General features: G+C 39.4%; 1 protein-coding gene and 1 long non-coding RNA gene across 2 annotated transcripts; both read right to left on the bottom strand.

Annotated features, from left to right (window-relative positions):
* Positions 1 to 41,607: 41,607 nt before the first annotated feature.
* RAB38 (RAB38, member RAS oncogene family) lies at positions 41,608 to 99,302 on the bottom strand. Its single transcript, XM_001489498.6, has 3 exons — positions 98,597 to 99,302; positions 77,085 to 77,365; positions 41,608 to 42,479 (listed from the first exon to the last, which is right to left on the bottom strand). The coding sequence occupies exons 1-3, from the start codon at positions 99,060 to 99,062 to the stop codon at positions 42,327 to 42,329; spliced, it is 900 nt and encodes a 299-aa protein (XP_001489548.2). The 5' UTR covers positions 99,063 to 99,302; the 3' UTR covers positions 41,608 to 42,326.
* A 15,092-nt stretch (positions 99,303 to 114,394) lies between these two features.
* On the bottom strand, positions 114,395 to 143,757 carry LOC138925023 (uncharacterized). Its single transcript, XR_011440654.1, has 4 exons — positions 143,618 to 143,757; positions 142,094 to 142,169; positions 125,197 to 125,264; positions 114,395 to 115,763 (listed from the first exon to the last, which is right to left on the bottom strand). It is a non-coding gene; the product is annotated as an uncharacterized lncRNA (long non-coding RNA).
* Between the last annotated feature and the right edge of the window lie 422 nt (positions 143,758 to 144,179).

Here is a 144,179-nt window from a genome sequence, read left to right as displayed (position 1 = left end):
AGATATGAAGGGCAAGTTTTGTGTTTCTCTCTCAGGTCCATGCATGATGCACAAGTGTAGACTTCCTTTACAAATATTAACCCTCCTCTAATCAATGCCCACACTGATGGGTTCTATAATTTCAATAGAAACGAAGATTTGATTTACAATTCTTTAATCACTCTAGCACGAGATAGACCACGTGTTCTGGCACAAAATATTGCTAATATTCTTCCTGCCTTAGACTCGGACTTTAATGAACTTTCCTCAGTCTGCAATGCCCTGAGATTCTGAACTTTGAAGAGATATTTAGGGACGACAAAGTACAGAAAGGGGTGGGGAAAACGACTAGCTCTAATTCCATAACTAGTTGACCCAGATGAATGCATCCCCAGAAACATGCAAAGATGGTAGAATAAATGAACATGCTTTTCTAATTTGGAGGTAGAGAGGATAAAATAACTGGTAGAGGAGGATAGAGTGTAGCTAAAGAGGCCTGAACCTGACTCTCCCACTCAAAATTGTGTGATGTGTGTCCCTGGGCAAGTCAGTTACCCCAGCCAACACATTTTGTAATTCTATGAATGGGCATATTAATAGTGAAGTCCTCAGAAGGTTGCGGTGAGGATTAAATGAGTATATAAAGTGCTGTGTTTAATATTGGGTTTCAGAGGGTGAACCAGATAGGTTATAGCACAATAAGGCATTTCTCAGTTTGTGTTCATCATGACACAAAAGGAAAATGTCCCTTTGATTTGATCAATTGTCCTTTTTTAAAATTTACATTTCAGATTCAGTTTTCTGTATCTTTATGGACACTTGGTGGGAAGTTGGGAGGAGAAATACCAGGCAAGGTTCTAATAAATTTAGAAGCTGCTGTCTCATTTGAGCTAAAAATAACCCTGATGTGACCCAAGGCCTGCAAGTCACTGCGGACGGCTTTGTTTTGTAATCACCAAAGTAGCAAGGGACCTTTGCTGCCATTTTTGATTTGGAAGTTTAAACATATGCTTTGCAACAGAGGGTGAGATAACAGGTTTCCTTGTTTGCTAAAACCCTGTCTTAGAGATGCTCCTGACTCCTCGCTGCTTCACTGCACAGCAGACATTGACAGCATTTTTTCCACCAGTGGACTTACTGAGCTACCATTTGAATATGCTGCCCGACGTTACTGCAGCCGAAGTAGTGCTCTCAACAGCTTTCACGTTCTTGGAAATGCATGCTGACAAGGGAGAGACATTGATTCCACTGCATGTATCCTGGGTCTCATCATCCTAGCTAAACATTTTGCAATAGATATGTTTTCTTTCCAGAGTTTTGTCCAAAATATACAAGTCATATCTCCAATATGAAGCCGGCGTATTTTAAAATGTGCTGCTCTGCCTCAATCTTTGTGATACAGCTACTAAGGATAAAATAACACGGTTTGAATTGCAAAACATGTCAGGATGCACCAGTCTCGCTAGAGGCCATGAAGCCTGATGATCACGTGTATGGGTTGTGCACTTAAACATATCTGGATTTGACTTTGATGTGGCTACCAGTAAATAAGAACTTGAGTCAATTACCTGAACATTGAGGCCCTTGGTTTTCTCATCTGAAAAGTGGATATAAAAATTCTATTCCATAGGGTGTTTTTAGGAAGATTAATATTTCATCTCAATTTTTTATTAAAGTATAATTTGCCTTCTATGAAATACTCAGTTTTTATGTGTACAGTTGATGAGTTTTTCAAATGCTTATAAACTTCTATCAGATATTGCACATTTTCATTACCTCAGAAAGCTCCTTTGGGTCCTTTCTCAGTTAATCCCTGCCTGCCCCGCTCCAGAAGCAACCACGGTTCTGCTTTCTTTTATTATGAGTTAATTTTCCCTTTAAAGAAAACTAAATTTGAAATGAAATAATGTATTTAAAGCTCTTAAAATATTTCTTGGTACCTAGTAACTATTAAATAAATTTTACCAATTATTATTATTAATATTTCCAGACAGAGTTACAGTTGGGATGACTGATACACAGCTGACATTAGAGAGGAAAAGTTCAAATTAGCAGAGGATGAATAGTAACTTAAAAATGAAAAAAAGGGAAAGAGAAAGATTAGAAGAAATGTGTAAAAGCAGGATATTCTTCAACATTCATTGAATAGGTTTCTAGATGCCAGCACTATACAAAGAATTTATGTCATTTAATCTTCACAATACTCTGAATAGATATTACTCTCTCCTCCATTAACAAATGGGAAAATAGAGGCTCAGGGAAGTTAAGTAGCTTCCTAATATTCCCAAGCACTACTGGGGTCGGCCCAGTGGCGAAGCGGTTAAGTGCACATGCTCTGATGTGGTGGCCTGGGATTGGCCTATTCAGATCTCGGGTGTGGACATGGCACCGCTTGGCAAGCCATGCTGTGGCAGGCATCCCACATATAAAGTAGAGGAAGATGGGCATGGATGTTAGCTCAGGGCTGGTCTTCCTCAAACATACAAACAAACAAACAAATAAAAAGCAGTACTAAGTAATAGGGCTGGGATTCAAGCCTCTGTCCAACTCTAGAGCTACACTCATTTTAACACACCACCATGATCCCTATAATAAAAGACACAGAAAAGGACAGAAAAATAACATTAATTGAATATTAAAATAGCAGTGTACCAAGCTTAGTGCTTTCCACACATTATCTCATTAAATCCTCAGAGAGGTTATTTTGCTTTCCCCCTGCTTTACTTTTGAGGAATCAGAGTTAAAATTTTAGTCTAACTCCATATGACAGTATTTCCCAATGTCTATCAAAAGAAAGAATACTTGGGTGAAATCAGGTCCCCAAAACTCAAATCTCCCCAAATACTCCACACAAGGGCTGACTGAAATCTCAATATTTAGATTTAAGGTTAAAGAATGTGATCAAAGACTGAAGTTGAAAACTATAGTATGATGTCAGCCCTAGGGAGATAGCCCCTTACTCACTGCATACACATCAGAAATCATGAGTGGGTTTGCATAAAACATCTGGGTGTTTCTCATTGAGTCGTATTTACTTTGGAGGATACATCATCTGTACTCTGAACTTTTGGAGCTATTTCAAAAATTCTGCTGTTTCTTTTATATGTGGAGATGTTGTCCGACCTTGGGATCTAGAAATAAAGCAATCAATAACTCAACAACTTATATAACCTTAAAGAACCTCATTTCAAAACAGTACATTTCAAAGCTAGGGTGCAAGCTGGGGATTGAAACAGAGTATTTGGGATTTCTAGACCCTATGAGAGGCAATTTTAGTTAAGCCAAAAATTTCTTCCTTTTTATTCAACTAATATTTGATCAAAACCAAATACAGTGACACTTTTCATATTAAAAGTCAATATTGTTTGTAAAGCTATTATGGAAATACATTGACCCAGATCAGCATTTTATATTATTACAAGCTTATACTTCCCCTAAAATGGCAAGTCAATCTCTTCTTTTTTTCCAGTTTTATTGAGAATAATTAGATGTACATCACTGTATAAGTTTAAGATGTATAGCGCGATGGTTTGATTTGCATATATTGTGAAATGATTATAGCAATAGGTTCAGCTAGCATCCATCATTTCAGATAGATACAATAGAAAGAAAAAAAAGAAGAAAAAGAAAAAAATTTTTCTCTTTGTGATGAGAACTCTTAGAATTTACTCTTAACTTTTCTATATATCATAAGGCAGTGTTAACCATAGTCATCATATTGTATATTACATCACTAGTACTTTTTCATCCTTTTTTTTGTACATGGCAAATGGTTATTTTTTATTGAAGTATAATTGACAGACAATATTTTACTGGTTTCAAGTGTTCAGCACAGTGATTCAATAGTCTTATACATTACGAAAAGATCACCAGAATAAGTCTTATTACCATGTGTCGCCATACAAAGTAATTACAATATCATTAACTGTATTCTCTGTGCTGTACGTTACATCCTTGTGACATTTATTTTATAGCTGGAAGTTTGTACCTCTTAATCCCCTTCACCTATTTCACCCATCCTCCTACCCCCCACCTCTCGTAACTACCAGTTTGTTTTTTGTATCTATAAGTCTGTTTCTCTTATGTTTGTTTACTTGTTGTTTTTTTTTTTTAAAGATTTTTTTATTTTTTCCTTTTTCTCCCCAAAGTCCCCTGGTACATAGTTGTATATTCTTCGTTGTGGGTCCTTCTAGTTGTGGCATGTGAGACGCTGCCTCAGCGTGGTCTGATGAGCAGTGCCATGTCCGCGCCCAGGATTCGAACCAACGAAACACTGGGCCGCCTGCAGCGGAGTGCGTGAACTTAACCACTCGGCCACGGGGCCAGCCCCTTGTTTACTTGTTTTTAAGATTCCGCATATAAGTGAAATCATATGGTATTTGTCTCTGACATTTCACATAGCATAATACACACTAGGTCTATTTGTGTTGTCTCAAATGGCAAGATTTCATTCTTTTTTATCACTGAATAATATTTCATTACATATATGTTCTGCAATGAACATAGGGGTGCATATATCTTTTCAAATTTAGTGTTTAATTGAAGTACGTATTTATCTTATAATTGGAAATTTGTACTTTTTGATCACTTTCCTCCAATTCCCCCACCACTTGTCTCTGGTAACCACAAATCTGAGATCCTTTTTTCTATAAGGGTTTTTTTAGATTCCACATATGAGATCATTCAGTATTTGTCTTTCTCTATTTGACTGACTTCTTTTAGTATAACTCCTTCAAGGTACATCCATCTTGCCACAAATGGTAGGATTTCCTCATTTTTTTAATAGCTGAGTAATATTCCATTGTACGTGCATATATGTATATATATATATGTATGTATATATGTGTGTATATATGTGTATATATGTAGATGTATACATATATGTAGATATATACATACATATATATACATATTTATACATATATATACACCATAACTTCTTTATCCATCAGTGGACACTTAGTTTTTTGCCATGTCTTGGCTATGGTAAACAATGAATGTGGGGGTTCAGATATCTTTTCAAGTTAGTGTTTTTGTTTCCTTTGGTCCCAGAAATGGAATTGCTGGATCATATGGTAGTTCTATTTTTACTTTTTTGTGGATTCTCCATACTGTTTTCCATAGAACCTGTACCAATTTACTTTCCCAGCAAGATTACACAAGGATTCTCTTTTCTCCACATCTACACCAGCATTTTTTACCGCTTCTCTTTTTTGATGATGGCTGTTCTAACAGGTGTGAGGTGATATCTCATTGCGGTTTTAATTTGCTTTTCCCTAATGACTAGTGATGTTGAGCATCTTTTCATGTATCTGTTGGCCCTTCACATATCTTCTTTGGAAAAATATCTATTGAGGTCTTTTGCCCATTTGTATGAGTTCTTCATATATTTTGGATATTAACCCTTTATCAGACTTATGGTTTTCAAATATTTTTTCCCATTCCATAGGTTGCCTTTTCACTTTGTTGATAGCTTCTTTTGCTATACAGAAACTTTTTAGTTTGATGTAGTCTCACCTGCTTATTTTTTATTTTGTTGCTTATGCTTGAGATGTCATATCCAAAAAATCACTGGCCGTGTCAAGGAGCTTTATTTTTACATTTTCTTCTAGGATTTCCATGATTTCATGTCTTACATTTGAGTCTTTAATCCATTTCAAGTTAATTTTTGTGAGTGGTATAAGATAGGGGTCCTGTTTCATTCTTTTACATGTCAATTTTCAATTATCCCAATACCATTTATTTAAGAGACTGTCTTTTCTGCATTGAGTATTCTTGGCTCTCTTGTCAAATATTAGTTGACCATACATGCTTGGGTTTATTTCTGGGCTCTTAATTCTGTTCCATTGGTCCATTCATCTGTTTTTATGCCAGTGCCATACTGTTTTGATGACTATAGCTTTATAGTACAGCTTGAAATAAGGGAGTGTGGTGCCTCCTGCTTTGTTCTTCTTTCTCAAGATTTCTTGGGCTATTGGGGTCTTTCATGGTTTTATATAAATTTTAAGAGTGTTTTTTTCTACTTTTAAAAAAAATGCCATTGGGATCTTGATAGGGATTGCATTGAATCTATTGGTGGCTTTTGGTAGTATTGACATTTAAACAATATTAATTCTTCCAAACCTTCAACACAGGATATGTTTCCACTTATTTGTGCCTTCTTCAACTTCTTTCATCAGTGTGTTGTAGTTTTCAGAGTACAGATCTTTCACCTTCTTGGTTACACTTGTTTCTAAGCATTTTATTCTTTTTTCATGCTATTGTAAATGAAATTGATTTATTTCTTTTTCAAAAAATTAATTGTTAGTGTATAGAAATGCAACTGATTTTTATACATTAATTTTGTATCCTGAAACTTTATTGAATTCTTGATTAGATCCAACAGTTTTTTTGGTTGAGTCTTTAGGATTTTTCTGTATAAAAAATCATGTTATCTACAAATAGACAATTTCACTTCTTTTTTTCCATTTCTGATACCTTTTATTTATTTTTCTTGCCTTATTTCTCAGACTAGGACTTCCAGCACTGTGTTGAATAGGGGTGGTGAGAGTGGGCACCCTTGTCTTGCTCCTGGTCTTAAAAGAAGTCAATCCTTTCAATCAGTCTGTGCTAAGTAAAGTATTGCTGTATATATCAAGGAACTATAAAACCAATAAATTTGGAGGACCAATTGAAGTCAAGGATCTTCAACCCTGGCACCAATCCACTCTAATTTGATGAAAATAAATGTATTGATGCAGTTTTCTCTGTTCAAATAGGGCTATCTTGAGTAGGGCATTAGAAAGAAACATAAGCCTAAACTATTGTAAGAATTTCCCCAGAAATTAAAAATATGAGTGTCCTCTGTATGACAGGAAATGTTTTCCTAAGTTTTAATATATCACCTGAGAGAGAGAAAGGTGAGAGAGAGAAAACCCTGAAGATTGAGGTCAAGAATGATATACTAGTTATCTCTGGTTACCAGACATCAGAATATCAAGATGAGCACAATGAACAAAAATTCCACTTTCACTCTAGATGGAGAAAGCTGAAAGAGAATGTTGCTCCCACCCAAACAACAAGAAAAAAACAAGCAAGCTACAAAATTATAACTTCTCTTGAGCCCATCAGATAGCAGCGGCTGCAAGACAGTAAGATCTGGACTAAATTTCAAAGAGTGATAAACTCCTTCAAGGAGAGGCAGGACACATGAACTATGTCACAGTTTATAGAACATGGGAGAGAAAGGCAGTTGCCATAAAGTGGCTAAGAAAACATCAGCTAAAATTTTAACAGATTTTTAAAGGCCAAATGTGGGCTAACATGAAAGTTTAAAATAACAGGAACCCAAAAGACTCAGGAAGAGTTCACAAGTACACACTCAAAAGCTCTTTTTCCTAGGTCTTGACTAGATGCTCAAAAGAAAGATTAGAGGTAGGGCAGCAAAGTGGAGACAGCCCTGCCAGGTGGTGCAAGCACGCAGGTCATGATTGCTGCACTGGAAGATAAGCACAAAACCTTCCCTGCCTTCCAGGATACATTTCTCATAAAAGACAAAAGTTTTAACCCGTTAGGAGAGAGGCAGGAAAACTTTTCACACATACACAAAAACCCACTTGGGCTCAGGAAGAGATGCACTACGTCTGGAGGAAGAATAGGAAGAAAATCTATCTGCCTATAGTGGAGGGATTGAAAACTCTCACATGCACAAAGGTTAGCAAGATCTCCTATTTCTGGGAGAGTGGCAGAAGCAAAGGCCATATAACCTTGGGAAAGGAGCAGGGAATTTTCCAGGGCTTAGCATCCTGCACCAATACAAAGCAGAGATCTGCTACCACTGCAGAAACAGCAGGAAACACTCTGCCACCTAAGACACACTACAAATGAAAGACAGTGTTTGCCATATTGAAAGAGTAGGAATATTGAGAAAGACCCCAAATCCCACCCCAAGGTTCACAAAGATTACCTAAACCTGAGGCAGGCAAAGAAGATTTGAGAATCTCCCCTCAATCCTGCCACAAGTAACGAGCAGTAGCAGGTTACTGCTGAGAGGGACCAGAGCATGGATAAATAACCCCTCTGTGATGTGCAAATGCAGGGACTGCTGAAAGCTGAGGACAGATCAGGAACATTAGGGGAAAGCCCTCTGATACTCCAGGCCTCACACTAAACACACCACTGGATGGATCCGAAGGCTTTGGTGCACTGAGACGAATGGTAGCAGAAACAAAACCCAAACCAGCTCAATTCCTGATTAGAATTACTCATCCTCGGACATTACAGCCAGAGGAAAGAGACATGTCCATTGCAGGTATAAATATAATTTACCTATAACTCTACATTTTGTATACACACAATGTCCAAAATTCAATAAAAAATTACAGAACACACACAAACACAAGGGGGAAAAATCGCATTGTCTAAGAGATAAACAATCTATATTACCAGAATCAGAGATGATTCATACATTGGAACTACCAGACAGAAACTTTAAGATAATATCATTAATGTTAAAGGAGTTATGGAGGAATTTTAGAAGAAAGATGAAACTTATAAGAAACAGTCAAATGAAATTGCTGGAAACATTAAACACAATATCTGAGGCGAATAATTCCTCACTGTGTTTTTCAGCAGGCTAGATACAGCTGAGGAAAAAATCAATATATTTGAAGTCAGGTCAACAGTTATGGTGTGAAATAAACAAACAAAACCAACCAAACAAAAACAAAGTATCACAAGAGCTGTGAGACAATATCAATGGTCCTACATACATGTAATTGAAGTGTCAGAAAGTGAAGAGAGACAAATTGAGTCTAAAAAAATAAAGATTTAATGACTAAGAATTTCCAAAATCAATTACAAAAGCCAAAGTTCTGAGAACCCTAAGCATATTGAATAAATTCTACATAATAGTAATCCATGAAATAACACACCTAGATTCATCATATTCAAACTTATGACAAAAAAAGATAGAAAATCTTGAAGATAGCCACAGGAATAAAGAAACATTACATAAAATTAAACAGATCTCTTATTGAGCATTGTTACCACAATTAAATTGAATTAAAAAGATAAGGATTAGAGTCAACTTCAGAAGTTATTCAAGCAAGAAGACACTGGAGAAACATCTTCAGAGTATTGAAAGAAAAGAAAAGAACAGTCATCTCAGAATTCTATACCAAGAGAAAATATTATTTAAAGATAAAAGCAAAATAAAAATGTTTTTAGACAAACAAAAGCAGAGTGTATTCATTGCTAGAAGACCAGCCCTAAAAAAGATGTTAAAAATAAGTCCTTCAGGAAGAAGGGACATAATACAAGGTGGATTTTTAGATTTATACAAAGAAATTAAAGGTGTCATATATGGGAAAAACAAGGATAAATATGAAAGATATTCTTATTTTCAATTGTCATAAAAGAAATGGACTGCCTGATAGGGCAGCAATGTATGGTGGAAGGCACAACATCTGTAGAAGTAGAATGTAGCCCAGGATGGCAAAAAGGATGAGGGTAATGATAGTGGAGCATTCTGATGTCAGCTTCTGAAACTATGGAGGAAGTGGTAAAATATAATTTGAAAGTAACTGTTCAGTTAAAGATGTATATTGTAAATGCTAGAGTAAGTGTTAAAAAGTTTATAGTAAAGAAATATAACTACTAAGCTAATATTAGAGACAAAATGAAATCATAAAAACATTCCATTACTCAAGACAAAAGAAGCAAAGAGTAAGAAAAGCTAGGGGCTGGCCCCGTGGCTGAGTGGTTAAGTTCACACACTCCGCTGCAGGCGGCCCAGCGTTTTGTTGGTTCAAATCCTGGGCACGGACATGGCACTGCTCATCAAACCAGGCTAAGGCAGTGTCCCACATGCCACAACTAAAAGGACCCATAATGAAGAATATAAAACTATGTACCAGGGGAGCTTTGGGGAGAAAAAGGAAAAAAATAAAATCTTTAAAAAAAAAAAAGAAAAGCTAATAGTTTGGATAAATAGAAAAAATAGCAAGATGATATACTTAGATGCAATTATATCAATAACTTTATTATATTATACATAAATGTTCTAAATGCCCAAATTAAAAGGCAGATATTTTCAGATATAATAAAAAGACAGACTCAACTATATATGCTAGTGTCTAGGAGTATAAAGAATAAAATGAAATCAAAGATTTCTGGCTAGTAAAATGAAATATTAGGAACAGTATTAAAATTTAGGTTCTACCCCAGTGATGTTTACATGTAGCCTGGTACAGTACCTATTATTAACAGGAAACACAATTTAAGGAAGTACTACATCAAATTTTCAGCCAAAGACGTTCAGTGTCTTAATAAATTTAAGAAAATTGATAACATATGAAGCATCTTTTATGACCACAGTAGTATAAAACTAAAAATCGATTGCAAGAATAAAACTGGGAAATTCGCAAATATGGGGAGAGTAAACAACATACTTCTGAACAACCAAGAGGTCAAAGAAGAAATCAAAAGAGAAATAAAAAAATGTCTTCAGACAAATTAAAATGGAGACACAACATACCGAAATTTATGGAATGCAGCAAAAGAGGTTCTAAGAGGGAAGTTTATAGTTATAAACACCTACATTAAGAAAAAAGAAAGATCCCAAAATAAACAAACTAACTTTACACCACAAGGAACCAGGAAAAGAACAAACTAAGAGCAAAGTTAGAAGAAGGAAGGAAATAACAAAGATCAGACAGAAATAAATGAAATAGAGACTAAAACGACAATAGAAAATATCAATAAAATTAAGGGCTGGTTCTTTTGTAAAGGTAAACAGAATACACAAACCTTTAGCTAGATTTATCAAGGAAAAAAGGGGGTTTCTCAAATAAATTAAATTATAAATAAAAGAGGAGGCATTACAATTGATTACAATTGATACCACACAAATACTATGAACAATTAGGTGCCAACAAATTGGAAAACCTAGAAGAAATAGACAAATTCTTAGTAACATACTACCTACAAAGACTGAATCAGGAAGACTTAGAAAATCTAAACAGAGCAATTACCAGTAAGGAGATTGACTCAGTAATCAAAACCCTGCCAACAAAGAAAATTCCAGTACTGGATGCCTTCACTGCTGAATTCTACCAAATATTTAAAGAAGAAATAATAACAATCTTTCTTAAACCCTTCCCAAAAATAAAAGAGGAGGAAACACTTCCAAACTCATTTTACAAGGCCAGCATTACCCTGATCCAAAGCCAAACAAAACACTACAACAGTCCAGTGTATCCTTGATGACCATAGATACAAAAATCCTCAACAAAATAATAGTAAAGAGAATTCAGGAGTAGGTTAAAAGGATCATCCACCATGATCAAGTTGGATTTATTCCAGGAATGCAAGAATGAGTCAACATTGATAAATCAATACATGCAATACACCATATGAACAAAATGAAGAATAAAAATCATATGTTCATCTCAATAGATGCAGCAAAAGCATTTGACAAAACTCAACATCTTTTCATAATAAAAACTCTCAAGAAACTGCATATAGAGAGAACATACCTCAACATAATAAGGCCATGTATGACAAGCCTACAACTAACATAACATAGCATAATGGTGAAAAGCTGAAAGCCGTCCTCCAAGATCAGGAAGAAGGCAAGAATGTCCATTCTTACTCTTCTATTCAACATGGTACTAGAAGTCCTAGTCAGAGAGATTAGGCAAGAAAATGAAATAAATTCATCCAAATCAGAAAAGAAGAAGGAAAATTGTCTCTATTTTCAGATGACATGACATTGTATATAGGAAACCCTAAAGATTCCACCAAAAAAATGTTAGAACTAATAAGCAAATTCAGTAAAGTTGCAGGACAGAGAATTAATGTATAAAAATCAGCTGCATTTCTACACATTAACAATGAAATATCAGAAAGAGAAATTAAGAAAACAATCCCATTTACAATTGCATAAAAATGAATAAAATACTTAGGAAGAAATTTAACCAAGGAGGTGAAAGATGTGTAGACTGAAAACTATGATACACTGATAAGCAAACTGAAGAAGATACAAATGAAAACACATTCCATGTTTATGGATTGGAAGAATTAATATTGTTAAAGTGTCCATACTACCCAAAGATTAAATGCAATCCTTATCAAAATTCCAACGCCATTTTTCACAGAAATAGAAAACACAACCCTAAAATTTGTATGCAACAAAAAAAGACTCTGAACAGCCAAAGCAAGCTTAAAAAACAAGACCAACAATGAAGACATCACACTTCCTAATTTCAAAGTATACTACAAAGCTATAGTAATCAAAGCAGTATGTTATTGGCATTAAAACAGGCACATAGATCAATGCAACTGAATAGAGAGCCCAGAAATAAATCTATGCACATACGGTCAATTAATTTTCAACAAAACAGCCAAGATTATACAATGGGGAAAAGACAATCTCTTCAAAAAATGGTGTTTGGAAAACTGGATGCCAAATGCAAAAGAATGAAACTGGATCCCCATCTTACATATGTACAAAAATCAACTCAAAATGGATGAAAAATTTAATGTAAGACCTCAAACTGTAAAACTTCTAGAAGAAAACATAGCAAGTAAGTTCCTTGACATTGATCTTTGCAATGATTTTTTTTTGGATTTGACACCAAGAGCAAAGAAAACAAAAGCAAATTAAGCAAATGAGATTACATAAATCTAAAAGGCTTCTGCACAGCAGAGGAAACCATCAACAAAATGAAATAGTAACCTACCGAATGAGAGAAAATATTTGCAACTCATATATTTGATAAGGGGTTAATATCAAAAAGATATTAAGAACTTGTACAACTCAATAGAAAAATAAATAAATAAATAAATAAATAATCTGATTAAAAAATGGGCAGAAGATCTGAATAAACAATTTCCCAAAGAAGACATACAGATGGCCAATGAGTACATGAAAAGGTGCTCAACATCACTAATCATCAGGTAACATAAATCAAGACCACAAGGAGATATCACCTCAAACCTGTTAGGATGGCTATTATCAAATAGATGAGATAACAAATGCTGATGAGGATGTGGAGAAGGAAACTCTTGTACACTGTTGGCAGAAATGTAAATTGGTACAGTCACTATGGAAAATAGTATAGAAGTTCCTCAAGAAATTAAAAATAGATCTACCACATGACCCAGTAATCCCACTTCTGAGCACATTTCCAAAGAAAATGTAACATTATCTCAAAGAGATTTCTTTACTCCCATGTTCACTGTAGCATCATTCACGATAGCCAAGATATGGAAACAATCTCAGTGTCCATTGTCAGATGAATGGATAATGAAGATGTGGTATATATACAATGGAATATTCTGTCATATTTGTGGATGCCAGAAGGTCAATATCAAGGTGTTAACAGAGTTGGTTCTTACTCAAGGCTCTGAAGAGGTATCCATTCCATCCCTCTCTCTTAGCTTCTGGTGGCTGTTAGCCAATCTTTGGTATTCCTTGACTTGTAGACACATCACTCTAATCTCTGCATCCATCTTTACATGGCCTCCTCCCTTCTGTGTCTCTATGTATCTTCTCCTTTTCCATCTCCTGTAAGGACATTCATAACTGGATTTAGGGCCCACCCTAATCCAGGATGGTCTTATTTCAATGTCTTTACCTTAATTACATCTGCAAAGACCCTTATTCCAAATGAGGTTACACTGAAAGGTTCTAGGTGGACATGTCTTTTGGAAGGCAAAATCTGGGAAATCCCAAATATCCTTCAACTGATGCATGGGTAAACAAGTTGTGGAATACCTCTACTACTCAGAAACAAGATGGAGTAAACTACTAAAACATGTAACAAAATGGATGGATCTCAAAGGCCTCATACTAAGTGATAAACTCCAGATACAAAAACCTACATATTCTAATTTTAATTATATGACATCCTGGAAAAAGCTAAAATTTAGAGGCAAAAGCAGATCAGTAATTGCCAGGTGTTGGGGATGGAAGATGGGGATTGGCTACAAGAGAGAACTTTGGGGGATGGTGATCAACATTTTAGTTGCTGTGGTGATTATATGCCTGTATGCGTTTGCCAGCACTCACGGTTGTTTAGGTCCATCAATGGTCAGGCAGAGTCAATTAAGTTAAATAAGCAGTGAGGAGACACTGAAGGTTTTTGAGTAAAGATGTTAATAGCCTTATTATTAAAAAGAAAAAAATAATTGGTAGGATAATTCAGGACACGCAAAGCCTAGAGGTAAGGAGACCAATTTTAGAACCTGGACAGGAGAAACGTCACCCTGGTGGGAGAGGTAGTGGAGAGCAAACAGTGTCAAGAGATATAATCACTTGGATATCTAAAAGGAATCTCAAATCTATGATAGCCAATCTAAACTCTTAATCGTCCCCATCAAATGTACTTCTCTCACAGTCTACTTTATCTCAAGAAATAGCAACATCACTTTTTCAGTTGCTCTGATCAAAAACATAGAAGTCATCACTGACTCTTTAATCTTAATCCCATGTCTCATTTATCAACAAATCCTATAAACTCCATCTTTAATGTTTATTCAGAGTCTCTCATTTCTTAATCATTTCAGTGAAGGCATCCAGGTCCAAGCCACCAGCATCACTGTGCTAATTTTTCCTGGCTCCTAGGCTCATCCTCTCCAGTTTTTCCTCCATTCAGCAGCCACAGTCATCCTTTTAAAAGATAAATCAGGCTAAATTCCCCACAAGAAACCTCCAATGGTTTCACGTCTCACTAATAAAAATGAAAGCCCTCAATAGCCTAAAGGATCCTACATAATTTGGCCTTCTACTCCTCCTGACCTTGTCTTCTACTACTCTTCTAGTTTAATCCCCTCCAGCCATACTGGTCACTTTATTGTACCTAGAGCATGAATAGACGTACTCCTGCCTCAGGGCTTTTATATTTACCATTCTCTGTGTTGATCTGCTCTCTCCCTAGAGATCTGCAAGTTTGGCTCCCTCTGAAATATCTCTGCAGTGAGACTTTTCTGAGCACTCTATTTAAAATTACACCGTTCATCCTCAGCTCCCCTTATCCCTTTTCTCCACTTAATTTTTCTCCTTAGCACCTCTTTTTATCAGAAATATTACCTGTATTATACATTATTGAATTTCATTGATTATGAGATGCGAAAATTTGCATTTTTAGCACATTTTAACATCTCTGAAGTCAAAATGCCTCACAATTGATAGCGTCTTATTTTAATTGGTGGCATTTTTTTGTGGTGATACATAAATTACTGGTGTATTTGAAAACCACTGGCCTCTTAGATTCAATTAAATATGGAAAAATGTTTATTATCTATTTATTCTCACCAGAGTATAAATTCTAAGGGTGGTATTTTTGTCTCTCTTCTTTAGTAGTTTATCCCCAGCTCCTAGAATTGTCTGGATAATAGTAAGTGTTCAATAAATACTTATCCAATGAATATTGACTAAGAATATTAAATGAATGAATATACAATTATTGCAGAGGAAGATACAGAGGAAGCATCAGGCAACAAATTAGACATGGAAAGTAATGGTATGTGTGGCAAAAAGCTTAATGTAAGTCCTGGAGGCCAGATACCGAATATATACTCAATCAGTTACCACTAATAGAGAAGTTGGGAAGAGAAGCTTCTCTATGGTTGAAGGGAAGAAAATATAAGAAATTTTGTGTGTTATGTTGCATTGGGAATCTGGGGCTAGAGTTTATACAAAAAGTAAAACATAAAGGATTTATACTATCTGCCCAGAAAGGAGGTGAAATGTAGAAGTTAATGGAGGCTCCAAGAGGTCTACAGCAAAAAGAGAAAAAGAGGACAAACTCATACTGAAGAGTCACTGTTATGAGCAAAAAGGAAAATGACCTGGTGAAGGATTCAGAGATTGATCAGGAAGGAAGGAGTAGAACAAAGTGAGACAAGATTACTTGGTCAGTCAGGTCATAATTTCTCTGAAAGGTTCTTGTATCACTAAATCTGTTTTGACTGAGTGTCTATTTTACACTTCAAGCCCGGGTTTAATAATTATGTCCTCTTTGGATCCTTCTCTGAGCCCTTCCACTCCCCTCTCACATAACATTTCTCTCTTCCACCATGTTGCTGTGTTCATTCTTTGATAGCATCATTATCATACTGTATAAGAATCTGTCATTTTGTGCTGTTTCTTTCCAGCTCTTTGGGAATTCCTTGAGGATGGGACCACATCTTGGCCATCTTGGTAGCCCTAGTGCCTAGTCCAGTGCCTGGGACATAATAGCTCTGAATGAGTGTTTGCTGAATAAACGACCTTGTAGACAGATTGCATATTTTGATCCCATTTTACAGAGGAAGAATTAAGGTGTAAAGAAATGTGTCATTGTGGGCCTGATAAGAAATAGAAGACATACTCAAAATGGGTAATTTGATGAGAGTTTAGTAACAGGACTAGTTAAAAAGAATGGACAGGTGTAGGGAATCACTAGGGATAAAGGTACATATAGGGCATGAAGATTACTAGAACCTGGAGAAAGAGACTCTTAAGAGGACTGCCTGTATAGGAGCAGTGACCTTCTGGACCTTCTGCGAGAGAATTAGCCCACCCTTGATGACCCCCCAAGGAGAGAACCCACCCCATTCATCTCTCTTACTTTTATCTCATGTTGATTCTCCTCATTGGTCAAATCCAACTGAAAGCCAGAAGGCACAGAAGCTTGTGAATGTAGTTCACAGAGGTAAGCCTCCCAGGCATGGAGCAGGGTAAAGAGAGGAGGGCATATTTGAAGAAGCAAAGGGAAAATACCACAAGGAGTGAAGTGCCTTTCAAAGTTACATAGTTCATAAGTGACAAAACTAGTACTCAAATTCAGGTATTCTTGCTCCAAACCTAATTGTATTTCCATTAAAATATGTCACTACCTGGTGCCAAAAAGTATACAGAGGCCAAACATTACAATAAAGACTGGGAAAACTTCATTAATTATAAGTTATGTCCTTGAAGAAAATAGTTACAGCAATCCAGATGGTTCTAAGAAATAAGTGGTGACTACTTGTTCTAAAAGAGAAGAAGAGCGATGGCTGGGCAATGATCATTGGAAGATTTTTTTATACCAGGAGTCAGCAAACTACAGCCCACAATCCAAATTCACCTGTCCCTTGTTCTTGCAAATAAAGTTTTATTGGAACACAGACATACCTATTTGCTTATGTATTATCTACGTCTGCTTTTGCACTACAACTGCAGAGTTGAGAAACCATAAAGCATGCAAAGCCTAAAGTATCTTCTATCTGACTTTTTACGGATAAGGTTTGCTGACCCCTGATTTATAGATGGAGAAGAGCTGAGGCTGAGAAAGGTAGATTCAGAGGTAAAATCCAGAGGAGAGGAAGGCAGGTTAGTGTAGCATTATGACCGCCAGAGTCTACTGACTGGTTCGAATTTTAGCTCACAGCCTACTTACTGTATGATCTTGAGTAAGTTACTTAATCTCTCTAAGCTTCCATTTCTTCATCTGGAAAATGTGGATTAACACTAAGACTTACTTTATAAGGTTATTGTGAGGATTAAATGACATAATATGTGCAATTCCAGAAGTCTTAAATCATGACTCTTTTGCCTTAGGAGTGAGGAAATAGAATAGTTAGGAATCATGAAGTATTATAGATATTGTTTTAAGAAAGGAAGTTTTAATTTCTCACATAAAATTGCAAAAACATACTACATTTCAATGTTATTTTAATTTGTTACACCAAGGATTAGCAGCTTAATTAATAAGAAATAAATCCCACTTTACTATGGCAATCTTATGGGTGAGTTAATCAAAGAGAAATAAACAACTTATATGACAGCCTAGAAGGTGAGAAAGAAGCAAAAATACTATTGCAGATAAGGCTTGTCAGGGACTTGGGCTGTACTGTGTATAGTCTCCTTGTTGAGATTTACTTCCTTACCCATCTCCTCATCTTTTCCCAAAGAAACCCAGCGGTTGCTATCTCGTTGGTCCAGGAAGAGTCACTAACACTGCATCATTCATCACAAGTCAAACTCTCAGTGAGGAAGTAAAATAATTATGGTTCAAGGCAGATATATGAAAATGCACATTGATGATGTCACTTTCTCCTTTGTCCATTCACAAAGCAAATAGTAGTCTGCCTTAAGAGCTTAGGTGTTAAGGTTTAAAGTATCAAGACTCCCTAATCCTGTTCTGAGTGTCTTGGGGAGAATTGGCATTTGCTGGTCCAATTATTGGGCCTTGGGCCTCTCCAAGAGCTGGGTATTAAGACTAGGACATAAGCCTACGTAAGATTCCAGTTCACAGAGATTTTGGAGCAATCAATCAAATGACCAATCCTTTGACTGAGCTTCCTTAAGACGCTAGTAAATAGTACAGGAATTCGGTGTCAAGTAGATGGCAAGCAGAAAAATATAGACAAATGTTGAGATAGGTAAATATAGGATTTCTTTCGGCTTTTCCACTGTCCTCTCTAGGAGTACCTCTAGTTTTAAGTCTCGTGCCCTCTGAAATAGGGAGCAGGCACTTTCTTATTTTTACACAACTCAGAGTTTTCTGGAACAGATGTAAAGTGCTTATCACAGTTTCGGGTCCTAGAACATACTAAGCATTCAATACGTGATATCTATTATTTTTACAGAAAAACTGAAAACATTGAAAAGTGGGCTAGATAATCCTATGAGAACAATGGGAGAGAGGGAGAGATGTCCCATAAGGAGAAGTCTCATAATACAACTAAGAATTAGGGGGTGAAAGGCATGGAGAGGAGAGAGAAAGGACATTTGTCAATTCTGTCTTGCTTCTGACAGGCTTTATATGCCTTGTTGAGCAGAACACATCTGGAATCAAATCTTAATTCTCATGCCTCTTTTCTGAGGTCATCTGCCCAAGTGGTGAACTCTGGATGAAGATCTCAGGTGCCACCCAGGCCCAGAGCAAGAGCTTCTCAGGGAAGAGACCAGGCTTTGCCATTTATCACATTGTTTCACTTGTTTCAACTACTTTATCATAGAGAGTATGTTATATATATGGATGCTAATTAATCCTAATCTTCACCCTAGGCATGATAAATTAATACAAGAACTATCCTAGCCAGGAAGACACACTTCATGGTGACTGGTTAACATCTGAAAGACTCTATTCAGAAGTATATACTTCGGAGGAAGTATACAAATGAATAAAGTTTGACAAAAGATGTCTAAAGTCATGGAAGTTCATTTTAAAGATACATAAGAGCCCACAAAAGAAGAGAGGACTTTCATACAGCCAGCGCCCATGAAGACTGGAAGAATTCTAGACCTAGAAGATCATAGAAGATACAGAGCTCGTGTTGATCTGTACTCTAGGGCTTCGTTGTCACATGATTGACCACACAGTTTTGCTTCCTTAGTTCCCACCACCACCAATTAACCAACCTTCTCCCTATATTTCTCAAATTTAGACTTCTTCAGAGAAAATGACTGGTTTATTGAGACAGCATGCATTTTGGTGGGTCCCCACGTGTCCCTATGGCCAGAGTTTTCTCACGATGCCACCTCATAGACTTTTGGCCAGCCTAACCTGACTGACAGCCTTTGGGAGAGATGCTCACCTCTGATCCAATCTGCAATAACCAGAGGAGTGAATTGTGAATGTCAGTTCCATCTATCGCTAAAAAACTGCTTTGTACTGCAGGCTCCGGGCATTGCAGGTACTCAATGCTCAGGCTTCTCTCCATTACACACTACATTTTTCTTAAAGTGTGAAATAATCATATGGACTCAACTTCCCTGGCATGTCTAGCAATACCCATCTTCCCATCTTCCCCTATGTTTTGTCTTTGATTCTCCCACTGTGGACCAATTGAACAAAGATTAGTTCGAAAATGTAGATTTGATGTTTAAATCCAGGGTATACTAGTGTTCAGGTTTAAGGACCACAGCTATTTCTTTCTGTTCTGGTAATATGCCATCCCCATTTAGGTAGTTTATGCTCATCCTCGTTTCACTCACTCCCACTCATTTCATCGTCTTCTCTCTGTATACTGCGCCTGATAACTTGATCCTAATTGTTACCAATGCCTTTCCTTTGGTATTCATCTTGACTTCATTATTTCTGACTTTGGTCTTCAGTCCATGCCGTATGCTTAGAGGGAAGAGGTATACTGTCCCCAAGACTCATTTCTCTTTTGACTCAATATATCTGGAGAAATAACCAATAATAGAAAAAAATCATGTTATTAGTAGGATATAATAGAATAGAAATCCATTTTGGATTTGGAAGGATTTTAAGGAACATAGACTTTGCGTAAGGATAATTTTCTCAAAAATTGTTCTTGGGCCGGCCCCATGGCCAAGTGGTTAGGGTCGTGTGCTCCGCTTCGGCAGCCCAGGGTTCACCGGTTCAGATCCTGGGCTTGGACCTAGCACGGCTCATCAAGCCACACTGAGACAGCGTCCCACATAGAGGAACTAGAAGAACTGGGATATACAGGTATGCACTTGGGGGTTTTTGGGAGAAAAAAAAAAAAAAGACGAAGATTGGCAACAGATGCTAGCTCAGGGCCAATCTTCAAAAGAAAAATAAATGCTTTAAAAAAATTGCTGTTATTTTTCAAAGGCACTCCAAATAATTTATTCTCATTTCCTATAGAAAAATACTTCACAAGTGATTCCATTTGGAGCATTTCAGTGAACATGGAATAGACATCCCACATGTTCTACATCCACCATCAAAATGAGCCTTAACTAAGTATGTGGATTTCACAAGGGGACGAGACTAAATCATTTTCAATGGTAGAGCTGATTTCTAGAGAAAATAAATTGATCTTGGTGACAGCAGCACTAATGAAATATGTTGTTCAAGGAGATCATGGGGCTGGTACAATTAACAGATTGGATTTTCTCAAGGGTTGGTTTGTGGGAAAGAATCAGCTATATTATGCTGATTAATAGAGATCTTGTGTTAAAACTTAAGAGAGGCCATCTGTCGGGCCAGTAATCAGGACAGTGCTCAGATGTCAGGGGAGGAGAGGACGCGGATATCAACAAGCAGTGCTCTCAGACCTGGACGTAGTTATGTATTCATTGGAGAGATTTTCATGGGTACAGTTTGGAAAGGGAGCGTCGCCTACAAAAGCTTTATACACAAGGAATATCTAACAACAATCTTATAAAATAAGACTTATTTAGTATCTTCTTTTCCATAACTGAAGCTCAGTGAGATTTACTGACTGGCTTTCACGGCTAGAGAAGAAGCAGGGAGTAGTAAAAAGGCAAAATCTTTCCATGTACGTATACCCAGAATTGATTGTTGGTTCGAACACTCACTAGCTCTGAAACCTTGGGCAAACTGCTTAATTTATTTGACACTCCAGTAATGGAGCTATACTTATTTCATAGATTTTATAGGACTAAATGCCTGTGTCTTTCTCTGGAATGTCTCTTCTTACTCAGGGGATTAACTCCTCTCTTTTCTAACCTTGCTTAAGCTGCCCATCAGAGAAGCCTTTCTTAGACCCTAAGAATACCCTATGCTTGAGTCTATCTCACCTAGTAGTCTAGCAGTATAATTTTCACAGCATACAAATTCAAAAGTAACTTTCATTTTTCTATATTGAACATACTTTCTTCAGCAAATTCCTACTCCATCTGCTGATAGAATCCTAATCTCTCAGTCATTCAGTCTTTTCAGTAAAATCAGCATGTGTCACCCACCTTCCCCTTGGAGTTTATCTAATGCCACCATAGTGCACATGTGTGTTTTTGGGCTGTGTGTGTATATAGGGGCAGAGGGTTGTCTAGGACCCTGGCATAGGCATCTATCCATGAGGTAATCCAAAATCTGTCTTTATTCCCATTCTGATGGTGAGTCTGAGCACAACACACCACTCTTGGCCACAGTAATAAAACATTTGGCCCCTCTCGGTTCTGAGAGACTGTCTACGGCCCCTCTGCCTGGACTTTTTCATACCTGTTTCTGCTCTACTGCTCCCACACCACAAGGGGTTCAGGGAAACCAGAGAATTCACACATAGTATTTTGTTATGGGAACTCAGGACCCTGTGAACTAGGACCATCCATCAGGCAATCAATGTGCAGAGTCCTTCTTCCTGGAACTGCCTATCTTTAATGAATGGATTCCAGGAAAATGTGATCAACGACTCTTCATTAGAGGCCTGCGTGTTGAATTTCTTAATGGAGTTTCTAGTTAATTTTGCAAATAAATGCAAAGGCCCTGAGGACTATCATTTCTGGAAGAACCCTTTCCCTTTCTTCTGAATCAAGAGTTGATTTTATATTACAACATCTGAATGAGTCCTAGGAAGTTGGCTCTGTCATTTGGAGAGTAATTGGGAATCACACAACAGGCAGTTCCCTGTGAAAGTGGTTTGCACATGGAGGAGTTCAGTCTAGCTGCTGAGAGAAAATTCTGTCTCAAGTCTCTGCTTTCTTTCTCACTAGCTGTGTGACCTCCCTGTGTCTCAACAACCTCATTTGTAAAATGGGAATCATTGGCCTACATCTTGGTATTGATGAGAGGATTAAAAGAGATTATGCATATAAAGTTCTTGGAACACTGCCTAGTGTATAATAAATGTATACGCAAGAGAGTTGAAAACATATGTCCACAAAAAAAAACTTGTACATGAGTGCTAAGTGAGAGATGCCAGTCACAAAAGACCACATACTGAATAATTCGATTTATATAAAAAGTCCAGAGTAGGCAAATTCATGGAGATAGAAAGTAGGTTAGTGATTGCCGGGGGGGGGGGGGGGGGGGCGGCAATTGGGAGTGACTGCCAATGGTTACGGGGTTTCTTGCAGGGGTAATGACAATGTTCTTAAACTGATTGTAGTCGCCATTAGATAACTTTGAGAATACACTGAAACATTTAATTATACACTTTTTAGAAAAATATACTGCAACTTTATACTTTCATGGCCATTCCTCGTATTGATTGAGGCCTTTAACCAATTTTTACTTGGATTACTACAATAGCATCTTATTGTAATAGGATGCTTGTTGTTCCATCTTTCGTACTACATCCATCTTTCATAGTACAATCCATCTTTCATACTACATCCAGAAGAAGCTTTCTAAAATCCAGACCGGATGTTCACTCCACTTGCTAAAATAAATAGTGACTCAAACTTCTTAGAATACAAGACTTTCTTAGCATGGTTCCAACCCATGTTTCTGTCCCAGCTGGAGAGCTTGTATACTCCTTACACAGGAAGCACCGTGCCACATCTGCCAACTAACTCTCCCCTCCCCTTTCACTTCATTTTCATGCCACGCTGTCCTACCCTCTTTATCCTGAAAGATATACTGATCCTTCAAAGGGCTCCTTGCTACCTTATCTGAGATGGTTTCTCCAACTCCCTAACACAGTCAGCCACCCCTATATTATTGCTTCCATGGCTAGTGGATCACATAGCACATGGTTCTAACGATCTGTTTGCTGTCTCTCCCACTAGCCAGATGCCCTGGGGTAGCAGTGTTGTTATTTATACATGTTGACCTCTCTACTCCCTGACACAGTGGAGGACTCAATAAAGACTGAGTGAGTGAATGAATAAATGAAGCCAGGTTTAGTACTTTGTCCAATATATCACCATTCTCCTTCATTCCTGGATAGAGACAAAACTTCCAGAAGTACTCTCCTCTTTATTTAAAGATTTTGTTATATGGCTCACCACCCAATTCCACCTGTATTATAGTCTTTTTCAACATGTACATTGATAAATTTCTGATATCATGGACCTCATCTTCTTTAATGGCCTTGTTCCTCCACCTACCTCAGCCACTCACTTCTGAAGTTTTCCCTAGCCCTGCCATTACCAATAATGAGTCTCACTTTCCATAAACAATCCTTCTACCCATCTGTACCTACAATAGATTGATCTTACCACCTTCTTACTATCCTTAAATTCATCCTGGCTTCACTTTCCCCCTTAATCACTTAAATGCCATTGTCAATTACTACATTAACTCTCTACATGGACTCTCATGTCCATTGCCCCTCTTTCTCTCTAATGTCCTTTCTTATCCAATCGCCAACTCAGGTTGAATCTAAATCTTTTCCTGCTTGAACCAGAAACTGCATAGCAGAATGTGACTGGGGCAAAAAAGCACAACCATACTTACTGATATCATTTTAAGTTCACAATTCAAGTGAGTTTTTTGTGCTGCGGGCAATTATATATTTCTTTAGTCAATTCATCTTATTTCTTTCTTAGAAGATTATTTCACACCTTTCCCTTATCCTCAAAGCTTCATCCACTACCACCCTGATTCAAGCCAGCATCATCACTCCCTCGGATTATCACACTTAACTCCTATCGGGTGTCTCTTCTTCTACCTCTGGCCCCTGTAAACTCTTCTCCATACAGCACCCAGAGGGGCTTCCTTAAAATGTCAATTAGATTATGCCACTCTTCTTTTTAATACCCTCTAATTGTTCCCTGTTTTGTTCCAATTAAAAGTCAAGGTAAAGAGTACTACATCATCTTCTCCCGTCTCCATTCCTTTCTTACCCCATTCACTACTACTCTCCCTTGCTCAGTGTCTTCAATTCACATTGGCCTCTGTGAGGTTCCTTGCACACTCCACTATGTTCCCAACTCAGAGACTTTGCATTTCCTATTCTTTCAGTCTGGCATTTTCTTCTCTCAAACGTCTTCATGGCTTAGTTTCTCATTTTTTTCAGATCTCTGCTTAATTGTTGCCCCACCATAGAAGACATCTTTGACAAATATATATAAACAGTACCCCAAAAAACATACTCTCTCCCTCTTATGTGTCTTTATTTTTCTCCGTGAAACTCAATAACACCTAACATATCACATCTTTGTGTATTGCTCACTGTAGACAGTTAGAATGCAACCTCCAGGAGAGCAGGGATTTGCTGTACTCACTACCTTATCCACAGCAACTCAACAATGCTGACAACTTGTTGAATAAATAAACTGCATCTGAAGAAAGGATTCTATTACGACAGAAATTATGATGTAAAGGAAGGAGCAGTTTTAAAAATTGTGATTTTAGAAAAAGATTCTGTGCATAGAAAGGATTTTCCTGTTATTTGGAGTAATAGTGAATATATAATTTGAGATCATATTTTTTAAATTTTTAAAAAGAAAAGAAAAAAATGTATACATAGGAAATAGTCTAGAAATATATATACCAAAATGTCAACGGAGTGTATCATTCATTAGTGTGATTATGGTGAGGGTGTTTTTGGGGAGAAGGATCTATTCTTTTTGTCTATCTGTTATTTTTAAAATAAAGAACAGAATTTGTACCTGTGAAAATTTTTAAACAGAAAAAAAATTCTTAAGTAGAGAATAAGATACAAGAAAGAAAAAGCGATCTGGATCCCCATATTTTAAAAATTTTCAACATCAAATACTGGACTGTCTAAATTAAAATAGACATGGTTGCACATCTAAAGAAGACTTTCCTTTCTAGTCCCATTCCCCATGGCTTTCCAGGCTATCCCTCCATACCCCCAGAAGTGCCTGTCGCTCTATAGAGAACGGAGTATTTCAGGTCCAATCCTAGATACACAGCTTGGGCAAACTCAATCAGACAACCGGCATGCATTTAGCACCTACCTGATTGTGAGCTAAGTGCAGAAGACACACAGCCCTCCATCTGTGCTACAAAGAGCTGATAACCATGGGGAAGAAAATGCTGAGTCAGCATTTGGAAAGCAAAACAATCTTTGATTGTGAATAATATATGTGCCTAGTCCTGCAGGAATACAGAGAAAAGAGTAGCCAAGAATAAAGAGTGGAACCCTCTCTAGGGCACAGCCAGGATGCCTCAAGACTGCTTTGATCCCCTCACAGTACTGTGTGCCATGTGGTGGCGTCAGCTTTGTGACTCACGGAGATGTGATGGGGATGTGATGAACATACCCGGATCAAAGCCATTAGCTGCTGCAAAAAGGATGTGAGTTGCTTCATCTTTTAATTCTTTCTGTTGACTCTACATTTTCATATCCAACCGGGACCACCTCCAAATTTAAAGAAACTCCTACACAAGTAGAAGTCCTGGAAAAGTAGAAAAGGACAGGATGGGGCTTCTGAAGGAGGAGGAGAAGTTCTGATTGTGTTTCTGAATAACTGAAGTCTTAAGTACATTTAAACCTCAGAGCTTCAATTTTCTTACCCATTAAATAAGTAGCTGTCATATGATCCAGCAATTCCACTTTCTGAATATATCGAAAGGAAGTGAAAGCACTAACTTGAAAAGATATCTACACCCCCATGTTCATAGTAGCATTATATAATAGCCAAGACATGGAAACAATCTAAATGTCCGTAATGGACAAATGGGTAAAGAAGTTGTGGTATATATATATATACACAACAGAATATAATTCAGCCATTAAAAAACAAGGAAATCCTATTATTTGCAACAACAAGTGTGCACATTGAAGGCGTTATGCTAAGTGAAATAAGTCAGACAGGTAAAGACAAATACTGTATGATTTCACTTTTATGTGGAATCTAAACAAACAAAGAAAACAGCAAACCCATAGGAAAAGAGATTAGATTTGTGGTTACCAAAGGGAGGGCAGGGGATTGGGGGAAGATGGTCAAAAAGTACAAACTTCCACTTATAAGATAAATAAATGCTAGTGATGTAACATACAACATGGCTATCGTCAACACTACTGTATCATATATAGGAAAGATGTTAGGAGAATACATCCTCAGAATTCTCATCACAAAGAGAAATTATTTTTTTCTTTTCTTTTTATTATATCTATATGAGATGATGGATGTTAACTAAACCTATCGTGGTAATCATTTCACAATATATGTAAATCAAACCATTTTGATTTACACCTTAAACTTATACAGTGATGTATGTCAATCATTTCTCAATAAAACTGGGGAAAAAAAGCAAAAATATTTTTAATATTTTAGAGTCTATTAAGCCTTCTAAATGATAATACTTAGGACTGTTAATTTTAAGTTGTCGAGATTTAGATATTTGGGATATATTGGGACATTTGGGATACTGTTATTCTGAAATTTGGCTAGGCACTTTTGGAATTTGCCCCAGAGCCCCTTCTAAGCCAGTACAGACCAGCTATGTTAGAGATACAGCTAAAAATATAGATATTATATATAATATATATATTACTGTATAATATATGTGTGTGCATGTTAGTTATATATATATATAATACATTATATATACAGTCTTATTTGACGGTGCCTGCCTGGCTTCTTGTTAGTAATTTGACACACAGCAAACAGGACAAGAGCACAATTAAAGATATTTCAACACTAGAGAGCAGGATGGAATAGAAAACCTGTCATGAAGGAGATAGTTCAGTGTACCAGAAAGACCCTATGCCAAGGGTCAGAAGTGGATTTGAACCCATCTGTAGTTTGTGTGATGTTGTGCAAGTTGCTTAACCTCTCTAAGACTTTGTTTCCTTATTTGTCAAAAGCAAACTTGAGTCTACATTTCAAGTTTGCTATGTTAGTTGAATAAATTAATGCAAGTAGAATGCCCAGTACCCAATAAACTCTTGGTGGCAAGAGACATTATTAGTGGAATAGGGGATATGTAGCTGTTAGCTATTGTTCTATATCTTAGCTAGTTGCATGAACTTAGAAAAGTTGCATGTCTTACAAAAGCACCTCTGGGACTAAATAAGAGAATCAAACCGAAGACCAGGGCTGTAGATGTACTTAACATTTGACCTTAGTTTATTGTTCTTATTGGAATTCTGACTTATCAGTTAATGGCTAAGGGCATCCTATATATTGTACTTACTCCTGGCATCTCTATCACATTCCTAGAGAAGAGAACAGAACCCTACATTGATTAAAAATACCCCACCTTCATTTTGTTTCTTCTTATCAAAGATGATACTAAAACTTTTTTTTGTAAGAAAACAAATTCTCTTTATACAAGCTAATTCTATCCTAAATTTAAAAAAATTTTTAATTGAGCATAGAGTGGACCAATGGAAATGAAACTACTTCCCTATGTGTATGTTTCGTTTCAAATAAAGCTCTTTAATAATTTCTATTGGTTTTAATAATTATTAAAAAACCAAATAGAATTTTCGCTGATCTAAAAAAAAAACAAACACAATCTCAATAGAATAGGAAATTTGTCTATGCAATTTTCTCATATGCAGACTAATTGTGTATAATGTATAGGAAAATGCAATAAAATGATGAGAAATAAACTCTGAGATTAAAATTAAGCCTAGTTTGTTATTAAATATTCAGTGATTTTGAGGTTGTAGAGCTCAAGAAAGTCCCCTTTCTTGTCATATTATTTTCTTGCTTAATTTTCACAGAATTCATTATCTCCTCTTGAGTCTCTCAAGTTTTCTTTGTATGACATTCTAAAAATCAAAAGGAAGGAGGGAGAAAGAGATCTTCAAATGGACACAAGTGGAAATTCTGTTTAAGTCACGGTAACATTCCGTTGCCATCAGTTAGAATCTGCTAAGGAGAGTAAACTAATCCAAAGTGTAAGCATAGCTGAATTAAAACATAATACAGGGATGTGTGTGTGCACAGACACACACACATACATACACACATGCACCTCTCACAAACAAAGCTCCCATTCAAAGTTGCATAATGAATGAGAACACATGTTAAGACACACCAGATGGTCCTCTTCCAACACTTGTGGTGCTTGACATTCTCTGAGGACAAGAGTTTTGGATCCAAACTCTCTAAATCTAAATATATGGTTGCTACAGAATAAATCCTTGACATGTAGGGTCCACATACGACTTTTGCCTTGTGATAATTTGAAGTTTAATTCATATCAGAATAATCATATTTAACATTTCATTGGTTCAAGATTTAGAGATTCTTATAAATGCTTCAAATAGATTATTCATTTAATCCATCCAGCAAGTTCATGGTTGGGAATTTCCTTCTGACAGTTTTATCAGAAAGTGTCTAATCATGGGCAACTTCTGGTGGCTTTCCTTAACAATAAATAAAACACACACAAAAGTACAAACTAAAAAGTAAAAAAAACTCACCTCAGCTTCTAATCCAAATACCCAAGAAGGAAGATAGTATAGTACTGACAGATCTCATAAACTCTGATTCAAGATGAGCCAAGGTAAATTGGAGAGCATTTATGGAATGCTCCTTCCATGTAAGCCTAGCATTCTTCTAATGGAACAAAAGAAATGAAATGGGGTGGTGAAATGGTGTATAACCTGAAAACAACAAGGAAATAGTATAAGAAAGTACTTTAAAATGATATATTGAAATTATAATCCATAATCCAATAATCCATGATTATTTCATATTTTACATTCCACCAAACCAATATATCAAAGAACTTGGTTCCTTTTACAAGTAAAATAGAAGACTGAACAGTTGTGAGGGGAAAAATGTCATGTTTATATTTATTCTGTTATTACAATTCCGGTTTATACAAAGTTAGGTGTAAACAACGTCAATAGTATTTGGGGAAGTACATTTTATTGCCATGGATTTAAAACAAATTAAGATAATTCTATTAGTAGTTCAAATTGTAATAACACTTTTGGTAGAATAGATGTACTAAAACACCATAAAACACAAAGACTTGACATTAATTTTAGGAATATTATGGGCGAGTAGGTTTTGCAAAAGCCTGCAGATTTCATCTTTCAAATAGACAAATTAGTTCTCAGGAAACCCTGTTTTTTCTTAGATTTCTTTTTTATTTACTGCCATAGCACTTCTCCCCAACAATTCAAGAGCAAAGTGATCTTTCTTCAGTGTATTGCAGAAGGGAAGGAGAGAAGAGACTCAAATCTGAATTCAATCTGATCTCCAATTGAAAGCGACATTGCTGTGATCTGACCTCATGTTTTCGGTGCCTGCAAAGCTTTCTCTTCTCCTCATATATTTACCACCACCACCCCCAACCTCTGCAACACACACGTTGGAAGACCTTCTGCAGGGGATCTGCAATGTTTATGAGTATATGCAGGAGAAATGGTCATTAATTGTGCTTTTTGCACATTTTCAAACATCACTAAAGGGAGTCAAGCTTTCTGAAAGTAATTTTCAGATTGCTTTAAAATTTTACATAACCTTTGATTCAGCAATTTCATTGCCAGGAATTTATTCTAAGGAATTAATCATGGATGTGCATAAAAATTTATCTCTGCAGCATTATTTAAAGGTAAATTATCAACAAGAACTTAAATGTCCAGCATTAGTGGTTTGGTTAAAAAAACACATTACATAGCAATACAATAGAATTTCTATTCACCCTGAAATTTGTGCTATATAAAAATATTTAATGAGTTAGAAAGGTGTTCATTATAAATTGTTAGGAGAAAAAGATTAGGTCCCAAAACAGCATGTTGAAAACAATTTCTTTTAAGCAAAGAAAAAGGTTGATTACTTTGGATAATGGAATCATGCATGACCTTTATATTAGTTTTATTTATTTTCTGTAATATACATGTTTGATGTTTATTATAAGAGGAAATATATTATAAAGACATTGTTGCTCTTTCATACTACAACAAATATTTTGATTCCCATAGACACAGGATTGCTAATAACATTTTCAACAGCTGGATATCATGTGACCAACAGAGAAATTTAATAATGTACATAATTATATTTATTCAAATTATGATGTATAGTCATATTTATAATTATATTATTTATGTATTTATATTGCTGCTTATGTAGAGATAATTGGGCCCTCTGAATATTAATTATAATTCCCATGAGATTCAGAGAAGATAGAATGAAATATGAATTGGAATGCTGATCTTGGGGATCATGAAGACAGTAGGAAAATAATAATAGCAAACATCTGTGCTTACTATGTGCCGACATGTTTTTCTACCAATAGAGTACTCAGAACCGTGCTCGGCAGCACAGAGTTAATGCTATAGAAACATCCTATATTCCTACTATTGCTCTTGTTGTTGAATCTTTACAAGGAAGAACAGTGAAGTTTGGTACGTAATCATCACTGCAGTTTTACAGATTAAAAAAACAGGATTAGAATGTTTAACCAAGGATACATGTTAGCCTATGTCAGACACCTCAGATACCTTAGCTCAACAGGATAGATTTCTTTTCCTCTATCATAAAAATATTCAGCTTGTCCAAAATTGGGAGGGCAACTCAACATTATCTGGGATCCAGAATACTTCTACCTTTTTACCCTTTCATTCTCAATATGAGGCTTCCAGTTTGTAGTTCAAGATGACTGCTTCTGCTCGCCACTTCGTGTCAACATTCCAGGGGGGGAGGGAGAATACATTTTTTTCTTCCAAGAACAAAACTCAGAAGTTACATACAAAATTTCTGTTGATTTCATATTGGCCACATTTTTATCAAATGGCCATACCCACCTGCAAAGGAGGCTGGGAAATGTAGTATTTATCTGAGTGTCCAAATGCCCAGCTAAAAGTTATATTCTCATGTAAGAAGGAGAGAAAGTTATTAGGTGGTGTCTTAGTCCATTTGGGCTGCTATAACAAAAATGTTATAGACTAGTGGCTTATAAACAACAAACATTTATTTCTGACAGTTCTGGAGGTTGGGAAGCCCAAGATCTTGGTGCTGTCAGATTTGACGTCTGGTGAGAGCCTGTTTCTTCATTGATGGCCATCTTCTCACTGTAACCTCACATTGTAGAAGGGGCAAAGGAGCTCTCTCTGGCCTCTAACATAAGGACATTTATCCCATTCAGAGACCTAATCACCTCCCAAAGTCCCCAACTCCTAATACCATTACCCTGAGGCTTAGGATTTTAACATAGGAACTTTGGAGGGACACAAACATTCAGACCACAGCAGGCGGCAACCAGCAGTCGCTGCTCCACAGAAGTTAAGTAGATTGCTCAATGGCACATGAGTATTAAGGATTAAGCTGGAATTTGAATGTAGGGAGTGTCATTTCAGAACCTAAGCTCCATGCTCTCAAACTTCCTCTCAAGGGTGTCAGTTCAGTCAAATTGGCATGGTGACACAGGCCAGTGCACACCTCTGGTAGATACCCAACAAGCATTTACAGCAACGTTTCTCAACCTTCCTTAACCCACGTCCCATTTAGTAAATATTAAATTATCACTCTCCTTCCTTTCCTTACCTCTTTTACTTCCACAAACACACAGAAGATTCTGATATGTAATTCTATCTGGTACCCTTTTTACTTTCTATGTCTGGCTCTCAACCGCCATGCCCTTCCCATTGCAAATTCATCCTGTGAATCTAACTTCTAATATCCCATCCATGGAAGAGTTTTACATCTTCTGAGATTCCTATTGCAAAAATATTAAATATTTTAGTTTTCCAAATTTAAAACTATAAGATTGAATATTTTCCCTAGTGTCACCCCCTCCTTGATACATGAATACACATCCCATTCCCTCTTCTATCTTTAATAATTACTGATTCAGGGAATCTAATATTTACCGAATGTCGAAGTATGTATTGGTCTTGTTGTTTAGTGCTTTATGTTCTCTTGCTCCCATTCGCACATCCAGAAACAAAGGACTCCAAAGTGGTGGAGCCACACAAGGGAAGAAGTTGAAATGGTTGAATCTCTGCTTGCAGAAGAGTAGCACCTGACTAGCACCAGCTCATGGTTTAAATGAGAAGTGAACCTTTATTATGTTTTATTAACATTTTGTAGTTCTTTGTTTCACAGTTATCATGACTTATCCTAATGAATACGTTGTGCCAGTTATCAATTTATTGCCTCTGTGCTCCAAATCCACCTTCTTTTCCTTGCTTTTTGATTCTTGAGCTGGATCCTGTAAACATTTCTCCTTTGCCAGCAGGCACAATGTAAGGCTTTCAGTGAAGGGTGCTAGAGAAATACTGTAGGAGGAAGGGGATTCTCTCCCTGGAACCAGTGCTGCCAAAGGTCACCTTCCTCGCCAGCAGACAGGTTTCTTGCCAGAGGCCTGGGCAGCGATGGAGACGTAGTGGTGCACCTCTGCCTGTGAGTTTCAGTAGCACTCCAGCAAGCAACTTTCCAGCGAGTGGTTTCCTGTTCATCAGCGGACGCCTGAGGCACCTAGGTGAACTTCTCCAGCATCCAATGGGCCTCAGCAGTACCTTCTCCAATGAGGTCTGAATTTCAGCCTCAGGCGAGAGTTGGGAAGTTGAGAGGCTCTGCCATATGTTTCCCTTCTTTGGATGTTCTCCCTCAGCCACAGAAGTGGTGGCTTTTCCCTACACCTGCTATTCCTATACCCTTTTAACTCTGTAATTAATCTCCTTTTACTAGTTAATACTTCCTCCTATTAAGTGCTCACTGTTCAACTTACTGTATAATCTCTGTCTCTTTACTCAAACTTAACTGAGACATGTACAAAGTAAACATATCATCTTAAAAATTGGTGCCATCTAAACTTACAGTCATATGAAAATAGGGTCACATGGATGTGTATTGAAAACAAGGTCTTCTAAATCAGTCAGTCTTGAGTTGAGTACTGGCTCTGTCACTTGCCAGGTATGTGACCTCCGAAAGTCTCTAAATATCTCTGATCTCTAAAATTGGGTTAATTCCTCATCTCTAAAGTTGGGATAACAATGATCATCTTGGGTGTTTCTATGAAGAATAGGAGCATATGTATGTAGTTGGTGCAAAATAGATACCAAATAAATTGTATGTTAAATAATAGTTCACTATGATCATTTTTCAGGAGCTATGATTGAGTACTATTCCATTTACTTGTCATATTCAAATGACTGTACCCCGCCATGTACTCACTGTAGTTCTTCATGGACTTACATCTAAACAAAGCATTTCTGAACGTAGCTTAACCTTCACTCTCTCAGTTTGTTTCCTTTGCCAACAAGAATAGTTGAATATGACTTTTTCCTAAAATTAACCAGTATTTAAGGCATTTATCAGATTCCTTCTTGTGCTTCTTTTGGGAGACTCTGTGACCCCACATTATTTGGCATTTTCACAAAATTTTTATTTTCCATTCTTCTCTGATCCTTCTCAATATCCTTATCTCTCTCTAAAGTAGAGATTCCCAGATTTCACTTTATGGACTTTTAAGAATAACTATCTCCTATTCTTGTATGCAAACAACATCTGGTTAAAGCATTTCTTATATTAATTTTTAAATACTGATTTAAATACAACATATGGTATGATATGTTTATTAGAATTTCCTTAACAGTAATTTCACACCATCATCTACTCCACAAAAGCATTTGTGCACTTTGTTTTTATTCTATAAGCCACTTTTCACTGTTTACCTTTTGGGATACTGACTGCTTAGTTACAATTTTGCATAAAGCACCTGTTCTTCCATCATTCACGTCTTTACATATTTCCCTGATAGAAGAATACTTGAAGTAAAGCCTCCAATGTCTATAAACATCTTCCATTTAAGTGGGAGCTGTTATTGTAAGTATATATTATGGTTGGGAGCATGGACCTTGAGGACCATGTACACAGACACACTGCATCCAAGTTTAACTCCACTTTTAATGGTTGTGCGGTCAGATTCACCAGGAGCGTTTGAGTTATAAATACCAGAAAATCAACTCAATCTGCCCCGAACAGATGAACAAAGAAACCACAGAGGAATTTACTTCCTCGTGTAACTGGGAAGTTAAAGGTTAGATCAGAATTCATACACTGCTGGACCAAGGGACCCAGCTGGCGTTTTCCTTTCTCCCTGCCCTTCTTCGCTCACTGCTTGACTCTTCATCTCTCTACGTATTGGGACATGCTCACCTAACTGTCACATGTCAAGAGAGAAAATGATGGCCATTTCCCACGGTCCTTTCTGAAAACTTTGGGGAGGGGAAGGCACAGGAGAGGACTCTGAATGGTTCAGTTGGATCACAAGCAGACCCCTAGATCTGTCACTTCAGCCGGCAAGAACGAGATACTCTGGTTAGCCGACTGTGGCCAAAAGGGCAGATACACTGACTAGAAATCCTGCCAGAATCACATGATCCTGTGGACATTGTTTTCTATTACCTTGTTTTCTTATCCATAAAATGTGAAGTCATCCCTCCAATAGGATGGTAGCGATAATGAAATGGCATTATGCTTGGAAAAGATATGACGTAGGACCTGAGCAATAAATGATAGCTATTAAAATTTATCATCGTAGTAAAATAAAAATGGAGAATGTTATGTGGTAGAAACAGAAGCAACCTTCTTTTCTGGATCCATAACTGTATCTTTTGCCTGTCTTGTTAACACACACCCCTCTCCCCAAGGAAATAACAAACTTCAAGAGCAAAGACCCATGACTTTTATTCCTCATGTTTCCATGACAACAACTATCCCAGAGAAAGGAAAGAAACTAGCATATATTAAGTAGTATGCATGTTAGTAGAGACCTTGACATGTGATCTACTTAAAAGCACCAAACACAGCGACTTGCTCAGAGCAGCCACTTGATAGCTGTTTGGTAAAGGAGTTCAGTGAACACAAATTGATTGATACTACACATCTGGCATAAGGTAACTTCTTAAAAGTTCAGTTCAAGGCAAAACATAAAACATTGTATTGTATTACAAGTAATAGCAACTCTGATATTTCACATTTGGAAAAAAACACTTTCATAAGTTTTCTTTAAGCTCTTTTGCAAGAGAATTTTGTTCTAATGAAAGCATAATCTGAGCCAGCTGGAATTTTGAATTCCAGAGACTTATGTTTCCCATTACAGTCTCAGTGAGTACACCGTGCTTAGGATGTACTAAGGCCTGTGCCTGGAGATTAATATTCTGAAAATCAATCAAATTGAACAAAATAAGTTGGTGTGTGGAAATGGAAAATTTCAGACTCAACAATGCAATGAATTAGCGTGCACACACTCCCCAGAGGCATTTTGCCCTCATCTTTGAGAATTCCTTTGGCTTAGTCCATCAGCACTTCTGACCTTTTTACTGGGATTTTTCACTCTTTTCCAATATTGGGGAGTTTTCTGGTACTTGGGGAGCCCAGAAAGCCAAGGATGTTTTCAAACAGAAACAGCTCAGACACAGCTGAATTTAAACCTATGTATGATGCTAGTTCCAACATCTGAGGCAAGTCATGAATTTAGAAGTGATGATGAACTAAGCAGATGACAGTAGTGGTACAAAGGCACCTCCTAAGATTCCTTCCTGTGGAATGACACCTGACTGTATTCCACGGTGGGGCTAAATAAGGCATTGAGGGAACCAATAACCTCATACTGCTTTCTCCTGTGGCCTCAGTTTTTTCTTGTCACAGCTTTATTATTATTTATTTGCATACCATATATTTCACCCATTTCAAGTATACCACTCAATGGATTTTCATACATTCACAGTGTTGTGCAAGCATCAGCACAATCAATTTTAGAATATTTCCATCATCCCCAAAAGAAAACCCATACCCTTTAGCAGTCGCCCCCACTACCTCAAGCCTTGCCCACCACTAACCTATTTTCTGTCTCTATAGATTTGCTGCAGTCACATTTTTGACACCTGCAAAAATATCTGCCATTTGTATCTGGTAGCTTTGTGTGCACTACCGTAATTTAGTAAATAACTAAGCCGACTGAATAGTATCAAAATAACTACATTTATCAATTACTTGCTATGTTTTAGGCACTATGCTAAGTGTTTTACATGTATTGTCTTGTGACAATATCACCTCTTATAGTAGTTAAGAGAAGTGCTTAGCTGTGAACGGTATATGGTAAACTCGATTATCACTTCCTGGGCTGAGTACTGTCCTCTGCATTCAGAATATTGCCCCCTCCAGAAATCTAAGAAGAGACAGTTTAGCATAACGGTTAAAAACATGGGCTTTAGAATTAGGCTGCCTGGGTTGGAATCCTTGCTTTGCCAGTTGGTAGCTGTGTGACCTTTGACAAGTTGCTCAATATCTCTGTATCTCAACTTCTTTGTATATAAATTGAGGAGAAGAGTAGTTTCATGCAGGGTTCTTGTGGGGATTAAATGACATAATAAAGGTAAAGTTACATATCAGTGACTGTCCCATAGTATGTGTTCTATAAAACACAGTTGAAAGATCACTATGGTGCAGCCCGTGAGTGTTTGATGATGGAGTCAATCAAGAGCTCTGTAAGTGTGAAAAGAGATTTGAATTACCTATTCAGATCGACAAGACTACCTGGCTGTGCCATTGTACTGATCTTTGAAGAATAAGTAGGATTTCCAGATCAAAAAGGGAAAAGAATATTGCAAACAGCAGGAAGAGCTAGCAGAACAAAATAGTCTAGTGTGGCTAGATCCCAGTGTTCTAGGAAGAGAATGGTAGGAAGTTATATTCTGTTTCCTTAAATACAATTGGAGCTGCAGTCCCTGCATTTAGAAACAAATGATGTTTTCAGAAGAGCTATCTTGGTTTGGATGTTTGACTTCTCTCTTGATATGTGAATTGTTTATGACTGAGTCTCCCATCTGACCATAACAACTTAAGATCTGAGACGATGACGTAGTTATTTGTGGCTCACAACAGTGCTTAGCCAAGTGCTAGGAATATAGTAATTGTTCAATAGGCATTTGTTGAGGTAGTGAAGGGATCAATGAATCAATGAATATTCAAGACTGTATAAATAATAATTTTCTGTGGTCAACAAGGGTTAGAAGACACTTACTTATGATCTTACCATGCATATCCTAGATGTCACATTTCAGTGGATATTTAGAAAGAAAAACAGTGGATTCGAGATTCCATGGTAATGAAAGCTATTGCCTGGATGCTCTGATGTTTTAAGAGCTACTAGCCCATTGAAGCTCAATCAAAAATGAAGATCACTTGCTTGCGAGGTGATCAGTGCTCAGAAGCACTGGTGGAGGAGCAGAGAAGTGAGAAAGGGAAGGAAAACAAAAAGATTGTGATAATGAGCAGGTTACCGCTGTGTGAAACTTTGCCTCAGTCTCACTGGGGACCTCGGAGAGAGTGCACAGGGGAAGCCTCAGACCTGATGATGTGAGCTCGGTGAGTGGAGAGTCAAAAGAAACAGTTCTTGGACTCTCAAGGTCTGGCAGTAGTGCTCTTTTATTCAGAGAATAGCATGGAGTAGCATGGGGACAGGACCCATGGGCAGTAAGAGCTGCCAACATGGGTTGAGGGTAGGGCCAAATTTAAGGCATAGGTATGTGAGTTATCTCCTTACAAGACAAAGGAAAGATTACTTAAAAAAAAGTTGTTAAAATGGTATCAGTGCAGGTGGGGTCTGGTTATTGGGTGGTCCTATAACTTTAGATAAGAATCAGATCGGATTAAGTCAGGATGTCCTTGCCTTCCCCATTAAGAGTTTCTAGAGATAAAGTCATCCCCCGCGCTCTTCCTGTTGCAGAGAGGGAGACACCCCCACAGATGGAGACCTCCCTTACAAATGTAAATGTCTCTTAACAAAGGGCAAGTAAATTCCACTTTTCAGAGCCTCTTTCCTGTCTGCAGTTTTCAAAAGTAACCAGTCCAAAATAATCCTCATCACCGAGGGGTAAGAAAGCTGGAGTATTTATCTACCAATTTATGTCAGTCTCAGATGAGGCTGCTCCTGGAGGTGTTAACTCTGCAGCACTCTGGCCTGTTGAGCATAAAGGACAAAAACACTCCACACATCCAGAGAATGCTTTCAGGCAGAGTTGCAGGGGATTGCAACAGGAGGCCATATACTGACAGGACATGGGCATTTCCTCTGCTGTTGTCTACCATACTCTACACCTTGCACGACTCAGATTCACTCACTCTACATCTTAAGTTCATTCTGTCTCTTCACTGATTTTTTTAAGGAAGTCACTGGTCGTAATTCCAAAAGAGAGTGAGAAAAAAAGAGAGAACTTACAGCAGGAGAGTTGGTCGGACAAGCTACAGTCTCCACTGTTGTAGTTACTCTTGAGACCATAATTGATAGTCATCATTTTCCTCCTTTACCACTTCCATTCCCTTGACCAACGTGCTTCAGTCTGGGTTCATTGTGCGGTGCAATAACTCAGACTTTCATCCCTGAGAGTATGAGTCCCTGGTTACCTGTTCTCATCAAGATGTTGTTGCTACAATTGCCTGTTCAGCTCTCACCAAGCATGGAAGCATCAATAAGCACCCTAGTGAGTCCCATGATTTCCAGACATTCTCCTCCCTGCTCCATTATTTAGCAGCAACCCTGTGTCCTCTTGATAATCAGGATGAATTACTCCTGCCTGTACAGTAACTACCTTCTCTAACTGCTGGCCTGTGGGCATTGGGAACCACAATAATCAGGCAGCGACTGAAGCTGTGTTTAACGCAACCCTTACTGTGTCCCCTGGTAGAAGTATCAAGACTTTTAACTCTGCAGAACTTGAAGTTGTAAAAAGGGGAAGCTCCCCTTCTTAAGTGGATTACTTAAAGCGATAGTGGGAGGATTCACTCCCACTTCCACCTTTTGATGCTAGCTATTCAGGTCAGAGCTCTAAGCATAGGACCATCATTTATTAGTAGTACTGCATCTTAAACTGTAAGCATGGAGGGTGTCATTCCCAGCGAAACACAACAACATGTTTATAATCTCAAACCTGGTTTCAGAGAACAGCCACTACTGAGCTTCTCATTGATGTTGGTATCCCTCTTTTTGGCACATTCCTTATTGCTTTAGTGAAGGGAGTGTCTTCTGGACTCTCTTGGGGAACATAATTAGCTGGTAGCTTCTCTGACATTACAAGATAAATACATTATAACATGCCCGCCTCCCTGAGACCTTGGAGCTCTCTTCCAATACTTTGCCAAGGTAGTTCTGGCATCTTCACATCATTTATTTTAAGCCAACATTGTTTCCAAGACTCAAAGAGCTATTCCAGCAGCAAATTGGGATCAGCTCCAGGTGAACTTGCCAGAATGTTAAAAAATTAACTCATAAAAGAGCCGTCTCATAGGAATAGATTATCTATTATCTGGTCTTACATGCTGTCCTCCCTAATGCAGCATCTCAAGACCAATTCCTCACAATGTTCTCCAGATGCCTACTGACACTTACTGGCTCAGTTCTGTAGTTCATTTGATTAATAATCCATTTCATCCTGCAACATAGATCATATTTTTCCACTCAGGCTATACTGAGACTTGATCCGAGTTATTTGTCCAGAAGCAATGAGGGGAGATGGGAGCAGAACTTGAGAACAAAAAGTATCACCTTATAAAACACCCTACTGAAGTGGAGTTTTTATTTGGCAGTTAACTATTCTCCCACTGGAAAGGGTAAAGGCCTCTTTTCCTGGGCCAGAGTTTCAGAAGTATCTCTGGGTTCAGGACTCTTAAGAGCATCTACCAAATATCTCCCCTATATTTCAGAGTCTGACTCCTTCCCTATAAGGATCCTATTGGTGAATACTTGCTAGCTTTATGAATTCAGCCTCCTTTAAAACTCTCCTTCTCCTAAAGTCAAATCTTAGCCTGATTTTCAGCATAGGCTATCCTGTAGCTGAAGGAAATGAGGCTCATTTTGATTGTTGCTTGGAGGTCTTTAAGCTTTAACACCAGATCCTGAGTTGGGTGTTGGCTGACCCAAGTCTGTAATTTTCTTCCTACAGAGTTTCTGTGGAAGTTAACTAACTCCATAATCGCATGTCTTTTAAACACAAGATCAATAGAATTTCCTTCCATCTAGAGCCCATCCCAATCCACCTGATGAGAGTTTTAGTAATTAGAGTGCTACAGCTTGCAGGGATTAACTCTACCACATTACCCACCAGCAAGGGCGTCCTCACTGGGTGGTGATTGACTCAACTCAAGAAGCTGGTGTTGAAGATCTGCTTCCTAGGCCACCTCCATCCCAACTAACTTAGGCTGGATTTGAGCCCTCCCATAAAACCCCAAAGCAACGATTTGACTGACAGTAGTTTATCTGGGAGGTGAGCCCAGGAAGCAGCAGTAGAGCACTGGGAAGTGAGGAAAGAGGGAAGGAAGCCAATAAAGGATGAGTCAGATGGGAAGGTTTTCCTTCTGGGAACCAGGGGCTTAATCCCACTGGGGACGTCTGAGAGTCTGCATAGAGCATGCCTCAGAATCATGTTTCCTGAGGGACAAAGAACCAAGGGAATTATTCCCTAGTTCCTGCTACCATTGGTTGAGGGCTGCTCCTGGAGACATTAACTCCCTGGCACTTGTGGCCTGCCTGCCTCCTGGGTCAAGTGCTCCAGAGGTCAGGGAATGCTCTCAAAGAAAGGATTGCAAACACTTACAATAGGAAGCTGTGTGACTGGTGCTTATGGAAACAGTGAATGGCAAGATAACATGGGTAGGACACCCAATAACATAATCTGTTATAAAAAATAAAGCTCTTGTGAGTGTATTATGAATATCAATGGAAAACAATGCCATTAAAAAGTAGTAGCTACTCGCAGCATTTCAGCACCACAGCCATTGTGTAAAGCAAGTTACCACGATGCATATTTTAGTTGTTTCTTTGTATGTTGATTGCTCTGGTACATTTCTTGATCAGAATATATGAGGATATATTCCTCTGCTTACCCAAAAAAATGTATATATACTGCTTACTTTCTTGGCCTAAATGCCGATATGAATTGTAGACACAGATGGAGTAGATTTATCTCAGTTTTAATAGTGTCCAGCAGTTTCTTTACATGCACATTTCCCATCTCCTTTTGGAAACCAAATTTTAGAAATGAGTCTTGAGAACCATGGATACACCATCAAGAAAAGAATTCACAATACTAAGAAACTTAAAGCACATTCAGAAATAGGGAAAAGCATCTTTTAATGTTTTATTTTTCACTTGTGAAAGTATATATACTATATGTTACATGTACGGAAGAGTCCCACAGCTTGAGTCAGAGAAAGCAAAGAGGGGGCACATCCAGGCGGCAGGTCTTTTCATATAGTTTTCAGGTAAACCAACAGTCGGGGCATGGCAAGTGACAATAAAAGCGACAAAAGCACAGGAAGCCTGTGTTCCTGACTGAAGAGCTAAATCAGAGACGACACTTAGGTCTGTGGAGAATGGAGGTCATCTCTGGAGACAGCACCGTTTCTACTTCATAGGTCTGTCAGACCAGCTGAGAATGTCCTGAAATCTGGACAAAGACCCCAGGGGCAGAGTGAAAGCCAATGCTTAACTTGACAGCTACTCTGCTCTGTCCCCTTGTCTTTAAGACCCAAGGCCTTGGCTGATTCCGAGAAGTAAATAACAGGGCAGACTCTGGTGCTGCAGACTTGTGGTCAGCTACAGAATTTTGTAACAGATTAAATATTTAAAAAACTTGTAAACACTGTGCTGATGTTGGGGAAAACATAAAAAGAACATTTGCTATTTCTCTTTCTTATGGAAAAGATACAGACATATATCTTTGGCTTGCCACATGTGTATCCCTATCCTGACATTTACCCAAAATGGTAGGAATTGAGACACAATTCATGAGATGATGGGATTATTTCCATCATATGCCAGCAAAGGAGCCTACTAGGATTTGGCACAGCTAGAGCAGCTGACAACCTTGGACGACGTGAGGCGGGGCTTCACAATGTCCGGTTCAATTGACTCCATTAGGTCGCACTCATTTGCAAGTATATGTTTCACCAGGCATCTGGAGGCTTCATCGATGTTTATATTTTCCTAGGGGGAAAAGAAAAAAACAAAACAGCTTTTCTTATTCAATATTCTAAAATAATGCTGGAGCAGAGACCTATATGTGACGAAAGGGCAGTATTTGTGGCCATGCATTTAAATAGCTCTTCCTATGCCTTATCCATGCATCCTCTTTCTATTCCCCTCACTCTCATTTATTCCTTCAAAGAAGTTTACTTTTTAGTTATTCACAAAAGTGAAAATATTTATTTGTTTTATCAATTAGGAGAAATAGTGTTTGGTGGGCCCACTTAGCATGTTGAATTTAAGTTAGAGGGCACATTTCTTATTTTTACATACTCTTATAGCATAATATTGCAGAAAACATATGAGTCTTCAATCTAACTTAGGTTCATAATTGGCTTCCGCCACATACTATTTGTGTGACCTTGATATTAAATAGGAATAATGACACCTCTTAGAGCAGTCGTTAGCGGTTTCACAACTGCTTCTGGCTCTCTGCCTTCTGGCCAGATGGTAGAAGAGCACTGCTCTGCCCTCTTTGAAATTAGGCATGGGCATGGGACTTTCATTGGACAACAAAACGCGAGGAGAAATGACGTGTCTCACTCTCTCATATAGAAGCAATAAGAGCCAATGCTCAGTTCACCATGTTCTTTTCTCCCTGTTTCTGCAATCATGGAAGCACAGAGACAGAGAATTCTCCTGGCCTAGGTCTATGAATGAGGATGGGGAAGAGCCAAGTATCCCATGATAATGCATGCAGCATGAGTGAGAATTATGACCTTGTTGTTTTAAGCCACTGAGATTGGAGTTTATTACTGTGACATTACCTAGACAATCCAGATGGATATAACTCTTCAAAGGAAAATATGAAATCAGAAATATGAATCTAGTTTCAAGAAGGAAATAAGCTTCAATTTGGGAAAATGTAGAGCAAACATCCGAATCTAAAATATATTGTTTATTCAGTTACTATAGATTAAATTGTCTTCTCTCTACTAGTCATAAAACTGAGAAATACAGCACATTTACTATCAATGTACCACACAAAAAACCTTGATCTTCAGGAAAGTCAAGTTGACTGTTTTTATCACAATTTGTAGAATTCTCTGACGTGTTTCCTCACATTCAATGTAAAGAGATAAAGACTTTCTTGTCAAATTGTTTTACTCCAAAACCTCGTTGTTCAACCTGAAGTGTAACTAGTTATTCCTAATTTTTGTATGTATGTCAAAGTTATTGATATATTTTTGATATATTGATACATATCAATGGATATATTGATATATTTTTGAGATCATTGCATGAAGTTATATTACATGGCAAGTGTAAGAGGTAGTGATGGTTTCCAAATGGTCTCTATAGCTAATAACATTAGATGTAAATATTCATTAGCATGCTCCCCATTCTTCAAGTCCAGCCCTGGGTCACCTACGACAAAAGCTTAAGGTAACTTTCTGAGTTCCAGACAACAACCTGATTATATTCTCCTATTTATGGAGTCAATAGAAATGCTTCTGAGGATTTCTAAATCTAAAACAAAGTGAAGATCTGGTTGCTTTTGTATTGTTTGTGATGTTGTTGTTGCTACTGGTTTTCAACCCAGACCAGAATCACGTCTCTGAGCCTCCCTTTCCTCATGCATACAAAGGTCTTGATGGTAATACTTATCTAATAAAAAATTGCTTCTCAGGGCTAGCCTGGTGGCGTAGTGATTGAATTTGCACACTCTGCTTCAGTGGCCAAGGGTTTGTGAGTTCAGATCCCGGGCACGGACCTACACCCAGCTCATCAAGCCAAGTCGTGGCAGTGTCCCATATACAAAATAGAGGAAGACTGGCACAGATATTAGCTCAGCGACAATCTTCCTCATGCAAAAAGAGGGAGATTGGCCACAGATGTTAGCTCAGGGCCAATCTTTCTCACAAAAACACACACAAAATTCCTTCTCTTTATGGGTATAGAGGTCATTGGTGCTTTCATCAATGTGTACGTGCTGGGTACTTTATATACATAATCTTATTTATTCTATTTAAAGCCCTATAAGGTAAGGATTCATTTTTGTTCTTACTGATTTTCTTGTTATTGTTGGAGTGGGGGTGAGTGGCCTTTCCACCTTCAGCTCAGAGACTTGCCTCACTCCGTGGAAGCCAGTCCATAGAGAATACTTTACTTCTGCCCTCTTCCCAATTGGGCCAGCCACTGTGCCCTCAAGTCACTGCCCATGCTTGGCATCCTTCTGCCACTCTTCCTCTTCCTAGTGTCATGCCCAGGGGTCACATTTGAACCACCTGCTCCCAGGCAGTAATCTGACCTAGGCAGGGCTTAGTTCTTTGGGACAGACCCAGCTTCATGTTCTGATCTTGAATCTAGCTGCTTGTTTATGTGACTGATTAGCAGGCTGGTTCAGGTCCTATACTGCCTCCAATTCAAGGAAAGTTCACTTAGTCTTCCAGGCTTTGGCCCCACAGGCCAGCACATCTCACTAAACAAGTTCAAATGTGGGTGATTTCAAGGTGCTTGCCCAGCCATTAATAAACCAATACTTGTTCCCATTTGGCTATTGCTTGTGTGTTGGGGAAGGAGGCAACAAAATCCCACCCCAAATACCAAACACAGGATATCATCAGACCTGTCTACAGGTAAGAAAACCTAAGTTTAGAGAGATTAAGAGACTTCCCCAAGATCACACAGTAGATCGGTTGGAGGGCCAGAACTCACAGCGAGGTCTTTCTGACATCAAAGCCTGGCTCTTACCAAGCCATATTCCTTTTCAAGACGGTTTGAAGGTCAAGCGCAAAAACAAAAAAAGTTCTTATTATAGTGTTAGGCCCAATAGATGCAAAATAAATCTCAGTTCTTTTCTCTTTCATACGTTAGAAGAGAAACATATTTATATGACAGGAAGAACAAGTTTTAAGCATTAAAAAGGGCCCTTTTTACATACAATGTAAGTTAAATTTGCCAGCAGTATTTTTCAAACCTCTACTCATATACTAACAAGCCAGTTAAACAGGGTTTTCTTCCATTAATGTGCAAATTGGCAAAATCTACTAATGAGGAGAGGGAAATGCTAGTATAGACAAATCAATGGAAATCCATCATCACTGTGAGAAAAACAACTAAAACCTAAGCCCAATTAGTGGCAGCCTTGCAGAATCTTTTTTTTTGAGGAAGGTTAGCCCTGAGCTAACATCCATGCCCATCTTCCTCTGTTTTATATGTGGAATGCCTGCCACAGCATGGCTTGATAAGCGGTGCATAGGTCTGTGCCAGGGATCTGGATCTGCGAACCCCAGGCCCCCGAAGCAGAGAGCATGAACTTAACTGCTATGCTACCACATGGACCCCTGGGATCATTTTAATAAAAGATGAGATGATGCTGGTGAAATTGTTCGTGAAGTTTAACACACTGAGTAAAGACTAGTTGGTGTCAGGACTAGGACATGAGACCATGGAGAAAGGGGCTCTAGACAAAGGCGACCGTCAGATCCAGAGTGGCAGTGACTACTTTTTGATTGCACAGAGGAACAAAGTAGCAGTTCATGGTGACTGAGCTACATTCATTCATTCAATTAATATTATTTAGATTCCCACTAAGTACTAGGCATACAAAGACGATAAATTAAGCCCTGTCCTTGACTGAGCCTACATACTAGCAAGGTAAACAGCAAAGGCATAATAAGGTTGGAAAAGGTATCTGAGGCCAGATCACTGTAGAGCCTTGAATGTTAAGTTGGCCAGGGAGGTAACTGAGATCTTTTGCAGGTGAAGTGTCAATAAATACAATACAATGCGAATCCATTATGAGGCACACCATTCAGACTCTTGGCACTCTGTTATCAATTAATCAATCAGTAGGTATTTAGCAAATAGCTATCATGTGTACCACGGTGCTGATTGCCATGGCATATCCATTTCAAATGAGAAATTTCAAGAGGAACCCAGAAAGAAGAGCAAATTCTTATTTACCACTATGTTTACCACAAGTACACTACAAAAAGGGGAAGTGTCTAGTAGTATTTGGAGCACAGGCCTGAAGCCAAACTCTTCTCTCAGTTCCCCCACTTTCTGGTTGTGCGACCTTGGAAAAATTACTTTAACCACTACATGCTTCAGTTTCTTCATCTGTAAAAAGGGAATTAAGAGGCCTACTTTATGGGCAATTGTTAATACATTAGTACTTAGAACATGTGAAATACTTCAAACAGGGAAGGGCATAGAGCACACATTCAATAAATGTTATCTACACCTTCTCCTCACTGAATCATCAGGAGAACATGATAATATGTGTGTTCTATTCCTTCGTTTGCAGCTGAGGAAACTGAGATTGAGAAGGATTAAGTGGCTGGCCCCAAGACACACACTAGTAAGTGGTAGGGCTGGGTGTGAGCCCAGGGAGAGGAGTAAACACGAATATTTGCCACGATATTTACCATATGCTTGCTACAAAGGCTGGGTGTACAGTGTTTAGAGCACAGGCCTGGAGCCAGACACTTAGCTCCCCCCAAAGAATTCCCCAAATAGAGAAAGATTTCCCGAAATAGATGAAGGAACAGCATGGGCAGAGCATGTGTTTCAGCATGAAAAGGGTAGGAGCATGCAGTCAGGGCCTCAGGCAGGGCCGATTTGTATCGTTGGTCCTTCTGTCTTTCTACACAACATTGAAGTCACAGCTAAGGGCCTGGACCAGGAGAGGGAATAGCAAGACAGAGCATACTTCCTTATCCCCTTCTGTCCTGTCCCGGGCCAGCATGTTTAATCAAACCTTGCCTGACAGAACGAGAGGTTCAGACCCTTTGAGCAATTATATCGCAATATAATTAATTGAGCTATTTGGCATCCAAGTAGACATAACCAAGCCCACATTTTCTAGGCTGGCTTGAGTGCAAAACAGTACCTGGGAATTTTTATTTGTATTCATTCTAGAGAGTAGTAACAACATCTCCAGGAGCACCTTCTGCTATAAAGGAAATTTATATATTCTCTGACTTCCAAGACATGTACACTTAGACCAAATCTGACTGTGATTAATTTACACATTTGCAATATGACAAGATGGTCTATTGTGCTGAATGCTTTAGGCTGATGTGCGCTCATCTTTGTGCCTCTGGTCAGAATCTTTTCATTTATATCAAGAAGCATGCCTGAGAAACAGGCTTCAAATTCCTAACAAAGCATTTTAGTAAAACAAATGGTAGTAACTCCGACTTCTTACTGAGTGTTTACTCCGTGCTGGCCACAGAGCAGGTGCTTTACTTAGGAAATAATGTTCACATCCAATCCTCACAAAAATCTATTAAAGGGTTAGTAGCCATACTTTGAAGGGAAGGAAGCTGAGAGACAATAAGGTTAGGTAACTTACCCAGAGCAGAATGGAATCTTGGTCAATCTCTCATTCCAACCAAGACTGCCTTAACTCCGGTTCCTATCCTGCTCCCATACATTACATTACAGCATCCCCCAGAGTTAAAATGGATATTAAAATAGTTCTATTTCTAAAATAGCAATTTTCAATTCCAGCTGCATATTCAAGTCTCTTAGAGAATTTTTTTTAAAAAATCTGTTACCAGGGCCCTCCTCCCAGACATTGATACACTTGGTCTGGGATGGATATCATCCAAAATACCAGCAAGGGATTTTTTTTAAAAGATTCTCCACTTTTTAAAAAGGTGTATCCAGGTGTGAGACACACTTGTATAAGTAAGAATGTTTTAAAGGCTCTCCTTTTTACTTCAATAGTGAACTTTCTGGAAATATCATTTAATATAGTGATTTTAAGTTGTGGTGATTCTGATCTTCCCGTAGAGGAAGGCATAGAAATCTAAGTATCCGAGATCTTGGGTGCTTGTCAATTTTTTAATTAGCTCTTCAGAACATCTGTCTGGTGGCAAATTATTTAATTTCTGATCTCCAGTGCCAAAGAGCAAAAATATTCTAGCAGAAAACTTTCACATCTGCCCAGTTAGATGCTGGCAAAGAATGCATCCTCCCTTAATCTTTCTAAATACATCAACCTCAAACAAAACACCAGGTGTGCCAGAGGCTCCGAGGTTAGGGCACTAAATTCCTCAGCCCTGTGAAATTTTAATTAGAGCAGATGGCCCGCCGGATAATAACACCACTGTAAGAAGTCTTACACAGAACAGGGGCTTTAAAATCCTTTCTCCAAGTTCAGCACTTGTTTATTGAACACATTAGTGCCAAACGTGTCACTAGCTTTCGCTTACTGGAGTTCATATCTAACACGAGGCGAGCATGGTGGACACTTGTATTTTTGCCTGCTCACCACTTCTTTCCTCCTACATCCCTAATAACACTTCCCCTGTCCTTTGGGTAACTGCTGCCTCCCACTGCAATCATGAGCTTCTACTGGGCCTCCTCCAAACTCACCCCCATAGCTCAGACATTGTTCTCAGAAGTTGGCATTTCATTTAATCTTCACAACAAAGCTGAGCTGGGAGGTATTGTCCTTATCTTACGGATGAGGAGAGTGAGGTTCAGAGAAGTTAAATGACATACGCAAGGTCTCAGGGACAGCAACGGGCAGAATCGGGTTTCCGATGCCAATCCTCTAAACTTCTATATTTTCTCTTTTTCTTCTCCTTGCTGACTTCTTAGAGTCTATGCTAACAGTTTGTTAGTGCCCAAGCAAAGGTCTGCCTGAGCCCAAAGCCCATGGTTTTCCACTTTGCCACACTTTCTCCACGAAAGGTGTAAATGGAGAGTGTGATTCAGACAAACCAGGTCCTAAGCATGCCGTATTGTCTGAAAGTTACCAGACTTTATCTAATGAGGACTGGGAAGGAAAGATGGAGCCGTGTTGTCACTGATTTCAACACAGGACAGAGTCACATTGTCAGCATGGAAATACAGGATAGAGGGAAGAAGAGGAAATAAAATCAGCTTCAAAGATGGAGTCCCTCTAACAACACCTCTCCCACCCCACCATAGCTCCAGCTCAGCCCCTGTCCTGGGTGCACTAGATGTCAAAGCCCATTTCAAACCCTCTTTCTCCCCTCTTATCTATAGCCACAGGGCCTCATACCCTACAGCGCTCTTCCCTTTTCTCCCTCCAATCACTCTAGCAGCCTCTGGAACCCCACTTCAGCGTGAAACTTCCCCAAGCTTATGGAGAACCACCCAATATTAAAGAGGGAGGGACATTAGATGCCACTAATTCAATGCTCCCTTTGACACATCAGGAAATTAAGACAAAGAGAAGGAAGGTGACTTGCCTGGCATCACACAGGCTACCTCTTAGCTCTTGCTGCTTGCGCACCTCTTTGCTTCTGGAAGTATTCTCTTTTCTGAGTAGGCTTTTCTCAGCACTGCAAAATGTACCCTCAGTGCCCCCTGGCACTTTCTACCCACCTGGCATTTATCACTGACTCATAACTGTCTGTTGTCTGTGTCCTTAAAGACAGGGATTCTATTTCATTACATTGTGTTCCTGGCTCCCAGCACAGTGCCTAGTGCCTGAGAAATCTCTAACCAATATTACCCAAATTAGCCGATACCTGCTGATAACTTATTATAAGCCAGGTACCGTGTAAGTACTTTACCTATGTTAACTAAGTTAATCCTCTCGAAAACTCATGTGAGGCAATAGAGGTATAGACAGGTTAAAAAATTTTCCCAGGGTCACACAGCCAACAAGTCAACTTTCTGGCACCTGGTTCTGCAGCCCATGCTCAGCCACCATCCCTGGGACCCCTGAAGGTTCCAGCATTGTTAAACAGCAAAGCCAGACTCAAGCCCAGAGTTTCTGCTCTTCACCTACCATGTCATACTCCTCTCTGCAAATGTTCGCTGAAGGAACAAAGAGTCAAGTCTCTCAACTTGATGGCCAGTGCTTTCTAAATCTCAAAAATTATGAACGAGCAGTCTACAACATGTCATGTTTGACCCACAGTTATTTATTTATTTTAATGTTAAATGTCTTTAAATGATACACATGCACTCTGTATCTGCCACCCATCTTACTCATTTCTGTCAAATTCCAGGCTCGTGGAGGAATCTGACTTCACCATCCTTACCTCCTCTCCTCCACCAGGCCTGAGTGCACTAGCACCAGGCTGTCGCAGTTCCCAAGGTCTTGTCCAGAGTTTACCATTCCCGCCATACATTTGTCAAATCCAATATGCACTGTATGACTTACCACAAATGACTATCATGAATAGAACCTTCACAGATTTTGCCTCTGTTAACATGTGGCTTTCAAGGTATTGTCTTTTAATTTCCATCACTGTGAGTCTTATACTGAAACAGTGCTGGAGCACCCAAAAATCAGTCTCGAAAAGAGAAGAAAGAATAAACATAAGCATAAAAACTATCATTTAGTCAGACTTCACAAACCCCGTTAATGAAGACGCAGCAGCCTGCAGTTAAAATACTTTCTCGTTCATTGTCCTGAGAAGACAAATGACCCACCAGATGCAAAATATTAATAATAACAATTGCTAACGTCTGTTGAATACTTAGATACTATGCCATGTACTCTTCCTATATCATCTCATTTAACCCTTGGGACACCCTGGGAGGTGGATATACTATTAACCTATTTTATAGATTAGGAGACTGAGACATATATATGGTAAGAGACGTAACCATAGTATTTGCTGAACTTATTCAATTAAACTTAAAGTCATATTTATTGAGTACTAACTATGAGCAGAAATTATGTGTTTTACAATTCATTTCGATTGTGATTAAATGCTTTCATTCTGACACCTCTACGTGCCAAGTCTGAGAACCAAGACTGGAACACTGTTGTCCCAGGAAGCAGCAGGGTGTAATGGAAAAACAATGAGCTTTGGAGCAAGCGTTAAAACTTGGTTTTGCCACTTACTGTGGGACCAAGGGCAGGTCCCAAGCCTGAGCCTCCTCTGCTTTACCTGTAACATGAGGCCAATGACATCTACATTGCATAGGCTTCTGGGTGGAATTAAATGATACACACAGATGAGCAACTAGACATGACATGTAGGTGCTCAGATAAATACTAGCTCCCTTCCAGTGTCTCCTCTTCACCTTCTCCTTCAAGTCATTCTTCAGGAATCATCTCTCAGAAGAAGTCACCTCTGACTCCCCCAGGCTGGGGCAAGCATGCCTCTCTTTTGGCACCTATCACTGGTCCATATGTGATGGCTTGTTTGCCCTACTGGATTGGGGGCTCCTGGGGGTTCCATTGCTATATCCTAGTGTTGAGCACAGTGCCTGCACACAGTAGGCACTCGGGAGATATTGAGTAAATGAATGAAGAAATGAATGAAAGAACAAATGAATGAATGAACGAACAAATGAATGAATGAGTGAACACAGTCCTCAGAAGAGTAACAAGTTCAGGCAACTTGAAAATAATTTTAGACGTGGGTGATTTCTTCAGGGAGAGAAAAGGAAAACATACTCACCACAGAATTTGCTTCACGAGTCAAACTGCCTGCTCTTATCTGGTCCTCCAGTTATGACTTGACACCATTCTTTTTAGGTGAAATGGAAGGAAGACTGACTGAACCAGTTGATAAAAACTGAGCTGAGCTACTAAAGGCTTCACAGTCAGACAGACCTATGTTAAAGTATTGATTTTTCTCTCTTAAAAATAATTCTTTATACCCTGTTGTCCCAAAAGCTGTTTCAGACGACTTCTGCTATTTAATAAGTAGACAAACCTAAGTAAAATGTTTAATTTTCCTGGGTCTCACCTATCCTTTAGAGACAATAGCATCCACCTGGCAGAACTATCATATTTGGGGTAAAAGTACAGGTTGGGTAACATTATATATTTTTTATGACTCTATATTATACTTTTATTATTTTAATGTCATCTTCTCTTAAAAACTTTTATGAAACTAAATGAATGGTCAATTCTAGCTTAATAATTTCTTTTCAGGCCTCTAGTTTATCTTTTCTTTATAGAAAACACTTTAATTCTTTAGTAGAGAGTTTGTCCAGCCCTCAACTAATTATTTTATTTATTTACTTATTTATTTTGAGGAAGATTAGCCCTGAACTAACATCTGCCGCCAATCCTCCTCTTTTTGCTGAGGCAGCCTGGCCCTGAGCTAATATCCGTGCCCATCTTCCTCCACTTTATATGTGGGACGCCTACCACAGCATGGCTTGCCGAGCGGTGCCCTGTCCGCACCCTGGATCTGAACTGGCGAACCCTGGGCCACCAAAGCAGAACGTGCAAACTTAACCGCTGAGCCACTGGGCCGGCCCCTAGCCCTCAACTATTTCTTTAGTAGAGAGTTTAGTAGAGAGTTTGAACCTCTTTCTGCCACCATTGTTAGAATAACGTTATAACGCTTGGGTGAAAACATATAGGAACAAGAACTATGTGTAAAAGTGGATAAGTTGATAAAACTAGGCAAATCCATCTTTTAATCACCTTTTTGTGTTTGGAATGTCATGCTACTAGCTCACTACCAGAAATTTGGCCTCAAGCCTAGAACGAAGTCTGCTCCTCCCTAACAAATCCCCGATGTGTGACTCCTGAATTCCACAGTCAGACAGCCAGTCATTCCTAGCCTGGGCAACCTCCCTGAGGCAGCACTGAGCACAAGCTGTCTAATTTTCATCCTCTGATGTGGAATAACACTATCCTTTTCTTTATTCTACAAACTTGTAATAGCAAAGAAAGAGGAAAGACATCAATTTGAAGTGCCTATCAAGTAATAGTGAAATATCATGTAACTAAATGAAATAATTTATTACTCAGTAAATAATCATCGGGCAGTTTCCATGGACCAGGCGCTATCCATCAAAGTCTTTACACTCTGTGTAATACGCTATGGAGCAATTATCTGTTAGCCCAGGACTCTTCTACCTCTGCTTCAAGATCATGATGGTGGCATGTTCCTTTCACACAATCACTGTGATATTACACCCTAGGTCAGGCCCTGGGCAGTCTTTTCTCTGGTCACCTGCCTCCATTTTCTTCTCATGACTATCATCCTCCATATTCCTGCCAGACTGTCTCCTGACTACCCTAGTCAAAGTGTAGAGACAGTCATACCTCACCCCCAATTCCAAGCTCAAAAAAACTTTGTTAGTTCACATTGCCTGCTCAGAATCAGTCCAGACCACTAAACTGAGGGCCAACCAATATGGCCACCACTTGCCTCTCTTGTCTCACCACCAATGGATCTCCTTACTTAGCTAGGTTCCAAGTGAACTAAGCCACAGGCCATTCCCTCCACGTGCTTTTCTTGGGTGATTCTTACTCCATCTCTATCTGTAGATCCTCTGCCCAGCCCATCTCATTCGGAAGTATTTAGCTGCTGACATCTAACTGATTCACAAGGATTTCACTTTATTCTGCTTTGAACTTTTGAAGGAAATTTAGGTACGTTCCCCAGTTTCAGAACTTCTGGCCATTTGGAATTTTTATTATTTGTGTTTGTTTATTTAAGAGAAAGGTGCAGTAGAACCATCCTCCCTCTGCCAGTGCTGGCTGTGTAACCTCAGGGAAGGCGCCATAACATCTCTCCGAGCCTCGGTTTCTTTACCTCTAATCTGTGATAAAAATAATGCCAACTTCCCAAGGTTGTTGAGGATGTGTATAACGGAGTTGAGATATGTGAAAGAATTCAGCAATAGCGCTGGCATACAATAGGCTCTGGAAAGAAAATAAAACACTTGGGAAACAATATAACATTGCATAAATATTATTATTATTATTAAGTTGGACATGAGACTGTTTGGAGGGACAAACATCCTTCTTATTTAGAGTAAGGTATCTCAAAGGAGATTCTGAAGTTTTATAAGATGGTATGGGAAAAAAGGCATCGTATGTTTAAATAATTTTAGGAAACTTTAAGTTAAAAGTAATTCAAAAATGTTTCTTTCTCACAGGATTCCTCAGAGTCCTAGAAGCTCACAGAATGTGGCATTTGATTGAACTTCTTGCATTAAATGGAAGAGATTTAGCATCCTGGGTGAGGGGAAGCAAAGCAACATGGCAGAACTGGGAGAAGAGGGTAGAGAGTCGCAACAGTAGTGTAAACAAAGAAAAGGCAGATTCAGGTGAGGCCGGGAGAGCCAGAGAGAAACAGGCACTTCCCCTTTCCCCCTCCCATCTCCAAGCAGAGAATGAGCATGCAGTGCTTCATAAACTTGTCTGATCACAGAACTCTTATCTCCTGCTCCGTCTCACAGGGCTAGTGCTCCTCTTTGCACAATTTGGCATCTACTGATCAGGAGTAGTGGGGGTATATATGGGAGTGGTTGTGGATAGCATGGGTTGGGGTTGATAGAGACATTTATTACAGATTTTGTATTATACTTATGGTTTTTTACCTTTATCTAAGTAGTGTTACCCCCATCTTTGCCCTTCTCCATTTTCCTGAGCCTAGCCCCAAATGAAGTACTTGTCTTTTAATATGACTTTAACAGAGCAGAGTGAGATAATGCTAATAACAAAGTTGGGAACAATGAGCCTGATTGTTTAGGAAAAGGTCCTGACGTTACCCACTCTGGTGAGCCTTCTCTGACCAATGCTGCACTCCCTAACCTGAGCTAGGTTGGGTTGGATAGCTCTCATAGGTGCTTCCACAGCAGCCCCCTATAGTAGCCTCAATCACTCATGATTGCAATGGCATTTAGAAATTTACCTTCTCACTACATAGCAAACTTCCTGAGAGCAGAAGTGCCACTTTTATGCACTTGGAGTGTTACCAGCAGCTTACACAGGGCCTATTGGCATGTATATGCTCAACGAGTAACTTATGAATGAACTGGCCTGTGAAATGGAAAGAAAAATGGACTAATACCAAGTAAAAATCGCAAAAAAAAAAAAATATTGCAAGCTGCTCTATGTTGAAATCTATTTTGCTGAATTTTCTTTCAACTCAGGACAGCTTTAGACAATTAGGAGACCTGGGTCCTAGCTGTAATGTTGCTACAAGTGAGCTTAGTCACTAGAAACAGATCAAGTCTTCTCTCTGGCATCAGTTTCATCAACTGTGAAAGAAGAGAATTTTTACTGTGCTTTTTTCCAAACAGGATCAAAGGTGACTCTTGAGACCTTCTCCAGTCCTTGACTAATGTAGTTAAACTTGTGGAAGTCCTAAGCATAATGTTCCCTTAATAGGAGAGATTTCTCAAATTGAGAATTTAAGAACAACATGTTTATTTAAGCAATCATTTACTAGAGCAAGCGCACTCTATCAACCTATTAGCCGTAAGTTTTTGGTTGCAAAAATCAGAAACCCATTGAATTGTCTAGGTCATCTGGAGCAGAGCTCCCAGGAGTGATGGAGAGACTCAGGCCACTCCAAGAACCTTAGGAAATAAAACTAGGCTCTCAAACACACTTCATTTTCTCTCTGCCCAGCAGCTTTTTGCATATGAAGAGAGAGGTAGCTGCCAGTAGCCTCTGGGCTTACATTCTCATAGCTTTGCCATCAAAAGCTTCTAACCCAACACTCAGTTGGAGAAATCCTGGGGAAGGACTCTGAAAGTTTGGCTTCAATCACATCTTCACACTTGGAATTAAAGCAACTCTGAGTCCAGGAGAGAATGTACCAGGAGGGACCCCACTTAGCTCATGTGGCACTACTGGCCAATACTAGGACTTGAGAGACAGAGTATGTAGGAAATGGTAACGTCTATTTGGACAACCTATGAGGAGAGCTAAATGGGAATGGTTGGGAGTAGAAGCATAAAACTGGAGATGGAGAAATCACTGCAAAATCAGGAAACCCTCAGTTGTGTTTACTATATCGCTCCATGGACGTTTACAATCATCTACACCAACGTAGATGGTATGTATTTACATTTTAGACATACATAACAATGCGTGATTTTAAAAAGAAACAGAAAAGTATTTTTCCATAAAGTTGAGCACTATCAAACATATACATATCTAGTGGCATCTGATAAAACTTTAACATACGCAGAATAAAGTGGACAGTTTAGGCTCTTATGTTGGACACGCAAAAAGAGGAAAATAGAGTTGAAACATAAGTGAACTGAAACGAAGTACCTCTTCAGAAAGGCATAAAGAAGTTGCTTCACAAATTTTTCTGTGGAAAAGAAAAAGGAATAAAAGAGGCTTCTTGGAACTTAAGACTTAACCTCAGTTCTGATTTTTCTGGTTGTTTTCACAGAATTCTACTGAATTAAATAGATTCAAAAGGACAAAAATTTCACCAGATAAAGGATATTTATGCTTCAAATGTAAACTTTAAAAATGTTAACTTTGTTCCTGAGGACCACTTAAGAATGCAGTACATGCCTTCTTGCACTGTAAAATATTATTCAGAGACAATTTAGCTTTTCTTGCTGACCCTGGGTTCCTTTCACTTCTCTCTTCCTCCTTCCGCTGATATTGTGTATGCAGCTATATGTCTATAGCTAATAAGCCAACTGTTTGAATTGACACCCAAGGATAAATATGACTTAAAACGGGTAGGATGAAGTTCTTTGTAATAAACACATATTCCTGATTAGAAGGAAACAGACTAAAATGTTAACAGTGAAATCAACTGGTAGTTTGATTACAGATAGTTTTAATCTTTTATTTTATAATTCTGGTTATTTTCTAAGTTATTCATAAGGCATATATACTGTTAATATTCACATTCAAATATGTAGAACAAAGAAAACAAGAATGATTAATTTTGAACCATGAATAGTCTAGGTCCTAATATGTTAATTTTACCCCAAAGCCCAGACAACAAGAAGGAAACAGCACGTCTATAAATATTTCATGAACTGGAAAATATAGCTATACAAGAATGAATGGAAACTTATGTAGGTTTTTCCTACAGATGGAAAACAATCCATAAGATTGAGTTTGGAGAAAAATAAGGACAAGAAATTCAGAAACAGAAATTCTAATTATAAAACCATGAGTAACCCAATGAAGATGAAAGAGGAAAGAGATCTAAAAGAAACAAGTTTAACTACAGGAATATCTCAGGTAAGGTCAGGTTTAAAAATAATGTACAAAAGATAGAAGGAGAAGGGAAGTGAACTCAGAACAGATTCAAGGGTGGTCTGAACTCATCCAAATAGGGTGAGGAAGCTCAAACCAAGTCGGAGGACATGCCTGGAGAAAATGCTACAGGCGGAAGAAGACAGTATTGGGGTTTATTCAGAGCAAAAGTATTACCAGAAAAGGACAGACTAATGCTTGAAGAATATGGTGAGATGTCAACAGATGACACAGAGAAGGCACACCTAACACAACAAACTAACTTCATTTTCTTCTGTAATAAAGAGTCAGATTGAGCCATCAGGAGATGCTTTGCGCATCTTATCTTTAATATAATGCCCTTCATAACGTTCTGTGGACAAGGTGGCTATGGGTTGGCTCCAAAATAAAATGGGTAAACTTAATTGGCTCAAACAGCGCCTGAGGACTACTAACTAATTATTTAATTACATTAAACAAGAAGCATAGTTTCTAAGGCAGTGGCACAGAGCTCAAATCTCTGTCGGGAACTAACCTCATTTTAACCAGAAGTTTGGATCAAGTCATAAAAGGCATAATTAGCAAATTTTTGTTAGATACAAAGATAAGAAGTAGAACTGACATGATGAAATTTGGAGTTTAGGGTTTTCTCATAGAAATATGAACACTTTTGTTCATTGTTGGCAAGTATAAATTAGTTCATCATTTTTGAAAATTTACATGAAAATGTGTAACAAGAAACATAAAAATGTCTATTCCCTTTGATCCAGTAATTTTACTAAGAATAAAGCCTGATAAAATAATCTTAAATATATAAAATAATTTATGTTTAAAGGTACTTATGATGACATTATTTATAATAATGAAAACTGAAAACCACCGAAATGTACAATAAGAAAAGAAACTTAATTATAAGGGGTATTACGGTGCATCCTTATGATAGCATATTATCCAGTTACTAAAAATTATATTTATAAAGAGCTCTCCATGGAAAATGCTCACAATAAGCTTAAAAGTTGCACATAATATGATGTAATTACAAAATACAATAGTGTTAACAGTGACTAATCCTGGGTGGGAGCTTAGGTATGATTTTTTTTTCACTATGAAGTTCCATTTTTCCTAAACTAGATAAGATTTATTTTCTCTACTTTGGCATTTCCATTCACATCTTAGCTGTCTACACAATATGCAGTATCTCTTCTTCCTTTCTAATAGAATCCTCCTTACATGTGGGTAGCAAAAACTCAAAGTCCCTGGCTTCCCTGTGCTAAGCATAGTTATGACTAATGAAATATAAGCAGAATTTGGGTGGGGCTTCTAGTGAAACCATTGTTTCCTGAACTTTAGAAGGGGGAGCCAGGCTCAGCTGTGACATGACTTTTACCCCTAACCTTTCTAGAATACTTGCTCCTGTCTAGAAACCAGTAATAGGCAGAAGTCTATGCTGTCCCCAAGATTCCCACCTCCTGGAATATGTGACCCACTGAATGTAGATGGGACCTGTGAATGCGATAGGATAGTCACCCCCTTGATTAAATTACCTCATGTAAGACTCATTCTGACCTTGAAGAGGTAATCTGCGACCTTGTGATAAGGTCACATGGCGAAAGGTGGCTAGGAGCTGAGATCAGCCTCTAGGACCAGAAAGCAAGCCCCAGCCAACAGCCAGCTGTCACTGTTTTCAGGGTCTCTTTCAAATGTATATGAGCATAACCCTAACCGAAATTGACATTGTACTTTTATAAGCAAAAATAATAGATTTAAAATGAAACTACAATCATAGGTTGAAGCATCAGAATAAAATTTAATAGACATTAATATAAATCCTACACGGGTTCAAATTATCAATAGCTTAAATGCATAACACCTTATTGGACAGTATATCTGCAAAAATAAAGAGGCTTTTAGATGGCCATGAGTGCAGCATGTGTCAACAAGTTGATCCAGCTGTTAAAAAGAAGTTAATACAGTATAGAACTATATAAAACAGAAATGCAACCTAGGCAAGTAATTTAAAGCCTCATTATACCATGCTCTGTTCAGTCTATGTCTGGTATATTGTCAACAGATCTGATCAGCACACTAAAAAAACGGCATAGGGACAGATCACAGAGTTTCCAGGTAGGGGAACCGGATGGTAAGGGTTCTTAAAACCAGTTCACAAGAACAACAGGCAGGAGTTCTTAACAAAGTCTGACAAAAGACTGAAAAATCATTCTGTGCTAGCGATTTGTGATAGCCAAATAAGAAAGTAGATCATAGAAACTTTCTGAGTTTGAAAGTACTACAGAAAAGTTAAATATTATCATTTTGAACATTCTTGGCAAATAACCAAAGCTGACTTTCAATCTACAAGATGAATTTAATTTACAAAGTTTCTAAATATTTTGGCCCTTTCATAGACCTGAAACTTAGGTTTGCACAATTGCTCTTAGAGTTAGATTTAAATATCTCCAACCACTCTAAAACCTAGTGAGAGCCATGCTCCAACCATATCCTAAACACCTCTGACCTACGTTAGAACTCCCAGTGACTTGAAAGCAAGTGCACTGTTGACAGCATAGACAGAGACGATCATTTCATCACCCGACTTTCTTACTATGATTTTTAGACCCACCAACCAGCAGAAACGTAGTGAATAAATTGAAGTTTTGATGACCTAGAGAGACAGAGAGAGAGAGAGCGAGCCAAGGCTATGTAATCTGGCTTTTTTCTCATTCAACATCTTCCCACTTTACTACTGAGAAGAATAGCACAGGAAAAGAAGATGAAAACTCAGGCTAATTAAATGTAATCTTATTAGAGTAGTACACTGAGAAGAGTCCACTAAGTTCCAGTTTTAGCCATTTTGCAAAATACCTATGCCCTCTACTACTTCCCCTGTGTGTAGCCTCATTTTCTCATCTAAATATGGGAAAGCCCAGAGATTGCTCCTTGGTCCTCTTACCTGGAGCCTGGACTTTTCTTCTGAACTCCAGAACCACACACACCTCAACTACCTACTTGACATCTGCTCTTAGCTGTCTTCTACATTTTAACATGTACAAAACTGAGCCTTGACATGTCTCCCCACTGACACCTCCACATCTCAGGACTCCCATCTCAGAAAATGGCAACTCTATTTTCCCACCTGCTCAGGCCAAAAACTGTGGAGCCATCCTCAAATCTTCTCTTTTTCTCATTATCTTTATGCAAATTGTCAGGATATCTTATCTGCTGTATGTTTAAAAATACATTAGAGTTTGACTATTTCCCACAATTTCTATTTCTTAGATACTGCACAAGAGTCCTAGCTGATCTTCTGCTTCCAACCTTTTGCACTACAATCCAGGCTCAACATAACCACGAGAATGAATGATTGTTTATGTCAAATCATATCACATCTCTGATCAAACGCAATGTCTTCCCCTCTCACTCAGAGCAAAAGTCAAAGTTGTTGCAATGCAACACGACTTCATCACCTCTCTTACCTCATCTCTATCATTCTGTTAAAGCACAGCTGTCAGTTCCTGCCACAGTCTGTACATGCTATACCCTCTTCTTGGACCATTCCTCTTCCAGGAATTTATTATGGCTCAATATTATCCCTCTTTCAAATCGTTAATTTAAAAAATGTCTTCTCAGTGAAACCTTTTCTGGTCACCTGTCTAAAATTGCTCTCCTCCCTGTATCTCCTGCATAAATGCCACACAAGATCTAGATTCCTTCCCTGCTTTAATTTTCTCCTTAGCACTTAGTTCCACTGACAAACTATATACTGCACTTATTTATCTTTTTATTACCTATCTCCACTTCTACAATGCAAGACCCACGAAGGCAGGGTTTTTTCTGTTATCTGTTTATAGTTGTCCACTGATCTAGCCCTGGCACCTAAAACAGTGCTTGTCACATGGAGGAGAGGTGCTCAACGAGTATTTGAAGATTGAATGAATGAAACCATAAAATAAGTAGGTAGATCACAAGATGCTTTTGAAGTATTCTCTAGATCTAATTTTCCCGGGCCTCCATGCAATGGTAGAAGAAGACACAATAACATGATAATCTGGGGGTTAAGTATGGGTTTCTATTACTATGGTAACACTAGATCTCTTTAGACTTTGATAATTTGACTTTTCGGCTCATTTTTGTCCTTCTTCACAAAAATCTGAAACACAAAGACTAAACTTATAACCAGATGAACCAGAAGGGTGGTAATTATCTTTCCAAAAGAATTCTTCCTTTACAAAGGGGCTCACCAAGAGAGAGCTGCCATAATGAGCCCCTTGAGGTAGCGTTAAAAATGGGATTTACACACAACGTTTCAGAAACATTGTATGGGTAATGCCAGGCACCCCATTGCTGACAGCCTTTCTTTCATTTTGTGAACCCTGGGGAACATCAAAGTAAATGACTTGCCTTATGGTTCACAAAGATTGTGCCTATACTAGAAAATTCCAAGTGAATAGAATTATAAAAGTTCTCAACTGCTAACTTCCCTGCCCTGGAGCAATCTTTGACAGGCAAAATTATTCTCAGAAGATGACTCCACTTCATTTAGTTCAAGGAAATGAATTTGCAACTCTTGATTTTTCTGTCATTGGCTTTTCTACATTATTCCTAGGACAATCTAATCACTTGAGAATATCCCTGGCCACGTCAGGCTTGCCTGGTCTTTGAACAGTGCCCCAGCATGTTAGGTCAGTGAACAGGCTGCTGAGGAGCTGCTGCTGCTGCTTCTCACTTACGTCTAATGGGATATTGATTTTTCCCCCAATAGCAGCAGGCTCTCCCAAGAAATCAATACCTCACTAGTCAGTGAAGCAGAGAGAGATGAAATAGAAACCTTGGGAAAGCAGGGCTGTCACCCACAAATCTAAGGGTGCTTCAAAGCTGGCAAACAAGACACATCAAAGAAGGTAAAGAACCACAAAACAGGGGACAAACAAAATCAATACTGAAAAAAATGAAGTAACATGGGGAGGGAGAAGGCAAATATGTCTTAGAAACAAAACCCCTCCTGAAACAAGGAAGCAACCCTTTCCAGAAGGTTCTGACAATGGTTCCAACAGAGGAGATAGAGCCTTTACCTATTGCTTTTCTTTTCACAGGAGAAAGCAGAGATAGCAAGCACCAGATAGAACCAGAAGCAATCAGACCTGAGTTCCAATCATAGCTCTGATACTCACTAGTTGTGTGACTTTGGGTAAGTTACTTAAATCCTGCTATACTTTAGTTTCCACATTATAAAATGAGGATAAAATCACCCTAATTTTAAAAGAAACCATAATGAGTTAAATTATATAATGACTAAGACTGAGCCAGAAATAAAGTAGACAGTCAACAAAAGGTCAAAGAGAATGGGTTCATTCCAGTTAAACATGGCAGACTGAGGGAATATGTTTATTTCCCTTCCTTACCAAAACTCTGAAAAAATGATTTCAAAGAAAGAAAATATTTTAATAGAATCTCAAGAGTTAAAAGAATGAGAAAATGTGCATCAGCATTCAAGAGATTTCAACACATTTTTAGAAATTTGAAAGTAGTGGAGAGTAGTAGTGGATTTACTAGGGTCTGAACAGCATGATCCAAAGGGTGTGTAAAGGGAGATATGGATAATAGAGAGCTCAGTAATTCCCAGAGAATCCAAAAGAGTCTCAAGACTCATATATTGAGAGTGGCTGAAATCAGGGGGACTGGTTGAAGGTCAGTATAGGGCATGTCAATTGAACCCCTTCCTCATTCCTCCACATAGAATACCACCAGCTAGGCATCTACACCCGAAGTCAAATACTGCTTTATCCTTTGAATAAACCAAAGAAAAAACACTTAAGAATCAACAGACACCAAATAATTTTCCTATGCAGGTGATATGGGACTGAAAAAAGAGTCAACTAAAAGTCTGCCAATATGGCACTGGATTACTTCTTCCCCCATCACAGAACTCTGACATCCAACCACTAGCAGGAGAGAAGAGTTCTGTAGAGAAAAGACCTCCACCAGCTCACATTTGGGAGTCCCCAGTGACTGCCAACCTAAAATGAAACCCACTCATCAACAATCAACACAGCCACTAAACACTAAGCCTACTAATACACACAGCGCTTAGTATCTGCTTTTGATGGTCTTGTTCCTAAGAAAGAATGTCCTGTCAAGGATCATCAGTTGTTTAAGGGGAACAATCAACATATAACAGAACAAAATGGACTGAAAAAAGAACTCTAATGAAAGAGAGAATGTAGGAAATAGAAAAAAAACTTCAAAAAACTAATTAGCATCTTCACAAATACAAGAAGCTGTTACATTCTTAACTAAGAACAGGATGCTACAAAAAGGAACAATCAGAGAATAGGAAAGCTCTTCAAAATTAAAACCATGATGGCTCAAATTAAAAACTATAATCAAAGAGTGGAAAATTAAGTCAAAGAAATATGGAGAATAAAATAAAAATTACAAAGTGCTGAAAATATGAGGGGAAAAAAAAGCATAATAGGTTTACAGACTTACTTCAGGAGGTTACACCAAACCAAGAGTTCCATAAAGAAAAAACAAAGAAAATGAAGAGGAGAAAACCAGCAAAAGAAATTATATTTCTCAGAACATAAGTTTCTAAGTTGAAAGAGCTCACAGAGGGCCCAGCATAATAAATGAACAGAGGTTCACATGGAGCATAAGATTGTGGAGTTTCAGATTACCAGGGGTAAAGAAAGAAATGATTCCAATAACTGCCAGAAAAAAGAAAACAGCTTACATACAAAACTTTAAGAACCGGAGTATTACGAGATTTCGAAAGAACCACACCAATGGCTGCACTACAATGGAGCAATGTGTTCAAGTTACAAGGGGAGATCATTATCAACCTAGAATTCTATACCCGTGTAGACAATTAAAATTGTGTGATGGTTAAAAACACGTATATGAAGATATCAAGGACTCTGAAACGCCCACGCAGCTTTTCCTAAGCAGTTGCAGGAGGCAACGTTCCAACAAAACGAGGACATAAAACTGGGATCCAGGCAGCAAGCAATCCCATCCAGGAAAATGACAAAGAAAAGTCCCAGGATTACAGCTGTGGGTTGGGTCTATAGGGCAGTCACATTGGATGAAGAAATTAGGGCCTTCAGGATGGAGGCCATCAGGAAAAAGAAGTATCAAAAGAATAAATAATACTGTGGAGATTTTTCAAAACATTAAGGAATAAAGATGGCAAATTATGTGAGAAAATACTGGTTTCATATCTAATGATATATAGTAGGATTTTTGTTATGATGCAACTAAAAGCAATGATAGAAATCTACCGGTAGGATAGGGGGTGGTGGTAGGAAGGCCAGAAAGTTAAATTCTCATCTAGTATAGCAGGTTGTCAATGGGTATGTCTAAATGTAGGAAATCAAGAAGAGCAATACAAGTATTATTTAGACATGGAGGTAAAAAATAAATAAAGAACAAGGGCTTTGAATAGAGGCATATGGGTTCTAATTCCGACTCTGCCACTTCCTAAGTAAATCATTTAACTTTCTAAGCCTCACTCAGTCCCTTACTATGTAACCTAATAATAGTATCGAGTTCACAAGGACATAACAATAGCACCTAGTTCATAAGAGTTTGTGAAAAGTAATGAAATAACTAAATCAATGACTTAGGACAAGGCCGGTAGAGAGTAAGAACGCATTTCATAAATATAAGTTTTTCCTATTATTCCTAATATTAGGATTCTTTGTGGTCTTGTATTAACAATTTTCTGATGACTAATAAAGCTAGGTAACACTTCAAGAGTGACATGTTGCTACTTAGATGTCTTAGAATAAAGATGCAAAGCTTGTCTTTACTTTTTAAAACACTCAAGGATTCCTAAAGGGCTTCCTAATGCCCCTCTGCACAGCATCCCTTAAAAAGGAGTCCCTCTCAGAGGGCCCCTTGATGACGCAGATCAAGGAGGCTGCCTCACTCTCAGATAGAGGTAACAGCTTGTCCTTCACGTACTCTCACAACTGTTGGGGAAGCTACCAGTTTTTATGGAACTTCATACTGCATGATAATTATTTGTTTACATGGGTTTTCTTCCAGGAGACTGGAAACTTCTTAATGGGAAGAAACTGTGCCCTTTAGCATCAGTGCCCCAGTGCTTAGCAAAGTGCCTACCTGAATACATGGTAGCTATTCAAGGAATACTTCAGAAATGAATGAATGCATGACTGAAGGAGTGAGTGAATACACGAACAAAGTCTAACACAATGTATCTTAACCAGAGTGCATATCAAAATCACCAAGGGCTAGTTATCCAAAAAACACACATTGGATTCCCCTCTAGACATCTCTGAGAGCAGGGCCGAGGCATCTAAAATTTTAACATGCTCCTTAGGTGTTCCTGATGTACAGGTCTATTCAAGAATCAGTGTCACTGGATAGAGTTCTGAACTCAATCTGAAGTCTGATGAAAATTACTGAAAAACCTCTCTGGAACTCCATTTCTTTATTAGTAAAAAAAATCCAAGTATGATAGTCATCGTGTGTGGCTCAAATGACAGCATCCGAAACAAATGGGAGATACATGTAAAACAAGATTATGAGAATTGCAATGAGAAGAAACTTGCTAAATTCTCGTCCCTGGGTGTGAAGGAGAAATAAGCTGGATAATAAGATCCAGGTTCTTGCAGGATGCTATGTGGCATCACCAGGAAAGAATTCTGCAGTTCTCAGTCTAGGGCCCAAGGCATTAAGGGGGGCTGTTTCCTTCATCTTCATTTTTCTTCTCTACTTTCCCCTCCACTCTGCAGGGTACTATAATCTCCCTGCTGTGCAAAGTGTCCAGAGAGTTTTCTGGATGAAAGGAGTTACATAATGTTGACTCTTTCTGGGAAATACAGCAGTAAATTAATTTTTCTACTTCTGCACAGTTCTCTAAAGACAGAAATACCCCACAAAGGGCAGGAAAAAGAATAATACAGTAAAAGAATTTTCTGAAAGAGTTCTTGAAAAGCACTGCAGCAAACAATTCTGTTCCATCCGATAGACAATGACCAAGTACTCAACCTCTGTGTACGAGCCTCTGAGCCGGTAGATGACCAGGAGGATGTCACAGTGCAGTGCAGGAGCCAGATCCATAAAGAGAGAATTTTAACATAATGTAGTAAGAAGGAGGAGAGACCATGTGAGAGTCAGTAATAGATGGTGCTTGAGCCAAGTCCGGAAGGAAGAGTGAGAGACAGGTGGCTAACTGTAGGAAGCATGTTCCAGACAGGGGGACTACAAGATGTGAATAGGGGGCTTGATGCAGTTTAGTATCACAAGGGGATAAATGGAGGAAAGAAGTAGGAGATAGACCTTGAGAGGCAGAGAAAAGCCCCCTCATGGGGTTTTGTATGCTCAGGAGCTAAGGGTTTCTGAAGATGAGTAATCTGGTTCCATGAGTGTATAGCTTGGATGTCTGGGTGGATGTGAGGTCTCCAAATCAGATGACATGATTTTCAGAAAAGCTGATGAATTCAGTGTCAGACATGATGGGTTTGAAGAGGTGTCTGGGTGATATCGAAGTAGAGATCCAGAGGGATATGGAAGCCTGAAGTTTGGGAAAGAAGTCACGGCTGGAGCTAGAGATCCAGGAGGACAGCTGACTCCAGAAACAGAGTTTGGTCGTATTCACTCATTCCCTGGATCTTGGAACAGAGCCACGTCTACTAGTGAAGACCAGACACCATATTCAGTCAAGGTCTATACCCAGCTGCACCCAGGCAATGGTTTCACTTCCAAAGGCACCAGGACGCTACCTGCTTATTCCATCTTCCATCATCTACACTTTTCCACACGGCTCATCGGTGCTGTGGATTAAGCTCAAGACAGGATAGAGCCTCAGAAGCACCCTCACTCCTTGAAATTCTCAAAGACAGGCACATAGGTCTTTTTCCTTAAAATAATTTTACCAAAATAATTATGACGGGGAGCTAGGACAGAATTTTTTTAAAGTGCAAACATGGGAAATTTTACACAGACCTCAGACTCTTCCTGCCTATAATTTCTGGCTCCTTTTCTGAGATAGCACCAGGAAGCTCATTATGTTCTTCCCTCCTTTAGGGTGGGGCTTATACCTCCCTCCCTTCAGTCTCCAGTCTTCCTTTAACTAAACTCATCATTTTCCAACTTTGGGTTCCTGTTTTGGCACCATGCAGAGGTTGCAACACACTCCCATGGGCACCACTCTCAATACACAAAGTGATTCTCAAAGGGGAAGGGTGGAGAGCAAAGCGTTCTCAGCCAGGTCATTTTGCAAAATCTGAGAGAGTTTTGTTTTCAAAATCTCCTCCCTCCCTCTTCCCTGATTTTGATCCCCTACCCCAACATAGAACTCCTGCTCTAGCTAACTAGAACTTTTTCTTCAGGAATCTCGTAACTCCAACACATTTTTTTCTAAAGATACCTTTGGAGAGGAATTAAGCAGTTGAAGGCACCATGGGCTGGCTATAGAACAGGGTCCATGCTTCAGTGGGCAGGATGGCCTAGGAGGCCTCTGAAATCGTGTACAGTTTTTGCATGCATGCGTATTTTTTTAGAAAGATCAATCATTTACTGCATATTAACAATCTTCCAGGAATTTCACACTTATTAACACTGATTCTTACAACAGATCAATAAAGTACCATCCCCATTTTTCATATGAGAAATGGAGGCTCAGCATGATTAAGGGATTTGCCCAAAGCCACACAGCATTGTGTTGGAGGCAAGATTCCAACCCATATCTGCTTGGCGTCAAAGCCCATGCTTGCCATACTCTGCCAAAGTGCCCCTCTGTGCTCCTCAGTGCCCTTTTTCAGATTCAGAAATCTATGGTGATCCTAGAGCCTGAGTCCAGGAAAAGGCTGTTTTGCTGGGGTCATAAAGACACAGTCACTCAGAGAGGCACTCACACTCAGCCTCATCGCTCTAGGCAAGGACCATCCATCAGAAGAGAGGGCTGAGTCGTGCCAAACAAGTTGGCCTGAACCCAAAGACTCAACAGTTTCTCAGTAATCACATAAAAATCAAAAGACACTCATACTTTATTATTATTAAAAGAAAAATGCCAACTAAGTAACAGGCACTTTTATTCAATTAGTGCCTTTTCCTTGGAGAATTCAGAAAACTCTAATATAAAGCATGACATTTGGGGTTTCTCAACCTCTGTACTATTGACCTTTGGGGCCAAATAATTTGTTGGGAGAGGGAAGGCGGGAGGGGGAGAGGGGGGGTGGCGGGCATGTGCCGTGCACTGTAGGATGTTTAGCAGCATCCCTGGCCTCTACCCACTGATGACTTCATGTCAGTAGTACCCCCTCCAATCAGTTAGGACAACCAAACATGTCTCCAGACTTTGCCAAGTGTCCCCTGGTGGGAAGGGCAAAATCATCCCCCATGAAGAACCACAATTAAATAATAATGAAACAATCATTACAAAAGTATGCCTTGTGCCTTGTTGAGCCTGGTCATTTCTGGTGGAGGGGCAAGGTCTGTCTGGATCCTCTCTAAGAACAAAGAATCCTTGTAGGCCTGTTCTCATGAGTCTGTGGGAGGTGGGAGATACCTGGAAAGCAAGGTGGCTCATCTTTGAGCCCACTGACATCTGACTACTGAAGACTCCCTACTACTAAACCCATGAGTTTTTCTCCCTTTCCTCTCTCACACCTTGGACTTCTTTGGGCAAAATGGAATATAGACAAAGAATGTCAACTGCCTCATACACTCCATACAAAGGGAATATCCTGGACAATAGCACAGAGATGAGGAAAAGGCAGGTGGCTGGCAACGGCTTGGGGAAAAGTAGATATGATAAAGGGCCCCTCCTTGTTCAGTCCCCTCAACAATTCCAGGTTGTACCTATTGACACGTCCGTGTATCTCTCATTAGACTGAACTTCTAGAGACAGGACCACATTTTATTTATCTATCCATCTGTCCTAGCCCCTGGTCTTCCATGTATCAGTTGCTCAGCAAATAATTATTATAGAATAAGGCTAAAGTGGAAAAGGCTGTAAGTGAGTGCAGTGTGGTGGTTGGGTGTACCATTAGCACACTTAGCTTGCAATCCCAAATCTACTACATACCAACTATGAGATCTTTAGCTAGTCATTTATGCTCCTCAATTTAAATTTTAACCCCCTCATCTGTAAAACAAGAATAATAGCAGTACCCACAGTATATTGTTTGAAGGGTAAGCTAATGCATGTAAAACCACTAGCACAGGGGCTGGCCCCGTGGCCGAGTGGTTAAGTTCGCGCACTCCACTGCAGGCGACCCAGTGTTTCGTTGGTTCGAATCCTGGGCGCGGACATGGCACTGCTCATCAAACCACGCTGAGGCAGCGTCCCACATGCCACAACTAGAAGGACTCACAACGAAGAATATACAACTATGTACCGGGGGTCTTTGGGGAGAAAAAAGAAAAAAATAAAATCTTTAAAAAAAAAAAAAAAAAAAAGAAAAAAAAAAAAAAAACCACTAGCACAGCCTGGCTAAAGAGAAGCTATTGTTATTCTAAGACACAGGTGGCAAACTTTAAGGGGTAAAGGATAAGATGTAAATAGTTCAGGCTTTGCAAGCCATGAGGCCTCTGCTGCAACTACTCAACTCGACATTGTAGTGGAAGAGCAGACACTGATAATATGTAAATCATGTTGGCTGTGTCCCAGTAAAACTCTATTTACAAAATAGGAGGCAGGCCATATTTGGTCCACAGGCCTTAGTTTGCTGACCCCTGTTCTAAGGTGTCTAGATTTGAATCAAGAAGTAGAACCTACAGAAAATTCCTGAAGTAGGCAATGACAAAATCAAAGTGATCCCTTGGCTTGGCTGAGTTTTTAGCACCATGTAGCACAGACTATTATGAGCAAAGTCTGGAAACAGACCATTACAGCTGTCCAAGCCTGAGACAGGAAGAACCTGAGCTCTAAGTAATGAAAATGTGAACCACGTGGGAGGGAATGACATATGCAACCCCATGCCTCCTGTACCCCAAGCCATGGCTATACCATCTGAGGGTCCATTTCTATTTTCCTACAATGTCTTAGTCATAGTTGGATTTCAGATTATCTAGTTAATAATAAGTATAGACCTAGAAAACCTCTGGAGAACTAATTAGCTGAAACTAAAAATTAAAATGTTATTCTTAATTTATACTGATTCATAAGTAGATGAGTCGCTTGAGTTTGAGGCTCCTGCACTTAAGCTACTCTCAACTTCAAGAAACAATTCCATTTTTCATGTAGAGCATTAAGAACCTGGAAGAAGCGATGATTCAGACAGTTGCACTACAGACTAGTGGTCGTTATATGAAATGATCATGACTATTAAATGTTGCCATCATTTCCTTTAAATGATGTTTCTAACTTTGCTCTGATTTTAGATTTTCAGATTGGCCCTTCCTTTTATTATCCTAATGAGATCAACTAAAAATACAAGGTTAAATGTGCTGCAGCTAATTAGGTCAGCGGAGGCACATCCCGCAACCCCTTCTAAATTCTTTGGATATGGGTGCCTAAAACCTGGAATATTCCTAACCTAGGGAATTCTCACATTTTAAGAAGCGCAGGCACCAATAGCGTGCTCAGAAAGGGCTTAACACCATCGTTCACGGCACAGACCTGGAGAGTCATTCGATACAAATTGTGTTGAATCAGTGAATGCACCAGAGACTGTCAAGAATTTTTTCATGGTTTGACATTTGAAAAATGGGAATAATCAGAGATGGCTTACTACGCAATTTAAAAATAAAAGGATTTAAAAAAAAATGATGTTCTATGCTCAATCCACTAAAAAACGAATTAGAATAACTATCTCCCCAAACTCAAGTGCAATTATCTATACATTTCCAGTTTGTATAAATGCATTATGTTTCTAAGTGCATATTTTCTGGAAGTCTATAAAAAGAAATGATGTGTGATACTACTCTTTAAGCAGCTTCCAGGAAACTAGCCACTTTCTAAGTGCTGCATAATTCAGCTTGCGGAGCAATTAAAACATAATAATAATAAAAAGAGCTCACTAATTCAATGAAACACAGAAAACTTTCTCTCTACACCGGAATTGTAGGCCAGCATTTCCCCAACACATTCCACTCTTTCGTTAAGTGTTCTCTGTGGCCAAAAATATTTAGGAAGTGCTTCATGGTGTAGTCCCCTTTTAGAGGAGACAGTAAAAATGTCATTATTTGTATAACATGCCATCACTTTAGAAATCCATGCTGACTAGAGGGCATATCTTGATTTTGAAATGTTAACGTAAGAAGGAACAACAAATGCATGTTAGAATCAAAAAAATAAGATAATAACTAGATAGCTTTAGAGAAGCCACCTAAGTCTCAACTTTTTTCTTTAAAACGGTAATAATAATAATGCTGACTCTCTAGGATCACACTAAGGATTGAATGAGTTCATATACATAAAAATCTTCCTACAAAGCTAAGAGAGAGCATGTAGCAAGAAATGTAGCTATTGTTATTACTGGAGATTCAGAATGCACAGCAGAATGTCCAAGTCCTGAGAAGTCCCGCAGCCAGGGAAGCAGTGGTTCCAGTTGCTTTTCTCAAATGTATTTGACTGCGTATATTAATCCAGGTTCTCAGCTGCAAGATACAGAAGCTGATACTGGTTAAAGATGAAATCATTTATTCAAGGGATGTTGGGTAGCTTGACCAATTATTCAGTAGTCTAGAGAAACAGGCTTGAGCCTCAGCTTCTAGAAACTCAAATCCCACATAAAAGAAGCCTGATGAGGACACTGCAGTCAGCCACCCCTGAGCATTAAGTCCTGTAATCTATAAGCTCCGAGGAATTCAAATTGAATGCAACTGTCCCTGGGGCCAGCAGGGACTCTGTTTCTGTATCAAGAACAAGACCTTGCAAACCTTGCTGTCTCCCAAGGATAAAAGCTTGTTCTGCTACCACCCTCCCCAGAAAAACTGGATTCTGCATTGCACCTTCTTCCTAGAATTCTTGCTTCTGAGTCAATATGATTGGTGGAATCTAGGTCATGTGCCTGTGCTATACTTGCAAAGAAAGCAAAAGAAGAAAGCTGTATGGGTTCTTCCTGGGGAGGTGAGCCTTCCATGGCTAGAAGTTCCCCAAAGATAGCAAATGGGTTTAACAGTTGCTGGAAAGCCAAAACACATGAAAGATGTTACACTACACTGCGAAACAGCTACTCCTCCTCCTAGAAAACGAATCACTTCTTCGAGAGAACACTATCAGCAGGACCCGTATCAACATTTTTCTCTTTAGCTTCAGGGAAGAGACTAAAATTGAGTAGAGTATAATGTACGGAAGCTTCTTCCCAGGGTACCCATTGATCTTAGAACATTCTGAGAGAGAGGGTGGGCCTAAAAAGTCACTATAAATAGGATAGAAACAGTCAAGGAAATCTGCCAGGAGTAGGACATGAGGTGGAGGGAGCAGGAGCAAGGGGCACTGGAGTTCTTTCTGGGACTTTCGTTCCTGTCACCACCACCATTGGACAGATATTCCTCGTTCCATTTTTTCCCATCTACATGGGCGTTTTCCTGGTGTCCTGTTTCTGAACACAGCCACACATGAACCATTGCATTACAAGAGCAGGATGGAGCAGCTTGGAAAGTGCTGAGATACAGAAACAGACCCTCCCACCAAGTGCAGGTGCTGTGGGCATCAGAGCCAGGTACAGATGGTGAAACCCAGACCAGCGGATGGTCTGTGAGAATAGATAATAAGGATGGTGTGGGGGAGGGGGTGTGTGTGTGAGTGTGTGATCAGACATAACAGATCTGGAGACCTCACATACGTTATGTCACTTGTTGCTCACAACAAACCCAGACGTTGGGTGGATGTGGTCAGAGAGTGAATCCAAAAGGAGCAACTGGTGGAGATTCAGGTAATGGGCACCAAGAATGCACCCGGTAAGAGGGTCAGCAGGAACAGGGCCCTGTCAGCCACTAAGCTGGGCTCAGAAGACAGGATTCCCAACTTTTGGGATGCACTAACAAGGACGGGCCAGGGCCCTCATTTCAAAGACACAAGTCTACCAAAGCATATTAGAAAGACTGGATTTGGGTACAAGAACACGTGAAATAGCCATTACTGGAGCTAAGGTATGATGTGGACAGTGAGATGTATTAGAGCTCCTGATCAAAAGGGTGACCACGTAAATTTAAATTACAAACCAGGAGTGGGGGTGTTATGAATAATTATGCTAGAACAGTAGGCATAAATCAGGAATGTCCCCGGAACTGGGCCATGTGATCACCCCAATTATACATTACCTGGCCCTGGTGAATCCACAGGTAGAATTCAAGTAAACATGGTGAGAAAGGGAAAGAATGCAGAGGTTGAAAACCAAAGAAAACTTGACCTAAGAGAGACTGTTTTTCTTTTCTTTCCTTTGGTTTTAATATTTGAAGAGATGATGTGAAAAATCAGAGATACCTGTATACACTTTGTTTTTATATTTTGTCTCTTTAGTCACTGCCAGAGGCTACCATGATTGTGCCAGCAACAGCACAAGGCATGAAAACTCTCACAGCAAGTTACTCTGGAAGACTGAAGAACCAGAGGGTAAATTTCCCTCAGCATCAGGGTCAGCAGCAAGATGGAGTCTGGTCTCCATGACAAACTCCTCTATCATCCTGCTAGTTTCCACTTCAGAGACGGCCAAGCTGATGGTAACACCCTCAGAATTTCTGCAGGATGTGGCCATGAGGACAAAGACAGAGGTCATGGCCTTTGGCTCGTTAGAAGTTTCCAGATGTAAAAAAAGGAAATCAGATGTTTATCAGGAGACCACTGATGACGCCACTCAAGAGGACTCTAACTATAAGTAGATTCACTCCCTAAGAGAAACATCTCTATGGGAATGTTCCATGATCCCACATGTAATCAAAGAACGAATCAGTAGCTGTCTCCGAGTTGTGTGCCATCTTAGCTTCAGGCAGACGGTTTGATGTGGGCCTCGGTTTTGCTGTAAGCTTATCCTCAGAAAGTAAGCAGAGCTTTATCAGAGATCTTTAGAAAAGACTTTTTGAGCAGTTTGACACTCTGGCTTGTCAATGCTGCAGTATTGTCCCTGAGCTTCTAGGTGTTCGCTCTGAAAACTAAGCTGGCACCGGGAAGCCATTTTCATTATTAAGACATTCAAAAGGGCCATTTCAACAGCAGTATGTTTGGAGGGAAGAGAGACATTCAATGGAGGTTCTGCCTTTTAGAATGAGGCCTTGTACCCTCTTGGTTATATTAGCAGTTCAGTGCCCTTTAGCTTGTGTAATTCCCTTCCCTCTCTCTCTGTACAAAGCTTCTCTTCAAAGTTTACACTTGCAGGGATTTAGAGGATTAGAAATCCAGTATCTGAGTCTGGTGGGTCAGCCAGGCCTTAAGTTAATGAATGTCATGCCCTTAAGCAGAGTGTGACACTGCAATGGTTGAGCTAGGAATGGCAGAGTGAGATGAAAGAAAATGTCCAGAAGGTTCTTTGTCCCACAATCAATTTCAACCCTCCCCACAGACTCATAGCCCTCTTCCTTTCTTTCTCTTTTTCTTCCTGCTAGTACTTTTTCACCATTCAACACCCTATAGATTTTACTTATGTTTTGTTGTTATTATTATCCGTGAGGTCAGGATTCTATCTGTTTTGTAAATGTCTGTATTTCCAGTGCCTGGTACATAACATTTCTTGAATGAATGAATGAATAAATGATGGAAGACTCCTCCCTATATAGATAGGAGTCATTCAATCTAGTTTGTTCTTCAGACGCAAAGTAGTAATTGAGAAAAGTTTTCCAAAACCCTACTCTTTTACTCCTGTGCCTGGAAGCTTCTGGGCTAGAGAGTGACTCTTTTGAAAGAAAGGAATTTGAAGGAATATGCAAGAGTTGTGGAGGGAAATTGAGTGTGGGGCTAAGGAATAGAAGAATACATGAATTCACTCACATTTTGAAATTTTTTAAAAAGCCAGACTAACATCAAAGAATCAGACTACAAAACACGTAGAATTTCTTAAATCTCTGTAATTTAATCATGCCTGTGAGCTTTGCTCTACCTGTCTCTCTTTACAACAATAAATTCTTCAAACAAACAAACCAAAAAGGTTCCATGACAGCTAGGAAGTAGAAAATGATAGATACCGTGCCCTGAAGCAAATGAAGAATCCTAAGAAACAGGTGAAACAAAGGATTTTAAAAAGAAAGAAGAAAAGCATTCTAGTACACTGGGGCCCCAAGAAGGAAGACAAGGTACTGAGAAGTAGCAACTTCTAAACATAAAGCCAACTATGAGACAGTATGAAGAGAAGGTTGGTGTTGAGACTCTCCATGAAACGGCTAAAATAACGGAACATCACAACTATGACAGAAAAAGTGACAACACCACCCTCTTTTCCCTCTCCATCCTCTCCCAGTCCAAGCAGTTACTTAATCCTGCTGGTGCTCACACTTTAGTGATATTCTCAAATCAATTTTCCTTTCCAACCTCTAAAGCCCTTACCTTAGCTCCAGGCCTTGTCATTTTCCTATAGGAATGAGATAACTACCACGCCACTCTGTCTTCAGGTTTACCTGCCTCCAGTCTATCTTTCCCTAGTCCCCAGGGCAAATCTGACCCTTCTACTTTCCAATGCAAAACTGGTCAGAGGCTCCTCCCAGCCTATTTAAATGATGTCCATTCAAATTATATTTTCAAGCCATTCTCTAATGATGTGTGCAAATGTTCACAATAAGGCCTAAGTGCGAATTCTGCACGTACAGAGACAATGCCTATCTTATTCACAGCTGAATCTCAACTAGCACAGTGCCTGTGCTCCACAAATATTTAATATGTGTGTCCGACAAGTAAATAAAATGAAAAAATCATGATATAAAACTATATAGAATTCAATACTAATAATGTAAAAATATATATGCACACAGAAAATAGAAAGATACAGCAAAACATTTATTTTTATTTATGCTGTTCTCTTAATTTTCAAAACTTACTATGAAATTTTTTTTTTCTTTCTGACACTTAGATACCAAAATATAAACAAAAACAAAGGGAGTAGAGCAAAAACTGTGCACCTGACAAAGATAGCAGTGTGAAGCATAATGAGAAGTATAAGATCTTCATCATGCCACATCAGATTCTTTATCTTCCAGCCCTGACTCTGCCCCCACATCCTGCTAACTCCTCTGCCACCCAGGAGAGTGAGCTACACTATATTCTTCACATTCACACTTGCCACCTACTCTCTCACCCCACTATTGCCGTATTCCCAATGTGCTAGTTCTGTGTTCTTGCCATCTTTTCATTTCTAGGGAAAAGCACAATTCCTGATACACAGAAGAACATATTAAATGTTGATGGAATAAATTAATTAATACATGAATAACGCACTGAATGTTAGGCCCATTTCTTTCATTTATTCTAAAATCATACTTACCTAATAGGGTTGTTGCAAGGACTAAATGAGAAAATGTAGTAAAACACACCTGACACATAATAAGCACTCAATAAATGAACATAGTTATTAACTTTTATCAACATCACTATGCGCAAGTTGCTTTGCTCCCTTAGCCACAATCATCTTAAACTGTGGATAATAATTCCTGCCCTGCTCACTCATCCCCTTGAGATGAGAAAGAGCTTAAAACAGTTTGGGGACTATAAGTCAATAGACAAACATATTATTATGATGATCATCATGATTATAGGCCATTTTCTTTGTGAACCTTGCCTGCAATAGGTTTATCCTTTAAGGTCACATTACCTTTGCTGATGTTTCAAACCATCCTACGAAACCATGCTCCTTGCAGAACTGGTCCATCTTGAGGCCATTGTTCATGAGCACATCCTTCCCCTGGTCACATTTGTTGGCCAACAAAACCACTGAAACTGGCTTGCCATTAGGGAGACTTAACTTTGAGTCCAAATCATTTTTCCACTTTGTCACTGCTTCAAATGTAGCTGGCCTGGTGACATCGAAGACAATAAATGCACCCATAGCTTCTCGGTAATAGACCCTTGTCATGTTTCCAAATCTTTCTTGACCTATCACCAAAAAGAAATAGAAATCAAAAACTTATTACAATTAAACTGAATCATCTATTGGAAGCTCATGAGGCCTCCAGGACAAGCAGATCACTCAGTAAAGTGCTTCATTGCTTACCTTTAAAGAATGAGCTAAATACACAATCGTGCAGCTTCGGTCTTAATCTTTGAGTCCAAAGGAGATTCATTCATTTAACAGGAATTTATTGAAACTTCTGTGTACCATGTAATGTTCTAGAACTATGTTAATACAGTATCCCACTAGCTGCATATGGCTACTTAAGTTTAAATTAATTAAAACTAAATAAAATTTAAAATTCAGTTCCTCTGTCACACCAGCTAGCTACATTTCAAGTGTTCAATAAACACATGTAGCTAGTGGCTACAGTATGAGACAACCCTAATATGGAATATTTTCATTATCAAAGAATGTTCTATTAGACAACACTGTTCCGAATACTTGAGATACAATGATTAAAACACGAAAATTCCTCCCATTTTGGAGCTTACATTTTAGTGAGATGATAGATTATAAAGATAAAGATAATAATTAAATTATGTAGTATGCTAAAAAGGCATCCATAGTTGACTCCAATTAAGGGTAACAGAATTAGCTAACATTTACTGTATGGTTACTAACCATCAGAAATGCAAATCACATAAGTGATCATGAAAGAACAAGTACCATCCTCATTTTAAAGTGAGACAACTGAGGCTTAGAAAGGCTAAGTAACTTGTTCAAATTATACAGACAGTAAGCTTGGAAAGTTGGAATTCAAATCTGAGCTTTTTGAATCCAGAGCCCATAGTCATTTACCAACACTGAATACTCTCAACTACTAAACCACAGTCTTGTGCTCTCTCTCCTCCAGGTTTATGTACCAGGAGTGTCCACTCGACTAAGAGATAACAGATATTTATGTGTCGATGCCAGCCTCTGGGCTACATGCTAGGAATACAACAGTAAACTAGATGGCCTCTATCCTTAAATAGTCTACAATCTTTTGGATGAGGAAAGTCCTCTGATAAAGAAGTCAATTAATCAATCAGTCAACAAAAGGATTGGTCTTATTTAGACTGGTCAGCTAAAATAAGTTTTGCTCTGATTCTTAATTTTCTAAGTGAATATTGGCAAGAGTCTTAAACACTCTAAGTTCAGCCTTTCTCATCTGCAAAATGGCAATAATAATATGTACCACACAGGGTTGTCATGTGGATGGAATGAATTCACATATGTAAAGCAGCCAGCACAATACCTCAGAACTAGTTGATACTTGAGTTTTCCCTCCCTCTTTCCAGCATGTTAAAAATTATGAAAGACAATAATAGGTAGTGAAATCAAAGTTCCAGACCAGAGTTTATGACCAAAAATTACAGGTATTTCAGCTGATTAACAAAAATGAACAAAATCCTATTGGTTGTAATTGTCCGCTAGTAGTTGCTAAAGACAGTAGCCTCTGAAGACTGGGCTTATATTTTCTGAACCAAAAACTCCAGAAGTGTGTTCCCAGACAAAGGCTTTTTATTCTGACTTGAGAATTTATTTATGTTCATAGTCTTCTTAAGTTATACAGATTAAAACAAAGTGAAGTGTGTATTTAATAAGGCAACTTATCTTGAAAAGAATAAAATGCTGAAACTGGCGTGTATCTAAAGATATATAGGTCAGCATAACCCTAAGAACACTTTACACTTAACTTTGGTCTCAAGGTTTTGTGATGGTGAGCTTTCATTTAAGTTACCAAACTCTTTTGCAGGTTGTTATGTTCACATTGGTATTAGCATTGCGGATTGTAAGAGGAAATGATCCATAAGCACTTGGTGGAAACGGATGAAGATCAAGGGTTCCCGTCCTGTGTGTGAGCCTGTGTGCTCAAACACGTATCACCGGAAAGAGCATTTTGTGAGGGTCAGCACATGATGATCCTAAACCATCTGTTACATGGGTTATACCGTAGAGGCATTTTTCTTTAAACTTCCCACAGTCATCCAGTCAATAAAAGAACTGGGATCTAATACTCTGCATATGACACACAACCCACAGATAAACTTTCACTTCTCCCAAATGAATTTTAAATATTTCCTTTTTTTTTCAGTTCTTGATACAAACAGTGACCTCCCTTGAGGCTCAGGGTGTCCATGACATTTCAAGAGGATAGGGAAAAAAGCCCTCTGTGATCATTCAGGACTCTGAAGGCCCCCAGGCTTTGTAAGGATGTCTTATGATGGCTTTCAGGGAACTAATCAGATGAAGGGCAAAGTCATGAGTTATTCAATAATCTGCTTGTCCAGAAGTTTTCATAGTAGAGTAAGGCAGCCCTCAAGAAGAAAGATTTTACATTTCAAATACATGGCAAGGGGTCATTTTTAAGACTGTGTAGAAAAGCAATATATAGCCTTAACACCTTCTTGGGAATTTAAAAAGGAAAATATGTGTGTGTTTGAGTTTGTGAGGGTATCTCTGTGAGATCAGAAACAAGGAGAAAAAAGTGTGTTTCTAGAAAGAAAAGACCTTTGTATATTGAGGTCACTGGGCCAGCAGACTTGGAAAGTTTGTATTTTTGGCGTTCCAGCAAGAGGTCACATTCAGATCAAGGCATTTCTAGCACTCACATTTTATCCTTTCTTTGTCAGCTGACAGTCCTCTCCGCTGGTTCTTATTAAAAGAATGAGAACCATGTGATTTTAGTGAGTGCCTACATGTGGGCAAAGCAGGGACCTGATGAATTTCTCATAGGCAATTTACTTTAAAAAAAATAAAAGACCATAGTTCAAAAATCACCCTCGAGGTTAGATTGCTCTTTCAACACACATTTATTGAATAGCTAATATGATCCAGGCTCTGTGCTTTATGCTGTAAATACATAGTTTTTTGCCCTTGAGGAACTTCTAAACTAAGAAGTGTCATAATGGATGCATGACTGAAAATGATCCAAATCACCATGTAGGTCCCTGCTTCTTTTATTCTCAAAACACGCTCCATAACCCTGTAGACGTGGCTCATGCTTCAGCTACCAGCATAGAGGGGTGTTAAACGATAAAGCAATCAACTGAATCACAAAAGTTAATACAATGGCTGCAGGAAAAATCTGGATGACCTCACTGAAGAAGGCATTAAATTGAAGGGTCAGAAGACATTGGTTTTAATTATAATCACTGGTTACCAGTGCAGCCTTAGACAAACGTATTTCTCTCTCTGAGATTCAGTTTTCTTATCTGTAAAATGAAGTCGTTCTGACTGATCTCTAAGACCTCTTCCTGCTTTCATGCCTTCTCACTCTATGATATTACCATTAAATCAACACTCGGCCCTCTGTCCCAACTGCCTGAAATGGTCCATTGAGTGGCACAGACTTAGCTAAAAATATACACAAGCATCACAGCCATAATGTGAATTTAATGATATTTTCACTTGGTAATTAGTACTATATAAATGCTCCCAGTGGGCATAACCAAACAATGAATCTTGTAGACAGGCACAAAAACAAGAGGAAGCATGTAGGGTTTTCTATTAACCAACTAGCTCTGTGACCTCAGAGAGCCTTACCATTCTAAGCTTCAGTTTCCTCATTGGTAAAATAAAGAAACTGGATCGCATACCCTGAACTAAATACATTATTGCCTCTGGCAACCCCCTCTAATCAACCTACCCGATATGCAGGCATCTAGTTCTCCACCTCCTACTCTTGCATTCCCCTCTCTGGTTTACAGCATTACCATCAACACTGCCACCCAGAGGGGTACCTTCAAGTCGTCTTCCAACTCCTTCCTCACTCATATATCCAAAGGGTCTCCAACATCCTACCAACACTTGTATTTCAGAAGTGGCTCTTGACTCTGTTCCCTCCCCTCCATCAGCACTGCCACTGCTCCAGTTCAGGCCCTCATTGCTCCTCACCTGGACTACTGACATTTCCCTAACAGGGGCTCTCAGCATCTCAGTTCTCATCACTCCCACTCTGCCTTAAAATAATATAAATATAAACACAGGTCTTAGACAGTTGTCCTTCTGGCAGCATAAGAAATCACTTGATGGTTATATATCCGAAGGAAATCAAATCACTACTATGAAGAGCTATCTGTACACCTATGTTCACTAGAGCATTATTCATAATAGCCAAGACAAGGAATCAAACTAAGTCTCCATCAATGAATGAATGGGTAAAGAAAATGTGGTGTATATATATATATATATACACACACAATGAATATTATTCAGCCATAAAAAAAGAAGTAAATTCTGCCTTTTGTGACAACATGGGCAAATGCTATGAGAGCATAATGTTAAGTGAACTAAGTCAGACAGAAAGAAAAATACTGCATGACTTCACTTATATGTGGCATCTAAAAAAAGCCGAACTCACAGAAACAGAGAGAAGGATGGTGGTTGCCAGGAGCTGGGAATGAGGAAAATAGGGAGATGTTGGTCAAAGGGTACAAACTTCCAGTTAAAAGATGAATAAGTCCTGGGGACCTAATGTACAGCACAGGGACTATAGTTAACACAACTCTATTATATACTGGAAAGTTGCTAAGAGAGTAGATCTTAAGTGTTCTCACCACACATAAAAAAAAGGGTAATTGAGTGTGGTCGTGGAGGTGTTAACTCTATTGCAGTGATCATTTCACAATATATAAGTATATCAAACCATCATGTTCTACATCTTAAATTTACACAAAGCTATACATCAGTTATATCTCAATAAAGCTGGGGGAAAAAAAGAAGCATTTATAGAATACCCATTCCTGGGCCACATTTCTCAGAGATTCTTGCTGAATTGGTTTTGTGTGGGACCCAGGAATCTGTTTTATAAGCATTCCCTAGGTGAATTCTTAAAACTCTATTTCTCTCAGAATTCACTTTCAAAATGTAAATATTACCCTTATGCTCTGCTGTGCTAGCCCTTTAATGACACTTAGATGCATAAAAATCAGACACCTTTATTAACGCTACACATGAGGAGTCCTTGGCTCCAACCACTTTTCCAAATTCTTCTATCACTTCCTTCAAAGTGCTCCACGGCCCAGTCACCCGGGACTACTTGTTTTTCCGAAAACACACCCTGCATTACTCCCTGGATATTCTTGCCTTTTTACATTTCTTTTACATCCCAAAGCCTGAATGCTCTCCCCATCTCTCTACCCACTCTGTTCCATGAAATCCTAAGTATCCTATAATTGTGCCCTGCAATGTCATTACATTTGTGCAACCTTCCTTGTCCTGCCAGTTGGAACCGATGACTCCCTTTTTCACGACCCCACAGCATATTCTCTTTCCGACACCATTCACGTTTATCATGCTTTATGTTCATGCTTCAGTCCCCACCGCGGCATTGTAAAAACCAGGAGAGCAAGTTGGTCATGTTTTCATGTGTAAATCCAAGGCCTACTTCTCCACTTTGGGGGTCCAGTAAGAGTGCAAGATGCTGTGGTAGAAATAAGCTGATATTAAGGTTCTTTCTTCCTCTAGAATACAACATCGTCAGTATTCATGAATCAGTGCTGCATGCTAATGCACTTACTCTATATTCTACTCTCATTTCCAGTAAATAATCAATAGATGTTCATTGACGGAGAAAATTAACATTATTCTAACAGGGTTATATGCATACTGTTGCATAAGTTTCAGACTGGAATGTTATGTTTTCGAAATCATTCTCATCTTCTTAAGAAATAATCCCTTGGACTCAATTCACTGTATGCCAAATAACATACATTTTTGGAGTCTTGTAACAATCAGTAGAGCTAAAATTACCACCAAGGTATGCTCTTTATTTCTGGGGAGTAATAGTATGAAAAGCCAGAAGATAAAATCAAAAGTATATACGGACCTTGCACAAGAATCTAGAAAAAAAAAAACCATCCAATTACTGTGATGGTCAAATGGACACTGAACTTATAATGGCTTAAGCTAGTTTCAAAGGCTCAGGGAAACCCATAGACTAGGATTAGAGTCCAGCAAGATTTTCTCCAATTTTTAAGAGCCCATCTGACCCTCTGGCAATGGTTCTAAAACTCTTTCATCTTCTCTCTTCCCTGCGTTGCCCCACCAAACCAGTGACAGAAACGTGTCAATTAATCACCCTTTGTCCAAGATATCAAGGTCTATATCCTGAAGTCAACTTTGTGTAATTTTTCCTACAAAATTACAAGTTTCCCCTTGCATGAACCAAGCTTCTGCAGGCACCAAGACAAGCACTGCCCTCTGTATCCAGTGAATGTTCAAGAAGCTCTCCTTGCTCAGTGAAGGAATAACCCCTAATTCTTTACCCCCACTCAGTGGATACTTGAGGCTATCCTCTGTCATGTCTCTTGCATTCATCACTTTCTTTCTACTCCCACTGAAGTCAATCTAGTTAGGATTGTCTCATCTTGTCTCAACTCATTTATTCATTTAGTAAAAAATGTTGGATACCTATTATTTTCCAAGCACTGTTCTGGCAACTAGAAGAAAAAAATTAAAAATCCTTGTCTTCATGAATCTTACATTCTAGTGGAAAGAGATAAAAGTTGGTAAGATCCACATAATACTACACTAGCTGGTGAAGAGCTAGGGGGAAAAATAAAGCGGGAAAGGAGAAAAAGGTATGTGGGGGTGAGGCAAAGTTAAGTAGGATGGACAGTGAAGGGCCGCAGAGAAGGTATCACTTGAGCAAAGACCAAAAAGAGGTAAAAGAGCAAGCCAAACGGATATTTAGAAGAGAGTTTTTGACAGAAGGAACAGCAAGTACAAAGATTCCGAGACACAAATGTATCTGGCAAGTGTTTAGAGAACGGCAAGGAGACTGTGTTGGCTAGAGAGGACCACACAAAGGGAAGAGTAGTAGGCCCAGATTGTAGACAGTTTCAGGCCATTATATGGATGCTGCCTTTCATTCTGGATGAGAGAGGAAAGCACTGAAGGATTGTGGGCAGATGAGAAACATGAACTGACAGGAGTAAATGGATAACTATGGCTGCTGCATTGAGGAATGACCTACAGGCATCAAGGCTGGAAGTAGGGAGACAATAATCGAGGCAAGAGGTAATGATTTGGACCAAAGTGGTAGGGGGAAGATGGTAAAGTTTGGTTGTTTTCTGGATATATTTGCAGACAGAGATGACAGACGAGATGTAGAGTATGAGATGATTCAAGCATGACTCCTGAACTTCTAGCTTAAAAAATTGAAGGTATGGAGTTGCCATTAGCGGAGATGGAGAAGACTTTTGAAGGTGCAGGTTTTGCGGAAGCAGATTGGGATTCTGATGTGTTAAGTTTGCCATGTCTGTTAGGCAGTTATGTTGAAGAGGCAGTTGTGTATATGAGGCTGAATTTCCAGGGAGCGGTCAGGACTCAAGATTTAACTTATAATTTAATTTCTGTACACCTCTACCAGATTCACCTCCTCCAAAAGCTCTGTGTTGACCCTATTATTTCCCTAATTAAACACTTTGAAGGATCTGCTACTTTCTACAGCAGGTGCCAAAAAAAGGGAGGTTGGGTGGCTGACATGTTATATGACCCTCACAAAATTTAAAGCTATTTGAACTATTTCCAAACAGTTATAAATTAGAAGATCTCTAATAAGACAGATATCAGAATGTCTTGAAAACCCAGAACATTGAGAAATATAGGTTCTACATCACATTAATAATGTTTAGGAATTAGTTCACTTGAGCTGACCAGTATCAAAGACCCAATTTTGGAGAAAAAAAATTTGCTGATATGCTATTCATTTCACATTGTTATATACCCCAAAAACACTACCTTAAATTTAAATTTGTGTATCAGTATCAATTTTGTAAAACAACTCTAACAAAATATTTATAGTTCAATGAAATTTATATGATTTTACTTTAAATGGAATTGTTATTGATCCATTTTTCTTGTTGTAATTCTCTGATAAATGGTTACCTAGGATCCCATGTTTGTTTCTTTGTTACATCCATCTAGCTGTGTGTGGAACTTTGTGGAAAAACAAAATGAGAGCCAAGATTATGGGGAGCTTTGTTCCCATTCCCAAGGGAAACAGGGAGCAGCCGCTTGGGTAGTCCAGAATTAGGAACAGATTTTTTCAGAAAGGCCCTTGAAAGATGAACCAGTGTTTGCCAGGTAGAGAAAAGAATTCATTTATTTTACCCTCTGGGCCCCTATGGACTTTTCAAGGTTGCACACCTTGATCTACAAGTTAAAGGCTAGTCCTCAGACTGAGATCAAGGTCCTGCCCAAAACTATGCCTTGCTTGGCTCTAAGTTCTGCTTCTTGCTTCATTCACACTCACTCCATGGCACTCCCACTCCCGCTGGAAGGTACCCTTTCCCTTATTCTCCACCCAACTAAATCCTGCCTATTCTTCAAGGCTGTACCAAACCCTACCTTCTTGGAGCTTTCTCTGATTACTTGGCTGCATACCCAACTCTCTCCTCCTCTTTGTCACACAGCTCTGACTGTTTCACTTTCTCGCCCATTTAATCAGGCTCTGCCTTGTACTGCTTTTTATGTGCTGCAAACGTCTGTAGTCTATGTCCCCAATTACACCATAGACTCCTTGAGCCCACTGTTGAATTATTCAATTATTACCCCTTTATGTCTCCACTTTATGTCTCAGAGGCTCTTAGTCTATGCTCACAATGGACTTGCAAAATAGAATGGAACTGGTATTACAAATACTCTTTACATAATGAAATAAAAATTAATATTGATTTCTTATATGTGAGAGGGAACACCAGCAGAGAGAGGAGTGGAGTGAATAAAGCAAGATCTTGGATCCAACTCATTTACTTTCTATGCCTATTAAACTCCTGCTCATTCTTAAGATCCACCCAGGAAAAAAATCTGTGTACAATTCAGAACCACCGAAGCTCTTTCTGCAATTTCTTTAGTTCCCCTATAAATGATGGTTCTCATTTCATCTTACTACTGGTTGTCATCTCTTATAGGCACATCTTACCTCTGTTCGAAGAGGGCAAACCTAGATGCAGTGCATGGAATTAAGCTAAAGTGTACAAGAGGATAAGATGACATAAAAAGTGACAATTGGTTTCTTAGGTGTCCATAAACCATAGCATTATAGAAAGGAAGGGTGGATAGATTATAGTGATCTATTTTTTAATTAAATTCAAAAATATTCTCATTAAGTTCTGAGTATATATTTAAATTTAAGGCTGTGTGTGTGTGAAAATGAGTATCCCAGGAAACTTTGTCAGAATTTATTTTGGCTAGGGTCCAATACTACTCAGTTTAAATGAAGTAACTCACTTGGATAGAAACACGATCATATAGTAATGCAATGTCCAATATTGGATGGAGAGCGGGAATGAAAGCAAGTCACAGAAAAGAGGTTGGCGTGAATCAAGATAGAAGGATCAACATCTCATGTTTTTAATTAAACTAACTACAACCTAAACAAAAACCTAACAAACAATCTAAAAATACCTCCCCTGAGTTGTAAGCTCAAATGCATTCAATAAAAAGCTTTTTGTTTTTTTTTAAAGATTGGCACCTAGGCTAACAACTGTTGCCAATCTTCCTTTTTTTTTTTTTTTAAGGATTGGCATCTGGGCTAACAACTGTTGCCAATCTTTTTTTTTTTTTTTGCTGCTTTATTTCCCAAACCCCCCGAGTACATAGTTGTATATCTTAGTTGCAGGTCGTTCTAGTTGTGGGATGTGGGACGCTGCCTCAACGTGGCCTGACGAGCTGTGCCATGTCCATGCCCAGGATCCGAACCCTGGGCCGCAGGCAGCGGAGCACGCGAACTTAACCACTCGGCTACGGAGCCGGCCCCAAAAGCTTTTTGAACTACTTAGCATTCGAGATATCACCTCCAAGCAACTTTTATAGATACTTTCATAAATAACTCACAAGAGACCCTAGATTGTAAAGGTTTCACTATTAAAGAATTTCCAGATTATTCTAGAGCTAAAATTCCCAGAATGGGTGCCAAGGTGCTCTAGGGTCCTTCAGTGAATTCACAGGAGTGCAACAGGATATTTCAAATTTTTAAGGCAAACACAGTGGTACTCACCATCAGTCAGACACCTCAGGAAGTACTAGCGTGAGGTAGTTTCCAATTTTAACATCAGATTGTGCTACATTCCTTTTGATGGAATCATATCTTTTTGAAACTGGGGTTTTCGTGGTTTTTATGAGAGAAAGCGAGAGTCATGTGAAAATCAATGTGAACCAGGAAATGAGGGTTGTGGTGTCCACTGTGACTCAAAGTTTTGAGATGTTGTCCCATGGCCCAAAGGCACACATATGCCAACAGTAAATAACTGTAGTTATTAACAATGAAATAAAATTTTTTTTTAATTTGTGTTCCATTTTTTTCAAATGTCTGTTAAGTTGTTAGGACACAATACTTACTAAATTCTTTGGTGCTAACTACTTAATAAACAGAACTTTTAGGTATTTCTATTGGCCCAGAGGCACCATGAAAAAATTACCCTGACACTTAAGGGCGCTGTGAACGGAGGAAGTTTGAGAACTTCTGCTGTAGCTTCTAGAGTCTAGCCTAGAGTCCAGTGTTCTTTAAATGTAAAACACACACACTCCTCTACCCTATAGGACCTAATTTGTTCCAACACCATCAAGCATCATAGCTATTCTTATCTTTAATCCTCAAGCTTGAGACTTGTGTCCCTCAGTCACTGTGGTTTTCCTGCCTGAAAGTAGTATATTCAGATGGCTGTTACTAAGCCAAACCAACCACATGGTCCCAGCATTGATGTGTGCAAAGAATTCAGCTCATTCAATTCTCAGCTCTGTCCAAAAGCGTAAAGGTTGAAGAGTAATCAATTATTCCTTTAAAATAAATACTGTGTATCCTCTAAATACAACTTAAACAATCTATGACATGATAACCACTGCATTCTTGTATCACATATTAGGCAATGGTAGAACACAGTGTTTAGAAAATGGTATTTGTAACTAGACAAATCTCAGTTCACATCCCAGGACCATCCGTTACTATTTGTGTGACTTTTGAAAACTGTATGTGTTTTTTCCCTTGTTTATCTGTTGTCTAGCCTGTCAGAACATAATTCTCTCATCTCTATGATGAGGTTGGTAACAGCACCAAGCAGATAAGCTCATTGTAAGCAATAAATGAAATGATATATAAAAAAGCATAGCACCATGCCTGCTATAAGTGGTATATGGGTATGAGTATATAAGTGGTGGCTATTAATAACACATTATATTGCAGGAGAGAACAGTCCTCCCAACAGTAATTTAAATCAACTTACTTTAAACCTCACCCTATAAATTAGATGGAAATTTGTTTGAACCCCTCACCCTATAGACATTTTCTTTGTCTACATTAGGCTGAGGAGGTACACAAGAAGCAAAGTTTTTCATCGCTCTTCTTGAGAAAGCAGTTTTATGCAAGACTGAGGAAGACAGGTTAAATAGTGTAGCAGGGTAACAGAGACAACAAAAAAGTGGAGACGCAGAGCAAAAAAGAAAGAATTCTAGTTTCTCTCAGAGATTTGAAACTATTGACTATCCTCTTCTTAAATTCTCTCCCCTTCACTTCCAAAGACCTGCCCTTGCTTGGGTCTCCTCCTGTCTGGTGCTTTCTCTTTCTCTGCTTCTTCACTGACTCTACAGTCATGTCATGAAATTACATAATAAATAACTTGTGGCAAGATCTGCTAAAAATCATGAAGGCTATCTGGAGAGGTATGAAATAGCTCTAATACAAGGCTAAAGGAAGAAGTGCTACAAGAGAGTAAAGAAACGTCGCATGGGATTCAAGGGAGGAAGAAGTTACCACCGGAGGGAGAGCATTCAGGAAATCTTTGCAGAGGAATTGCTCTTTCAGAGTCTTAACGTCTTAAACGTCGGATAGGATTTGGATGTGTGGAAATAAAGGGAAGGGCATATGAACCAGCAAGAAGGGCAGGAGCAAAGGCACAGAGGCAGTAAACATGGGTGTGATGAAGGAACAGCAAGGAGTTGGAATGGCCAAATTTTAAGCCTCATATGGGAGGGTGGGAGGAAATAATATTAGGAATGTTATTTGAAGCCAGACTGTGGAGGACTCTGGGTGCCCCCAATGCCATACCATCATCCACTCTTCTTCATTGCATGGACTCCCATAGGGCTGAGTGCCTACCGAATTCAATTATTTTTGTGCCTCCATGCTTAAGACAACATCAGAACATCTGATGCTAAAAAATAAATTTGTAATTCTTCAAATCTCATCATTAATAAACCAGACAAGCCTGCATTCTGGTTCCAGTTCTACTAACTAACTCCACGGGCCTTTGAAACTAATGTGACTCCCCACTTCAGAGCATAGCTTCCTCATCTGTAAAAGGAAGGATTTCATATGATGAGCCCTCAAGGCTTTAATCCTGTGACCATTACCTTTCAAGAAGTTATTGCTTCATCTAATGTATCCAAAAATCATAAAAGAGATATAGTTTTGTCATTTGACCTCCAAATGAATGACATTTCACTCCAAATTATGAAGACTTTGTTAAATGAAGAAGTACGGCTGTTAAGAATGGTCTTTAAGGTCATTCCCCAGTTTTTATGGTGAAAAGATAAAATAGAATGCCACCAGAAGAACAGTGATTACCATAATTATAGACTCTAAAATGTATGCATTTTTCACATGCTAATGTTCATAAAATTATAGTCTTTCAAGCATGGACAACATTAAGCTTATTTTTTATTTTATCGAATAAATTTTTAGATCAATGATATGTCTTGGAATTAAAACAATGATGAAAAAGTTGACTGACAAACTTTTCATTGAACAAATACTCACTGAGCACCTAAGTATCAAGTACTATGCTAGGACCTAGGGTCACACTTAGGAGGAAAAAGACATTCCAGTGCAGCAGTAGAGGACTTCTAATCTGAGGTAGCATGTGATATTGTGGGAGCAGAGAAACATGCGTATCCCTCAGTCACATGGGTTCAAAGAGACTTCCTGAAGGAGGTGAGATGGGTTGACTGACAAAGGACCCGTAGGATTTATCTGTGTAAAGAAGAGGAAAGTGTAGCCAGAGACAACTGTATGAGCCACAGCAGGGAGGGGAAGGTAGGTGAATTGAAGCCACTATAAGACAGCTGGAATGGTTAAGAATCATAGGCATGACAGATGAGACTGGAATGGATGACAGAGGTCTGACCATTAAAAGCACATGAATTTTATGCTAAAAAGTTTAGCCTTTAACTATGAAAGTGATGGGGATCTGCTGAAGGATGCCAAACTGGAGAATATCTAACTGGAGAATGATGCCATCCTGAGAAGTCTCACCTTTGTAGATTACAAGCTGATGGGTGAGAAGGCTTGAGGAAGGGATGGGTATCAGGAAGCTGCTCCAGGAGTTCAGACCAGTTGTAAAGAAGACATGGCTACTGAAAGGAGGGATAAGATAGTCATTTTTCAAGGTAGAAAAAATAGGATTTGATTAATAGTTGAGAGTGGGAAACTAAAGGGAGTGGGGAATGGTGGAAGTTAAAATCTGAGTTATCTTCAAAGAATAATTTAAGTCATATAACTTCTTAACCAAATTCTCAAACAGCTAAAAAAATAAATGAGAGGAACACAGTAATTTGGAACCCCAGCCTCGAGTCACATTTTTGACCTTGCCAAACTGATGCAGACTACTCTAGTACACCAACCTAGAATATGAGGATCTTTTCTTGATGAAATAAACCTACTTTCTATCCCAGGAGCAGTGGGCCATGTCCATCTCAGAATCAAAGAGAGTGAAAGCAATAACGAGAGTTCTCAATGGTTTGAAAGCTTCACAGGATTCCCCAAAGTTATGCCATAAAAGGCAGAGAAAGGGCTATAAGCCTATAAACTAGACAATATTCTCAAAAGTTTTTCACGTGAGCAATGACTCTAGTATCAATCTCAGTGACTGCTTAACAACAAATCACTTTCATTGAGCAACTACTATGTACGAGGCACCATGATCCACTTATACTTGGCCCAGTTTCCCCACCTATGAAACTAAAAATAATAAGACCTACTTGCCAGAATCACTGCGGTGTTTAAACTGCAAAGATTGCTTTGACACGGGGCCGGCCCCATGGCCGAGTCGTTAAGTTCACGCACTCCATTTTGGAGGCCTAGGGTTTTGACGGTTCGGATCCGTGGCATGGACATGGCACTACTCATCAGGTCATGTTGAGGCGGCGTCCGATATAGCACAACCAGAAGTACTCACAACTACAATATACAACTATGTACTGGGGGGAATTTTGGGAAGAAGGAAGAAAAAAAAGATTGGCAACAGATGTTAGCACAGGTGTCAATCTTTAAAAAAATAAAGATTGCTTTGACAAATTGATAACTGTAAGGAATTATCAGTCTTAACCTTTGGCTTAGAATATCCATCTTTCGCAATTTGCTGCTCCCTCTCACAGCCCCCTCCTCACATGCTGTCATCTCTAGCTATGCCAGATTACCCACAATCCTCACCATGTCTGCTCACCTCCATGCCATAGTTGGGGGAGCTGCCTTGTTTCGACATTCTTTTGGCACCTGACACCCCCTTCAGAGCACTTGTCAGAATAGTGATTAAATAACTATCTCCGAGATTATCTTTAAATATCTTATGCCCACAAGCCTATCAGATTCCATGAGAGTAAAGACTGATCCATTTCTTTCACTCCTCAATTCCTCTGCCTATCAAGTGAATGAACAAATTTTCCCAGGCAAGATCTCACACCATTCAAATCCACAAGTTTTAAAACAACTTTTTAAATAAAATGCAAAAAAACAGAACAAAAAAATTTTTAAGTACCACTTGGACCCTCAATGAGAGTAACTGTGTTCCTGACAACAAGGCCACAGTGAGATAAATCCTGGGTTTCCTTTTGACCTGGTCAGGCCTCAAGGACTCTGGTCACTTCCTATTCAGTGGTTCCATGACTCAGAATCAGTCCTCCTTCTAGTCATCAGCCCTCCTATCACCTCATCCCCACCACTTTAATTCTTCTCAGCACGATGCATATAATCTACAGGCAATGGGGAGCCACCAAAGTGATGTTCTGGGGAGATAAACTTGGCACACATAAGAACTGGTGGCTATGACAGCAGAATGGGGAAGTGATAACAGTGCCATCCTTGGTGGAGGGCAGTGGCAAGAGAAGCATAATTACTATCCGACTTAGAGACCAATGGCATCTGAAGGTCAAAGAAGAAGAAGAAAAGATGGAGAGGGTTCAAGTCTAAGTGACTGGGGGGAAGGCAGCATAGTTAACACAAACTGGGAAGTCCAGCGTTTGGCAAAAGAAATCTAGTTTAGACCCACCAATAGTATCCTTTACCACTTACCATTAAGAGGGGTGATTATGGATATTCTCCATATTCTTTTGTTGTTGAAATGGTTATTTTTTTTTGTACTTTCCAATTTTGCTACATTGAGTATATATTACTTTATTAATAGAAAAAAACACAACAATCCTTGTTTCTTATGCAACTTTGCTAGGACATATTGATCTTGCAATATATGTGAGACATCCTAAAGAAGATGCCCAACAGGAAAATCGAATTGTAGGTCTGATGCTCATGAGAAGTCAAGGTTATATGCACATTTTTTGGAGTTGTCTGTATAATAGAGTTTAAAGCCATGGGAACGCACGAGATCCTCAAGAGAAGGAGACAGAATTAAAGCGGGCTAGAGGATGACCTTCTGTCTCAGGTCATGCAGCCCTGAACTCACTCACAGGAGTAACTGGTGCTCGGTAAGAGCACAGGAACTGTCACACTAGCTAGAGGCTTTGTCCAGCCTGCTAGGTTTAATCTCAGAGATGGCACGGACGTGGTGTGGACAGGACTCTCTGCACCACCAGAGTATTTTAGAGTTGCCAATATCAATACACCTTACCCACTGTTACAGTGATTTACTTTCGTGCCATCATGCCCACAAAACTGTGAACTTCTTGAGGTCAGGAATCAAGACTTGTTCAATTCTTTGTCCTTCTTTGTTTTCCCCTCATCTAACACAGTGCTGTCACTGGCCAGGCATTTAACATACATATTTGCTGGAGACGCACCACACACAGAAGAGCTGCTCCTCTCCATCTCTTCTTCTCTTGAATGACTTAGCTTCCCTTGGTCAGGCTGCTATGTGCTCTCCTGTCAGACCTAGTCCTCTAAAACCTAGATGAGGGTACATCTCCACATGCCTAATGCCCATGTGTCTGTGGCAGATGGAGATTCTAACAACTGCCCTGCAGAAGCCCTGAGGTGCCTTCCCCACACATCCCTCACCCTGTTTTGAAAGTTCACCATTTTGCTCAGTGTATATATTATTTACCTGTATGCACGTACCATGTTAATCTACATGGTATTTAGAAAATGTGTAATTAGCCAGGCTAAAAACAAGGTAATAAACTGCCCAGCAGAGAGTGGCCCAGACTGGACAAGCATTTTTATTTTTTTGCCTGACATAATGGTTGACCAATTTAGCTCTTTCTACATTTCTAGCTCTATTACATTGATATTTAAGACCCTTCTAAAACTCTATGGAGAATTACAGTCTTTTAAAAACAGATATTGAAGAGATGGTCAAATACAAACCCTTCCCTCCATTGAATTTCACAATGTGGAAGCACTTTAAAACTATATTAACACATCACTGTGAACCAGATGAATCTCATAGCCACTGGTGGGGGGAGTCATTGTCCTGGGGCTCCTGATTCTAGGCCCAGGCTGCCTCCCCCTGCCGCTCTGCCTGTAGGACAGCTAATGTCCTCCAATGCTTCTTTGTCACACAGCTTAGGTGGGGAAAGTTACTGTAGGTGTGCCCTGCAGGGAAATATTTTTCTTATAAGTTGGCTCTTGTTTTAATTATTTAGAGGCACTTATTATTTAGCACAGCCTCGCAGTGAAACTTTTACATGGTGAAGAAGTGCTCTCTAAATTATCTGCAAATTAATTTCTTTTCTACTATATTTTTTAAATCTAGAATTGGGTTTTCTGATGGCCAATAGACTCGGTCATCTGTCTCACAAATATATAAAAGGTGGTGTTAAACAGATGTGCTGTTCCTGTCCTCCTCTGCCACTTGCTAGCTCTTGTGACCTTGGGCAAGTCCCTACCTCTCTGATTCTTGATTTTTCTCTACTATAAAATAGGTTTCACACCTTCTGCTCTATCGATACCCTGAGTGATGCTGGGAAGATCCAGCAGGAAAATGTATGTGACAGCAGTTTGTAAAACAATGAAAACAACAAGAGTAATAGCTAACATTTATTCAGCATTTATTATGTGTCAGGCACAGCATTATATCAATTAACTCATTTCATTCTTTACCAACTCTAACTTGCAGGCTCTGCTATTGTCCCCAGTTTACAAACAGGAAACCCAGGCATAGAAGTTAAGTAACATGTACAAGTCACAAAGCTACTAAGTAAACAAATTGGAATCTGCTGCCATGTACTACCTAGACATAGTGAGAATGTATTAGAGCTGATAGAGACTGCAAGAGATAATGTAATCCAAATATGCGATATTACAGGAAAATGAGACAATCGCCATTTTATAAATGCAGCAACCGAAGTCCAGCAAGGTTTTGTGGCTTGTGCAACGTCAAATATAACATTTTTAGAATATCTATAATTTAGAATATATTTAGCATATGTCTAAAGTATTCTATTTTTAAATTGTGCAAAGCAGAGCAAAGTTCTACTTAGGAAGCTGGGCGCTGGATTCAACAGCCAAGGTTTCAATTCCAGCACTACTGCTTAACTAGCTATTTTATTGGGAAATGAAAAATTAAATATGCATGGCCAATTGTAAGAATAAATGCTTAAGACATGTTAGCTACTATTACTATGACTGTCCTAATTCCTGCAGCTGGGGCCCCACGCACACCAAGAGTTCGAGGCAAAATTGTATATTTCTCTTTGAAAGTACTAATGGAGTAATTATAGTGTCAGGGTTTGGAGAGGGGTAGGAAAGGAGAGTCTCGAGTGCGAACTTTTTGTTTACTTTATTCCTGATAAAACTATAAAAAGAAAAACCCTATAACCAAGAATCAAATTTTCAGAAATAGATTTCCATTCCATTTTCTTCTACTCTCTACGCAGTGGTACTGATGAATATCTAAAAACATGTTACAAATAGGAAGGAGAAGGCAAAGATAACCTATAAAATAGCTACTAAAGGAGCCATGCCTTTAAAAGGGAAGAGGGCATGACCCCAGTGGGCCAACTGTGCCCAGGCACTCACAGGCCTGTGCTCATGAAAAGCATGGCTTGATTCCAAGTCAGACAGAACTGGGTCAAATCCAGCTCTTCCACGTCTTAGGTGAGTGGCCTTAGGCAAAGTGACTTAATTTCTCTGACTCTATCAAGAGCTTCTGAACCCACAGCTGACCCAGCTGCACCTCTACGGTGGAATCACTGGGATTTGGGGCAATTGCTGTCCCTATAGGGCTTGTGGAAGTCATCAAGTTGGTCTCAAGGCCTACTTTACAAGCCCTAAAAGGTACCTTTTGGAGTCTTTCAGGAGCCAGACTGGCCAGTCTAAGTGGCTACAAGAGATAGATCATGAGAATTAGTTGGACAAATAGGGCCCGACTTGGCATTGAATCAAATGAATATCAGAAGTGTACCCAGCAAAGATTCCCCCTATAGCAGACGGACCTGATATCCTATCAGGACGGGGCAGGTCCCCTCTATCTCATCCACACCCCCAACCCTCTCAAAGTGAGGCCCACTAGCCTTCACTACCTGTTCTTTCCAGACGCACACCAGAGCGAGCACAAAGGAAAGAGAGAAGCATTCCTGTGTGTGGACAGACAGGCTGACTTGAAGGTATATAAGGTACACTTAGCGACTGGAGCCTGGCAGATGAGGCTGGATTTCATACGAACTCACGGGTCTACGTATGCAGCTTGAAACATGTCAGTACTGTGCTCCAATCATCCTTTCCTTCAATGGCCCAGCTTCCCTCCAACCAGCCTTGCCTGCAGCCCAACTTCTAACTCAGCCCACAGGGCCTTTGGGCTAGAGGCTGCCAAAGACGGGTTACCAATGAACATAGGAACAAGAAGCTCTCCCACTTAGATGCTGCACACCACCATATCTGTAGGACTGACTTTTCAAGGCTCCTCAGGTTTCCTATTTACACAGACTTGTGTAACTATAGTCCAGGATCACAGCTCCAGAGGCATTTCTAAGCTTGGGGGTTAAGTCGCTCATGATGGCATGTTCTAATATGAATAAAGCTGAAAAAGTGTGCTGGGTGTCTTGGAACAGATTATATGTGTAATAGAGGAATCATCATTTATTAGAATTTAATCAGCACATTTATATCATGTCCTTCTTGCCTAGCATTTACACAGGCTCAAAAAAACAAAAAAGGTGTAGCTATTGTAACAATAGTCCCTGCCACTCTCCTAGATAGTAGGTTCTACGGACTTTAGCTAGAATTTGTTGGTTGCTCATCTCTCATTTGTTGGGAGAAAGCATTCTGCCATTTACAGAGAAGGAAACTGAGACCAGGAGGTTAGGGAACCTGCCTAAAATCGCCCAGGACATATGGGATAAATAAGGGATTCAGACAGAGGCAGTTCGACTCTGGAATTAAGGCTCCTAATCACTCTACCCTTCTACCTTCCCTGATAGGCGAGGACACTGAGACCCACAGACATAATATAACATGCCTGAGGTCACAGCCTTGCTTGCACTTGACAGAAATGTCTAAATTACAGCTACATCCCCCCTCAAACAGTAAGCTGATTCCAAACCTGAGTCCCGGAGACTTCAATGCAGCCAAAAGAGATTTCAGACACTAAAACATGCAGCAACAACACTATGAGTGCACAGACTCATAGTGGATTTTCTACACAAAAAGCCCAATCGGATAGCGGCTGATGACATCTTCCAGTCTCTGATAACCCATGAGAGCTGCTGAAGATGACTCCAAATGCAGGAATCTATCCACAGGCCAAGAGTTTTATCATAAGACCTGGTAGCTCATGATTAAACAGGCACTGGAGTCCCCAGAACCAGAAATGGCCTTTCAAAAATTTTCCACATTTGTTCTTACTTCAAGCCATGATAAAGTGTTTCCAGTCAAATGCGCCACCTAGAATGAACCCATTTTCTGAAAGAGAAGCGGCTAGTTTGGGTCTAGCACTTAGAAAGCTTCCTGGTGCCACAGAGCATGAAACAGAGGTGAAGTGGGACTGTCTGAAGTGGCTCATGGAGAATCCCAGAGGACCTTAACACTTCTGATCAAGAAAGTTCCTGAGCTGTCATTGTCCAACCCCTCTCCACTCAACAGGGATGCCCCTGAGCTGAAGGGACTTGTCTGAAGCCACTGAGCAGGCTAGCGTGTGGCAGAGCCAGAATCTGAGGGGTTGGACACGCCCAGGCCGCAAACAGCCTCAATCCAGGAACTCACTCTTGGAATACACTTTGCCCCCTCACATTTGACTGGGCCTAACTCCTGGTACAAACTCTCTGAATCAAATTCTGATTTCCAACATTGTCAAGAAGGTTTCATTTTCTGAGTTTCTCAATGAAAACTTCAGGGCCAAATCAAGAAATCTTTACAGCTAATCTCATAGACCCTTAGACATGAATGGCCTTAAAATATATACACAAGCTCCTTTTGACAGACGACAGAGAGCCAGAGAGAGAGAGAGAAATAATACTCTGCCCCCATTCACACACACAAAGGTCTTCGGCTTTCTCAAAACAGAGACCCTCGAACTCCCTTGACTGAAGACTAGTAAAGCAGGTGGCAAAAGTCGGAATAAAGTGAGCGATTGAAAACAGGAATTGGTCAACTCCTCTAGCCTGGATCTCTCCCGGTTCCCGCCGTTCACTCGTCTGGGGCTTCCCCTCGGTCGCCCGCTCGCCCGGGCGCGGAAGGGCGGGCGTGACACTCAGGGCTGCGTCACTGGCAGGAGTGCCGGCTCCCGGAAAATGAGCAGGAGGCCGAGAACTGAATGCGATTCCAGATAGTCTCCCTCCGGGTTCCTGGGGACACCCGCGCTGGGCAGAGAGATCCCAGGGAAGGGTGCGCCGGGAAGTTAAAGCAACAGCTCCAACGAGCCAGGGAAAGCACTTGAAGTTTCAGCGAGGGCAAGAAACTTTTTTGTTTCCTTTGAAACCAAGTTTCCAACCCACCGGGAAAGTCTCTTTAGGCGCAGCGCCCCAGAGATCTGGGTCTCCCACTTGGCCGCAGCCCGCTGCCCCGGGACTGGAGACCAGCTGCAAGGCGATCCCGGCCCTGGCCCCCCTCCCCGGGTGCTCACCTGCGATGTCCCACAGCTGCAGGCGCACCACTGTCTCCGGGTCCCATTGGAGCACTTTGAGCGCGAAGTCCACGCCGATGGTGGCCCGGTAATGAGAGGAGAAGTTCTGGTGCACGTAGCGTTTGATGATGCTGGTCTTGCCCACGCCCAGGTCGCCGATCACCAGCAGCTTGTACAGGTGCTCCTTGTGCGGGGCCTGCATCCTGGCTGCCCGCCGCCGCACTGTGCCGGCCGGGGAAGCGCAGCCGGGGCCTGGGCCGGGGAGACTCCTGGAGCGCGAGTGCGGGCGCGAGGGAGAGGAGGCGGCGGGCGGGGGCGAGGGCGGAACTCCTCCCGGCCGCCTGGAGAAACGCCCAGACCCGCGCCCAGGGGTTAATCTCCTTCCTACCCCGCTGCCGCGCGGCCTGAGAGGGGAGTGGAGACAGGAGCGCCTTCCGGCTGCCAAGGAGGGGGCTTGCGTGTTCATGCCTGTTGCAGAGGTTATTCCTACAGCGCTTTACAGTTTCCAAAGAGCATTTCTCGCGTGGGATCCTGGCCACAAAGCTGTGAGGGGTGGGTTTTATTGTCCATGTTTTGCGTGCGAGAAAACTGAGTGTCAAAAAACTTAAGCGAATTGCGAGAGATGAAAGTCAGTGACAAGCTCCGCTGAACACAGGGCTCCTGAAACCACAGACCCGCCACCGTCCCACACTCTAGAGAGAGCTGAGAAGAGAGGCAGGGGATAATAGAATTTCAGGAGCTCAACATCTGGGTTTGGGTCCTGCTTGCCCTGGTTTTTGAAATGAGTGACCTCGGGCAAGTCATTGGAGCTGCCCCAGCCTCCCTTGTTGTTCACTAAGGCGGTAATGGTAATCCTGGCCCTTCAGTAGCCTGGGAGCGTCAACGGAGCCCTCTCACACCTGTTCCACTGTCAATGGTCTGACGGGAAGACAGTTGGGCTGAAGATGCTGAGGGCATCCATGGCCTTTAGCCTCCTCCTCTCCTATCCTAAAAGCTCTGAGCAGCATTGAAAGACAATTTAAACAACTGGACTGGTTATTTAAGTACTAATAAGAACAAGCATTTATCCAGCACTTGCAATGTGTCAGTTTTTATACATGGGTCACTTAATCATCCCAGACATCTTAAAAATAGATACCACTTTTCTCCCCATTTTACAAAGGAGGAAACCAAAGCCTAGACGTTTTAAATAATATACCCAGGATCAAACAGCTAGTGAGGAAAAAGCCAAATTCAACGCCAATTTTCTGTGCCAAAGAGGTTTTGTTTTTTTTTTTAAAGATTTTATTTTTTCCTTTTTCTCCCCAAAGCCCCCCGGTACATAGTTGTGTATTCTTCGTTGTGGGTTCTTCTAGTTGTGGCATGTGGGACGCTGCCTCAGCGTGGTCTGACGAGCAGTGCCATGTCCGCGCCCAGGATTCGAACCAACGAAACACTGGGCCGCTTGCAGCGGAGCGTGCGAACTTAACCACTCGGCCACGGGGCCAGCCCCCCAAAGAGGTTTTTTTATGCATTCTTTTAACCAACGTACATTTGTGCTTGGGAGTTTACAGAAATAGTACAGGCAAAGACTCCTGGTCTCAAAAACCTTGCCTTCTTGTAGTAAAGACAGACAAGACAAACAAAAATAAGTACAATTTGTAATATGTTAGTTGACGATAAGGTAGGGAGAGGGGTCTGAAGAATTGGACTGGGGTTGGCCTTTTAGAGAGGGTGGCTGGGGAAGGCCTCACTGAGAAGGTAACACTTCAGTAAAAACCCGAAGTTGGGGAGGAAGTGGCGTGCGGATCTAGGGGATGAGCGTTCTGTATCAAAATGAGTCATTTTGTACCCGAACGCACTGAGAATTGAGCAATGTCCACCTGATTTCATTTCGTCTTTCCCATTGTCTTATGAAGTATTTTGTTCAATTTGTATATGAGGAAACCAAGACAGAAAGCAGCTTTCCCAAGTCCACACAAAGTGCTAGAAGTGGGATTTAAAATCAGGCCTGTGTGATACAAAGAATAGAAGGTTTGACATGCTCGTTGTCCTTCTGCCCTCATCTGACATGGCACACGCTATCCTTCAGCCTCCATAAGCCCTTAACAAGCAGAGGGATGCCCTAGATGCTTGACCTGGACAAATCGCATAAGCTCTCTGAGCCTCAGTTTCCACATCTACCTCATGGGGTTGTTGCGAAGGCTAGAGATAATATCTATAATAAAATGTGAGAGCCTACAGTGGTGGTGAATAAATGGCAGCTGTTAATATCAAATGAGGGACAAGCTTTCCTACCATGTTCTCGGATATAAACACCGTGGACGGGCATTAGATCTTATCAGCTTTCTGTCCCCTCGGAATGTAACTCAGAAGCTTTGCTTGTGATGGGCACTGAGTGAAGCTGTGTAGAATTGCTGGTTTGTGTTTGGTGCTTAGACAGGTAGACATCGTTCTTTGGCTTCCACCCACACAGGGACACACCAGACAGATTATATCTAACAAGTGAGCCAAGTATTCTCCCTGCTTAAAGTGTTGGCCAAGACTGTGGCTTCAGTCTGCAGGGAGGGGAATTCACGAACCTGAGATACTTAAGCCATCCTTAGAGCCTGCAAAATTAGGGATGATAACAAAATAAGACGCCCACCAGATCTAAAATCCTGGTTCTGTAGATCTGAAAGACAAGTTTGGTCTGGGCAAGGAGCTCCTAGCGGTGGAAACAGGGAGGAGAGTAGAAGTTTGAGACATAGCGTGAGCCAGCCCTCTGTTAGGCCTGGCCCAGCTTCTTCACAGGTCCCAGCCTGTTTGCCCAGCCTGGTCTGGGCTGAGTCATCCTCACCCTCACCTTGGCCTCTTCTGATCAAGAGCACGTTGCAGCATCAGGCGTTTAGATGTACTGTGTGGGACAGGCAGGCCAAGATTCAGGTTTTCTGGGACCTGCAGCTTACAAAACTGAAGCGGGAGTGGGGCAGGTGGCAGGTCTTTAAGCAAAAGAATACAAAATTAAGGAACGGATCCTGAAGCTTCAGCTTCATGGCCCCTTCACTGCCTCTCTGGGGCCAGGAGATCCCTCTGTCAGCTGCAGTGGCAGGCCGCAGTGAGCGAGCTCCCTGGCTAGGCAGGAAGTATTGCAATTTGTTTCCAGAGTCATTCATTTAGGTCTCATGACTATTCTTCCCAGTGGGAAGAAATTACTTTCGGTTTATATTTTTTAAATCTTTTAGACTGAAGTGCTTGGTGGGCATCCCAGGCTAGCAGTTTAGTAAAATCCTGAAAGACCCTGTAAAGCGAAATGAGGGAGTTGGGTTGCAAGATCTCTGGAGAGTACTTTTGACCCTAAAATGTTAGCATTTCGGGTCTTCTAGACATCTTCCAGCAGGAGTGACACCTCAGCCGATTCTAATTACTCCCACAAGGGCACCATCACCCAAGAGCTGGGGTTTTCTATCCTTCACTCTTTTTAAGCCCCACCCCAACCCGCCTTTGGGAGATTTGGGAGAAAAGCTGTAGAAGGGTCACGTGGAAGGGTTCAAAACAAACATTATGCCATAGTTCTCTCTGGTTTCATGGCTCTGTCCTCTCCTCAGCTGTGCACATTTGTACCCCAAGATAAGAGCTCGCCAGGCACAGTTTTTGGAGGGCCAACCTTTCTGTGCTCTCTTGCTTGGCTCTGAACTGCTTTCTTCGCTCAGAACTAGACTGCAAACAGGCAGCCAGGTAGGGGACAGAATATAAACTAGATTCAGGTCAGCATCTTTAGATGAAAAGGGCATTAGCAAACCGGTGGACCATCCTTGCCTCCTGTCCTCTCTCTACCCCAGATTATGAGACTTCCTAAGAGCCCACCTGTCCCAACCTGCGAATCCATCTGCCTCAGACACTTCAGAACAATCCAGAAGGATGCCCGGCTTTCTCCTGACAAGCCAGCTCTCCTTCCGGCAAGAGGACGGCTTGGGGTTGTGCCATGTGGCTCCTCCTCCCGGCAGCTACACTGCACGCTGGAAACCTGTTTTCCGCAGTAACTCTCAAAGCATTTCTGGTGATGTTTTGACAATCTGACCACCCTCGGATTGCTAGAGCACAGCACACCCTCGCCCAAAGAACAGGAGGGCAGGTGACTCAAGTCTGTAGAAGGCGTGTGAGACTACAAAGTGCTCAGAATTCCAGCGTGGAATGGCATTCCAGAAGGCACAGAGTCAAATTTTTCTAAGCCTCCATTCCCTTGTAGTCCAATGTGGGTACATAGTCTTGCACTTATTAAATGGAAAAATGAATTAAAGAGACTAGAAGGGTCTGGCCCGGTGGCGCAGCGGTTAAGTTCACCTGCTCTGCTTCGGTGATGCGAGGTTCGCTGGTTCGGATCCCAGGCGTGGACATGGCACCACTTGGCACACCATGTGGTGCGACACCATATAAAGTAGAGGAAGATAGGCACAGATGTTAGCTCAGGGCCAGTCTTCCTCGGCAAAAAGAGGAGGATTGGCAGCAATTAGCTCAGGGCTAATCTTCCTCTTTAAAAAAAATAAAGAGACTAGAAATTGCTTTACAAATATAAACTTGAAACCCTCCCATTTCCCTCTCAGGGCTGCTGTATGAGGTGAGTCCCTGTGAAGTTACCTTGTTTGCTTTCACCAATAAGAGGGCCATAGGGAGTTACTAATTAGTTATGCGGTTCCTAATTATTGCTCTGAAGAAATACTTAAATGACTGCAAGATAGGGTGCCAAAGACTCTGCTGTAGGAAAGGTAAGGTAATTTTTCTTAGATTAATGCAAGGAATATATCTTGAAAGGATGGATTTTACTCTGAAAAAGGCCTGTAAGAAATGATCCTAGAATTTATTATCCAAACAAGGACTCGTGAGAGTGAAAGGGGTCGCTATTAATAATTACACCAAACCACGGGAACCAGCCAGGGCTGTCCTCAAGAATGTTCATTCCTGAAGCAGAGGGTTAGACTTCTCAAATGAGATCTGCAGCTAAGAGTGGCATTTGAAAAATCTCCTAAATCACTATTTTAATAATTAGTTCTGCCAAGTTAAGGCTGCAGCTCGTTTGTCTGCTGTCTTCAGGGTTCCCCTTTTATCTGCTTGGCTCGTCCGAAACCTGTGCTAACTTGCAAGGGGAGTCACATCCAGTGTTGATTCGGGGCTGCAGCAGTTGTCACATGGGCAACAAGTTTTAGATTATTTGGAGAGAGGGCAAGATGGATTCTCTATGGGAAGTGCTTGAAATGGATACGTCTCAGTCTGTGAGAATCTTGATGTTGGAACTTTTTCTTCAGAAAGAAAAACTGTACTAGGATTACCATCAGAAACTGATTGCAGGTGAGTTTTTGAACCTACCATTAGTCTGGACCAAGAAAACCAGGTTATGTCCTAAGCCATTTTCAGCAGTAGGTTTCATACCAACTAAAATTCTGTGCCATCGCTGCACACATTGGACTTACTTAGACAGATGTAGCTGAGTTGGGACTCATTTTCCTCCTAATCCAACCAAGGTGGATGAGTGGAAATGAGCCATGAAATGGCTGGGAGGCAACATCTGAGACGAGCATGGAGTAAAATGATCCTATCTGAACTCAGAGTTGCAACTTCCTTGTATCGGGTGCCTACAACGGGCCAAGCCCTTTATCGTGGTTAATTATTTTCATCCTCACAACCACCCTGTACCCCCACTTTATAATGAAGGAAATGGGCTCAAATAATTTAACCAATTTGCCCAAAAGTGACAGAATGAAAATTGTAAGTGTTAATTCCTAAATCCATGATTTCCTACTCTGCCACATTCCTTTAGCATGTGGTATAATTCAGGTCCAGACTTCTACTCCAGCTTAGTTTCTGCTCTACTATTAGATATAAGGTTGTAAGGAAAAGATTCTGATCCTGCTCCTGTTTTGCAAAGTCCTAAGTATGTAGGGAAAGATCCAATAAAGGAGGAAAAGAAAAAAATGTGTGATTCAAAGATAAAAGGATATACCCCATGCTCACTCAACAACTCAGGCAAAAAGGCAACACAAGTAATAATGACATGCTATTCATCCGTGGGCGTGACCTTCCCTAGCAGATGTAAAGAGCATAATCCAAGGGGTCTCAGAGAAGGCAATGGTTTGACAACTCTGAGGATCTCCTGTGAATGAGCCCCTAACCCAGAACAAGTGGGAATGCAGGGAGTAAATGGTCTAGGTGAGAGGATAACTCAAGAAGATTAGACAGACCATCCAAACATCAATCAAGGAACATTTATGTGCAAAGCACTGTGACAGAATTTTTTTTGAGGGGCAGAGTCAGAATTGGGTCTCAGACTTATCTATGAGAATGTATAAGACATAAGTCCCTACTGTCAAAATGTTTGCATTCTGGGGCCGGCCTGGTGGTGTGGTTGTTGAGTTGGTATGCTCTGCTTTGGTGGCCCAGGGTTCATGGGTTCAGATCCTGGGCACAGACCTCATCAAGCCACGCTGTGGCAGTGTCCCACATGTAAAATAGAGGAAGATTGGCACAGATGTTAGCTCAGCAACATTCTTCCTCAAGCAAAAAGAGGAGGATTGGCAACAGATGTTAGCTTAGGGCCAATCTTCCTCACAAAAAAAAAGGTTAGCATTCTGATTAGAGCATGGGTCAGCATGATACTGACCCTGGCATCAGTTTCCCTACATTACACCCAGCGTATACAGGGTAAAAACCAAAACACTCTTTCCCTGCTTACTCCCTGGCTTCTTGGCTCCAAAATCCACTATCCTCCCTGGAGACAGACACTGACCAGGTCAAGCACCTGGATTCATTATCTCGTCCTCGCAAAGAGATACAGGCTGGTGGGAAAGCTGCTGACCAGCAAGGTGACAGGCTCCCTCCTCTCTGCAAGTAGTCTCAAGGCCAAAGACAGGCTGGTGCAAAAGCTCAGACCAGCAAGGCATATGCTCCCTGTCCTCTACCTAAAACCCCAAATAAAAACCCTTCCTTTTAGCTTTTCTGGGAGTTTGGGATTTCAGCGTTAGCTGCGCTCTCTCCCTGCTCAGTGCTGTGCAATAATAAAATTCCTACTTTCTTCCACCGTACAGGGTGTCAGTGATTGGCTTGCTGCACAATGGGTGAACGAACTCACTTCAGGTTCAATAACAACCATGTACAGACAGGGCCCTCCACCTCTCCCTATGCCTCCTTCTCAGATCCCTTCACTGACTCCTTCCCTTCTTTGTTGCCTAACACTAAAGCATGCAATTCTCCATTCTTGGGACTCTGACTTGCCCTGCTTGAGCTCCTCCACTCCTGCAGCAATAGAGCAAACCAGGCTAGAGATTAAACTCGGGAATCAGGCAGACTTATTCACGTTTGCCTTCCACCACTAACCAGTTGCAAGACCTTAGTAAAGAATTTTAACTTCTGTAATCCTGTCCCCTCGTGTGTGAGATGAGGACAATAATATCTGCCTCTTGAAGTTGTCAGGAAGCCTAAATGAAATAATGCAGTGGAGTGCTTAGCATAGTGTTTGACTCAGGATATACACCGAAAAGAAAAGCTTCTTAGACTCTCAAATGTCTGCTGTGGATTTCTATACCTGTATGTAAAACTCCAACCTTACTCCCGCATTCCATCCCCTTGTTCCAACTGCCTTTTGGGCATTTCTACCAGGCTTTCTGGCAGACATTTCAAATGCAACATGTGCAAAACTGAGCTCATTATCTGCCCTAACAGACTTGTTCCTTTTCCTGTATTCCTGGTTTTAGCCAGTGGTTCCACCCTCGCTGAAGTCTACCAAGCCTGACAACTCTGTCACTCTTGACTCCTCCCTCTTTTTTACCCACAGGTCCCATCTGCCTGAGTCCTCTGATTCTATCTCAGGCAAATTCCTGAATGCCTTTCCTCTTCTCCATAAAAGTACTTTTAGAATATAGAGGTGAATATCTGTTCAATATTATTGCAGGCAAAGGATTTTTAAGAATTACGCAAAAGGCAGAAATCATAAAAAGAAAAACATTTTAAATGTATATGTATTAAAAATCACCAAAAGCAAGACAAATGGTAAATGCAAAATGGGGAAAATTTTGTGACTTTGAAGACAGGCAAAAAGAACATATACCCTTTAGGAGGCTGGCCCCATGACCAAGTGGTTCAGTTCATGCACTCCATTTCGGCAGCCCAGGGTTTCACCGGTTTGGATCCTGGGTGCGCACCTAGCATCACTGATCAAGCCATGCTGAGGGGGCATCCCACATAGCAGAGCCAGAAGGACCTACAACTAGAATATACAACTATGTACTGGGGGGCTTTGAGGAGGAGAAGAAAAAAAAAGAAGAAAACTGGTAACAGATGTTAGCGCAGGTGCCAATCTTAAAAAAGAAAATATGCTCTCTCTAAAAATAAGCTCTTACGTGGGGGCCAGCCCCACGGTGTAATGGTTAAATTCAGCACACTCCCCTTCAGTGGCCAGGGTTCACAGGTTCAGATCCCAGGCATGGACCTACACCGCTTGTCAGCCACGCTAAGGTGGTGACCCACATGCAAGGTGGGGGAAGATTGGCACAGATGTTAGCTCAGGCCTAATCTTCCTCACCAAAAAGAAGCTCTTATAAGCTGTTTTAAAACATCCAAATAGATAAAGGGACAGGGATATGAATAAACAATTGACCACACAAGAAAAACAAAAAGCCAATAATAATGTGAAAAAAATATTTTCACTAGTAATAAAAACAGGAAAATTAAACAATAATGAGATACCATTTTTCACTTTTCAAATTAACAAATATGTTTTAATACTAAAAATATGCAATATTGAGGATGCAAATGAACTTGATGGGACTATAATTGAAGTAAAAGCCGTCTGAGGGAAATTTAGTTATATGTGATAAAAACCTTAAGAATGTATGTGCCCTTTGACCTAACAATTCTGTTTGAAGGAATTTATGATAACAAAATCATTAGAGAGAGGTTTCTACATATTTAACTTCAGGAGTGCTTATTACAATGCTACTTATCATCGAAAAAAAGGGAACTTCCTAAATATGCATCAGGTTAAATATTATAATGGTACAAATATATGATGGCACATTATAGAGCCTTTATAAATGATGTTAAAGAAAAATGTTGAATGACCCGGAAAGATGTTCACAGTGTTTTTTCACAGCATTTTAAAATTGGGAAAAAGACAAATTACAAAATATTATAATACCCATAATTGTATATATATATAATTATATTCATATAATTGCTATTTTGTATATATATAAATATCTATATGTACACACACACACACACACAAAGGTATAGAAAATTATATACCAATATGTTATCAGAGATTATCTCTGGATGGTTACGTTACTTCTTTGCTGTATTATATTTTTTTCGACTTTTCGACATTTTCTATTTTATTTTTACAGGGAACATTGTTGATTTCAAAAGAAGAAAACAATTTTTTTAATTGAATGTACAGTGAGGGGGTCTTGGAGGAGGAGTCCCCGCAGCTCCTGAGCCGGGCTTCAGCCATCACCATGCAATGACTTCTCCTACACCTCTCCACAAGGGACTCAGGATCAGTGTTTTAGATTTCAGTAATTTTCCAACCAACCTTACTCATCCTGAGTCCACTGATCTTACCAGTGCCAGGACGTTTGTCCTCCCAAGGGAACCAAGGCACCATTTCATGGGGAGTATAACCAGGCTGACACTCCAGATCGTCACACAAGGCACACTGTCCTGGAGGGCCTGCCACAGCAGCCCAGGCTTAGCTCACATGGCATTGATGGATGTCGTCCCTACAAGCTCCATGTGCCTGAAAGGAAATATATCATCTTTCCCTCAAAGATGTGGCCCCCCTAACCTTGGTGTCATCTCTTCTTCGTGCCTGCTGGGGCTCCTCCTATCCACTCTGACACCAGTTTGCTGGTTCTTTGCTCCAATATCTCTTCCAATCATCCTGTCCTTTTCATCTCAGTCCCTCTGACATCTTATCAACTAGCTGCTTCCTAGGGAAATCCCCCTGACTCCATTTCCCCTGCTTGGACCTATCTGTCACCACTCCTAGATCAATCTTCTTCAAAAATAAATTACTTCTGTAGGGCACTCATAAACCTCTGAACTTGTTTTATGTGTAAGAGGCATAAATTCAATGTTATTTAACCCTTCACTGAGTTGTGTTTTCTGTTATATGCAGCCAAACCAAATCTTAAATGGTAAACCTCCTTGAGTCCCACAGGAAGAGGTCAACTCCCTTTCTAGCACACCTATATAATAGCAGTTTATATGTATACGTATATGTATTTCACCAGTCTACACCCAACCCACATTCTTTTTGTAGATTTCCTCCCAGTCTATATCCTACAAATTGTATCTCCTACCAGAACCTGGCAGAGTACCTTCCACATCACACCTGTGTGCTCAAGACACATTCCTTGTTCAGGCCGGGCTGTATTTAGTGCCCTGACTTGCAGAGACACTTCGTGAATGTTTTAATGACAATAGAAAATATGAACCACATGAGATCATGTCTTATGTTACTGCCAACCACTTTAAGCCCCTAGTGCAGTAAGCTGGCTATTTTTTTCTGCAAGGAACTTGAGCATTGCTGCTGGCTTCCACAGAAAGCAATGGGAAGGGGGAATCCAATGACTGCTGGACTAGAAGTTTTACGGGCTGTGTTCTGTTTCTGACTCTGCCACTAACTCCCAAGTCAGCCTGGTCGCTTAACCTCCCACCATCCAACCTCCTTGGGATACCATCTCTAATTTGATAAGACCTTCTCAAAGACAATCTGGACATAGGCATTAAGAGTCTTAAACACAGGCATAATAATCCAACAAATAGTAAATGCCCTTTAACCAGTCATTCCACTTTTAAGAATCCATCTTAAAGAAATAATCAGATAGTCTTTCAAAGATTTAGGTACAAGATGTTTAACACAGCACTATTTTTAATAGGAACCTAAGTATCAATCAACAAAAGATTAGTTAAAAAGACAATGTCATATCCATAAAATTTAATATTTTACAGCCATTAGACATCATGTTTATGAAAAATATTTCGTGCTATGTTTGTTGAGGAAATTATATTATTTGGAAAAATGCTAAATATAAAATTACCTATATACATATATGTTATCCTGATTTTGCAAACATATGTGTAATTATACATATAACTGGAAGGAAATTTGCCAAAATATGAATGATAGACTTCATGGTAAGTTTTCTTCCTTACTCTTTTTCTGAATTCTCAACAATATGCATGTGTTGACTTTAAAATCAATGAAAATTAATGTGCAATTATTTTGGAAATCTTTTAGGATTTACTATTTATTTTTATTTACTTTTTGTATTTTGAAATTTTACACTAATACCCTTTGTTTAAGACACTAAGCAGTCTCGTGCCCTTCATTTTTCAGAAGCATTCTTTCTTTGATGACTTTCTCTGCCTTTTAATCTGTTCTCAGTATCTTGAATTTTTTTAAATCTAACTCTAACTAGCATTATTAAGACTTTTGTTAAATGTTTCATTCATATTGTCTCTTTATTCTGCTCTCTGGAAGATTTGCTCAGCTAGCTTTTCCAAGTCTTCCTTTCAAAGTTTTTTATTGGCTGCTTGATTTCCAAGATGTTTAGATCTATTTATCCACTTTTGAAAAATGTAGTAGTTTCTGAAAATATAAATATACAGCTTGATAAATAAGCTTTCTTTGTCAATTTTTGGTAACAATATAGCAGCTTCCTAAAAATTACTGGAAAAGTCACTCCCCAGCACCGCCCATCTTACCCAATTACATTGGACGTGTTTGAATAGCACTGGAATTGTATGTTACTAATAGATTTGCAAGCCCTAGCATGCTCTAGCCTCAACAATAACCTTGGTGTTTTGTGAAAAAGATAATAAATGGCCTGTGGGGAGCAGGAATTCTTAAATTGCATTGATGTTGGAAGACACTTTTATTGAACTAAGCTCAACTTGGGGTAAGCTAAGATTCAGGGAAAACTGACTAGTCATCTAGTGACCCTCCTTATTTCAGAAATTTGGATTAAGAAGAACTCAAAGACAGAAAATGTAGGCAATGAGGAAAGATGGGAGTTGGTTTTTGTCACTTTCTTACCAAAAAAAGATCTCTTAGCTCTGGTCTGTTTAGACTCAAGTCTACCCTCTAAAGGTGTTTGGAAATATCTCTGTTGATCAGGGTTTGGATCCCAGATCTTTCTCAGCAACTGATTACCTGGGTCAGAAGCTCTACTGACTGGTGCCAGCCTCCCTCAGCCAGTTCACCTTGGAGAAGAGGGATTTATCTAGACAGCTGCGATCATCCTCCCAGGTAAGGCATATTGTTACACAAATTGGCCTATGTTACAGGGAATAGAGACACAAGAAGGACCAGAGGCCCCCCAGACATGTCTGTTGGGCTTCTTGAGGCTGATAATCCCATGATTAATTCCAAAGACAAAGGCACCAGGCCCTCTAGGTTACTGGGTACCAGAACGCTTGGGAAGATCGGGGCTATAGGCATTCAAACTTCAGGACCCATGGGGGAAGTGTTTACAACAATTGTAGGTAAGAGGGACTCCTCTATTGAAGCGGTCTTATTTAGTGCTCCTCGTAACAGCCATTGTTGAGGGGTTTTTTTTGCTGCTGCTTCCTCCATTCGATGAAACAATTCTTCAACAAAGTCTTTACTACTGACTCATTAAAGTTGAGGTCCTCCAAGGTCATCCAGTCTGGGCATACGCTCTTGATGAACATAGCTTTCAACACTCTGAGTGGTTCTGAGATGCTGGAGCATCTCCACTGGTCACACTTTGGCTATGTTGACCTTTGGGAGTGCAATAGTTCAATCATATGAACCACTCGAGTCATTCTGTATAGTACCTCAGTTTACTATATGTTATATATATATATATATTTTTTTTTTTTTGAGGAAGATTAGCCCTGAGATAACTACTGCCAATCCTCCTCTTTTTGCTGAGGAAGACTGGCCCTGAGCTAATATCCATGCCCATCTTCCTCCACTTTATACATGGGACGCTTGCCACAGCATGGCTTGACAAGCGGCGCCATGTCCGCACCCGGGATCCAAACTGGCGAACCCCGGGCTGCCAAGAAGCGGAACGTGTGAACTTAACCTCTGCACCACCGGGCCGGCCCCATATAGTTTCTTTTTAATAAATGGTTTTAAATTTTGTTAATTCTCTTCCACTTAGGAAAATTTTACACTGCTAGGAACTTTTCTTGAGCCGTTTTTAAAGCCGCTCCTTTGGAGAATAACCATCAGGCAAGCAAACTCCTGAAGCTTCCCCATCTCCATGCCCGTAGGGGTCATGGCCTCTTCAATCCGTGGCCCAGTCTTCCAGCTTCTGGTATGCAAGGCTGGCATTCCTTCCTGCTGATACAGACTCTTGAAGCTCAGCCTAGAGGATTAGACAGCCCCTTGCCCTCCAGAGAAATGGGCCAAATAAATAATAATTGAAGATGAAAGGGATTTTCACAGTTTCAACTAAGACTAAGAAGATTACATGTATTCTAACCCTAATCACAGTGGTAGCTTTATTGCCACCAGGGTTCACAGTGAGGTCACAAGTCACTGGCAGTAAACAGGGGCCTTGGAAGAGTAAGAGTTATGTATCAACGTGCATTGTCTGCTGTTTGCTAATTAGCCAGTGCTGCCTGGCATTTATTCCACAGAGAAGTAGCAGAAAGAGGAAAAACAAGATCTGGAACACTGAGCTGACAAGCATTACTGAAAAGACTGTAATTATGTGTTCCAGCAAGGGAAGCAATGGTCATCTTGGCTGAGAAAAGGAAACACATCTAGGCAGAGCCCTGGGACATACTAAGCTGGGAGGCCACTGGTAATTCTTTACATTCGTGGCTCGTCAAATTCCACTGAAAAGGATGAATTATTGGGTCTAGTCTCTGCTCTACAACTCACTTGGAGTGTGACCCTGGGCAGTCATTGCATCTCTCTGAGACTCGGATTCTTCTGCAGTGAAATGTGATGAATATTATCCACCCTCCCTAGATGTAAAACTCAAATCAAATAAATGACAGAGTAATTGTTTAGGAAATTGAAGAGATCAAAAAGCACAAGTAAGTTATGATTTCTCACTACTCCAATTGCCCATTCTATAGGAGAAAAGAGCTCTGCTATAAGACTGAATAATAATACTCTACTAGAAGACTAAATGTAAGACTTACACTATAGGGCTAAAAGGACTCTGTTGCCCATGCCATAAATCTGAAAGAAAAAGAATCCAGCCTCCTCTAAGAAAGCCTCACTGAACATTGCCAACTCGAAGCGACTACCCGGTCCCTCTGAAATTCTGTAACACCTGCTGCTTTTGCAACAAGCAGACCTGAATTGGAATTGTGGCTCTACCACTCACTACCTGTATAATCTTGGGAAATTCACTTAACAGTATGTCTAGGAGTTTTTTCCTGTCTGTATCCAGTGTGTAATTCAATCCCATTCTTCTTTACGGCTGAATAGTACCATTATTCCCATTTACTTATGAAGAAGCTCAGGTTGAGAGGTTAAGTTCCCAAAGATACACTACATGTAAATGTTTGAATTGGGATCTAAACCCAGAACCGTCTAATCTGAGGCATTTATTCTTTCCATTAAGCACTGCTGCTTAATCAAAAGTTCAGAGCACGTAGTAGACATCTGGTAAGTACAGCCACAGTATGCTGGTTAAGAGTGTGGGCCCTGGAGAAAAACTGCCTGGGTTCATTCAGGCCCTGCTGTTGATTAGCTGTGTGATCACGGGCAAGATACTTAACCTCTCTGTGCCTTGGTTTCTTCTGCTGTAAAATGGAGATAATAATAGTGCCTCCTCATAGGGTTGTTCTGAGTATTGAGTTAATGTATGTAAAGTACTTAGAGTAAGTGCTCAAAAAATATCAACTATTATTCCTTAATACCAATAATTTTCTGAACTTGTCCTCACCAATCTGTAATATATTATTGTCTACTTTATGAAGGAGCAAAACATGGGCACTAAAAAGAAAATTATTTTTGGAGAGTTACTAGTAAATCATAAATGCTTCTACCAATACATATATTATGTTGAAATTTCATTCACCACTCTGAGACAAATAGGGGCTATTTTTCATTTTTTTAAATTATACATTCATACTGGTACATTTTCAAGAAGTTTGGCAAATACAGAAAGTAGAATAAATAAATCAGTCATAATTTCATCATCTAACACAATCACTGCCAACATTTTATTTTATTGTTTATTTCTATGTTTATTTCTTTGGAATGTATATGTGTGTGTATATATATAAATACAGTTATAACAATATTAAATCTGTATCTTGAGTTCTTAATTCGACTTGTTTACATAATGGAGATTTCCTTCATTTCAAACATTATGAAATGTATTTTTTCCAAACAGTCATAGTCCATTGTTCCTTAAAAGTGTATTCAAAATAAAGCTCAGCAAATTATCAGTTTTGAACCCAAAAGAGCTTTTTAGGTGTAATATCACTAGAGTCTTAATGAATTTTTTCCTTATTTTTAACACATTATGTATGAAGTGATATATCACAGGAAATGGCATGTAAAAAAAAATATCATTTCCGTTTTCAAAAGAGAATAAAACATCTGTTTTCCTTTTTTTTCCAAAATGAAATAGGGGGTAATAAAAATAGTCTTCTTGAGCTATATAAATTATCTTTCATATCTTTTGGGAGTTCATCCAAAATGCAAATTTCACAAAAAATCAATGTGGTCTTTGAACATAATCTTTAGCACATGCAAATTTTCTACATCTAATTATACTTAGCATTTAGCACTTCTTTTCTTGAGAGCATCAAGGCATTTCACATGTCTTAATAAAGACTCAAAGATTTTTTAATTAAAAATTTAATTTTGGGTGATATTTAACAAAGAAATTCTACAATATCCTTTATAAGATGCTACATGTACTTTATGGTTACAGACAATTTCTAGAGCACTAAAATGAATGTTTTATTTCAAGATGAATATACAGCAAATGGAATCAAACAAAACCCAGTTGTTTTCATTTTACCTATTATAATTATTTATTAAAATGAAATAGAACCAAATAGTAATTTTTTATCAAGTATGATCAATTAGGTAAATAAACAGCTTTAAAAAGATTACTAACTCCTCATGCTTTTGTGTCTTCCACTTAAAATATTTTCCCCTGCCATTTTTCTAGTCTTCGTCCCTTGCGATTAGTGTTTTGGATATCTAATTGCTCTTTATCGGTAATACCTATAAGATACGTCTGGGAAGAGGCAATGGACATTATCCCAATTGGACAGCGATGTGTTACTTTTTGAGTCAGAAGAAGAAACTGTCCATGCAGCAGGCTAGAAAGAGAAGAAAGTACAAATCTCATAAAGAATATTTGTATTCTCAATTAGATTACTCAAAAGACATATAATCTGGAGCATTTGTGCTAAAGAGTGTCTGTTGGGATTTCAATGTAATCTTGGAGGATGGAAATTCATCCATTAGCATATTTACCTAGAAAAGGAAGTTAGGAAATTAGAAAGTTGGAAAAGATGGAAGGAAAACAGAAAATGAGGGAGGAAAGAAGAGAAGATGAAAGAGAGCAGAAGGAAAGTGGGAGAGAAGAAAGAAAGAAATGAAAGGGGAAAAGAGAGAGCATTCATTGTGAGCATTCCTCTGAGCCAAGCATTTCCGCTAACATTGTATCATTTAGCTATTAGCCTAAGCTTGAAATATAGATATTATCTACATTTGTAGAGATGAAGAAATTGAAGCTCAGAGAAATATAGCTTAATTTCAAAATTAACAAAACCTGTAAGTAATTGAGTTGGAGTTTAAACTCAATAGTATCTGACTTCAAAGCCTACATTTTTTCCCATAACGTCACAGTACCATTCTAGAAATTGTCTGCACGCTTTATGAGCTTTCCTCTTGCCTGATTCATGGAACTAGATCAATCCAGCTTTTTTCTAGCACATTGCAGAGTACTAATACCCAACAGACACTCAGAAAACATTTGTTGGCTGAGTGAATGAAGGATTCTTGAAAGCAAAAGAAAAATTGGGAAAATAAGCTTCTGCTCTTATGAATGAAACAAAGAGAAGCAGACACCAGAAGGTGAGGGCTATGCTCAACTCTATTTTGGCTTACAAAGTAAGGTTGTTGAATTTAGTTGAAGACTTAAGTTCAGACTGTGTATCACCAAGAAGTGTGGTTTGGGCTCAGATGATCTCTAAGCTGGAAGAAACAAACAAAGAAAAACAAGAGTCAAGTTTAAATCAGAGACTAATCTGTGGATTTCCGTCTACTTTGAGGAAGTTCAAAGATGTGGTCATAGATTCTGAGGCCTTAGTGGAGCATCACAGACCACATCCTGACTACAAGATTAACTCTCAAATAAACATGAATTCCAAGGGCTCCTTCAGACCTGGAATTAGCCTGCCCCCAAACTTCTACCCTGTGTATTTTGAAGCCTCATCTCTTGGACTGAGTTGAACCTCCCAGGATTCAGGCCTAATGCATCAGATGCTTTATCAGGAACTCAAGCATTAAATAGTCATACTGTATTTTACACAAATAGGTAAAGGAAGGCAGAAGGGGATGATTGGTTTGTCAGTTCACGTTAACGGAAAATTCACTTGGCAACTGTATTAATTACAACATTTGACATAGCAAGTAGCAGAAAATCCAACTAAAATGGCTTTCAACAATAAAAACAATGTTAGCTGACATAGTTGAAAAGTCTAATGATACAGTGAAACTTGATCAAGTAGCTCAAGGATGTCAAGAAGGATTCCGTTTTTTCAGTCTTCCTACCCTTCCTTCCACAGTATTGGCTTTTGTGCAGAAACTGTTTAGCTATTCACCAGAGTTTTTAGCATCTTCTCCTGATGACACAACTAGACTATACATGTTCCCTAGCTTTCCTTACAGTCAGGCTTGGCCAAGTGACTGAGTTCTGGCCAAGAAGAAGTGGGCTAAATCGATGTGTCTACTTCCATGTATGGCCCCTCCATGATGCTCTACACTTCCTCCTTCCAAAAAGCTAATGGAGAAAAGCATCTCAATCTTAGAAGCCATATGAAGAAGATGGCAAGCCTGGATTACAGGCGGTTGAAGGAGAGCCACTTGCCAGTGAAGAAGACCAATTTGAGACTTTATGTGAAAAGGAAATAAATTATAGTGCTTGAGCCATTACATTACTTTATTGACCTATTTAAAAATATTGATACCAGAAGCAAAATGATGCCTCAAGAACATCCTAAACTTCGTAGATTTGGTTTAGGTGTTCAGTTGTAGTTGGTTTAGCTGTAGACAGAACACACTGGAAAGCTGGTGATCCAGATTATGCGATAGAAAAATATTTGATAAAACAAATGCTTCGGTAATTTGGAAGGTAGCTTATGAGCCTGTAGCACTGGGGGAAGTGGTTGAAAAGATCTAGAATCTGTTACTATTGCTACTATTTGTTACTTTCAACACGTTACTGCAAGAAGTAGATCACCTTAGGTAATAGTCAGTTTTCAATCAGAAATAAAAGGTAATATGTAGATTCCAGAATTTGAGGCCTCATAGGATTGAGAAAAATAACTAATTCTAGACCTCAAACAGTGAAAGGTAGGATTGAAGAACACTTTAGACAACTGTAGCCTAAGAGTGTGTGGCATTCATACAGATTGCTTCAGATGATTTTCAGGTAGTCGTTGTGGAGAATGAAAGCTATATGGATGAGAAAGGAAAAATAAAAATCTATCAGGCAGAATGTTAGTGTATTTATAATCAGATGAAACTGCTGGAAGTAAATAAGTCCACTGATTTTTGAGGAAACTGAATTGCTAAAGAAGACATGAACCGAACGCCTTGACCACTCAAACCTCAAACACACAGAGGCCTCAAAATCTCACCAACAGAAAAGAAGTATGAAATTGGTGCAACCCCTGAGAGAAGACTACTCCCCAAAACTAACTTCAGCTCTCACCATGAAAGGAAATGGAGGATAATTAATAGGGAAGTCCCTCCCACAGGAGAAGTCAGGGCCTGCAAAAATCAAAAGATGGAAAAGTTCTTTTCAGAAAGCAGAATAAAAGTCTAGGAATCTTCTCCACTTGTTAGGGGAAAGGGCTCTCACAATGCCGGCCTGGCAGAATGTTCGTCACTGCTATGGCCCACTGACTGCAGTAGAACCCCTCTCTCTTTTTGGCTGAATGAAGTTTGAATTGCCGTGATCCCATCCCTGCTCCAGGACTTTTTATTGGGTGGGCATGTGTTGGCGGAAGTCATCCAGAGGAAGCGCCTGCCAGTTGACCGGAGAGCTGGTCAATCAGAGGCTTGTCACCCTGTCCTCTGTCTGTGGAATGTACGTTCTGCCCACCATTCCCACAGGAGGAGCTATTGTGGGTGTGGAGATCTCCTTGTCTCACAGCCTCCCAAGATGAGCCTCACAAGGAAGTTCCCTTGCTTGTTTAACCTGCCACCTCCCAATCTGAAGTGGTCTGCCTCTTTCTTTGGCCTCTCCTTGCTTTCCGTGAACGGGGGCCAGGCTCAGATTTCACCTGGGAAGCTCCTAAAGTTGCAAACCAACAGCATGAGACAGTAAATAATTTATGTTTTGCTTCATATGCTGCAAAGTCATTAGAGGCGACATTCAGATTTGATGGAGACGAAAGAATGTCACCTGAAGATCTAAATAGCTGGATGGTTGTGTCCTTTGACATAGAATGGATGTCTTCTATGATGTGGGAGGAGGAGTAAAATAGGTACTTTGTGCCCATAAAGGAGCAATGTGGCAGAAACTGGTTAGCTGTTCACCAAAAACTGTTTCCTATGTTTTCCTAAGATTACAGTTGGACCATTATCTCCCACAGGACTTTAAGTCAAATGTGGCCATGTGACTGATGTCTGGCCAGGAAAATATCACAGACATAAGGAACTACTTTCAAACCTGACTCATAAAAATTACCTACATGTGATCCTTCATGCTCCTTCTCTTTCCATAGCTTCATGGACAAGACTACAGAGATTTCGCAAGCTGTGTGCTGAGAATAGAGGAGCCACGAGATGTAGGGAGTTTGGGTGCTTCTGCTTCTAACTAGGATGGAGTAAAGGGACTAAATTTACTTTCCTTCCTGAAGCAATCAATAAATTGGGCAAAATATTTGAAACAATGGCTTTTAAGGCACTGGGCATAGACATCAGGCAATGAAGGACAGCGATTCCTGAGAAACAGTAAGCAAGATGAGCCCTACAATTGCCTTGAAAGAGTTCCCAGGACATGGCTCAGGGAGTCGGACCCAGGCAGGGCCCAGCACACTATCTGAATTGAGTAGGGAGTCTGGGGGCACCAAGGCAGCTGGAGTTCACAGTTACACAGTGCTATAAAGGAAAGAGCTGCCCAGAGAGAGAACTTGGGAGATATCCAGAGGGTTCCCCTTGCGTGTTCAGTAAAGTATTGATTAGCAAATGCGTCAGGAAGCTGAGGGTAGAAAAAGAATGTTCTAGAGTGACAGTACCTGGAGTTCACACAGGGCTGGAATTAGTGTCTCTTCTCACCATCTATTCTGGAAAATCTCATAATGCCTGGGGTATTGGGTAGAGTTTTCAGAAGGGTCTTGTCTCAGTAGTGGGACAAAATTAGCCCTAGACTAACTGCTTCTCTAGTGCTGCCTAACAAATATTAAAAGCAAGTCTTTTAATATTTGGATAAAACTGTTTCTAACTAACATGACAGCATCCCAGAACAAAGCTCGAGTGTTTATAGGAATACCAAACCAGCACCCAACAAGGTAAACTTACAATGTCTGACATCTAATCAGAAACTGCCAGGCATGAGGGGACGGCCCAGTGGCGCAGCAGTTAAGTTTGCACGTTCTGCTTCGGCGGCCCAGGGTTCGCGGGTTGGGATCCCGGGTGCAGACATGGTGCCACTTGTCAAACCATGCTGTGGTAGGAGTCCCACATATAAAGTAGAGGAAGATGGGCACAGATGTTAGCTCAGGGCCAGCCTTCCTCAGCAAAAAGAGGAGGATTGGCAGAAGATGTTAGCTCAGGGCTAATCTTCCTCAAAAAAAAAAAAAAAAAAAAAGCACCTGCCAGGCATGCAAAGAAGTAGGAAAATACTACCCACAATGAAACAGAAAACCAATCAACTGAAAATCAACCCAAAACTGACACAGAAAATAGAATTAATAGGCAAAGGCAGCAAAATAGTAATCTTACTGACTTTATTCCATATGTTCAGAAAGTTTTTAAAAAGATAATAAAACCAGTTATAAGATACCTAAGTTCTAGAGATGTAATGTACAGCATGGTGGCTATAGTTAATAATACTCTATTGTGTATTTGAAAGTTGCTAAGAGAGTAGAACTTAAAAGTTCTCCTCACAAGGGGAAAAAATGTAACTATGTGAGGTGATGGATATTAACTTATTGTGGTAATCATTTTGCAATATATACATTTTTTTCTTAACGCTGGCACCTGAGCTAACATCTGTTGCCAATCTCTCTATTTTTTTCCCCTTCTTCTCCCCACAGCCCCCCAGTACATAGTGGTATATTCTAGTTGTAGGTCCTTCTGGTTCTGCTATGTGGGATGCTGCCTCAGAACGGCCTGATGAGTGGTGCTAGGTCTGTGCCCAGGATCCGAACCGGTGAAACCCTGGGCCACCAAAGCAGAGTGCACAAACTTAACCACTCGACCACAGGGCTGGCCCCTGCAATACATACATTTTGTTGTACACTTTAAACTAATTCAACGTTATATGTCAATTATATCTCAATAAACCTGAGGGGAAAAGATAAAAAAGACCAGAGCTTCTAGAAGTGAAAACTACCGTAGTTGAAATGAAAACACACTAGATGATATTAACAACCAATTTCAGAATAGATTAGTGAATTTGAGTCCATATTAATAGAAACTAACCAAAATGAAACACAGAGAGAAAAATTTCTTTTAATTAGTGGGAAAGTAAAATAGAGTAACTGCTTTGAAAAATTGTTTGGCAGTTTCTTGAACTATTAAACATACGCCAACCATATGATCCAGCTACTGCACTCCTAGATGTTTACCCATGAGAAATGAAAGCATATGCCATAAAACACTTGTGCGTAGATGTACACGTTAGCTTTATCTGTGATAGCCCAAAGCTGGAAACAACCCAAATGCCCATCAACCATTGAATAGATAAACTGCGGCATATTTCCCTTCAATGGGGTCCAACTTAGCAATAAGAAGGAATTAAGTCTGGGTACATACAATAACATTGATTAATCTCAAAATAATTACACTGGGTGAAAGAAGGCAGACAAACTAAGAATACATATAGCACAATATTATAGATATAAAATTCTAGAAAATACAAACTAATGTATAGTAACTGAAGGAAGAGTAATGGTTTCCTGGGGAAAAGATGGGAGAATGAGAAGGGCTTTGGGGGAAAACTTACAAAGAAGTAAAAGGAATCTTTTAAAGGGTGATGGATCTGTTAATTTTCTTCATTGTGGTGATAGTTTCACAAGTGTATACATACTCAAAATTTATCTAACTGTAACTTCAAATACATGCAGTTTATTGCATGTCAATTATACCTCCATGAAACTGTTTAAAAAACAGTGTAGGGAGTCTATATGCCTGAAAGTAGAGAAAGCAATAAAAACTTTGACTTCATGTGAGAAACAAACCTATATTGTATTTGAGTCATTTCTGTGTGTTTGTATGTTACATCCCAACTAATATAGCTTCCTATTAGAGCTAGTCCCAAGACTTCATGGTCCTATGATATTATTCTGTAGAAATTAAGACTGTATGCTTTCTTACTCATTCCCAGTGGGGCAGTGTCTTTTTTAGTAGCTTCCTTAGGAGAAAAAGAATTTTTATTGCCCAAAGCCTCCATTAATATATCCTTGTATTTTACTAAACTAAATTGGTTCAAGTTACAGTGTCTGAGTGAATTATGGTCAATGCCACCACAGACAATTGTGCTGGTTACATCTTGAACAGGGGCACCCAACCAAGCGGAAAAAAGTGGGGGCTCAAAACCAGCACGTGCCCTGCTTACTAAACCATGAAAGTTGGTGCTGGACTGCATTCACCTGGAGAAAAGGGTCCCTTTCTCTAACTTGCTCAGAGCTGCCATATAGCCTTGTGTAGTCCCTGATCCTGGTGGTGAGGCACAGAGACCATAGTAGAAAAAGGAAAGGGAACTAAATATTAGCTAGAGGTGAGGGGAACCAGAAACTAACTACTACAATGAGCTTGGTGATAGGATTGTTGGTATATGGTTTACTATATTTTTACTATATTTGCTATACTTTAATATATATGTTCAGATATCCTACATGAAAGGAATCTCACTTATCTGAAATCTTGTACAATTTTATTTTATAAAATTCTCTTACAGTATTTATAACTTTCTACCTTTAATTATAATTAACTGCATGCACGTAACAAGTCAGAGATACAACACAGAGAGAACCAAGGATTGGATGACTGTGTGAATCAAGACTGATATAGGACTGAATGGAGACAGAGAATTCTTTTGGTCAACACAGGATAGCTGGTATAATGAGAAAGAGTTCCAGCAATATCTCTATGTTGAATGGAAAGTGATTAAGTGGCAAATGCTACTATGTCAACTATTCTTTTCTTAAGACAAGAAATAGTGACTTCTTGAGCATACAGTGTGTTATATCCAACAATGACCAAGAACGATAAAATATCTTGATGGATGCAGCATCCAAGGAGGTTTCCTAGACACCTCCTAGATGCAGCGGTGAGGTCCCATTAAATCTGAGAGACCAAACAGAGGAGTAAATGGATCATCTGGAGAACCAAATGAAAAATCAATTCAGCCTCTGATTTCTGAGCCCTGGTTTGCTTTTGGGTTTATAATCAGTTTGGTGCTGGGATGGTTGAAATTTGTCATAGCATCATGGTAGTAGGTCATGGTGAACACAAACTGAACTGTGACAGAACCGTCAGTCCAGGTCACAAGCAAATATGTTGGGTAGGTCATTTGTCTGTAACTACCAATTTGTACAAGTTCATGGGAAATATGTATAATAGTAAACATAAAATGAAGGAATTTTTTTAAAGAATCCTTTAAATTTTCCAGTATTGTCTTGTATAAAGCACCATTAATTTAACTGGCCCACTAAAATAATGTTTTGGTAGTTACAAAAATGTTTCTATTAAAAATAAAATTAAAACGATAGTGATAGTGAGAAATATCCAAAGAATGGTCTGGGCAGTTCAAAAGAACAAAAACAAGTACACAAACAGTAAAACAGAAAACAAGCAAATGCATATTTGTACTGTTAAATTCAATATTGACATTTAAATGTCAAATAATGACATCGTCTATCACATTTAATTCATATTTTTATTGTAATTAAATAAGTCCTAGATTTATGTATGTAATCTATAAATGTGTTTTGGTTTTTTAGTTCTAAAAGAGCTGGTAAGTTTATACCCAGTCTTATACATATTTTAGTAACATTATAATAAAAATACATTAAGCCAACACCAGGAATCCATGAGAATATTTTCATTTTAAGAGAGGTCTATATTTTACTCAAGTTTGAGAAACAATCTTTTATAAAACTATTCTTTGATTAAACATGTAGTTAGAGGGCTTGCTTTACATTTCTGAAATTCTCAAGCTTGATGGGAAAAGTACCAGAAAAAATGGAATCCAGGAGAAAGAAGTAGAAGATGGTTATGGGATGGAATATGTCACCCAGAAATTCCTCACATCTCAGACAGTTAATAAAAAAAAAAAAAATCCTCCATGAATGGAGACACTTCAGATGTGCCATAAAACTTTAATTCTACCCCAGACTTTAAGTTCCTTAAGAAAATTTTCATAACTGATTCATCACTATCTTGCACTCTCTCTTATTTAATAGTATGTATTAATTTAAGCGAATACCTCCTGCAAATTGATCAAAACTAAAGGAATGGTAAATTAGTCCATAAGCCACACATATTTCAGTTCAACAAACTTTAATGTTTAGATACTGAGAACAGTTGCTGCACTAGATGCCATGGACGTACAAATGAAAATGATATAATATATCCCTATGAATAATCACTAAGAGAGACAGACATATAAATAAGTTGTAAAACAGTATGGTAAAAATAAAACATGTATATACACATATATTTTTATATTTACATTTATTTATTTATATATATAAATTCATATATGTATATAGGGAAATCTTTCAGAGCATGAGTGATTCACTTCAGAATGGTAACAATAGAGGGAGGAGTGTCAGGAAACCTTTCCAGAGCAGACAGCTGGATTCCGTTTTAAATGCTAAAAGGACATTCCGAAATAGTATAGAGTAAGGAGATCATTCTAAGCAGAGGGACAGTACATGCTCTAGGAAAACAAGAGTGGGTTTAAAAAAATCTACCTGCATGGAGTGATGACTTTTGTGATGGAATATACTACCTAGAAAAGTAATACTCAGACTGAGTAGCATATCTGAGTCTACCTAGTTGAATGTATTAAACTGATGTAACTAAACTCATCTTCTTCCTAAAACCAAAGAAAATTATTTTGCAAAATATTCTCATATGGAGTATGTGCATTAAGTTTTTATGCTTCATCTGATGTGTTAGGGTTCTCCAGAGAAACAGAAGCAGTAGAAGATACATGTATATTTGTGGGTCATGTTGAACTCAAACCAAATGGTGCTAGAACAGTCCGTTCAGGTTGCAAGCAAATATATTGTGCAGGTCATTGTTTGTAGCTACCAATTTGTACAAATTCATTGGCTGCATGTACAGTAGTAAATATAAAATGAAGAGATTTTTATTAAATCATCCTTTAAATTTTCCAGTATTGTATTTTTTATAAGGCACCATTAATTTAATCGGCCCAGTAAAATAATGTATATATGTAGAGAGAGAGAGATTTATTATAGAAATGGGCTCACATGATTACGGAGGCTGAGAAACCCCACAATCTGCTGTCTGAAAGTTGGAGACCCAGGAAAGCCAATGGTATAATTCAGTCTGAGTCTGAAGGCCTGAGAACCAGGGGAGCTGATGGGGGAAATCGCAGTTTGAGGGGCTGAGAAGATGAGAAATGTCCCGGTTCAACAGCATGAGACAGGGAAAAAAAGGGGCAAATTCCTCCTTTGCCTTTTGTTCTATTCAGGCCCTCACTGGATTGGAGGATGCCCACCCATATTGGGGAGGGCACTCTTCTTCATTGAGTCTGTTACCAGTCATGGACTCTAACCTACTTTTTTTTTAATCTTGTCTGACCTAGTTCTCTTGTCTTTGTTAAAGGGTGCAAATGTTCCTTTCTCTAACAACTTTGGGGTCTTGAGGTTGTCAGTTTCAGCTATGTTCCAGGAAGAATATCAAAAGGCCAACTTCCCTGGACCCAACTGCTTTGAACTGGACCAGATGGGTCTGGACCACAATCACAAGAGAGACACCTGTCCAAATAAGCAGAGAGTTGTACTAAAGTAATCTGCCCTCATTAATATCCTAAATTCTCCTCCTCCGGGAGGGGTAAAGCAGCCATTTTTAGATCATGTAATGTATGTAAAGGCATGTTTTCAAAACACACATGTGCTAGCTTATGCCCACCTCTAAGTGCAATGATGAAATTTCCCCTTTTGAATATTCATTCTCTACTCCAAATAAAGGTACTCACCTCCCTATGCTCAGAAAGCCATTGCTTTGTGAAATCATTTTCTATGGTCTCCTTTTGTTTGCTGCATGCTGCAAATAAAATTTTGCATGATAAGTACTTCTGGTGTAGGTTTTGATTTTACTTCACCAAGGACTGGGCTCACTTTGGTCCAGCAACAAATTCTGGCAACCTAAATGGGACTCTTGTCCATCTGGGGCTCTGTTCTTCCAACTACTCAGTTTCCAATGGATGGAGCAGTGGGCAGGGGCAGCTCGTCGCAAGCTAACCCGTTCATGCTACTGGAGGTTGAGGAGTACACCTCACGAGGAAGATTCTTTTCTTTGTTTCTTTTTTAGATTGGCACCTGAGCTAACATCTGTTGCCAATCTTTTTTTTCTTCTTCTCCCAAAAGCCCCCAAGTACACAGCTGTACATTCTAGTTGTAGGTTCTTCTGGTTGTGCTATGTGGGATGCAACCTCAGCATGGCCTGACAAGTGGTGCCATGTCCATCCTCAGGATCCAAACCAGTGAAACCCCAGGCCATCGAAGTGGAGCATGCAAACTTAACCACTCGGCCACAGGGCCGGCCCCAGGACTCTCTTCTTGGTGTGTGTGCTGCTGGTTTGACATCGCTATTCCATCCGAAGACTGAGTGGCCACACTGAGTGCTTTGCTCAGAGGATCTCTTGACGGAGGTAAGTGATGCTGGCCCCACAGCATGGCTATAAGTTATTTCTTTAAGTTGTCTCACAAAGTCAGGCTGCCTGAACCTTGGGTTTAAGGCTGCCCTTACCTTGGGTTTAAGGCTGCCCTTACCTTGGGTTCAAATCCCAAGGTTCACTTTTTGGAGCCTGGCTTCAGGGTTCAAGTCCCCATCAAGAGGTAGCCTGGCTCAAGGGAGTGAGAGTTTCCATTTGGTTGGAAGGATTGCATAACCAAGCCACTCCAGAGGAACCAATGCTTGGTTCTGGCAAATGGGAGCAATCCCTATTGACTAGTCATTGGGCAGTGAGGTCTTGAAGCCCACTTGAGTTTGTCAGTGCTAGGAGCTTGACACCATTTTGAGAGTCCTTTTGTGTTGTGTTGTGTCTGTGACAGAGGGAGTGAGTTTCTTTGGTTACACAGTGTGAGTCTTATCTTGTTTCTGTGGTAAAAGGCAGGGTTAAGTCCCTGCAGTGTTAGCCATCTGTGACAAAGTGGCTGGGGATGCCTGGCAGAAACTTTGCTTTAAAGTATGAGAAACTTTATCTTGGTATCTCTCTCTGTTACCTTAACAAACTGGCTTCTAGGTCTCTCAAATCTCTCTCTGTTCCTCAATTTTTTTTTTTACCAGCAGTCATTGGGGAAAACTCACACTTTCTGCTAGGGAATTTCCATCAACCTCTCCCCTCCAAGATTAGATCTTCCTGGGGTCATTCAGTCTCCTTAATCATCAACCTTCAAGAGGTTGCTTTTGCTTTCGGTGGTGGAAAAAATTAGGCTCAGAACTTGAGAAGAGGTCTTTGGTAAATAACGGAACGCGTGAACGATGGTGCCAAGGTACTTGCTCTCAGAGCATTTGGTCCTGTTTTTATTTGGATATTGGATCTGTCAGGTATTTTTGTTTTTGTTTTTGTTTTTGTGCTAAACTTTTCCAACAGGACTGGCTGGGAATGATGGATTTTGTGTAAAATAATTACATCTCTTTTGCCTGATTATGTTTTAAATTACATTGTGGGGATAGATATTGTGTACCATATAAATCCACCCTTCAGGCAATGTTACTTAAACATGCTAAAGGAGCTCTCACTTGTAAATGGCCAAAAATGGCCACTTAGTTTACCCAAATTGGTGTATTTACATATGCAATTGGAAAAAGCCCACTACAAAAAATATTAAACAACCAATGAGAAGCCTATTTTAATTTTTGAGGCATTGCAATTGGAAAAAGACTGCTATAAAAAACAAATTAAACAACCAACGGGAAGCCTATTCTAATTTTTGAGGCTTCTGAACAAGATCAGAATTTCCATACTGCCTCTCTAAGAGAAAATAATTAAATAAAAAACATACTAGTAAAACAAAACCAAATCTGCTACTCCTCTCTCCTCTCTTTCTGAGCTCCCCTACTTCAACTCCCCTGAAATTCCAGATCTAAAATGAAGCAAGTGAAAACAAGTAAACTTCTGAGATATTTTAAAATCGTAATGGCCATTTTGGGGAAACTTTGTTTCAGATAAGTCCACCTTAAGTGTCACCCTTAAAAGAGAGGATTCAAAACCTTTCACTACAGAATACATTCTTTGATTAGTATACAGAAGCTTCTAAAAAATAAAATGACTTTAAAAACAGCTATAAAAAGGATCCTCACAGCAAATCTTTAGTAACGATCTTTAGCCATCTGAACAGGTCACAATTTGGATCCAGCGTTGTGTTGAGTTTGTGCCTGAGACATGGCTAAAATTTTAAAGATCTCTGTTTGTGACTGTCTACTTGTCTATGTATGTGTGTCTGGATGGTATAATTTCTAAAAAAGAGCTCTATTTAATTGACTTAAAATAAGCACTTATATAAATTATTTCTAAATGTGATAAAAACTAGGCCAGATGTCTTTCAAGTTAACATGATATAAAGTGATTTTTGGTAGATAAAAACCTGCTTAAATTTGCTGATTTAATTAAAATAGACACATCCTCAGAGTTATCAATATAGGATATAACGTAAATACACAGCCTTTATGAGTCAAATAAATTCATGTTGTCTCTGTTACAGAATTTGTCAACAAAAATAATAGCTGATTTTTTCTGATATCTCATAAAGTTTTGATGGGCAATCTAAATAATCATTGGAAATAGGTAAACTAAATAGATGTTAAAAAGGTGGAAAAAAAGATTAAAGTTTTTGGGAAAACTTTTTAACAATAATTATGTATTATGGTGTATATACTTAAAACAACTTAAAATGATGTAACTCCTTTAGTATCACATAAAGTTTTTGTGAATAATCCAAACATGATTGTTAAAAATAAATGGTTTAGATGTAAGTGAGATGAGAGTTTATAGATAAACTTGTACGAATAATTATACTGTATAACATATATATGGAAAATAACTTCCAAAATCTCTTTGGTAATTTAAAACTTTGAAGTTTTACTCAGTTAAATTAAATGATTTAAAAAAAAATTTAAAACTTTGAAGTTTTACTCAGTTAAATTAAATGATTTAAAAAAAAATTCTGGGCCTGCCCAGTGGCACAGCAGTTAAGTGGACACATTCAGTCCACTTCAGTGGTCCAGGGTTCACCGGTTCGGATCCCGGGTGTGGACTTATGCACTGCTTGTCAAGCCATGCTGTGGCAGGCAACCAATATGCAAAGTAGAGGAAGGTGGGCATGGATGTTAGCTCAGGGCCAGTCTTCCTCAGCAAAAAAAGGAGGATTGACAGCAGATGTTAACTCAGGGCTAATCTTCAAAAAATAAATAAGTAAATAAATAAATAGCTATTTTAAAAAAATTCATTAAATATCTAGTCATTTCTAAGTAAAGTAAGATATTAGACACTAATTACTAAAGATAGGTTTATCTACTTTAGCTTCTTATTACAGAGAAACTATTAATAAACATGTTTTATATTTTATTTAAAAATTTTACTGTAAAGTATTACGTTTCTAAAAATTATTAAAAGTATTTATAAATTTGCCAACTTAAAATATGCTAACGTAAAAGACAGTTTATAATTACTTCTTAGTTTTCACAAACAAAATCAAAGTCTGTAAGGGTTAAAAATTCTGATTAATATATATGATTAAAGCTACTATAAGTTAATAGGAAAAAGAAATCTTTGTATTCAAGGAAAGTAAGATGTATGTTTTCATTAAAGGAGACACAAAGACTAGAGATATCTCTGTTTGCTTTGTTAAAAAAGATAAATTTGTCTTAAAGTACTAAAAAAGAAAAAAGACATAGGACAAATTCTAAAGGTAAAAAAATAAGTGACAAAAGATTTTTTCTTTGAGTAAATCTACCTAAAAGATAAAACAATCTATGTTTTGTCAAAATAATTTCCTACGCTCGAGGAGGCTGAAGTCTCTTTATTAGGGTTTTCTTTTTTTAAACTCTTTTACTCTCTCTCTGTTTGCCTTTAACATTTTCAGTTGTCACTTTGATTAAATGGATAACTAAACATCATTTCCTATTTGGTCAAGTGTTTTAAAATCTTTTGATATTTTTTGACAAATTTCCCCAAGGTTCAAATCCTTGAAATCCTTGAAATCCTTGAAAAGTGAAGCCTTTCTTTCTGAGGATATCCAATGGGGTCCCAGGACTTCTCAAAAAAATTTGTTCTTGGGGCTGGCCCCGTGGCCGAGTGGTTAAGTTCGCGCGCTCTGCTGCAGGCGGCCCAGTGTTTCGTTGGTTCAAATCCTGGGCGCGGACATGGCACTGCTCATCAGGCCACGCTGGGGCGGCGTCCCACATGCCACAGCTAGAAGGACCCACAACGAAGAATATACAACTGTGTACTGGGGGGCTTTGGGGAGAAAAAGGAAAACTAAAATCTTTAAAAAAAAAAAATTTGTTCTCTATTCCTATAAAGAGGGAGATATTAAACTAGTTAAGTTTATTTGGTGTGTTAAATTACATAACAAACATTATCGAATAAATGATAGTAAACCTTCTTAGGTTATACTATGTGAGTAAATGCTATTAATATAAGTGGTTCTTAATACCTATTTCATTTCCCAACGTGCTCCAGATATCTGTAGGAAATTCCAAAAACTGGCACTAGGGTCTGATACCAGTACTGCACAGTTAGTGGAGGCAGCCTTCAGGGTGTTTAACAACCGAGATGTGACAGAAGAAGGAAAAGGTAAGCAAAACATGCAGAGGCAAGCTACTCTGCTCGTGGTAGCCCTCCAGTCTGCTCAGGGTAACCTGAGGGAAAGGAAGAAAACACCATGGGTGAGTGACCCCAGGCCCTACCATGGGACCAAGAGGCCACCAATGAAGTTGGAGCCGAATCAGTGTGCATACTGCAGATGGGAAGGGCATTGGAAGTGGAATTGTCTAAGATCAACCCCACAGGTGGAAGGGATCCGACAAGACCAAGCCATGGCAACATCCTATGACTACACATGAGATGTGATGGGGCCATGGGGCTCCCCGTTTGGCTCCAGGCAACCAGATCATCTCCCCTGAGGAGCCCCGGATAACCTTAGCAGTGGAGGGAGAAAATGTTAAATTTTTGCTCAATACTGGAGCCACATTCTCAGTGTTGACTGCCCAAAAGGAAAACTTTCTAAAATAAAATGTGACATAAAAGGAATATCAGGAAGAAGAGAGACCAAGAGGTTTCTGGAGCCTTTCATCTGCGAAATAGCATCAAAAATGTTAAGACATTCTTTCTTGTATGTACCAGAGTACCCTGTTCCCTTCCTTGGGGAGGGCATACTCTCAAATTTGGTGGCCTCAATAAACTGGGAATAAGATAAAATAGAAATCCAAGTTCCCAGAAATCAGGGAGTCAAGTTCATGGCCTTATTATAAGACATTCCAGCGCTTGAAAAAGAAGAAATTCCCCAAAACATCTTCAACTGAGTTAACTAAGAGACATAGCCACAAGGACAGCTGGGAAAAGTAGCCACTGCCATACCTATAAGGATGAAATTAAAGCAGATAGACCACTGGCCTCAGGTAAAACCATACCCCCTAAAGCCAGAAGCCATAAAAGGAATCCTTCCTGTAACTGACAAACTTTTAAAACGGGAATTAATCAGGCCATGTAGATCCCCATGCAACACTCCCATCTTACCCATTAAAAAGCCAGGAACAGGGGAGTACAGATTTGTTCAAGACCTTAGGACTGTCAAGGAAGCAGTCCAGGACATACCTCCTGCGGTACCTGATACTTATACCCTGCTGGCTAATCTCCCTGGGGACAGCATGTTTTAGACAGTGCTAGATTTAAAAGATGCTTTGTTCAGCCTATTGGACCCTGAGTCCCAGGAGACTTTAGCCTTTGAATGGGAAGACCCAGATTCCCACCAGAAACAATAGTACTGCTGGACTGTCTTACCCCAAGGATTTAAAAACTCCCCTACAATCTTCAGGGAAATCTTGGGCTGAAATTTAAGAAAATTAAAATTAAAACAGAACACTATGTTTCGGTATATGGACCGTATCCTAATAGCCAGTCCTTCTAAGGAAATCTCTGATGAGAACACTGTAACCATGTTAAACTTCTTAGCCAGTAAGGGATATAAAGTGTCTAAGAGCAAAGTACAGACATCTAAAAGAACTGTAAAGTATTTCAGGTTTATTATTTCAAAAGGGAAGCACAGCGTTCCTCAAGAGAGGAATATGGTAATATATCAACTTGCTCCACCAAGAATGCATAGGCAGCTATAAGGATTCTTGGGGATGTCAGGTTTTTGCCACATGTGGATCCCTAATTTTGAGTTGACTGCTAAGCCTCTCTATGACAAATTACAGGGGCCTGAAATGGACCCCTTTGAACAGGACAAGCTGTGTGACTAAACATTCAATAAGCTTAAGAACTTACTAATGAAAGTGCCTTCACTGGCATATCAGACCTGAACAAACTATTTGACCTATACATTCATAAAAGACAAGGAATAACTCTAGAAATATTAACCCAAATATTGGGACCCTTAAAAAAACTGGTAGCCTATTTCTCAAAGCAACTAGACAGCTTGACAAAAGGATGGCCCCCAGGCTTGCCAACTGCCTCTTAATCAAGAAAGAAAAAATTGACTATGGGTCAACCTATGACAGTGTAGACCTCCCACCAAGTCTCTAACCTACTAGAGATTAAGGGACATCTTTGGCTATCCCAAAATAGAACACTACAATATCAAGCTATGCTGCTAGATTCTCCTCAGATTTCTTTAAAACCCTGTCACACCCTAAACCCAGCTACCTATTCCTTGATTCTGATAGGCCTAGCAGTGGCAGGGATAATCACCCTAATTGGGTCATTGGTGGCATTAGCAGGAGGTACCATTTATAATGCAGTCACTATCAAAGAAGTCACTGCCACCATGGCCATGATGGCTAGTGAATCAGGTTCAGATTTTAAAATATTACAAAAGCCCATTAACTTTTTAGACCTTTTGGCAAACCAGGGTGGAGCCTGTGCCTTAACTAATACGTTTTGTTGTTTCTACATCAGTGCTAGCAGCAATATAAAAGAGAAGCAGCTTACTGAAAAAGGCCACTTGGCTAACAAAAAGGAACGAACCAGGCCTCACAGAACAAATCTGAAATGGAGTCAAACAAGCCTTTCCCAGTTTAACTTGGTTCCTTCCACTCTTGGGCCCCTTGGTAACTATCCTTCTCCTCTTGCTCTTTGGACCCTGCATTCTTAATTGTCTGGCACAATTTATAACTGAATGTATTAAAGCCATAAAATTATAGGCGGTTGTAACTCAAGGATACAAACAGCTCAGAGCCATGCCTGGTACCCACAGACTTACCTTAGATAGCGGGGTGAAAATTCTGCTTCTCTACCCTCCCCTATGACAACAGCCATGCTTACCAGGAAGTAGTTACACAAGATGGACCTTCACTCCATGCTCCTCAAAACTAGAGGAGGGATTTTGCCACCTGCCATGAACTCTAACCTATTATTCTCTTGCCCTGTCTGACCTACTTCTCTTGTCTTGTCGAAAGGGTGCAGATGTTCCTTTCTCTAACAACTCCGGGGTCTTGAGGTTGTCAGTTTCAGCTGTGTTTCAGGAAGAAGATCTAAACGCCAACCACCCTGGACCCAACCAAATTTCATAGCTTTGTGAAATTATTCTCTACGGTCTCCTTTTGTTTGCTGCATGGCAATTAAATTCTGCTTTATGTGACAACTACTTTCGGCGTAGGTTTTGATTTTAACTCACCAAGGAGGGGCCTCACTTTGGTCGGGTAATAAATCCACTGATTCAAATGCTAATCTTATCTGGAAACACTCTGACAGACACACCCAGAAATAATGTTTAATCTGGACACCCTGTGGCTGGTCAAGTTAACAGATAAATTTACTGTCACATCTGGTTACCTTTGTGATTGGTAATTTGATCATATTTATTCTTATATCCTGCCATAAAGTTAGTGTGACAAAATAGATTCACGGCAAATAATGCAAAGATATGGATCTTGAAACCTTAAAACATATTATTAGTGAACGAAATTAAACTACCTTTCCAATAATTGAGTCCTTGATTTGGCGCTCTTGAAATTATTCAGCAAAGCTTTAAATTGACTGCATTGAAACTGAAATGAATAGATTTTAATAGACGTCTAGTAAAGAAAAACAGGGACTTGCTAAAAAAGTAATACCTTATTAGCATGGCAGTCAGTGACATTCCTTTAGCTCTAATAACCAGAACTATGAAACTGAAAAATTGCAACGTTTCACCAAATTTAAAGACGTGTAAGTGATAACCAAAAGAGATCTTGACTAAAGAATGGGGTATTGCTCATTCATGCTTCTTTGATGAGGCAACATGAGTTCCTTGGCCTCTCATTGGAGCTGTACTCCCGTCCTTCTGTGGTTTGTGTATAGCCAGACACTACTCATTTCCCCACAGGGGACCCACTGTTTCTTCTTAGTTCCAGTTCTTACCTACTCCCCACTCCTCCCTCCACCAAATCCCACTAGCACCATCTGCCTTGAAGCCCTTCAGAACCACTTCCATTGTGGCTTATTTCTGTTCATATCAGTCACCTCCTGGAGCTCAGGACTTCCAGATCATTTGCTCTCTCCTGGACTCTCAACCGCTTATAGTTCTGTATTCCTTAATCTGATCCCACTTCTTACCTAGGCTTCAACATTTGAAACCCCTCCAGTACATCCTCAAGAACTCATATCCATTCTGTCATCAGCAAAATGTTCTACCTCCATAAAATTGTCTCTGAACAGTCTCTACACCTCCTAAAAATTGACTTTCACTAGAGATCCTGCTTTCCTCATGGCTCTCTAATATACCAGTAAGAAATTAATAAATGATGAGTAGTTGAGAGACAAGATCACTCCACTGGCAGACTTCCAGAAAGGTTTACTTCAACCTCCAGGCAAATGGGCTTTGGTGGCCATGCAATCATCATAGGAGACACTATGTAACTCTCCTATGTATTTTATGCTGCAACTCTAACAGAATACATTACAGAGAATCTGTGAGTTATAACCTCATGTCTCTTCCCAGGGAGACCGTGATCAAGAAAAGGGTCTTTGGCGTGGTCCAAAGACCCACATGTGTACTTACTTCCAGAGGTTTGAATGCTGACCCTTCAATCTCCCACCTGTATGACTCTGTATGATTCCTAACCCTTTACAGTCTGAATTGTCTTATTTTCATAATCCAGAAGATAATATATTTGAGACTCTGTGAGAATTCATTGAGATAATTTACATGAAAATAAGAATGAAAAATGTATGCTCAAAAATGAGCTTTTTTCTTCTCTTTTGGATTTGGCCTGTTAAGAAAGATTTAAAAGAAGACCACTTAGACAACTTGATAAACAACCTTTGGAGTTTCAGAATGAATGCATGAGAAATCTAAAATGAATAGGCTGTGACTATTGTCCTAGTATCAGAGTGAAAAGTGGTATCTACATTGGGAAGCAGCTCAGTTTCCACTGATGACAGGGGAAAGATGCATCTCGTCAAAGACCCAACAAGAATTGTGCAGTGGGGAGCCAACCTGGAGGTTGTTTTAAAATCGACTCTGTCCAAGAGTCAGCCTCATTATAAATGTGTTTATTAGATCCAGAAAGAAAAGAGTGGGAATCAAGAACGGACAGCCAAGATGAAGACCTTGTTGACATCAAGGTATGAAAATCAGATATTCCCAATTGGGGAATCTCCAAGGAACCCACAAACGTGCCTCATAAGGGGAAAAGATCATTGACCATCCACCATGCCCAGAGGACACCAGCTCCAGATCATAACCACACAATTGAAACATTTCCTGAATCTGACCTCTTTGTTCTCTCCCTACACTGATCCTGGACCTCAAAAATTAGAGCTAGTGAAAAAAAGCCCATCATGTTTCAGAACCCGTAACTGGCTTCCCAACATGATATAGGTGCAAGTTAGAGGAGAGGAAAACTTTAGGGTCAAATAAATTATATGGTTTTATTTTTTCAGACTGGACATTTCAATTACTACACTGAAATTGTTCTTGGAACTAAAGTGATGGTTTATTATCTGCACATGACTGGAATAGTCTTAAGACATGATCTAGTTTTCAGGTGGAGCAGGGAAGAAACAGCTTCAAAGTAGTTGTATGAATCGATATCGGTTGGGGGCGGGAGGGCCACAGTTGTTTCGTTTGGCATCCTGTCTCAGACTAGATAGATACTGAGCAATTCCATTTCCTCTTCCAGGGAATGCAGGAAAGGTAACTTCTCAGCTTCTGTATTCAGGTTGGGGTCATGTGAATGGGATCTGGCCAATAAAATGTAGATGGAGATGTACTACTATGCAGGCCTGGTTATAAACCCTCCCAACAATTCCCTATCTAATTTTCCCCTGACCTTATGCCTAGAAGTGAGGGCCCCTGAGATTATGCATGAGGGGAAATCCATATGCCTGAGTTACTGCTTGGAAGCCAGCACTACATCAAAGTCCCCAGCAAATCAACTGACCCTATGCAGACTGTAACACAAGCAAAAAATGAACTTCTATTGTTTGAATCCATTGTGATTTGGATGTGTTTTCCTCAGCAGCTAGAGTTAATTACTCTGATGAATATACAGCCTTACACCCTTTCCAGAAAATTCTGACAATATTAGTAATTATATGCATCGTACCCACAACTGATTGCAATTAATCAGTGAGTGGTAATATTAAGTAGAGAATGAGTTCCTTGGAGAATCAAGTATCCAAGAGTCTCTCCCTAAAGCCAAATGAGGCTCACAGAAATCTGTCCTTTAGTGGACAGGGGGTCAGGACTATGTCATGGGGCTGTTGTGTGGGGAGAAGGGTAGTGCATATCTATCTGAGGTCCACAGGAATGGGTAGGACCACCTGAAAATTTAAATGCTTTCCAAACCTAAAACAAGGTCAACTCCTGGGTTCTTAGAGGGAAGAAGAAATTATGATTTCTGGTTGGGTTAATCAGAGAAGACTTTGGTTAAGCACAGATTTGAGCTTGGCCTAGAGAGGTGGGTAGGATCTGATTAGACAGAGAAAAACAGAGACAGTATTCCTGAAGGGAAGTTCAGCCTGGAAAATGGTACAGATCCAGAGATGGGTGGGTTGCTGGGACAGAAAATGGACCAGTCATGCAACATGATGGATTCCTATATCTGGACCATGGATATTAAGACTGAAAAGATGAAAAGGGATACAGGGGAATTTTAAGTAAAGGATTAATAAGATAGCATAACTGACTATTAGACGATTCCCAGGGATGAAAATATTGAGAGCTTACCATATGCCAGTTACTGTACTAGTGTTTTATATTTCATTTAATTCTTACAATCCAGTGAGGTATGTATTTTTATTAGTCTCATTTTATAGATGAGAAAACTGAGGCAGTGGGAAATAAAGTAACTCAACCTCAGGTCACAAGCCTAGTAAGTGTAACATCCAGAATTCAGACTCAAGTAGTTTGACTCTCATAAATGCTCTTAACCACTATACTATATTTTAAATAAAAGAGTGAAGGCTGGAGGCAGTAAGGAGTAGTGAAAAGAGCTTTCACATTGAAATCATAATCTTGGCTTAAATCCTTTCTCCGTCATATGAAGTCTTGGGCACATGAAACTTTCTGAGCGTAACTATCTTTGTTTCTTTGGAAAAAATGAAGATAATACCACCTAGCTTTATTTTTTTATTTTCAATGAAAGAGATCTCAGGTGTGAGAGAGAACTTGTATAGTGCATAGAATGCAGTAGGTGGCTCAATCCAAAGGAGTTCTTATAATAGTGCAACATCATATGTGGGATGTAGAGAAGATTATGTATTTAAATTTTAGATATTTTTATCTTGTAATTAGATGACAGAGATGGACATGGCTAGAAAGTGCCTAGCAGATACTTGGTATTTAAAGACAGTTTAATCTGATTCTGATTTGAGGATAACAGTGGGGCATTCAAGTGCCACTGCCTGATGGCATTTACGAATATAGGTTGGAGCATGGGATAAAGTTGAGTGTTGAAACAACAGCCAACTATACAACGTGCTAATTGAGTTTTTAGCAGTGGATGAGATTAGTGAGAAAGAAGTGTAAAGTGGGAACAGTGCTCTAGTGGCTGTTACGTTGTGGGAGATGAAATGGATCCAGGAAGGAATGGTCAGAGAAATACTAACTGTGTTTTGGTAACTTTAAATAAAAAGGAGTTTGCACTTCCTCAAAATAAATGGGCTAATAGAATTATCTCTATAGCTAGTATCATGGATAAAAAGATTGCTGAAGATAAAATATTTGTCACAGACAATCCACAATGTGGATTCACAAAGTGAATAATATTTCCTAATTGTCCTTCTAAATAAAAAGTTGCCTTCCTCTTTCCTTCAAAATAATTGGTAAATTAGAAGTGTTATTATTTATTCTTACATATTATCAGGCAGACATCTTAAATGGCTTCTTCCATTTCCATTGGACTTTCTTTTTTTCAGAATAGCAAAAAGAAAAATAATCCTTTCCCAGGGAGAGTTTAAGACTACCTTGTCTTTCAATTTCTAGTTTCTATTGTATTTTTTTCAAAGTAATCTTTCTGCTGTTTATTCAACAACCAAACAGTTATCGAGAACCTACTAGATGGAAGGCACTGTGTTAGGCACCTTGGGGATTACAAAAATAAATTTAAAAACAACCACTGTCTTTAAGGCCTGTGTATTTCATGGGGAAGAAAGATATTAATACAGAAACTATGCGTACAAATCACCACAAAACAAGCCTTAATATTCATCTCAGGTGAAAAAAATCTTTAAAGGGTCTAATGACGTAGATCTAGGCAGTGAAAATGTGTAGGATTGGGACAGGCAGAAATGAGAAGTGAGGAAGAGAGAGCATTGACTAAAAAATTGAGTAATTATAGAGAATCGAATTTTGAGATTTTATTGTTCTTGTTTGCATGAAGGTAAAGTATAATTTTGGTGTGTTGCATTAACAAATATCAAAGAACTTACACGTCTGTCTTCTTTTGGATTTTTTATTTGGCTATATTGAGCACTCTAGCTTCAGTAAAAATTTTAAGGCAACAAGTTGTAACTTCCCAGAATCATCCTACTGTTTGGAATACACTACTCAGGTATAATTCTCAAGTTCATACAAGTATAAAAAGGAAATTATCTTTGATCTGCCCAATCGGTCACCTGCTTATAAGGCAGGAAATGATCCTTTTATTGCAGATCCATTGACTGAGTGAACCTAATTCAAGATGGAAGAACTAATTTAGTTACTAGCAGTTTATTTATGGTGTTTCAGGATTGCTATCTATTAAATAAATTAAGGTTTTATTGGATGACTAATACACTGCAGGAATAGACCAGTCCTCAGAATTTTGGAGCAAAACTTCCTTCTCTTTGAAGAGACTCACAGATTTTTTAAGAGCTTGTTACCAAGGGAATATAACAGAGGGATAGTAGCCCACTGTACAGAATTTGCTAATCGTAGCTGAAGCTTCCTTCACGGAGTAACAACTTACTATCATAACCGTCATTTCTTCGGAGAAAAACTTAGAGAAACTTATCTCCACCATGTTTTGCCTTATCATTCCTATAATTGTTTGTAATACGTGCTGTCAAGGAGGAACAATGATTTATTGGATAAGAGATTCAGGCTCTACTTCATTTAAAAAAAAAAGAGGGCATCCCCATGAGATTTAGTCATATTTTAATAATAATAATAATAATAATAATAATAATAATGGAGGTTATTGAATACTAATGATGTGGCAGATTCTGAGCTAAACAGTTTATCACATATCTCAAGCTTGGAGGCATGATGGTATAATGCAAAGAGCTCATGTTTTAGAGTCAGGTAGCTTTGAGCTCATAACTGACCCTTTACCCAACATTCTGGGTGCCTTAAACAAGCTGCACATCCTCTTTGAGTCTCATTCTCTTATCTTTAAGAAAGCTACAATAATATCTATCAGATATTATATATGTAAAACCTCTTCTATAGTACTCGACACATAGTAGACGCTCAATAAATTCATAAGCCCAACAGGAGGCACAGAAAATTTATCCATGCTTTGAATAATATTGCCCTGATATTTCTCACCATATGGCCTTAGTTTGGCCAATAAATTTAGTTAGGCAGAGGTCAGACTATAAATGACTTTTAATATACAAAAAGCTAGATTTAGGTACACATTAGTGTTGAATCAAAAGACAAATTATTGTCAATACAACGCCATGGTTGTAAGTGAAAAAACAAGTCAGGTGACCTGTTGCTTGTCTTCGGATCCTCATAGTAGCCTTATATGTGTGAATCAACTTCTTTCCCCAGGCCTGTCCATTTCCTGACCCTCCCTCATATGTAGATTGAAGATCACTATTAACACTATTTTTTTAGCTCCTCTGATGTTCCAGACACTCATAAGACATATCACAACCTTTCTCGCCACACATGATCAAAGCTTTGAAGTCAATGACAGTTTTCATAGAAGTTTTTTGATAGCCACCCTATGATGAGCGGTTAATAGGTTGTCTCCCTTTTATTGAGATTTGCATGCAATTAGCGCTAACATTTTATGGGTATCTCTGAATGTTTTTGCTTTTGATCTGGATTCTATTTGAACATGTTTAAAATCTTTCAATAATGTTTTATAATGTTCTGTGTAGAGGGAGACCTGGTACATCATTCATTAGATATGTAGTTTTAAATTTTTTCTAATTACTTTTTGCTGGTATATAAAATGCAAATTAATATTTGTATGCTAAATTTAACAAACTCCCTTGTTAATTCTTATAGTTTATCTGGAGAATCTTTTGGATTTTCCACGTCTAAAATCATGTTATCCACAAATAACGACAGTTATTTCTTCCTTTCCAATATTCATGTCATTTTTTTCTAACTAGGATCTCCAGTACAACGTTAAATAGAAGAGGAGAAAGTGGGCATCTTAATCTTGTTCCTGATCTCATAGTGCAAACTTCAAAGATTTTACCCTTAATCAAGAGGCATTCAATGAGGGTTTTATAGATGTTCTTTATCAGATTAAAGAAATTTCTTTCTACTTCTAGTATGCTGAGCATTTATAATGTGAAGGATGTTGAATGGTATCAAATGTTTTTCTCTGCAACCATTGAGATAATCATATGATTTTCTCCTTTACTTTCTTTTTTTTTTAAGATTTTATTTTTCCTTTTTCACCCCAAAGCCCCCTGGGACATAGTTGTATATTTTTAGTTGTGGGTCCTTCTAGTTGTGGCATGTGGGATGCCGCCTCAGCATGGCTTGATGAGCTGTGCCATGTCTGTGCCCAGGATTAGGAAACTGCGTAACCCTGGGCCACTGAAGCTAGCACGTGAATTTAACCACTCAGCCACGGGGCCAGCCTCCTCCTTTACTTTCTTAATAGAGTGGATTATATTGATGTTTGAATATTGAAATGATCTGAAATAAACCCACCTTGATCTCACTTGATTTAGTTATCAGCTAACATAATTTGGGATTTTTGCATCTATGTTTATGAAAGATATTAACCTGCAATATTTCTTTCTTATAATGTGCTTATCAGGTTTTGTTATCAATGAAAACAGCAGAGAGTTAGCCATTGATGATTAAGTAGCTAGGAAGTAAAGTTTTTTTCCTTTTTGTAATTACTGGTTATAGCTTTTAGCTGTTTAATCCCCTCATTGTTAACTGTGCTGCTTAGGCAATATGCTGTCTGACTCCCACTAGGCTCCTATAGACAACATCTCCCTGGAGCCTGGGTCACCATGGTAATGGGTGTGTGAGCTGTTTGTCAGGAATTAGAACTCCTTGTCCACTTCGGGCCGGTTGAGACCACCAATTCATCAGCTGGGACAGAGGAGAAGTCCAAAAGGCGACCTTTTGATGTCAAGAGGCTAAAAACTCCACCCTCAGATTATGCTAACGCTGACATTTTGTGAACATCGGTCCTACAAAGAGGCATGCAGTCTGACTGCGCTTGCGCAGATCATCAATTACCTTACCCCTCCTCACCTCCAATCACCCACCTCCACATTTCAGACCACCTTGCCCCCATCCCATAAATATCCCTGAGTGCCTATTTTCATAGAAGCAAATTTGAGGCTCATGCTCTCACTTCCTCAAGTGGGTGCTTTGTGAGTAAACCCTCTCTCTGCTGTAATCTCATCGTCTCAGTGTTTGGCTTTCTGGGCGGCGGCCAAAAACGAACCTGGTTTGGTAACATCAAGATTAGACTGGCCTAGTAAAATTGGAAGTGTTCCTTCTTATTCTATTCTCTGACAGAGTTTAGGTGAGATTGGTGTTATTTTTTCCTTAAATGTTTGGAATAATTAGTCACTAAACTTATCTGTGCCTGGAGTTTCCTTTGTGGGAAAGTTTTGATTTTCAGACACATTTCTCCACTCAATATAGACTATTCAATTTTTATAATACATCTTGTGCATGTTTTTAATAAATTGCGCTTTAAAGGAAATTGCTCATTTTATCAAAATTTTACAATTTGATGGCAAATGTTTTTCATTATTTGGAACTCTATTTTAATTTCTTTAGAATCTAATAATAATGCCCTCACTTTCATTCCTGATGTTATTTGTGCTCACATTTAATCTTTATAACAACCCTATGTAGTAGGTATTACTATTTTCTCACTTTTACAAAGGAACAAGTGAATCTCCAAGAGCTAAGAAGATGCCCAAGTTTACTTTGCTGGTCAGCAAGGAGCCAGGACTCAAACCAAGGTCTGCAACCTCAAAAGCCCATATTCTTTACAACATCTCATATTCATTTCAAACATACCTTGTAGCCATGGCTATGCTGGTTTCAGTCCTTCCAGAAAAAAAAAAAAAATGCACGTGGGAGTGGGGGTTTTGTCCTAGAAAAAGAGAAAATAGAACAGGAAAAAGATAAGTGTACTTCCCCCAGTCTCTAAACACTTACACATTTGACATCAGTACTGTTTGAATCATTTTCCACTGAAAATGTGCCTTTATATGCTGTTCAATTTCTCTGAAGAGCTCTTCCCGTCCCTTCAGAAAACTTTGAATTATCCTTTAAGTAGCAGCTTCTATTCGGTGAAGGATTCCTTCTATTCTGTTCTATTCTACATCTTCGATCCCATGAAGATTGCCTGAACTCTCCCAACATAATAGATGTCTCTGTTGTATTACCACTGCAGTTATTTTTAAAAACCCTCTATTATAACTCATATACTTACATACAGCATTGTGAATATGTTTATAAACGTCTGTCTCTCCCACTGAATTATCAATCTCTTGAGGATAATAGGAACCACGTCTCCTGCTTCTTTCTATCCTCAGTGTTCAACATAATTACAAAGGAGGTGCATAGTGAAAACATGATTGTTATGTTCTACGACTAATTATTTTTACATGCTTTTCTTACCTCCCCTAAGAACTTTTCCCTGAAGGAATTTAGCACAGCAGAACGTTGCTTGGCTTGCCCTGAATGTGCTCTCTACATGTGGAATTTCCCAAAAGAAAGAATGGTCTAAACTATTTCCATCATTTGAGGCTCCAACTCTAATGATTTTAAATGAAGAAATGCTGACACATGGCTACAAAATTTGAAGCATAGTTTAAGTGATTACATTAACTAATTAATGCTTAAGCATATACATTCACAGACTCAGTAGCTGTCTATATTATCTCAATGAGAGATAACATCAAAATCTAAATTTGATCTAAATTTGAAGCTTTTACTAAATATGAGACAAAATAAATATTTGTCTTGCTCCCCTTCTCACTACTCCTTTCAACTTAGAGCTGCAATATGGGGCAAAGCCACTAGGTGGAACCCAATAAAACCAAGGGCTACTAATCACTTTAACCTATAGATGCTGATACTGGAAAGAACCAAGGAAAGCAACAAACCAACCCCTTCATTTTCACAGAAGAGGAATCTGAGGGCCAGTGAAGGAAGGGACCAGCCCAGGTCACACGCTAAATTAGTAGCAAACCCAAAATCAGCAGCCAGAGTCTGTGCAGCCACAGTAATTGTTTTGCTTCCAGGGTTATGAGTGGACGAGAGGTACAGCTTAAATAAAAACAGGAGAAATGCCCGATCAATCTCCTCTATGGTGAGACAAAGCTGTATCGGCATAACATTAATTATTTTGTGTTCTAGAGTCACATACTCTCAGCCAGAGGAAGTGGGCTTCACGGTCAGTACCTGCAACAGCGTGCACTAGAAGGAAGGTATCCAGGCTTCCTCTTACTAGATTACCAAAGAGGCCTATCTCGCTGGTCTGAATCAACTTCAGAAAGGGGTTTGGGAAGACTGAGTGGAAAGGACTGACTGTACCTTTTCCGCTGATAAATTGTGTGGTCTCAGAGGCAAGTTTCTGGCCCACAGTTTCCATGGGGTAAAATGATGCGGTCTGCTTTGCCCAATGGGCACAATCAGAATAAGGAGTGACGAGGATACGAGATCAGATGATTGCGGGACAAAACTGATCATGACAGGTTATCACTGGTACCTCCTCCACCCCTTCAGTTCCATCAGGCCCCTTTTCCCACAGTGTCCTCCTTCTGCCATGCCTCTGTCCTAGAATGGAATATGGCAAATAAACTACAATTACATACAGTGATCTGAAAAAAGGAAAGAATATAACAGGTAGGGATGGTTACAATATTAGGAATAATATGTGAAATGTCTAGCACAATCTTTGGCATATAAACAGCTGTGTTCAAAGAATGGTCACTATGTCACTGCTGCTGCTTTCCTCCCAGATATATTTACATTTAAAGGAAAACTAAAGTGGAAATATCTCTTTATAGCTGAAGAGACCTGGTCTTCTGACCGAGCTTTTGTGTCAATTAAATATTTATATATAATGTGTAGCAGCCACTCTAATTAGAGGTGC

Source organism: Equus caballus, chromosome 7 (genome assembly GCF_041296265.1).
Source record: "Equus caballus isolate H_3958 breed thoroughbred chromosome 7, TB-T2T, whole genome shotgun sequence".
NCBI lineage: Eukaryota > Metazoa > Chordata > Mammalia > Perissodactyla > Equidae > Equus > Equus caballus.
Note: the sequence above shows the minus strand (reverse complement) of the source record. Positions and strands in the feature narration are given on the sequence as shown.

Coding starts and splice junctions, on each gene's coding strand:
- RAB38 (XM_001489498.6), bottom strand. CDS start 99,062: ATGAACACGCAAGCCCCCTCCTTGGCAGCCGGAAGGCGCTCCTGTCTC. Junction 77,366..98,596: donor GCAGCTGTGGGACATCGCAG/GTGAGCACCCGG, acceptor TTTTGGTGATAG/GTCAAGAAAGATTTGGAAAC. Junction 42,480..77,084: donor GGTTTGAAACATCAGCAAAG/GTAATGTGACCT, acceptor TTTTCCCCCTAG/GAAAATATAAACATCGATGA.